Source organism: Haemaphysalis longicornis, unplaced genomic scaffold (assembly GCF_048455015.1).
Source record: "Haemaphysalis longicornis isolate Haplotype H1 unplaced genomic scaffold, Haemaphysalis longicornis Haplotype H1 scaffold_2, whole genome shotgun sequence".
NCBI lineage: Eukaryota > Metazoa > Arthropoda > Arachnida > Ixodida > Ixodidae > Haemaphysalis > Haemaphysalis longicornis.
This window is the reverse complement of record NW_027526295.1, coordinates 166,439,290-166,583,468: the sequence shown is the minus strand read 5'-3', so window position 1 is coordinate 166,583,468 and position 144,179 is coordinate 166,439,290. Positions and strand designations below refer to the sequence as shown.

The 144,179-nt window shown below is 47.2% G+C and overlaps 3 protein-coding genes across 5 annotated transcripts in view; all 3 read right to left on the bottom strand.

Moving 5' to 3' along the window:
• Nucleotides 1-34,005: 34,005 nt before the first annotated feature.
• Nucleotides 34,006-49,550, bottom strand: LOC144168404 (uncharacterized). Its single transcript, XM_077697399.1, has 6 exons — nucleotides 49,451-49,550; nucleotides 47,791-47,934; nucleotides 46,403-46,569; nucleotides 39,002-39,084; nucleotides 37,153-37,236; nucleotides 34,006-34,148 (listed from the first exon to the last, which is right to left on the bottom strand). The coding sequence occupies exons 2-6, from the start codon at nucleotides 47,893-47,895 to the stop codon at nucleotides 34,006-34,008; spliced, it is 582 nt and encodes a 193-aa protein (XP_077553525.1). The 5' UTR covers nucleotides 47,896-47,934; nucleotides 49,451-49,550.
• A 5,889-nt stretch (nucleotides 49,551-55,439) lies between these two features.
• On the bottom strand, nucleotides 55,440-73,555 carry LOC144167490 (female-specific histamine-binding protein 2-like). The gene is made up of 6 exons (XM_077696742.1): nucleotides 73,427-73,555; nucleotides 67,776-67,932; nucleotides 65,190-65,356; nucleotides 64,115-64,197; nucleotides 59,225-59,308; nucleotides 55,440-55,578 (listed from the first exon to the last, which is right to left on the bottom strand). The coding sequence occupies exons 2-6, from the start codon at nucleotides 67,905-67,907 to the stop codon at nucleotides 55,451-55,453; spliced, it is 594 nt and encodes a 197-aa protein (XP_077552868.1). The 5' UTR covers nucleotides 67,908-67,932; nucleotides 73,427-73,555; the 3' UTR covers nucleotides 55,440-55,450.
• A 30,739-nt stretch (nucleotides 73,556-104,294) lies between these two features.
• LOC144169442 (polycystin-1-like protein 1) overlaps nucleotides 104,295-144,179 on the bottom strand; it is a 433,694-nt gene continuing 393,809 nt past the window's right edge. For all 3 annotated transcript variants that reach the window (XM_077698599.1, XM_077698600.1, XM_077698601.1), the window contains 16 exons: nucleotides 142,744-143,213; nucleotides 141,875-142,035; nucleotides 140,698-140,911; nucleotides 138,513-138,597; nucleotides 136,901-137,292; nucleotides 130,806-130,916; nucleotides 127,656-127,907; nucleotides 122,750-122,833; nucleotides 119,784-119,895; nucleotides 117,240-117,344; nucleotides 110,904-111,044; nucleotides 110,046-110,186; nucleotides 108,486-108,704; nucleotides 105,990-106,142; nucleotides 105,783-105,926; nucleotides 104,295-104,841 (listed from right to left, as the gene is read on the bottom strand). In XM_077698599.1, the coding sequence (XP_077554725.1) occupies nucleotides 105,804-105,926; nucleotides 105,990-106,142; nucleotides 108,486-108,704; nucleotides 110,046-110,186; nucleotides 110,904-111,044; nucleotides 117,240-117,344; nucleotides 119,784-119,895; nucleotides 122,750-122,833; nucleotides 127,656-127,907; nucleotides 130,806-130,916; nucleotides 136,901-137,292; nucleotides 138,513-138,597; nucleotides 140,698-140,911; nucleotides 141,875-142,035; nucleotides 142,744-143,213 (2,763 nt within the window). In that variant the 3' untranslated portion in view covers nucleotides 104,295-104,841; nucleotides 105,783-105,803. The remainder of the gene's footprint in view (nucleotides 104,842-105,782; nucleotides 105,927-105,989; nucleotides 106,143-108,485; nucleotides 108,705-110,045; nucleotides 110,187-110,903; nucleotides 111,045-117,239; nucleotides 117,345-119,783; nucleotides 119,896-122,749; nucleotides 122,834-127,655; nucleotides 127,908-130,805; nucleotides 130,917-136,900; nucleotides 137,293-138,512; nucleotides 138,598-140,697; nucleotides 140,912-141,874; nucleotides 142,036-142,743; nucleotides 143,214-144,179) is intronic.

Genomic DNA, 144,179 nt, shown 5'->3' with positions numbered 1-144,179 from the left:
CGAGATTCTCCCTTTAGCTAATTAGACGTAGTGCCCTCTGTACGGCCTCTACGAAACACCGAAACGGGGGAGGAAATATTCTCCCCTGTCGTCTGCGATCTGCTGTCGGCGCAGACGCCGAAAACGAAACCGTTCATCGTTGCACTGTGGCTTTCGCCGATCGGGCGCATACGACGACTATGACCAACACCTCCCCTGTGATGTGCTGCTTGCTTGTTTTCTCGCTGTCTTTCTTTTTATTATTACCATGTGCCCGCGACGCTAATGCACGGCTCGCCAGCCGTGTGTTTGAAGCACATTCTGTGGGCACCGCTGCATTCTTACTGTGTGCGACTCGCCTGCGCCCTGTTCAATGTTACCACTGCATTTGTGGACGTTTTATACTGACGCCCATAGGTAAAAGAGGTCAGCGATGATAGAAAACTGCCCCTTTTTTCGTCAACGAGCACGGGCCGCAGCATATTGAAGCATCAGTTACCACCATTCTTTCCTCCATGCCGGCAGCTTCCGCTTCCGCGCGGAATTCCAACATGGCTGCCCCCCGCGAGGCGAGCGCGCTACAGCGAACTCCGTTTCGTTAGTTGGAACATGAGCGACGAAATTTTTAAAGCGCTTACGAATAGGCAAAGGCGCCATACACCTTAACCAGGTTTAGAACGGAAGCGAAAAACGCCGATCGAAGCACTGAGCAGCTTCTATGCAGCGCCAAGAAAGACAGCCTTACCTTGGCTATTCCGAAGTTTATCGGCTTCTTTTAAATGATTTAGAACCATTATACCGTTTCAGCGACTACATTTTACAAAAAAAGGCTAAAGGAGGCAGAAAACACGGCATTTTGATTTATTTGACCCACCAAATATCAATTCTTATGTTTCCTTTTGGATTAAGTTTGGTTTTCACACGCGCAGGAAAGGACCAGTCACACGAATCATTTCCGGTCGCGGGAGATGCGGTTATCGGTTAGCTATTAGCCTTTCTGCTCCTGACGCTCCCCTTGCGATAAGCGGGCCTCGGGAGCATAGCGGAACGTCAAAAACGGTCAGCTAAAGCTCTCTATTACCAGAATCGCTTAAAATAAAACAGGCGTCAGTTTTGCTTCATTGTGCGAGTACTTTCTACACCTACTTCCACATTAGGCAGTACCGCCCGGGAACGCATCGCTAGAGATGCAAGGGCTTGGCGACTGACTATGGGCGCGTCATCCTAAGCCGAAGTCAAAAAACGTTTTCTGATTGACTTCCAGTCTTTGGGACGAAACGGAAATGCAGTGGTAACAGGCGCTTAAGGTGTTAAGCCAAGTCAAAATAACATTTTTTTTCGAAATGTCAGTTTTTTTAGATGCGACGCTCAGAGCATCTCTTGTCGGCGGCCCTGTCCTTCCTGCGTGCGTCCGTTGTTGTCCGCGTGCATCCGTTGTTGTCCGCAGCCACTCTCCCCCTCTCCTCTCCGATAGCGAACACTCTCTCGCGAGGGGCATTGGATTGGATTCGATTGGACTGGATTGGCTTGGCTTGGCTTGGCTTGGCTTGGCTTGACTTGGCTTTGGATTGGATTGGATTAAAGTGGGTTGTGTTAGATTGTGTTGCGTCATAGCCGCGGCACTCTCTCTCTCTCTCCGCGGTTTCCGCTCCTTTGGGCGCGCTGCGCATATAACCGGTGTGCCGCTCTCCGGCGGCCTTTCGGTCGACGGTTGCTCTCCGCTTGCGCTTGAACCCCCCTCAGCGTCGCATCACACCAGGGTTCCCGCGAGGGGAGGTGGGCGTAATTTTTTTTGTTTTCCCCTTTGTTATATGTAGAATTTATTGGTAATGATTTTGCCGAAAAGTTTCTTGCTGCACAGTTTCTTTCAAAAGATACATAAAAAATGTAAGCCCATTAGGTGTTTGCGAAACCGAAACTGAAACTGCCAGTGTTGTGTGCAACACAACAATGCACTGGTTTGGAGTTCTTAGATTGTTATTTAACAATCATATCACGCACAAAGATGTAATATTGCCTTAATGGTGTTTTCAACACATTATTTATCAATTAAAATCACACTTCTCGTCAGGCAGATGCACATTTTTCGCACGTGTTCCTTACATTCTGGAGCCTTCGTGCTCGTGTCAAAGGAGCTTCGGATTGTTTGGATGATTTGCTTACTCTCTGTCGGTTACTTCTCTTATTTTTAGGTTTTTCAAAATTTCATTCTACCATTTATTTTAATTTACGCTATTATAACGACTACAGGTGGAACTGTCACGAAATCTGCATTTTTTTGTGGAAATCAGGGCGTTAAACGGTCCTAGCTTCGGGGGTACTCGACAAACAATGCTACGCTTTGAAAGTACTTATTGTGCGTAAAACCTCGCGTATCAGTTCCCATCGTAAGACATTAAAGAGAAATGTTAGGCCTTAGCCGGCAAGTACCCGGTAGTTCCTGCGGTTACATGTGACGTATAACCACTCCAGACATGCCCTTTTGCCTACCCCTTACATACCCATTACCATACATCCCGTTCTCATGTTACATGTCCATACATGTACAAGTGTTACATACCTACGGAGAAAAAGATACCCTCAATGGTGTATTAGACAACGTACGCTTAATATTTAACCAGAGCTTGGAGTGGGGCTAGATGGGTTTCTGACTTGAAACACTGCTGGCGCTGAGCCAGCGATGTTTTTTCAAGTACGCTTTATATGCTTGGTGCGCGCTAGGGCCTCAATCAATCAATCAATCAATCAACTGGAGCACAAGAACTCGAAGGCTAGGCCACACGGAGTCCACGCCCGTACTCTGAATTTTGTGGGCGTTCTATGAAGCCTGCTAAATTGTTAAATACCAGCAGAGCAGCATACACCCACTGTTCGGTGTTGGACAACCCTTTGTAAGCAGGAATGCATGCTGCGTTGCCTACAATTTTCTGGGGTTTTTTTTGTTTTTGTTTTTTTTTTTTGCGCAGTAAACATTGGCAGTTGTTTCGCAGTTCGCGTTCAGATGCAGATTGAGAATAAATGTACGATAAAGTGAGCTGTTGACATTACTAATTACTTTATCCATTCGCAGCCCCGAATGCCAAAGCCACCGTCTTGTATTTTGGTCAATTCGTATTTTTTTCCAAGAAGCGCGTTAAAAAAGGTTCACCTCGCGACATGATACACTTCTCGCTGATTTCTGCGACATCGACTGTGACGACACACTGGCATATGTGCGATGGGCGCTTGCTGTTCCTTGTATTTGGGCTAAACTGAAATACGCAAATTTGGCGCTTTTGCCAGTTAGTCAAGTAAACGATTACGCAAGTAACGAAGTACGCAGGAGAGAACAAGAAAGAATGTGACAATTTCAGTTCATTGTCCTTTTAACCTTGGCGGTTAAGCTTGCTTGCTTGTTGTATTTTCGTTTAATATATTTTGCGCAATTTTTGGAGCTCTCTGCTGCTACTATGAATCTAGACCAAGCCACAAACATAACGTTTCTATTGAGTTCCTGTCCTTGTAAAAAGTTTTAATGAGAAAGCATTAAAGTTCCCATCGAGGGAAAAATCCGGCACCCGGCGTCTGGGCCACTGAAACGGCACCCAAACGCACATGGTTACGAAGTGTTTCGTAGCACGTGCTTCGCGTTAATATACAGCCCTCTGTGGCGTTTGTTCATTAATAATTTCACATTCACAACTCACAAGAAGTGCTTAAGCTTACGCGGTGTTGTTTTGTATTTTTTTCTTCCTTTTCTCCTCTTATTTTTGTGACTTGTAGCAAACACGATTACTTTCAGGCTGCGAACTTTGGGGACACGTTTCTACGTGTTCCATTTGCTCTGTGGTCCAGACAAGTACCTCGTCTACGACAACGGCTTGTGTGAAGGAAAACAAAGTTCTTTTGTGTGCGGGAGTTACACGATCACTAATATTGAGTGGGATGATTGAGTGATTACAAATCTGCGGGGCTGCGGGCTGAATTCTTGCGGAATACATCTTTTTACTTACCCACCAACCTTCTTGCAATGAAGGAGTGACGTGACCTGCACACCAGCAGCATGTGTGGCATCCTTCTCTATAATAGACGTTTTACAAGTACATAGACACACAAGGACCCCGTGTTGTGAACGCAAACACTGAAACCGAACCTGCATAGCCATGTACAGGATACAACGTATTTTCCTCCCTCAAACTACTACAAGTGATAGTACGTTAGTGGAGGTTAATCACGCTTAGTTTCTACATTGGAAGAGAATACACCGCAAGAAGTAAAGTATATATACACAGAATTACATATGCACATCAAAATACTACATCAGAAAATATGCCGAAAAGATAGGCACACCAACACTGAGAAAATCTCTGAATTCATTCACAGTCTCATGTCCATACCTAGCCAGGGACCGTCTTTCTCGGTGCGGTAGAATACGACGGCCAGGTTGGCACGACATAACTAGTTGTCCCGTAGTGTTCATGAGCGGACGTGGCACAGTTTCTGGTGCAGGTCACTGTTCTGCGGCTGACCTCGTTGGCGAAGCAGCATCGCATCCCGCACAGGTTGCGCTGCGGGAACACTTGCCTCGGCAGACGCTGGCTGCCATGTTGCAGCGAGAGGTGTCGCATCATTGGGGTCATGATGAAGTGACGAGTCACGGCAAACGGGATGTTGCTGAATGCCATTGTTTCCCGTGCGACGAGCAGGGACCTTGGTCAGCTTTGCCGCGTTCCATGTTCTCCCGTCATCGAGGAGGAAGGATGCCGGACCATGTTGCTCGAAAACTTCCCTTGGCTTTGAACCAGAAGAGTCACCCTAGAATGATGAAGCCGATGGTTTCTTCACCCGCACCATCTCTCCTACCGCTGCCACTGTAGGCTTTGCCGCTCGCCTCCTGCCGGTGTAGGTTTTGTTGGACTGTTGCTTGTGGTTATCACGCTGCCGAAGCCTGGCCAGTTCCTGGTAGGGTGCCTTCGCGAACGACTCGGGCTATTAACCGAGGATGTCAAGCTTGGTTCTTGTGAGCCTTCTATGAAGCAGTACAGTAGGGGCCACTCCTGTTGCGGCGTGTGATGTACACCTGTAAGCGGCGAGATAATCCCGTGCAGCAGTTGGCAGCGAACGCTGTTCCAGACGATCCAGTTGGAGGTAAGTCTTGAATGTGTGGTTCAACTGCTCGATCTGTCCACTTGCCTGCGGGTAATAAATAGATGAGTGCGAAATACGTGTAGCTCGCTCTTTTAGGAAGTCGACAAATTCTTTTGAGGTGAAGTGGGGCCCATTATCGCAGACTATCCTTTCAGGATATCCTTCCCTTGCAAAGATATTGATCAGGAGCTCGTTCATGGTACTTGTAGAAACTTCTTTGCAATACTGCATTTCAGGCCATTTTGAGAAGTAGTCCACGGGTGTCAGGGCAAATCTGCAATGTGGAGGCGCCCTCTCCGGGGGACCAACGTTACCAATCGCAAGTTTCTGCCACGGTCTCTCCGGCGGCTCGACAGGGCAGGGGACGTCTTGGCCGATTGACCCGCTTCTTGACAGATGCTACACTTGTGATCTGCTTCTTCCACGTGACTGTCCATGCGGGGCCGCCAAAACTGCTTCCTAAGTCTGGCTTTGGTGCGTTCGATACACTGGTGGGTTTTATGCGCTGTTGCAACCAGTTGAGCCACGAGAGATGGAGAACTACGAGCATCTCCGCACGCAACAATTCTCCCACGACAGACAATTCCTCTCGAAATCTAAAATAAGGTTACAGTTCTTCAGGCAAGGTCAAGGTCAAGGGCCTTGGTCTTGCGTCTTGGCCAGGGCCAAGACGCATGTACGTACGCCTTCACTTTTTTTAAAAGTGGCGTCAGCAAGAACTGCTTGTTCAAACTGCTCTTTGTTAATGCAAGTGGGTTGGACCATGCAAAAAAGTTTCTACCTCAAAAGTCAGCTCCGACTCTGCTATGCGGACTGGAAACCGAGAAAGAGCATCGGCTACTCTGTTTGACCAGCCTTTCTGGTACTCCACCATAAAATTATAATGGAGTAGCCTTGCGCACCAACGTTCAATTCTGAGTGAGCGGCGACCTGAGCCCTGCGAGGACAGAAGTAAAACGAGTGCCTGGTGACCTGTCCCAAGAGTGAAGCTCCGCCCTCACAGGTAAGCATGCCAATGTTCGCATGCCCAAATGCATGCAAGTGCCTCTCTGGCCAATTGCGTACTTCCCTTCCGCCGACGACAGCGTGCGTGATGCAAAAGCGACAGATACGAAGCGCATGACCGGCGCGCTGCTGGAGGACTACTCCGAGTCCACATTCAGACGCATCAGGGGAAATCATAATTATAAGTGCAGGATCAAACATGTGCAAGACGAGATCCGAGGACAATACCGACTTTACCGCACGGAAAATTTTATCGACCTCAGCAGATCAGGTGAACGCTTGGTCTTTATAAATTAGAGCTGTCATTGGCTCCACCATCTCTGCAAAGTGCAGCACGAAATTTGCGTAGTATTTCACTAACCCAAGAAAGAAACGGAGTTCAGCGGCATTGTTTTGAACTGGAGTTTCCACAATTGCGTCTACTTTCCCTGGCAGTGGCGAAATACCGGAAGGCGTCACCTTATGGCCCAAAAATTCAAGCTGCTGAACTCTCAAAACACATTTACTGTTCAGCTTCAGACCTGCGTCTTTGACACGCTGTGAAACTGTCCCAAGGTTTTTTTTTTTTTTTCTTCAAATGCTCCTCAGCCGATTTACCAAATCCAATGACGTCGTCAATGTTGAAGAGGACACCAGCACAATTGCGAAGAATGAGAGACATCATACTCTGGAAAGCCGCAGGTGCTGACGCGAGCCCGAAACAAACGTGTTTGAACCGTTATAGCCCTTCATGTGTAATAAAAGTCGCTAAGTCCCTACTCACAGGATCCAGGAGAAATTGGTGATAGGCAGAAGCTAACTCGAGCTTCGAAAAATGCGTTGCGCCCCCCCCCCCCCCCCTCCCACCTCAAAGCATAAAGCAACGGCAGCGGGAAGCTTAGACATCATTGAAGGTATCAACGCGTCAGAATGCGTGTAACCCGTGTAGTCGTTGAGAAAAAGATTTCAGTGCAGTATTAGGCTTTGTGCAGTATTGGGCTTTGTGTAACAAGGCGATCGGAACGATCGCTTTATCAGAAACGGTTCCGGAGGGGCGATGCCGGCCAAAGCCATCGGGTAGGCGTGGCTGGTGGTCTCCCGCGAATTACACCCGCATGTGGTTCTAAATCCTCGTTGCCATTGTAATGAAGGAGTGACGTGACCTGCCCACCAGCCGCACGTGTGGCATCCTGCTCTTCGATAGACGTTGCAGAAATATATACACACACAAGGACACAGTGTTGCGAACCGAAACACTGAAACCAAAACTCCATATCTATCTTCAGGATACAACAGTTCTGTCCCACGGCCTTCCTTCAAAGTTACGAGAAGTTCGCAAGTCATAGTTCTCTTTTCGTCGCCTCCGAATAGAATTAGTTGCGGCTATTCTCAAGTTTGTAGAACTGCCTTGCTTCTGTGGACACCGTGTGCTTTTTTACGTCTAATGCTTGAGTGGCGCAGCTAAATTATGAAGGTCTAATGCTTTTTTGAAAAGTAGCGTAGAGGCAGTACTAATCCGGCCAACATAATTCGGTATAGAACATTTTGCGGCGACGTTTTCGTTCTTCTTTTCGGCAGCATTACTTCCGGTCAGGAATGCAAACAAAAACAAACAAAAAATGCGTGTAGCTTCTAGGAGCAGTTTTTTGTGCATGGAAGACTTTTAACGCGGAAATTTCGAGTTTTCTGATAGCTGAGCATTTGTAAATGGCTGGGATTCTTTTAAAAGACTATTTTTGAAAAATATTTTTATCTTATACTATAGAGGTATACAGTACCTGGCGATGCCGGGGTGGGCCATCACGGCAATGGGCACAACACTTGTTCAGTTGTTTCTTACTTTTCACCGTGAATTTGTACACAATTAGGAAGTACCGCCTGTTGCCAATACATGGTCTCCTACAGGAGGCGTGTAGTAATGGGAAAGCGTGGAACTGGTGTTTTATTGTAACCCTCCCAAAACGAGTTGCACCGGGATGGTGCGCTCAAACGACTACTAACGATATTCATCAGTCATAGTTTTATGATAACTAACGCGGGCTCCTGCGGGATGAGAGTGGTTGCAGAAAGTCCCAACAGATGGCGAGCGCTATGCGAACGCGGGGAAATTGAACTTAATTTCACGTCCAGAGTGGTGTAACTGAAACAATCCCGCGTACCTCTTCATACGTGTGTTTGGACAAAATCCTTAAATTGGTATTTCGACGACTGTATAGGCAGCATTCGCAAGCGAAAACGAATTGGATATATCAGCGGGCTGTATAGTTATTAAGAAATGGTAAAAAACCGCGGCGTTTTCGAAATCTTGGTTGTCCTTATTAGGTGCATGTTATGGAGAAATGTTGTAGAACAGTCTTTAGATACCTGAGTAAGTTACCAATATTAACAAAACCTGAATATCTCAAATCGCCTGCGGTAAAAACAAATGTCTCAAAAATTGTTTCACCCCTTTTTTCATTCTCTCCGTGGTGCAATTTTTAATTTCAGCAATATAAACTCCTACCCCATAGCCACAATGTGCTCATAAATTTTCATGCTATTTGAACTCGTAGTTTGGTTAGGAGTTGACATCACCTGTGAGGCCTTTTCGGATCGTTAAGCGTGTCATTTCAAACAAACAAATTTCGCCCGTTTACCGGCGTCGCAGGCCGAAGTCCTTAAAATTTTTCTTGTGCATTTGTATCAGTAACATTTATTACCAAAATCCAATTGGATAAATAAATCAGTGAAAGAGTTATTGGAGGATCTTCAAGAACACCCATTTTGTTCCGAAATGCAGAATCACCCAAATAGTGTTGCTTAGGGCAATGCCCTAAAACTACCTTTCAGATATTCTGAAGGGCTACATATATCTCCCCAGGCATGACCGCCTTTTTGGGTGTTGAAGCCGCCATTCGGCGTCTAGCATATACACTATCTTTAGGTCCCTTCTGGTGCAAATTGGTATGAAATTCTATGGCCGAAGGTAAGACGATATACCCTTGACATTTGTATCGCCACGTTTCGCTGCCTGGGGTAAGGCTATATTTCCCCAGCCATAACACGCTTTCGAAGGCGAGGCTTTACATTTGGTGTTTCCACCGCCATAAATTTCCGCCCAAACTAAGGCCTTTCACCTTGCCATTTCCACAGCCATAACTCGCCACCGAAGATAAGGCTATACCCTTGCCATTTCCATTGCCATAACTCGCCGCCAAAGCCAAGGCTATATAGCGTAGACAGTATAACGACCACAACTGGCATTCAAGGTAAGGCTGTGCCCTTGCCACGTTCTCAGCCATAACTCCCAGCCGAAGGCTAAGTCCTGCCCTTGCTATTTTCGCAGCCATCAAGTTACCATATAGTGAAAATCAAGCACTGCAGATATTAGAGCAACGCGATTCACTGGCGGTGATTGAGTTTGTTGCCCATAAACGGCCTAAACAGCTCTATTAGGCTATCGACCCCATGAAACAAAAATAGAGGTGTGGCAGGCTCTTCGTGCGCCTGGCTGGTCATTTGAACTACAAAAAAGTTTTCCCACAAATTCTAGGGGATTCGCCGCTAGGGCGTACACACGAGTGCAACGGCCTCGTATGGTCTCCCGATTCTTCACTGGAAATCAGCGGATCGCCTCAATCGACCACTCCACCTGTACCCCCAAGGGATTCCTAACGTCCAGCGGCATCGTATAACACCTTGCCGACCGACCAGGGCCGTCTACACCACAAAAAAGCCAGACCCCGAGATTTTAACGCCCTCACCAGCGCGAGGCCTAAAAATCAGGTCTAGCGCACCAAGCTGCCGCCACATCGCCGCCACCGGCCATGCCGGCAGGCGCGCAACCCCAACTCCCAGCACTGGCTCCCACGGCGGATGACATGGACTTCGACCAGAACACCGGCCGCACCATCCTCCCAGAAAACCCATGGATCGAAGTCTTGCGCTCCCGGCGAAAGAACACGGCTTCGACATCCCAGCGGCAAGCCACGACAGCATCCAACCAACCACAGAGCAAGCCACTCACAGCGCTGAGAACTGACTCTCCGCGCAACCCACCACCACGACACCCAAGAGACAACTAACTACACGATCGTCTATCGGCCGCAATCTGGACTCAACGTTACCACCTGGGCTCCTCGCAATCTCATTCACGGCATCGCCACCACCAGCAACATCCCTCTGCAAAGCTTTTACGACCACGTAATAGTGCAAGTGCAAAATTCACATAATCTTGTCGTCGCAAGCACCGCCCATGAGGATTACGCACTCGGACTAAGCACGATCAAGGTCATACAACTCGGAGCAGCAGAGTACGAACTCATGCCATATATGAAACCTCCACCGGACACCAGCCGCGGTGTCATCCACAGCCTGGACTCTTACGTCACCTCCGATACACTCCTCGAACTGCTCCAAGCCAACAAACCTAAGCTCCTTCATGCCCGCTTAATGGGCCGCACCACCTCGGCCTTACTGATATTCCAAGGGCCCCACGTGCCATTCTATGTGAAGGTCAGAAGCCTCCTCTACCGCTGTCGCCCCTTTCGGCGCATAGTTCAGGTGTGTGTCGAGAGAGAGAGAGAAGTACACTTATGTCCGGCGGAGGCAGCGGGGAGGACCACGCAGGGTCGCCCGCCACCTGACGTAGTTAAGGCGTCTTGGGGTGTTGCCTCCCCGACTCCCGCTAGGCCGGCCCGCTGTCGACCTGTGGGGGGTTTACCCCCGGTCTCCAGCCGGCTCAGCCCCACGCGTTTGTCGGGCGAGAGCCACCTCGAGCCGCTGGACGGCCTGCAATTGTTCTGTCAAGTCCTGCGATAACACTGCACGAGCTATGTCTTCCGGCAGTCGCCCGGGAGAGGCGACCGCTTCTTCCGGATGTAGGTTACAGTCCCAGAGGATGTGGGTCAAAGTTGCTTTAGCACTTTTGCACACTTCACTTTCGAACACCTCCGGGCACACGTAACGCGCAAGCGCCGCCGTGAGCACGGATCTATAGTTGTCTGTATAACACCGCCTGCTCGCGTGTCAGTCACGGGTGGGGCGGGGGCATGGTTCGGCGACCGTACCGGTACCAGCCCAGCACCTCCGCATACCCGAGTAGTGGGTCCGTTTCGTCGTCGTCATGACTGCACATATCACAGTCTTCACAGTCCGCTCCTTCCGCCGAGGCGAGGGGGGTGGGTGCGGCCGCGCGGTTGGTAAGGACTCGCGCGGTGGCGTCCGCCGTCTCGTTGCGGTTGGGGTGGCGGCTGCTGCCGCTGCCTGTAGTTATTTATGCGCCCGGAACCACCTCAGATGGGTGGCCGGCACCGAGTCGTTCACTGCACTGCAATGTACCACGCGCACTGCACTGGCACACACTGAGTTGCGGGCGTAGTTCTTGATTGCCGAGCGGGAGTCGCTCAGTATCGTCCAGCACCGACGGTCCGTGAGGGCAAGCGCAATGGCCACTTCCTCTGCTTGGCATGCCGACGGTGCCCGGATGCTGCAGGCACTCTACACTTCACCGGTCGTGGCTTTGGCCACCACTGCCACGTAAGTGTCTTTTCCGTCTGCGTACTTGGCCGCGTCCACGAAGAGGGCGCCGGTGTCGTTCGCGTACGTGTCTGTAAGGGCCTTGGCTCTTGCGGCACGTCTCCCCGGGTTGTTGTCGGGATTGACATTCCGGGGGAGCGGTGTTACTTGAGCCTTTGTAGGGTTTCCGCCGGTAAGACTCCGGCTTCTTGCTGCTGGGGTGGTGTTGTTGCCCCTGCGAAGCCCAGCCGGGTGAGGATGCTCCTGCCCGTTCTGGTCGTCGAGAGGCGTTCTAGTTGCGCGGTTCGTTGAGCTTCTGCAATCTCTTCGAGGGTGTTGTTGACCCCCAGTTTGAGAAGCCTGGCCGTGCTGGTGCAGTTCAGAAGCCCCAGTGCGGCCTTGTGGGTTTTGCGAATTGCTGCGTTGATTTTGTCTCGTTCTTGCCCTTTCCAGTAGTGGAACGCACCGATGTACGCCACGTGACTGGTGGCAAAGGACTGGACCAGTCGGAGGAGGCTTGCTTCCTTCATTCCGTGGTGTCTCGTGGCTACCCTCTTTATGAGACGGGTGGCCGTCCCGAGTTTGGTGATGAGTCGGTCTACTGTGGTGCCGTTGCTTCTGTTGGCCTCCAGGAACGTGCCGAGGACCCGGAGCGTCTTGACTTTGAGGATGACGGTGCCGTCTTTCGTGTGAAGAGTGATCTTCGCGGAGTCTTCCGTTGCCTGTTTGCGGTACCTTCCCGGTGGAGGGATGATCAGCAGTTCGGATTTTTGCGGCGAACACTTGAGTCCCGTACCGTCCAGGTGGTCTTCGATGGCGTTCACTGCTGACTGCAGCGTCTCCTCGATGTGGCCGTCACTGCCCCCGGGGACCCACAGCGTGATGTCGTCCGCGTAGATGGTATAGCGGACTTGTGGGACCTCCGAGAGCAGTCGGTTGGCCACGCCGATCATGACGAGGTTGAAAAGGAGTGGTGATATGATGGAGCCCTGGGGAGTACCGACGCTCCCCAGGGCCCTTTCTGACACTTGTAAATTTCCCGCTTGGATCTTCACGGTTCGTTCAGACAGGAAGTCCCGGATGTAGTTGTACGAACGTCGTCCCATGCCCAGCCTGGAGACCTGCGCCAAGATGGCCGAGTGGCGCACCTTGTCGAAGGCACTCTGGAGGCCGAGGCCCAGCACCGCCCTGTTGTCGCGGGTGGGGACGGACGAGTCGAGGATCTCGTGTTGCAGCAACAGCATTGCATCTTGGGTGCTGAGCTTCTCCCTGAACCCTAGCATGGTGTCGGGGTAGAGGCCTTCGGTTTCTAGGTAGCGTTGCCATCTGTTCCTGAGAACGTGCTGTCGGACCTTTCCCACGCACGGTGTAAGAGAGATCGGGCGCAGGTTCTCAATGGTGGGTGGTTTGCCCGGCTTGGGTATCAGGACCGTCCGGGCCGTCTTCCATTGTGGGGGTAGTTTTCCCGCTTGCCAGCATCGGTTTAAGTACTTTGTGAGGGAGGTGACCGCCCTGTCGTTGAGGTTTTGCAGGGCCTTGTTGGGGACCTGGTCCGGGCCGGCAGCAGATTTGCAGTTGAGTTCCTGCAGCACTGCGCGTACCTCCCATTCTTCGATGTCTTGATCGAGGGTCGGGTTGGCCGCGCCTTGGTATTCTTCGTGTTGTTCGGCTGCTGTGCTGGGCAGGTACTTAGCTTTTATCCGCTTGCCCGTTTCTTCCTCTCCCAGCTCTCTGATTGCAGTGAACACGGTCTGGGACAGTCTGTGCTGTTGGTATCCCCGGGTCGACGTGTCGTCCAGGAGATGTCGAAGGAGTTTCCAGGTTTGACCCTTGTGGAGTTGGCCGTCTGCAGCACTGCATGCCGCGTACCACCTCTGGGTACACAGGTCTTCTGTACTTCTCGATGGCTCGTCCAAGTTCCGCAACCCGTTTTCGGAGCCTGCGGTTGTGCCGTTGGCGCTTCCACCGACGCTGCATCGACTATCGCGCTTCTATCATGTGGGCCAGCTTGCTGTCCACTTGCTGTATGTCATCTTCAGTGTCCAGCTCTGCGGTCGCTTCGGACGCCGCCTGTTTGATGGCCGAGGTCCATTCGTCGATGTCTGCGATGTCCTGTTGCGTGCCTTCCATGACCGAGCGGAAACGGGCCCAGTCCGTGAGCCTGTGCTTGCGCCTTTGTTCTGCTGTGTGGGGCCTGGCGGTCGGTAGCACCAACTAGAGAATATAGTGGTCGCTTCCCAGGTTATGTCCTGTGTTGCTCCACCTGACATCACCCTTGGTCTTGTCTGACACTCGGACGAAGGACAGGTCCGGGTTGGTATCCCTCGTGGTGGATGTGCCGATTCGGGTAGGGGTTGCCGAGTTCGTGTAGAGGATGAAGCCGGCGTTCGTGGCTTCGTCGAGCAGGTCCCGCCCTTTGACTGTTGTGCGACTGTATCCCAGCTCTTTGTGGGGGGCGTTGAAGTCTCCGCAGATAGCAATTGTTTCGCTCGGAGCCGTCCGTGTCGCTTTGTGCAGGAGAGCCTTGAACTTCTGTTGTCTGTGCGTGGGGTTGCTGTAGACGTTCACGAGCAGGAAGGATTCCTGCCGCTTCTTGCCGATTACCACCTCGGTCGCGCAGTGTTCGATGGTGCTGCGGCCGAGGAAGTTCTCGTGTTTGATGAAGGTGAGTCCCTTTCTCACGAAAGGGCACACGCCCTGCGCAGCTCCCTTACCGCAATCTCGAACGCTTGGGGGGCTGGCGTGTGCACGGTAGCCGGGCAGGGACGGTGCATTTTCTGTGTGGGTTTCTTGAATCATGATGATGTTCAGTGGTTGTTCGATGCTTAGAAGGTGTTGTTGCAGGACCGCCTTCCGGCACCGGAACCCGTTGGCGTTCCAGAGCCAGATCTTCAGGCCTCGGCTTGTTGTTGGTGTGCTGGCCATGTTGGTAGACGCGGTTTGGCGGTGGGGTTGCAGGTGTTTGCCACGTCATCGTCGCGGCCAAGCTTGCGGTAGAGAAATTCTTGGAGTGCGTCGAGACGGCGCTCGACGGCCGTAAAGCGGGCGTTTACACGTGTGTGTCAACTGTGTGGTGACATTGGACATCGACAAAACGTGTGTCCCAACCCCAACCACCCTAAGTGCCCTGACTCCGGACTGAGTGACCCCCAAAAGACCACAGGTGTTTACCCAACTGCAAACTGCAATCTTCCACACACCACAGCCAGCAAAGGCTGTCCCAGAAAACTGGTTCCAGCTCACCCAGTGTCCAAATCTCGTGCTTCTTCTTCCGCGGCGCCCCACCATCCACTAGATCCGACGACTCACAACAGGTGAGCTGGTCTGCCATAGTATCAGGCACTCCCACTGCTCATGCCTACCCTACCGTCACTACACGTTCCCTCCACCCTACGCCTATCACTCCTACCCCCCAAGCAACCTCTGCAATAAAGCAGCTACTAACGGAAATTAAGCAGCCAAACGCCAGTATGCTCGCACGCATTGGAGCTCTCGAAGCAGCCGACCGCGCCTCCCAACAATCCCCACATGAGTCAGAGCCGCCGCCGTTACCCACCCCCTCATCCCCCTCTCAGCATTTGCGACGCCGAATATGGCGCAGACTCCAGACGGAAGCATATTTTAGCACCCCTATTCTTCACCATATATCCCCCACTACATACCCTTACAACTGCCCTACCTGCCATACTCCAAATACGACGTACCATCTTGTATGGGCATGCGCCGACCACCAGAACCCCCTTCCTTCCCCCACCCCGGAGGAGTGGGAGTGCGGGCTGACCAGCTCTCGGCTCGAGACTCAGGAACACCTGATCTCCCGGGCTAGAGCAGCAGCAGTCGCTCGCGGCTTTCTGAACTGAGAAGAGGCCAACAAACGTTTTTCTTTCTTTTCCTTTTTGTCGACTAAAAAAAACGTTTTTCCACCACCACCAAAAATTCTAGCGCTGTTTCTGCTCTGGACATTTTGAGTAACGTGGACCACTACTGTAGTCATCTTCGAATAATTTCTAACAAGGGAGTCCCACAGGCGATCTGTGAATAAAGGTTGGGAATAAGTGAGCGAGAATATAAAAGAGATCAGAGATAAACCTGGAATTTATTCGTGGTCATTGTAGCTAGGGCGAGTTAAGAATCACAATACTGCCACTTCTGCTAGGAGACAGAATATAGCGTCAAGTTTTGTTGCCCTACAAATAATTTTATTACACAAAAGGAGGACGACAGGTAAACTGGTTGATTTGATTTTGCCGGTGAGCAAAACAAGTTGTAAGCCTTTATAGAAAAAATTCTCTTTATGGCTTTCTACAAATATGCCGTTTGAGAAATCATCTAATCCGAAAGCAACAGCCTTTGTTACTTAGTCTGCTCTGAATTTTTGGTGGCCAAGTAAGACGTCGGGGGGGAAGATGTCCAGTTCTGGCGATGTTGTGTTTCCGCAAACTTAGTCTGCTCCGAATCTTTGGTACCCAAGTATGGCATCGGGGTGGAGGATGTCCAGTTCCGGCGATGTTGTGTCTCCGCGAACGTCTTGCCCTCCCTTGTGGTAAAATCTCCGCCGACAACTCCGGCGTTCGGTGAAGGTGTTGAAAAATTTCGGATCTTGAAGAATAAAACAAGGAAGCAAATATCAGCGGAGGCAATTATTTCGCGTTTGTTGCGCCGTATCGCTGTATGCGCATTTGCAATAACCAAGGACAAAACGCCAGCACTTAAGTGCGCGTTTATTTTGTAGAATTTACTGAAATTGCTAGACACCACGTGTCTTAGGTTTCGAAGTTTTCTAAAAGTGAATTGTAAGGTTAAATATTTTTCTTCGTGAATTTAATGTAATTGTTCACGTAATTCTTCATGAAACGCATTCGCGGCAGCTGCATACACATTAGGCTGTTCACATTTCCTAGTTATAGGTACAGGGCTACAGGTACGAAAATGAAAAAGACGGGCAAAGCCGATGCTGTGCTCTTTCAATAGCAGGTACATAAAGACTGGAACTCCGTGAAAATTACCCGCGGTTGTTTCTTGATATTTTTTGATACTACGTGCCAAAGCTGATGGATTCAGCATATCGTGGCCGCGCATGTCGCTCTATATACCAGAAGACAGAAGCTCCCCGTCATCGAATAGGCCTACTGAAAGCCTACAAATTTTCGGCGTTTAGTGCATTTGTTTGCTCAGGAACGCACCAAAAGCCTGCACTGGAAACATACATCTCCAAAAACGACTCTCAGTATCTGCTTGAATCTAATGACTTTGCGATTCCACGTTGTCCGGTAGCCAGTAATCGTAACTATCTGGTAGTAAAGAAACGCTCCCATGTAGCCAAAAGAATACAAGAGCCGTTTCCCATTGGCCAAATAAACATGTTAGTATTCCAGTTTACTTTGTTTTCAGAGCTATCTGGTTATGATAATTCGAATCACTCCTACAATACTTTCTATCAAAACTTCATGCCGCCTGTACGTGTCCGGCGTACTCTACACATTACATACGTCAAAGGTCAAAAACCTGAGACATACCGTTTCGTGTTGAGGCAACTGCGCAATACGGCGCTGACTTCGTCGCAAGTTGCTCACAATCTCTTCAACGTCAGCCAGGGTGTGTTCAGCTTCAGTCGTCTCGTCCATCTCTCGCGTCACCCGATGATGCGAGGGCCCCTCCATTTCTGCAAACGGTTCGCGCTCCTCGGAATCGTAATCATCATTGCTGTCTTCGGATTTTCTGGGGTATCCACCACCCGCGACGCCGACGAAGGGTTGGTGAATTTCCTCGACCACAGCGTTGTCTTCAGCCATTGGATCCGGCATCAGAGTGGCGTCTGGCATGAGTTTCGCGTCGCTGTTGTCGCGGAGCGTGGTCTGGGAAAAGATCGTCGTCACGGCGACGATCATGACCAGCAGAAAGCCTACTAAGAGCGTCATCAGGGCAGAGCGCGGATACCGGGCCAGCCGCGCCGCCCTCACGTCGCCTGCCATGCCCCACTCGCTGCTGTCCCCCTCGAAAAAAGTGCCCTTTCCTAAGTAATCTTTGGACGCCTTGCGCATTAGCCCCATCAACCAGTTTGCGCCGCAGTTACGCAAAATAGGATTTTCACTTTTGGGATGTAACGCTCGCGCGCTCGAACTAGTGCGGCCGCTTTTGCGACTGGGAACTTCGGAGCTCATCGCAGTCGATGATGACATCCTCAGCTTGGTCACAGATGACGTCTCGCTTCTCAGTGATTGCCTGCTGGTGGACGCGGAATCGCCTTCCTGTACGGAAGACGTAAGTGTCGTTTCACTGTCACTCACCGATGCATCGCCGGCGCTGGTACGGGTTAGTGACACCGGAACCGACACGATTGGTTCCACGGTCACCGACTTCGCTTGATTTCTCGCTGCATCAGGAGTCGGCGTAGTGAATTTCGGATCGTCATCAAAGCGCAGCGTCTTGACACGACGTTGCTTCGGATGCTGCAAGGAACCCGCCGCGGACTTGAGAATGCCCCGAGTGGTTGACTTCTGGTACTGCACAGGGAAAACAAGTGGCGGTTTCTCGGTAATGTAGTCGTGCACATCCTGATGGAGACCATGCATTCGGAAAGCCTCCATGATGGGCACGCTTTCTTCCTCCTCTACTTCTCACACCTTATTTATCAGGCACATAAATTGCTGTGGGGATTATGATGATGATGGTTCGTCTTTCTTGTAAGCATTCAGCGTTTCCAATGTATGTACATTGCAAAATCTTGTGAAATTAACGTCGTGGTGCTGACAAATTTACTAGCTGAAAGTAAAGTACATCCACAGGGAGAGAACAGTGGCGCTAAAGTACTTCGCTGGTATATAAATGATATGCAGCAGATCCCTCGAATCACGGAAAGCCTACTAATATGATGGCTTCAGCAGTATGATTTTTTTTTTTCGCTTTTTCAGGGATGCATTAAGAAAAATTTTTAAAAGCAGCGAATTCCAAGTCCAATGCAATGGAGTTTGCTCGTGAAGGGGCTTCTGTGCATTGCTTTTCCGACTAAAGTATAAATTTATTCTGATGGCGATTAAACCATGTAACTTCCTCTAAGGATGAGGAATAGTTTTAACGTGGGCGCTGTAGGGACGCAGCAGGGGCATGGTGGCAGCGAAACATATGAAAACCTACGAAGTGCCCATTCTTTCTTGTTATAGGGCGAAAGCGCAGGCTGAGCCATCTCCTCAAATCCCGTCCTGAGTGAAAAGCCAAATTCAGAGGTAGTACGCCGCTGAGCCAGCAAGCAAGAGGAACGCGTGTGTTCGTTGTTAGGTAATTTCTGGTCATGCGCAAAGTAGCTTGTCTTATGGGCTAAAGGACGCCTAAAAAGCAAGAAAGAGGAGGGAGAAACGGCCCTGGCGCTATGCTGCTCTCCGAAGCCTCGTTCGAGTGTTTTGAGTGTATGTGTGTGTGCAGAAGTGTTGGTGTAAACATGGGGGAAGATGGGCCATCAGTTGATCATGCAGCAGAACGCCGTACTAAGCTCGGGGTTAAAGGGGTCCTGAAATGCCTTCCGCCGATGCATGGATGTACATGTAACCAAATAAAGCAATGTATTAGCAATCTCCTCCTGCAAGAATTTTGTTAAAGCGATGAGTATTAGCTGAGAAATCGTAAATCAAAAACCGCGCGTTATCGTCGCGCCGTATTTCCTCCTCCTTTCAACTGTTTCTTCGCTGTTGGCCTCCCCTCCCATGATGCTCCGCTCCTCAGCGGTGACGAACTTCCGCTATTGCGCTCCCACAGACTGCCGTCTGCTACGGGCCAGCTCTTTCGGCTTTTTCATCTTTGTTGACCCCATGGACACTCCTCTAAAGGCTGGAAAAGTGAACGAAGGACCTGGCCGCATGTGTGCGGCCTGGCCTTGCCCTTTCGCGGTGTACGTAGCTGCCGTTGGTATCGGCGGCGAATTCGCAGCCGCGCGGGGAGAATCGTGCGCTCGTTCCCTTTGGTGCACCGCGCACTGTTTATCCAAAAAGCGCGGTCTCAGATGTGACCCCGCTGGTGCCGGGTGTTATTTTGCGGCGGTTGTAATTCCTACTACCGGCGGCATGTGAAAAAGGACATTTTAAACCGACACAGAACCCGTGCACAAAACGCGCCGTATTGGATCGCTTTATCAGCGGCGATGAACGGGAACGCGCAGAGCAAATTTAACCAACGCCGCACTCGATCAGCGAGAACCCGTGTTCTGACAAGCTGCACACATGTGTTGCATTCAACATTGACGGGAAAGCGTATGTTTGCACTTGTTTGGATAGTCGTAAAATGTCCAAACACTCCGGCACTCCGATAGCAGATGAGCCGGCGAGACATTTCGGAAAACATTTGACAGATGGCGCCGTATGCATTAGTGTGTCGCTACGCAAAACTGATTAGACGCTCTACCGCTCTACTAAAACTCCCCTCACAGTGTTTACGTAGCGGGATGCAAAAATTTAGCGTCTAGCGTATGCAAAGGCCACAAACGCTGTACTAAAACTCTATTAGCAGCAAAATAGCGTGCGTATGTGAGGCCGCTTGCGTTTACAAAGCTGCACGCCGAGCGCGTACGTTTCAAACCTAGTGACATCGTTTAAATACACTGGCAAGCACAGTGTAACGTAGTCAGATATAAACCGTATGCTCAGGCGATAAGCAAGAGCTTGTTTTATGTGATTGCGCATAAAGGCCCGTTCGCACTTGCGACGAAAGCGAGTGAAAGCGGCAGGAATTCCGTCGCTTTGTCGCGCGACGATCGTTTTTGTCGAATGGTCGGGACAAATTTTCGTCGCGCGACAGAATTTCCGTCGCATTCGCTCGCTTTCGTCGCAAGCGGGAATGGAAAGTTCTGCCGCTGCCGTCTGCACCGCAGCTCGGAGGTAACCGCGCGATCTGCTCGGGCCGAACGAACGCGCACACTCCCGCACGGCAGCGCCCCAAGCTGCAGCCGGCCGCGTACATCGCTCCCGGCGCCCGCCTGGAGGCCGCCCTCGGCACACTAGCCAGTGTATTTCAGGCACTATAATGGAGGACATATTTTTTGCTTCCGATTAACCTAGTTCTTTGCCCCTGTGTTTTTAAATACGTGAAGTGGTTAGCACGTCGTCCTCACGCAGCTCTGTATCGTCGTAGCATCGCTGATTGTCCGAACGAAGCTTGCAGCTAAGCCAATGCAGTGACCGAAGCTGTGTGTGTGTGTGCATCGCCTCCTGTGTGTTGTGGACGCGTTCGTTTCGCGATGAAATGCGGCATTGTACTTCTGCGGGTGGATAGTGCTTCCCATGGTCTGGATTATCTTTCTCGAACGACGTACGACTCAACCTCGCATGGGGTATGTGTAGTGTGCCTGGCTAAAAGCATTCTCGCTTGCGCGCCAGAGTTGTGACTTGCTGTTCGTCCACGCAAACCGGGTGTGAGGTGAGTGCCGAATTTACGACGGGCAGGAGGAGGCAACCCATCGTCTGTCAATCGCGGTTCAGACTTGCAACGCATGTTGTGACGTTGCGTTCGTTCGAAACGCATATCTGGATTGTTTTGAAGTTGAATAAAATGTACGCGTCAAACCCGGGCATTCGGCTCAGGGCGTTCTCTGCGATTGCACCAAATAAGTGTCACGGGGCTTTCTTTATGGTACGTACTCATGTAACATAAAATCCATGTCGTGCTATGGCCGTGTTGCATTCAATACAAACGGTTAAGCGTTTGTTTACACTTGTTTCGTTTGTCGTAAAATGTCCAACACTCCGGCACTCCGCTGGCAGATCAGCGGGCGAGCCGATGCTGAGCAGACGACTCATCTCTTTGCCGGAAGTGCGTGAAAAAGCCGCCCAATAGCAGAATGTCTAGCTCATGACGAACATATGGGAATCGATGATGTAGACATGTGAAGATGGCGGCGTCCAAAAACACGAAGGAAAGGGTGAGAAAAAAGCAACAAACTTTGCAACAAAAGTGTGAGCTTTCCGCTGCGCGTAAAAGAGTAATACTTGGCACAGATGATGTTGACGACCCTATCTAACGATTGCGCTAGTTCATTTAGCGTGCTCAAAATGCCTTTCAGGGCCCCTTTAAGTATGAAATTTTAGCCTCACTATATGTTATATCTGGAAGTTTAGTATGATTGTGTAATGACATTGACAGCTGCCGTCAGATACCGTCGGCCAGTTCACAACCTTCGTTCTGGCGCCGACGTTAATATACCATACTAGCGGTAGTACCCGGCGGTGCCCGGGTGGGCCATTATATTAAGGACAGCTATGGGTATAACACAAGTTCGTTTATTTGTTAGTCGCCATATTAGGCTACTTCACTGGGAAGTGGTACCCACTCGGGAGCGCCTGCCTTCTGTCAGTACTCCAACTCCCGCTAAACAAATTGCACCAAGATGGCGCGCTCGAGCGAGGAAGTCAGTGAGTGAGAAAAGTTTTATTGAGCCGGCGAAGTGGGAGTGGTTTCCAATTTCAGAAAGCCATGTGATGAGTGGGGAGCCTTCGCTCTGGAGGAAGTATTGTCTGGACATCCAGATTGCTGTTAGTCACCAAGTTCTCTCACAGCTCAAGGTTGGGAAAAATGGATGGAAGAAGCAGGAGCTTGGTTTGCTTGCACTCTTAATATGATATGAGGAAGAGGGCCACGTTGCAAACACAACTTGAATTCGGCAGGAGATTGCGCTGGCAACACATGATGGAGGGCGGCTGGGTGAGGGGTATTCTTCGTCGTAGGAAGTGCTATCTCAGAAGATATGAACGATGCTCATTAGTTTTATCATAAGTAACATGGGCTCCCTACGGGAGACGCGGGGTTGTGAGAAATGCCAACAGATGCCGAGGGCTAACCATTGCGCTTTTTACTGGTACATCTTTACATTTATGATATATGACACCTGCTCCTACGGGAGACGCGTAGTTGTCGAAGGTGTCCACAGATGGCGACGCTAAGCGAGCGCGGGAAAACTCAACTGAATTTTACGTCCAAAAGGATGCAGATTAAAAAATCTCGCTGGCCTTCTTATCCGCATGTTAGGACAAAATCCTGAAAATGGTTCTGGGGCAATTAAATGGGCAGCATTTTCAAGAAAAACGAATGGGATGTATCAACTGGCTGTGTGGTTATTTACGAATGTGTAAAAACACAGTGTTTTCCCGAAATCCTGCTTGCCTCTATTGGGAGGGTGTCATTGAAAAATGTTGTAAAACAGTGTTTAGATACGTTAGTAAGTGGCCCATTTCAACAAAAACCAGTTCGATATCTTAAATGGCGGGCGGTAAAAAAATTAATATCTGAAAAACTATTTTACCGCTTTTTACTCTCTTCATGTTGGAATTTTTAAAATTTTCAGATATATTGACCTCCAACACCGTAATCAGAATGTGCCCTTAAAATCTGTAGCCGTTTGAAAGAGCAGTTTGGCTAGACGTGTACATAATCTGTTAGGTCTTTTTGGCTCATCATCCGTGTCATTTGTAAAAAAACAATTTGGCCCTTTTGGTGGCGTCGCAGGGTGAAATCGTTAAAAACGGTTCTGTGCATTTGTATGAGTAAGATATGCTAGCAAAAATCAGTTCGATAACTGAATCGGTGAAATATTTATTTAAGAATCTTTAGAAACACCGTTTTATTTCCGGAATGCGGAATCACCTCGCTAGTGTAGGGTAGGGCGAAATCCAAAAACCACTTTTTAGATATTCTTAAGGGCTACATATATCAGCAAAAAGCGCTTCGATATGTGAAAGGGCGACCGAGAAAATCACAAATTCGCGAAACCACAATTTCACCATTTTCCTCGGTTAGGAGTGCAATTTCTGAAAAACCCGCCTTAGTGAGGACCTACTCAATGACGCAAATAAGCTCGCGAAATTTCAAGTCTCTAGATCTAACAGTTTTGGCTGGGCGTTGATGAGTCAGTCAGTCAGTCAGTCAGCCAGTCAGTCAGTCGGGCATTTCTTTTTATAGGTATAGATTGCGAACTTGCGTCCAATATTTCTAACATCCGTCGTCTGGAAGATCATGGAAGTAATCGTACTCAAGGACCTGCAAAAGACCAGAAAAAACCAAACAAATTCCCAACACAATATTTGGCTCCCTCAAACCCCTCGGCACTCAAGACGTTCTTCTGCAACTTAAAGAGGCGGTTCTCAGCCCAGCCACGCAATGCTCCCTTAGAGCGGTACTGGATATGGACCTAAAAGGGCAAGGGGCATTCGACAATGTTGCCCACGAGACCATCCCCAAGAGCCTCAACGACACAGAAGTCCTACGACTACATACCCGACTTTCTCTGAGACCTCACTGCTACACTCAAAATAGCTGGCGTCACTTCCAGTCCTCTCACCCTATAAAGCTGTGGCACGCCTCATGGGTCTGTCTTACTCCTCTCTTATTCAATATCGCCATAAATTGGTCTTCCTCAGCAACTGACCAGTGCACCTGACCTAAACCATGCCATTTATGCCGATGATATAACTCTCAGAATGGGCATGAACTGGACCGGAGGGGTACAGGACGCACTACAACAAGCAACAGGTCATTTCAGCAAATATGCTAAAAAGTGCAGCTCCACCTGTTAAACAAAAAAGTCTTCACTATTGGTTGTGCGGCCTCGAAGGAACAAGAAGGAGCTAGAAGACATCTACACCGTCTTGGAGGGACATACAGTCAAGCCCTGCCAATCCCTTCGAGCATAGAGTTTCATACTAATATTTACTAGAGGGAATCTGGCACCACTGTATACGGGAGCCGCGCTTCAGCAAGCGTTCAGTCACGTATTGGGCATGCATGTTCCACTTGTCTTTGACATGCAGGGCCCATGAACAGGCTGAAAAGTTGCCTCAGGCTGCAAAAAAGCATCAATGAAGTGTTATTCAAATTTTTTTATTATAAATTGAGGCTCCAAAACGAGTTATTGCCGATGATTATTTAAAAGCTTCACACAAAATTAACAAGAAAATAATGTTGACCTTTCTTGGCGATTTTGGCGTCGAAACAAAAAAGAAGTTATGTGGCTAGCTTAGCCAAATAGGCAAGGAATGTCACTAGCTGCAACGGCGACGCCCACGACGGCCCGATATCGGAGCACCAGATTTCCCTCTAGAATATATTAGTATGAAACTCTATGCCTTCGTGTACCTGGTCTCCACTTTCAAGCCGATAGTAAAGGTAACGTCACGATCCAACATTTGACGAAAACCACTGAACAGGTCATTAGGTGATACGCAGAGTGGCAAACGGGCACGGGGGACTCAAGGAAACAGACACCCTTCGCCTCGTTTAGGCATTTGTGCTATACAGAATTACCTACAGCATACCGAATTTGATTCTAAGCAATGAAGATATCAGTAAACTTAACACCCTCCTACGGGAAGCAACAGATCGAGGACGCACTAAGTATTCCCATGACCGCGTCCACCAACAGGCTGCTGAGATTGGGCCTGCAAAATGCGGTAGACGAGTTATTGGAAGCCCATTGCTCAAGCCAAAAGTCAAGACTAGCCAATGCTCAGGCGGGACGAAAATTCCTCGAGAAGATCAAGTGGACTTCCGACACTGAAAACCAAGACTTATAAATTCCTGACCAAGGGAGAGTGCAAGTTACTTCTTCGTCATCTGGCGAGGAATGCGCCCCCCGTCCACCACACAGGCCAGCGGGAAGCGGGAAATAAAGCCTTGAACAAGGCGTATGGAGAAGACCAAAACACCGACTGTACACTGACGCGGCAGCTCTCCCTGAACGAAACGCTAAGGCTGCAGTGACGAAGAAGAAGCAAGATCTCCTCACAAGCGCTACTCTAGCAATTTCAACTAAAGAAGCGGAAGAATTAGCCATCGCGCTGGCGGTCACGCAGTCCACAACCGGTACTATTATCACGGACTCTCGAGAAGTGTACCGACGTCACTAATCAGGATGGGGGGCCCCTCTACAACATAGAAAAATATCAAGTCGATCCCCCAACCGAAAGCTACAAATCGTGCGAACTCTTTCCCACGCCTCCATGGAGAGCAACGAATTAGCTCACCAACAGGCCCGCTTAATAACTAACTAACCGGGCTCGGAAGAGTACGGTAGAGCTTGCCCCGCTCACTAGATTTCAAGAGATTACTCAGAACTACAGGCTTAGTAGGAGAATATTCCCCTCCCACATCCAAGCCTCACAAAGGATCAGGAAGCAACTCTACGAATTATTCGATCAAATACATATCCTCATCCTACCCGACTTAACCCAATGTCTCCAAGCCAATATTCAGCCGGAAACAAATTCTGCGCCAGGGACACTCAGGCGCATTATTGGAGAATGTAAAGTTACGTAGGATTGCCACTACTACTATTTACTCCCCCCCCCCCCCCCCTAAGAGCTGTGGGAGACACTTCTGTCTAGCCCCTCCCTCCCGGACCAGCTCATTCTCGTCAAGAAGGCAGCTAGCGGTGGTCAAGACGGCACATGGATTCCCGTGAATATGGAACCAACTCCACATGATCTTCTGGCCAATGGTCATAATAAAAGTTATTCACTCTCTCTCTCTCTCTCTCTCTCTCTCTCTCTCTCTCTCTCTCTCTCTCTCTCTCTCTCTCTCTCTCTCTCTCTCTCTCTCTCTCTCTCTCTCTCTCTCTCTCTCACCCACCCACTGAAGGGGACTGGCCAGTGTCTATAATAGCAACCATCAGAAGCCCGTGGCCGATTCCCCAATTCTCACTGGCGGTGCCGCAGTATAACCCAGCAATGCGCATGCTATAAGAACACAGCGAAAAGGGATGTTTTTTCTTCGGAATGTGGGATGCAAATTGCTTAAAAAGCTTCGTGTGGAATTCCCCTTATAGCAGGTCTTATGATGCACGTTGCACATCACGCCTGACGAATTTCAGAAATTCTTGTACCAAAGGAATTCGTACGCCCTCCCAAACATGGTTGAGGCCTTCGATCGCTGCGGGAATATGCATGGTCCATTATATAGGCCAACGTCCATATAGGCCAATGTCCAGGTTCGGTTAAAGGAGGAGCCATGGACTGGACCGGTAGAGCTTGCGTCGAAGGAGTCTGCATGCCGACTTGAAGCCCCGTTGCCTGCACCGCTGCGACAGCTCTTTCCCCATCCAGAGTCGTGAAATCGGTGCTGTACGGGCTACTGTCCGACCTTCTCAGAAGCGTCTGTACCGGGCCAGCGGGTTATATCGGTTGCTTCGTAGTTTTTACGGCTCCTTGTTTGGCCGGTTTCATACCGTCAGTAAACTTGCAGTTGTTGTTGTTCCTTATAATCAATGGCGCATAGGCCAAACATCAGTCGTTAAACCGAAAGAGATTACTGCCTAGGTACATTACTCGAAGAAAATTAGAAAAATATGGAAGCCTTTTCTTCTTGTGTTTGAGGAAGCGAGTTTGAAAAGAAGAAGAAGAAGAAGAAGGGAGAAGAAAATAAAAAAAATTTACACCATCCTCCCGCGAGGGGAACCATGGGGTAGATGCGACGCATCGGGGGCTGCCACTGCGTTTCCGTTATGTTAGCGATGTCAGCGTGTGGATTGCTGTTGTTGTGTGTCCTATTTACGCAGCATGTTCACCCCCGATGCGTCGCATCTACCCCATGGTTCCCCTCGCGGGAAGATGGTGTAGATTTCTTAACCGAGCGCAAGCTGCGCGCTAACGCACAGCTGGCACGGCGACGGGAGCGAGCGCAGCCGAGCGCAAGCTGCGCGCTGACCGCGCTGACGCACAGATGGCGCTGCGGTGAGAGCGCCGGAGCGCGCAGCTGCCGCGGCGATGAGAATGGGGGAGGGATGCGGAATACGCCACGACAACGCGGGACAAGGCGAGTTAAAGAGATGCGTCGCATCTAATAATTATAATTGAAGACTTTTGGAGGGCTTTGGTGAGGTTACAGAATAAGAATCAAATTACGTTGGAAATATTTTGGAATTTTCTATGCAGTGCAGAAGAGCAGAACAAACATCCCGGTGGCAATATCCCGTTTCTGAAGCCCCAAATGATAATAGAGCCGGCACTGATAATGTCAATCCCAGGCTATGAAGCGGCACCTAAAAGGAGCTCACGTCTGAGGCGTGAAAATCATCGACAGGACAAAAGGAAATGGTCGACAGACTCTTCTTCATTACAGTAACTGCACATAGCAGACTGCGCCAGACGACACCTGTGGAGGTATCTATTCAACTGGGGCACACGACATCGAAGGCTCGTTGCAATCACCTCCAGGTCGCGTGCAGGGCACCAAATTCGGTTTCCAGGAGAATTTTAGTTGACAAAAATCTCTCAACGACAATAAGACTGATTCGTGCTGCCCTTGCAGCTTCAACAATCTACAGAACCTTGCGGCGATTAATAAAGGCGTTGTCTCAATGACATCGACAACAGGCCCGGAGAATGCTACCCTTGCCAGTGATTCTGCGGTTTCATTAAAGGTGATTCCCGCATGCCCAGGGACCCAAAGAAGGTAAACCTCACGACGACTTCGCTTCTTCCTCTACATCTTTTGCTCGTCTACTTCTTCTCTTCGTTTTCTTGTCCTTATCCCCCTAATTTAATTATCTCGAGAGTGTCGTCCAAGATTGTACAGTGATAATCATTACGGCGAACCTGGATAGATCGTATTTGAGAAACGGGGCACTTTTCAAAAAGCAGTTACACCTTTTCTAACCGCATAACTCTTTAAGCTTGAGCTTGGTACTTTGGCGTTAGCAAAATCTTCCCGTGGGGAACCCTGATGAGGATGCGAAGCATCATGGGGGTTCCGTGTGGTTCCATTGTGTTGCCGTTATGTTGAGTGATTTGGTGTTTAGTAGTGCCAGAGTGAATTCCACGTCCGGTTCCACACCGGTGGCAAAGGCACGCAAGTACTGTTGTGTGACGGTGAGTAGGCGGTGGTTCTCGAGGCGCCGAAACTCGTTCATCATGTTCTTATCATGTTGTCTCTGTAGTAGAATCAGTAGTCTCCGTCACCATTGGTGAGGTAAAGGTTGTTGACGTTGGTGCACCTCCTCTTCGCAGCTTTGTCTTCTTCTTCAGCGGTTCCCCTACGGGAAGATGACGACGGTGGTTGAACGCGAAGCTATCTCGTGAAAGATTCTTTGGTTGGCCAATCCCTAAGGGCATCCTGCCACAATCATGATCAGCGGTGCCTGGCCAGGCATGCGCAGTGGGGGTGCGGACTGCGAACAACAACGACAATGACAAGGGAGGGAGGGACACAGCCCCAAGCATGAGACGTTCCGCATCTAAAAACTGCCCCGGCCCGATGTAACAAAAAAGATACCGAGCGCACGTGAGAGTGTGCCTAGCACCCGACATCCTTTAGGCCACCGCGCCTGCTATCGTCACGTGAGAAGCTCCCGCCTTCATCATCGTCGTCTTCGGCGCGGCGGACCCAGGGCGCGCCAATCCCTACAGGGCTCCCCCCGTAGAGCCGGAGGCCTTTTTGCTGTCGACGTGACGTTTTTGGTCGGCTGAGCTTGGGAATTCCAGGACGGGGTTGTTGAGAGGGAAGCCCAGGTAGTTCAGGGGAGGCGACGTAAGCGGGCTTGACTCAGTCGGCGGCGACGATGTCGTGACGGCCGCTAATGTCGAGTTTGAGTCTTGGGTTTCCGCTCGCCGTACGAGGAACGTGCACAGACTTGCACCACTGTGCAAGCTGCGCCAGAGAGAGAAATAAACGTTTATTGTCTCAAAAGACTAGCTGGGACTTGGTCCTTGCCGGTACGAGGTGGTAGGTCTCCTCTGTGCAGGAAACTTCTGGCGGTGGCTGCCGTCTTCGCCCCGTTCACCAGATTCTTCTGGTTCTCCGGATCCTCGTAGACGAGCAGTGCCTCCCACTGTTCAGCAATGTCGTGTTGACCGGTTGTATGCGTGCTTGCAATATCTTGTGGTGCGGAAGTCAGGGTTGTTGATGTTTGGCTATCCACAGGTGGGTCTGGGCGGCGGTCTTCGCAAGGGCATTCCAGGATCATGTGCAGCAAGGTGTCGGGTATATCGCAATAAGGGCAAAGATACGTAAATTGCAATTTTTTGCATAAAAAAGTTAAGCTAGTTTAATTTATGGAGGCGCTTAGGGGCCCAAAGTGACCCGATTGCGATGTAAAAGTGCAAAGCTAAGCACGGAAAAAAAGTCGAAAACACGAAGCTACAGTGAACACTCATGTTACCACTTGCCCACAAGGCCCTGGTAAAGATGAGAAGAAATCTTTGCTAGGGCATTCCCAAGTTCATCTTGTCGAGTTCGTCTTCACTCCTTCCCAGTTAGTTACGCCCAGGCTTTAAAGGTAAATGGAAAGGCGGAATATCTCGCGTTATATTCGGAGACAGCACTTACGGATTAAAAATGAAATTAAACTCATGAGAACCGTCTTTGGGTGTTCCCATCGTGTCATGATTCCAGAAGCCTTGCTAGGGACACCAGTCAATTATTATACAGGCTACTACTGTACGGGTGGCCTCACTGCTGAGTGTACGCGCTCAGCGTATTGTGACACGATGCAGCATGTTTACCCGACTTTCTTGACATACAAAAAGAGCGCTTCGCAGCATCCTGAAGACAGGTTTCTTTCGACTTTAACGATCACAGCGTTCACATACTACTGCAGTCATGTTCCGTACTGGGGAAAAAATCCCTTTTCTGTGTTCAGAAATTGCCGATTGTTAACACGTTTTCCCGCCGGTTTCTAGAGAATTCCCTGCGAATTTCCCTGCATTCTCTTTTTGCAGCTGATAGATCGTTACGTGGATTCCTGTTCGGTTGATGATGATGATGATGATTTCTATTGGTTTCCCCTTTGTGTCGGGGTGATGACATGTCATTTTACCAAAAAGGACTAATATACCTATGTTTTACACTTTTGGTTCAATACTAGCGCTGCTTAGGGCAGGCACAAAAAGCTTATTAGGCACGAAGTACTTTTTTTCTGTTACAGGTGGTAACTATCCTAGGCAATATTCCCCTCTCTGCTTTTCGTCCACCAGCATTCTAATCTTCTTTTCGTCCCCTCGACAACCTTGAAGTTAACTTCCTCTGTGATACCCTTAAATCCTAGGGCTTCTGAAAGCCCAATATTCCTTTCATGTAGATTTGGATGGATACCCTCACATTCTAACACGATGTGCCGCATAGTTTCTGTTTCTTTTCCGCATACCACGCATACCCCATCATTTTGTGAATACTTCCCCACGAAACTCTTAGTTCGCAGGCAACCTGCTCTAGCCTCAAAAAGCAAAGCACTGCCCCGGGAATTATCGTAGAAATTTTCCTTTCTGATGTTCATTTTCTCAGCCCTGTACATCTCTAACGACGTTTTAGCTTCCATTTTTTCCCTCCATTTATTCGTTTCAATCTGCCTTGCCTCTTTTTTGGTTACCTTGGCTGTTTTGGATTCCCCACTGTTCTTTCCGTATTTCATCGTTAGCCTTCTAGTCTTTCTTAACCACTGCGTGTCCACGCTTTTCAAGTATAGGTACCTAAAAACCTTAGCTGCCCACCTTCGTTGATCCATTGCCCTCAACCTCATCTCAAAGCATATTTTACTCTGAGCTTCTCTAACTTCAAACGATGCCCAGCCCATATCTCCCTGAACTGCTTCGTTAGTTGTTTTTCCATGCGCGCCTAAGGCCAAACGTCCTACCGTTCTCTGGTTTACTTCAAGGCCTGATAGAACGTCTGATTTTAAGCAGAGTACAGCATTCGCAAACGTGAGACCCGGAACCATTACTCCTTTCCACATTCATCTTACTACTTCATATTTGTTATACCCCCACAGAGCTCTATGCTTCATTATAGCTGCGTTTCGCTTTCCCTTAACCTTAAGTTGTTCCTCGTGAGTACTTAAGTAGTTATCTCCTTCGTTTATCCACACTCCCAAATATTTATAGTATTCCTTCACTCTAGGTAATTCGCCTTGCTGGATAGACACTACGTCGGTGGTAGCGTCATTGAAAATCATTATTCCTGATTTTTCTGTACTGAAATTTAATCCGAGGTCAGTGGCTTCTTGGCCGCAAATATTTATTAGCCGCTGCATATCGGTTTGGTTATCAGCTAAAAGAACAATGTCGTCTGCGTATAACATTCCCGAAATATGCTGTTGTACCACTTCGCCTTGCAGCATATGGGTTAGGCTAAACCCTACTTGACTTTCTTCCAGTTACTTTTCTAACCCTGCCATGTAAAGCATGAACAGTATTGGGCTCAAAGGGCATCCCTGTTTCAGTCCCCGATGAATGTTGACCTGCTGGGCGCATTTCTGTCCTTCCCAAGTAAGGTGCACTCTATTGTCTTTATAGATTGCTATAAGGAACTGTCCTAACTCGTCATCTAATCCCTGGAGTTTCAGCATTCTCCACAGCCGTTCTCTGTTTACGTTGTCATATGCCCCTTTAATGTCCAAGAACGTAATCCATAGTGGTCTATTCTGTGCTTTCGCAATTTCAATGCATTGCGTTATCACGAACAGATTGTCATCCAGTCGCCTGTCTTGTCTAAATCCATTCTGCAGTTCCCCAAGTATTTCATTTTCTTCCATCCATGCTTGAATTTCTGATTTTATCGCCTGCATTACGAATCTATACACCACTGACGTTACTGTGAGTGGTCTGTATGAATCAATACTGGCTTTGTCTCCTCTGCCTTTATATATTAAATTCATCCTACTTTCTAACCAGTCCTCTGGTATTTGTTGGGTTTCTATCACCTTATATATTGCCCTCATAAACGATTCCTTACTTTTAGGTCCAAGTAGGTTTATCAGTTGCATTGGTATTCCGTCCGGGCCCACTGCTGTCTGGGGGGAAACCTTTTGCTCTGCTTTTTTCCAATCAAGGTTGCTCAAACTTATTTCCCTTTCCGCAGTCTTTTGTGGCGCTGATGTTATCGGTGCATGTTTCCCTACCACTATTGTCTTAAACTTCTCACTAATCACTCGATGAATATGCGCCAACGCGTGCGGGTTGGCGCACGCGTGCGGGTTGGCAAACGGTTTCGGGAGTTATCCAATGGTTTCGGGAGCTATGTCTACTTTACATAACCTTCCTGGCACAAACGCCGTTCGAATATTTAAGAGTTTCAGCGTGAGCAAAATTGTTAGCCGTATCTGTCTCCAGGATTTGCTGAATTTATTTATAGTATGTGCCTGTGTTTACGACTTTACCAAATTAGTTTCCATTTTTCCTATTTTAGCTCAGCGCAGGGACTGCGGGCGCCATCTCTTCTTGGCAACACGCGGACAAAGGCACACCTGAAATACTTTTTTTATATTTTGCGCAGGAATACATGCGAACAGGCTACTGCCCTTCAGCCATTGCCACTTCACGCTTTACGGGCTCTTTCTCGAGATTATTTTTTTTCTCTATGCTCCCTCTTGTTTATGACCTGGGTTGGAAGCGGTATTGGATGCTTGTGGCTTACGGGAACACAATTGCAGATATTTGAACATAAAGCCAGTGACGTTTCAGGAAAACAAAGTAATAAATGATGCAAGGTCCGGTTCACTGACATTGTTTTTCTTTTTACTCCACAAATATTAAATTCCCTGCATCTATTAGATATTCCTTTCGTTCGTTTTTGGCGAAAGTAACAGCCTGAAATGTACCGAAAAAGGGAAAATTACCGATCCGAAACATCACTGTACTACTGCTCGCATCATGAGTAAGGCAAAAAAGGACTGTTCAACTTTTTCATGAGACTGTTTCTTCGAGTTTCTAATTTAAAACCACCCCAGAGGCTCGCTCGACACTGCACCATCACCTATACAAAAAGGCATTGAGCCTTCGCTTCTTATAAAATAGTTCCTCCTCCTCCATATGTCCTGCTCTCTTATTACCCATTGTACCACAGTGGCTACGGACACCTAGTGTAAATCTGTCTGCGTCGATTCTTAGGCGTAATTTTTTGAAGCAGTTTCCACCTTCCGTACAAGCGTATACCGTTACAAAAAATAGATGGTCGTTCGCGAAGTGAACCCGTAAGTTCGAGTGAGCAAACCCGTGAGTTCATATGAGCGAACAGCGCTCGCGTTGTTCCCTTTCCCCGTGTTCGGTCTCTGCTTGTGTTGTAGGCATTACCGACAAACAAAGCTGTATCCGGCGCTAATGACAGATACCCATGCTGGCTAGTGAACGAGTGTGCGCGGGCCAATAGGTTAGTGCACAAATGTTTGGGTTCATGTGGGTTTAAAAAAAACGAAACTCTCTCAGATTCGTACTCACATACAAACAAGTCAGGTGCGTATACTAGTCAAGGATTAGTCAAGAACGCCTAGAAGCATGCGCACCATACTGCAGATTTTCATTTTTTTTTTTTTTTGCAATCCAATGGCTCAATAAAATGAGTCATACAGTGCAGGGCCAACAGCGACCCCGTAGGTGCTTTCCAAGTAAGCCACTGATCACTCGCCCGGAAGCGAATACATACTTCGGGGCGAAAAAGTAGACAGCAGTAAATTTTGTTCACTCAGTGCTTTATCTGTATTTTGTTCGTACAAAATTCTGTATCGTACTTTACGAACTTTTCTGTGCCACACAGCAGATCGTAGATGAAAAGGCATAGGCTGCTCACTTCCTGCACCCGATCCACGGTGACCCACAGCTCACAACCTGCGTTTGAGAAGGAATATGCGAAGAACAGGAAGAGCTTTCAGAGCCGTTGTGTCTCATTTCTCAGACACGTCAACCGTAAATTGGAGGCAGAAAGTTGCACAAAACAGAAATCCACGAACGGATGAATATCTCCAAGCTACAGAAAAGCGAGGTTTTTAAAGCTAAAGCTTTCTTAACGGGAGCGATGGCGTACTGTCAAAAAACCTATGCATTTCACCATTGACCGGTTGGTCGACCGAAAATCTCTAATGTCTGTGAACCCACGGCACGTGCTTGATACAGGGCTTCCGTGGTGTCAAAACGGTTACTGGAAAATCGCAATAAACGAATGCTTCTGGAGGAGACTATAAACACATCGATGATGAAGAAAGAGTAGAAAAGTATACCTTTATCTCATGAACCAAGCATTGGTATAAATTCAGATCGTTCGCACATGCATTTACGTAGTGCGCTAAAAATTGTCCCATGGGATCGTTCCGCGTGTGCGATTTCGGTCTTTGAATGTTTTACCATCGATTGGACGCACTTTCAGCGAAGGTTTCGGCGCACTTTTGACGCAGTTCTGATGTTAAACAGCTGTGGCGCTTCTCTCAACTTCCTTCAGTAAGGGATGATTGTAGAGTTTGTATTTGTTACCTGCAATCAGATGAACTTAATTTTACCGGCTGGATTATTGCTGAGTGTAATTTTTTTTATAAGTAGTCAGCTACCTTGCGTCTACGGTAAAAGTCGTGGATGCAAAGAAAAATGGTTTCAATTTTATACGTGTGGTTAGGTTGAGAGACGCCCAGGTAACATTTATCAGTATAACATTCTGACTTCGGATAAGATTTGACTTTTATATCTTAACGGCATTTCTAATAAAAATAGACACATTCGTTCTTTCTTTTAATAAATATAATAGAAAATGATAGAATAGCTGCGTTGCCCACTAACTCATTTCTGTTAGGCTTACAACCAGTGACGTACCATGTTGCCTGTACGCGCTAAGTCAGCTGCCTTAACGCGGGCATAGACGTATGACTTTGTCACCTTTCAGTGCCAGAGCAGGTAACCTTGGGGCTCAAAGAAGCTCTAACAGTAATAAAGCGCTCACTTTAGCTGTTAGCAATGCTGAAATTGGGCGATCTTGAGCGATGCTTGACAATTTACTAGATACGGGACTCTCTTCAGCAACACTGACCTGGGCCGCGAAGTGGCTAGCGCGGGGACGCAGGTTCGGGTTAAAGGAACCCTAACTTGCCAAAGCAAGTCGCCCTCTACCGTTAGATTATAGTGTCACGAATGTAGATATAGCACTCACAGCAGATATAGATATAGCACTCACAGCAGAATGTAGATATAGCACTCACAGCTTATTAACACACCAAATGCCAAAAACGCGAAAACAGGTGTCGCCTTCCATACACTTTCCCACACTGCGATTTGGGACATCACGAATGTCGAATGGTGAATCTTTAGGACTTTTTAGAGCTTGCCTTAGCACTTTTCTCAAACAAACACCAAGGCAGGGACACGTCAATGTAAAAGAAATGCACGCGGGGTTTTCAACTCATCAAAGGATTTTTCGGACACAAAACCGAGCTAGCAAACATCATAAAATATAATGCCGCAGCTCAGGCGCCGGTATGCTTCGTTTCAGGTCCAATTTAGTTTAGTTGTTCTACCTTGGTTACAAGCGCAGTCAATTGATGCATGCATGCAGGTGAACGCCACAGCCTATCGTACTTACTTTTGCTGTTTTCGCATATGCATGCCACAGGCAGTGCCAAAATCAAACATTATTAGCGGAAGTGGCTTAAAACAAAACAGCTGTAAACTTCGCTTCATTGCCGATTTCCTACACATACTCCCACGGGTGGCAGCACCTTCCGGGAACGCATCGCAAGAGGTGGCATAGAGGGGAGGGGCTTGGTTACTGACTATAGGCGTGTCATACTAAGACGAAGTCAGAAAAACTTCTGATTGACTTCCAATCTTTCGGACGAAAGGGAAATCCAATGGTAAAAGGCGCCCATTGCTTTAGGCGATTTGTCACGTGTGGTATGTAACGTCAGGAAAAACGAAAGCGAGAATGGGGAGAGAAAGGCCAGCTTTGTAATTAAATATTTTTTAGGACCGAGGCTTCGTTTTTGTTCAAACTAAAGCCGAGACAGGTACGAAACGGGCAATATTTCAGTTAAAACGAAACGTTAATCAGCTTTTAGCGTCTCCTTAACAAGTGGAGAAAGCCGATTCCGCGGGTGCAGAAAGCCTTTTGTTTTCTTTTTTTTGATCAAATATCTCTGTCTGCACATTCAGACAGAGTGTCTGATTAGCCCGAGATCTTAGTGCCCTGAAATATTAGCTTGAATTACATTTTACGGGTAACATGAGAATATTAATATTTTATGTTTATTTCCTTCGGGCGCAATCAACATAATTCGTATTTAGCCCTGTTTCTGAAAAAAAAAACGTTTTTTTTTTTTTTTTCGCGTTGCAGGTATCCCTGACGGCGCAGGTAATGACGGCGAGCTGAACCTTTCGGCCCGACATGGAGACCGCGATTATACGCGAACGTAATCATTAAACATCTCTGTTGCATGTGGACAATATTTAACTTGCAGCGCGCGAAGTGTCCGGCCCATTCATAAATGACGTCCACGAAGCCCTTCGTTTATCTTAAGTTCCGCACAATGGTAACAGTCACAAACCGCAGTAAGAATTTTTGGTTGGCCATGGACCCTTTATTTATTTACGTTATTTAAAGCGCGTAAAACACAGAGCTTTCAAATATTTTTACTCCAGATGGGGTAAATTCTTTTCCTTTATATTTCTAGCAAAACTGGTGGTCCTACCATGCCCAGAATAGATGATTATATCTTCCTCCTTCCAGCTTGGCTCAACATTTTCATATATAGCCCATTGCAAAAGTAGAGAATGCTATTCCTCGCAACACTATTTTTTTTTTTTTCGAAACACGCGCGTGTATTCTTTATGCCAGGGTACTTTTACTTCATACCGTTTGCACGATGGGGTACACGCAGGATGTCGCAGTTGTCGTACTCGGAGACCACGATGGGATAGCGGACCGTGTAAGGGCTGTCTGCGAGAACAGAACGTTAAGTGAGGGCCATGCTCGAAAAAAGAGTCTATAGATTGCTCACACGAACTTTTTCACGCTAGCGCAATGCGACGCTGATGATGATTGGATTTTTCAGCGCAGGGCCGACTAAGGGCGAAGAGCGCCGCAATGCGAAGCTGCTTCCACACTCTGTACCCAACTCTTTTCTCATAGCAAAAGTGTGTGGCTATATTTGTGTACGCCCTGGTGTCGATGGGGTAGAAGCAAGGTACCAAGCGAGCGGTAACAAGGCAATATTAACAGATGCGGCGACACAACGGACCCCTGTGGTACCCCGCAAACTGGTGTAAATTTGCAGATACTGCACTGTTGGTGCGGGGGACGGGGGGCACGCGGTGCGTGATTGATGATTGAATACAATCCCATACTTCGTCTTGGAGATGAGGGCAATTTATAACTTGTAACATGGTACCTTGACTAACACGTTGTCAAATGTTTTTTATTTGTCTATAGCAAGCGCGATACTCACATTGAGGAGGTAACCTCCATCTAAAACTAGACACGTTAGGTGCCCCAGAAGTATCACGTCAACCGTTAAATAGCGCGGCAGGCACTATTTGCGGTTTGGTTTCTCAGGATTTGGAGTCTGAACAATATCCGAATTGAAGCTTAGAGTCTACCGGAGCGCAACAGTTGATTAACGGAATCCAAATTCTTCTCTAGCACTGAGTGCTCGATATTCTCACCTCTTAAGTAATAGCGTCGGGGCACAGGGCGGGCACCGGCTTAACCTGGTCGATCGCTGCCAAAAATTTATCCACAGAGAATGCCGACTGAATTCACAAAATGGCTTCATCAGTGGGAGATGAGCCGACTTCGCCTGGCAGGGGAAGCGGGAACGGCTTGGCCATTGGCGCAGCATCAAAGGCAGAAAACAAGGCCAGGCAACGTCGGAACTAAGTTACGCCTGATCCTTGTTTTATAAAATGCAAGCGCTGGATCCTGCATCCGGAGGGTGGCAACTAAATTTCATGGCGCTAAAAGGTAACTGAAGGTATTGCACTAGCAGGGGCGCACCAGGCAAGCCAGCCCTGTTTCGGCAGTCTTTTTTTTTTTTGCAGCTGTCAAAACTGAGTTACTTTACAGTGATTGTTCTTTTTATCCAGCGAGTACCGATAAGCGATGGGCAGCATCTGCCTTAGATTTCTAGAGTCGCATGACAAACCACGTTAAGAAAAGTATAGATGATTCACTCAAACCGTGCAACCGATGGTAATCAAAGTGACGCTATTTTAAGCGAAGCTTACTACCAAAGGTACAAATGCCTCGTAGCGTCCTTCTAACCTTAAGCTCAGCCAAGGTCAAACAAGCGGCTCGTCCGGTTTCGCGGCGCCGAAGTGAAATCGCTTCGGCCACTGAACGAACCAAGTCGCGCCGCTGACAGAAGCGCCACCCAGAGCGCTTCGGTCGCCGGCTGAAATATTCGCAGTGCCCACGGATAAGAACTGCGTCTCGTGGTGTTGCGAGAGCAGTGCGTCCCGTTTGTCGGCGCGGAGAAATACTTAGAAACCACTCTGTGAATGACGAATTCGGAACGGCATTTGAAGCTTCGCTTCAAGTCGATTCCCACCTTTGCGTGGGAGTCGTCATTGTTTTTGCGACGCAAGCTTCGTCTAAAAGACATAAATATGTATACTGGACGTGGATGAGTTGCATTTAATTTCTAGAAAACACAACACCCCAATAGAAGGTAATGTCTCCGCCTGTCTCCTGCAGTTCTGCATACCTTTCACCAGTGATACTGCGATGGTGTTTTGTGCGATGTACCCTTCTGTGGCCATTGGAGCTAAGTAGGCGGTCCAGTTTGTCCTGCGGATACAAATAGCGCAATTTAGATTTTCGGCATATAGCAGGAACAGAGCTAACCAAAAATCAGTTTTTCTGAATTCAAGACGTATTTTAAGGTAGAGCGAAACACATGGTGCATAATAAATGTTACCGGTATTGCATTTCGTGTTACCGTTACGCACGACCACACACACGTGTCCGCGTATGCGAAAGAGAGAAAGAGAGAGCACATTTCCGCGCTCGTGTTAAAACAAAACACTCATAAAGATTATTCTCTCTAATAAAAAAGGTGTGGTAGTTTCTCCCCAATGAGTGAAACAGGAATGTGTCATATATTGTTCCCTAAGAGGTCGAAACACTCTCCCTTCAAAAGGTAGGGGCGCGTTTCTCCCCTTGGTAGTAAAGGACGATTTCACCTTTTCGTGAGCTAATAGAGAAAAGTCCCTCGCTGCGCTACCCGAGCAAGGCTTGTTATGCGAGAAAAGCCTAGCGAGCTGATCAGTTTAAGGATCGAGAAAGTACCAACAGGTAGGCTACTGCGGTCGTGGCGCTTAAAATGGGCTAAAATAACAAACATTATCTACCGAGCACCAAAACTGCGGTTAGCAAGACATGAGGGCGTTCGTATGCGCGACTTCTTCCATTCGTACAGGGAGGCGAAGACACGTAGCGCAGCACGGCACCATACATTCCAATGAAGGCATTGCCAACGCACAATTCATGAAATAGAGTACAGGGCAAGCGTAATACACATATACGTACACATTGCACAACACACAGGACACTTTTAACATGTCTATTACATTAGCGTGATCCCAAAGCAAAACTAAGCTTAATACGGCTACAAAGTATCTATAACACTGGTCGCAGAGCATGCAAGTGCGAACATTGAGCTTGTTTGTTTTGATAACCCACCGCAATGCATGAGCCTCCCCTGTGTTTTTTTTATTATTATTTTGTCAATGTAACATGTGCCAGTCCTACTTTTCATTAGTTTCAAGTTTTGTAAGAAGCTGTAGAATATAGCTAAAAGAACAAAAAACGTGTAACGAAGCAGTACGGCGCGTATGTTTGAGTAATGACATTCATTGCCTTGTCTTCGCCCTTTTAGCGAAGAGCACACCGCTGGTCTAGAAACCATTCAAAGACGCCAGCCAAAATTCTACCAAATGGGGCTTTTGTTGTAGATAACTGATGCCTCAATATGCTGCAATCCGTGCTAGTTGATGGACAAAGGAGCAGTTTAGTATCATCGCTGGCCTTTTTTGCCCGTGGGCGTCTGTTGAAAGCGTGCGGTGGTAACATTGAACAGGGTGCGAGCTAGTCGCACACAGCAAGCATGCAGTGGCGCCAATAGAGTGTGCTCCAAACTCACGGATAGCGAGCCATGCATTTCCGTGGCGAACACATGGGGATAAAAAAAAAAGGACGGCCAGAGGACAAGTACCACGAACGGTGTCGTTATCGGAGTCGGCGCCGACGGCATATCGTGGACGACAGAGGAGAATATTTCCTCCCCCGTTTCGGTGTTTGGCAGAGGCCGTACGGAAGGCGCTGCATGCAATGAGCTAAAGGGAGAAACTCGCTAGGCTGGGGAAGAAAACGGGCGATTTTCTCCCTTTTTCTACCCCCTTTTCTTATAGCGTCGGAACCAGTAAAGGTCAGTTACAGATTTGGGGCGGTTTCTATCGTTCGTTTTAGATGCGACTGCATCTCATTCACTCGCCTTGTCCCTACATCCGGCGTCGTCGTCGGCGTCCGCCCCTACCCCATTCTCCTCGCCGCGCGAGCTGCGCTATCCGCCGCTCACCCCTTCTCCTCTCCAATAGCGAACACTCTCTCGCGAGGGGCATTGGATTGGATTCGAATGGATTGGCTTGGCTTGGATTGGATTGGATTGGATTAAAGTGGATTGTGTTGGATTGTGTTGCATCATAGCCGCGGCAGACGCACTGGCGCCGGCGCGTCCCGTCACCGTTATGCGCGCTATAAAACGCGGTGCCTGCGCCGCTCCCCTCCATCGTTCCAGCGCCGTTCCTCCGCTGTCCAACGCTGCAACGTGAACCCCCTATGCGTCGCATCTACACAGGGGTTCCCGCGAGGGGAGGTGGAGTTTTTTATCACCCAAGCGCTGCAACTGCCCGCCACTCGATGACATCGTTTTCGTCCTAACGTATGCCAGTATACACAGGAAGATAGGCAACGTGCTTGGAATCAGGCATTCCTTGCCTCAGTGGGCCGCTGAAGCAACAACATGTCGCGAAATCCCTTTCCACAAACACGCGCATTTAGACGGGGCTACCCAAGGACATACTTTATGAGTGTTTTGATTGTGGGAGCATTTATTTCCTGGTGCTTATCCTGTTTCGCGGAGCGATGGATTGGTGGCCTAAAATTAGAAGCATCCCAACACGGATCCCAGTTTGAGGAAGCTGGGAATGAAGCGTGAGGGATAGCACGGTAAATGCTCCTCATCAAGTCTAATTAGAAGCGGTATAATGGTGATATCGTTCTTTTGCTTGTGTGTGCGTGTGCACGTGCGTGCGTGCGTCCGTGCGTGCGCGTACGCGCGCGTACCCGAAGTGGCGACAGTCTGTGTTTGCGGGAACTGAGCTATGATCTCTTAAATCCTAATTGTCCAGTGGTTGTCGGTTCGTCTCCCTACGTGGCCAGCCCAAGCACGTCTAAAGACAATAGTCTTTCTTGGGCTACTTCAACCCAGAAATTCTGGTCTGTCTGTATGTCTGTCCGTCTGTCTGTCTGTGACCCGATTCAGCCACCCGGTCAAACTAAAACAAGGCCTGTGCAATAGTCTTATATAGTCACAGCTAAATGTGCCCGTCAAAGTCCGGTGTAATGTTCAGACTTGTCAATATTGGTGAAGAGCAACAAGACATTACGCAAATATAAGACGACAAAGTAATACAGAAGTGATATTTGCAGCATTCCTTTGTAAAAAATCATACATGTTCGATTTGTGCGAGATTAAATACTCCATCAACTGCAGAAAAAAAAATCCCTCCGCCGTCGCCTGCTGTCGCCCGCGCCACTATAGCTTCTGGCGGCATTTTAGGAAATCAACCGGCAACAGTTACGAAAGCTTCCACTAGATAGATTCCAAGCTCTGCTTGCAACGCACGTGGAGTAGAGAAACGCGGTTCTATAAACGTTGAAATAGGGCGCCTCGATTCACGCGCGTCTTCGCCGTACGGCAGCGTTGGCATCGGGACACCCGGTTTGGAGCTAGGAACGCGGGAAATTTAAAATGATTTCAGCAAACCTTTGGCGTCGTATACCTTGGGAGGAGCGCGAAGCAAGAGGAACAACATGAGAGGTGAGCGGAAAAGCGAAGGGAGGCATTTACTTGACAAAAGTCGATAAAGAATATCGTCTTTTGACGACATTTGCAACGAAAGGAGCAGATACGCGGCCAATTTTTTCCTTTATTTGAACTATGATATCGTAAACTCTAGTTTTTTCTATGATCATGGTAGCTCGTTTCCTGTTCCTGGGTGTTATCCCTAACATTATTTGTTCTATGGCCCGTTTAGCCATCCTTAGTTTGCTTTCTAGTTGGTTAGTAAGGTGCGATGTTTCAGCTCCGTCCATCATCACCGGCAGTATGCACTAATTGTAAATTGTTCTTTTGAGTGAGAGATGTGACTTACTTTTGATTATTTGGGAGTGTTTGCCGAGTGCTCTCTAACCCATACCTATTCCGCGCTGGATTTCTCTCCCGAAGTTGCGGTCAGCACTAACCATATGTCCAAGGTAGTTCGATTATTTTACTTCTCCCAGTAAAAGTGTACAATGCTAGTATGCACGTACGTGCATACTAGCGTCGCAATTTCGAGGTCGGTAAGACAAAATCAAAGCGTGACGTACTAAATACGCCAGAAAAAAATAAACTACAAGGTAGTAATTACGCTGACATATTTTAAGTATATCATAAAAATAGTATAAATCTCATGCTATCCTAATGTACGTGCCTTCAAATGGAAGTTTTCTTTTTCCTGATAGTGCACATCTGTTAAGGCTAACCAGCATCTTGCTTATTTCTTCACTGTGGGATGAACTTGTGCGACACTTCTTCCGGGTTAATCGCCAAAACAGCTGAAATTTTCTATTTGCACTTTATCAGGGCAAGAATGTAGAAGCTGACTTATCTGTACTTCCGCGTCTTCATGACGGTTGTGTCGTTCGACGGCCGACAGCACCATCTTCCATCAGATTTCAGCGTGCGTTAAAGATCCCCAGGTTGTCAAAATTAATCCGGAGCCTTCCACTACGGCGCGCCTCATCGCCTGCGTTGCGTCGCCGCGCTTTACCCCCACAATCAATCGTCAACCACCTTTCATCGCCAAATGATCCCACTTGTTTTATGCCAGCTGTGCCGGAAACCGAGCGCCATGGCTTCCGGCACAGCAATGAAGGCACAGTGCACCCTTTACACAGGCACTTTTTACACAGTGAAGGCACCATGATATTGTTACGGTGACGTGAAGGAAGACGTGTAGCCAAGCGGTAGAAGAGGTATCCACACAGTGTATTTGCAATCCCGAGAGCACCACGCAGGCAAGGCGCAAGATCCACTTCTAGGCGCAAGGCGCAAGGCCCTTCCCCGGCTGGTTCTCTTGTTTCTGCCTGGAGGCAGGAACTTTCGATCTCGCTTGATAGAAATCCCGCTCTCCTTACGCGCTGTATGCAACGCAGAATGCACGTGTATGTTCACGCGTATGTATGGAGGACAGGCGCATATGTATGCCTGTTGTCGGGTCGCACGCCTCTAGAGTGTTGTGTGTAATCGTCACGCCATACACCTGGGAGAGTGCTATAGGGGAAAAGCCTGTACCTCCAGTCTGCATAATATCCGTTAAGTCAAACGAAGCGGTGTTTTGTAAATGTCACAGTTTATGTGCATCAGTTTAAGCGTGTCACAAATTTTAAACATACCGATGCTCAGCAACCGCCGTTCATTGCATTACCAGGTCCTAAATGCTGCCTGGCCCGGTCATAACGTCGCCAGATACCACGGGAGGTTGTACTAGACAGGTACAACCATACTAGGGAGGGCTCCCTGGGACACAAACATCATTGCCTCACCAAACAAGTATTTGGCAACCCTGGTTGAGTACATTTTCCAAAAGCCTCTTAATGATTACACAAGAACACTATCGGCTTTCAGTCCCCAGCAGCTGCATTGCCCCTACCCAAGACTGCGGGAAGGCAAGCAACACAGCAGTAGGTGCTACGAATTGCTGGGTGAGGGTGGCCGCCGATGGGAATTGCTTATTTCTACACGTAATGCTCAAACTATTTCGAGCAAAGCTAGTTTATCTGCTATTTTACATGAGTTATCTGATATTCAATGGGATATAGGGTTGAGCCAGGTAGTAAGTGTTGAGGAAGGATTTGTGGTGCTCCTTACCGGTGATATTTTGTTATCGCGGGCATTCCGAAACCCATCACTTCTATGTAGTGTTTTGGGTTCATTGGGCAATAGCGTTGAATGGGGTAGAATTTTACAGCATTAATGAGTGTGTAGCATCTCTCGTTGTCATGCTCAATAAAAACCACAAGTAACATGCGGTGCAGGTCTATGCGCCTACATTCACTACTATGATTAAGCTGTGGACCATTTTAGGAAAATATTTCGTTGGCAATGAGAAAAGTAAAAACTCCGTACACTATCATTTTGGGCGACATCAATGCAAAAATAGGGGCCCGTCAGATACGGGAGCATGCGGTATGGAAATTCGGCCGAGCCTCTAGAAACAGACGCGGAGAAATTGTGGTTGCCTTTGCCGAGAGGAATAATCGGCGGATTACGAATTCTTTCTTCCGAAAAAGAAATAACAGGAAATTGACTTGGGAAGGCCAGAAAGGTAAAACTAAAAACGAAATTCATTTTAACTGGCGCTCCACGTATGATACACGATGTGCAGGTGACTGGCAGAATCGAAACAAATGATCACAGAATAGTCGTAAGTCGTATCCGCCTGGATTTACGAATAATTCAGGTATCCTGACTCGTAAGCTCCTTCCGTCAGCTTAATCAATGCGTTTTTCCAGTAATGACTTACGGAGAAGAAACTTGGGGTCACACCAAACGACTTGAGAAAGGATACTTAGATCGGCCCAACGGGCCATGGAACGGAGAATGCCAAGGGATACGCTAAGGGATAGGAAAACAGCCGCATGAATTAGGGAACAAACTAAGGTCGAGGACATCCTATTTCAAGTTAAGCGGAGCCAATCGGCATGGGCGGTTCACGTAATGCGTCTGAGGGACAACAGGTGGACCATCCGTTTAACGGAGTGGCTGCCAATACACCGCAAACGCAAAAGGGGTCGGCCGAGGACTCGATGGACAGATGAGCGACGAAAATTTGGGGGTAAAGTATGGACTCAGTTACCACTCGATAGGCGTGGCTGGAGATCTTTGGGAAATGCTTTCGTCCTGAAGTAGACGCAACCAGGCTGCTGCAGATGATGATGATGATGATGGTGGTGGTGGTGGTAATAATGATGATATAAATTCCCGCACAGCCCATGCCTTGCGCCTCAGCTTCATTGGCTTATTTTGTGAATTTTCAAGCCAGTTTATACTTTTTTATGCTTTATTTTTTGTCTTTCCGCCCTTCTGTCTCTGTCCGCCCGTCGCTGCACTAGTTTCCGCCTCCGCCCTCGCCTTACCTTAAAGATCTCAAGGCAGAATCTTCTCTAGGAACATTTAGTGACCCCAAGTTTGGGAGACTGCAGTGGTCCATGCTTCCCATTTTTTCGCTATTCTACTTCTCTTTCTACAATCCCTGTTAGTTTTCGTTACACAACAAAAATATGCACGAATAATGCGGTACTAATGGAAAGGTCCTCCAAGTACCACTGTATGTTTGCATTGTGACGCCAAGTACAGCGTCCGGGGGGAGGGGGGCAGTTTTTCAGCTGTAACGGATACAACGCACGGGTACGTTTAGATCAATAAACACATGGGTGAGCCAGAGGTTACGTCGCCCGTCTCGGAAGAATTGTAAATCCAAAGTTTCCAAAGTTTATTAATTATTGGAATGAGAACTGAGCGTATACAGGGCGGTTGGATGCGCATTTACTTCACAAAAGATCTGAAACTTAAACGGCTCAGTACTGTCCATGATTGCTGACAGATGCCCCAAGGATACAAGTGAAGTTAATCATCGTTCTATCACCTACATCCAAAAAGTGAGAGTTTGGCACCTTAAAAGTGAGTAGTTTAACATTTCTTGTGCGGTTTTTGCTTGCAGCGACAATGCTTTGCACGTATTGGCTCTATTAGACGCTCCGCTTGAATTCTTCTACTCACATAAGGCCCCTGACGTCGTCCCAGTAGTACGCTTCGCTCACGGCATATTTTTCATACAGGTTCCACTGATACGCCCTTCCGTGGAAGCACCGGCCGTCAAACGCGACAAGAGGGTCCTCTGCAAACGACCTCTGATAGAGCACGAACACTGAAGTCTGGAAGAAGCTCTGCAATAAAGTTGGAAGCAACAACAAGCAAGTTATTGGGGAACTGTTCACAGGGATGGCCTTATTCACATACGATCTGTCAAAACTAAGCAAAACGTCATGGTTGAAGAATTGTCAACCATGCGATCGTGGCGCCGGCAATCTTTTTGTTACTAACGTGGAGAAAGTGTGTGTACATTTTAATGTGCGCTTTAATATATGTGGGTACAATCGATGGCCATCTTTCCTAAATGGAGAAGTGAATAAGTAGTAACAAACAGCTCAGCATCGGTTTTCGATTCAGTACAGACATACATATGCAAGGTACGATGAACGCATGGCTGCAGGACGAGTTCAAAACTCTATTTCGCTAGTATGCACGCTACTGTAAGATATATCCCGCATCATATGCTCCCTGCATACGCGTGCAGTTGGTTCTTTTGGCCCATTCGCACATTTTGGTGAGGCCGAGCATTCCTGCACCCATTTATTATATATCCCTGAATTGTGGTATCAAACCGGACAATTATATCTGTGCACAAAACCGATGTCACGTTAGATCTACGCTCTTGCCTCTATACTGCAAGTGAAGAGCTTTTCGCAATTGCCCACTAATAAATGTCCCGAGAACACTTTTCAGCCTCGACTCGCGCGTGATTTAGGCTTTCTGTACCATTTAATGAATGGGGGGGAGGCCATTTCATAAGTGCCAATTTCGTGACGATGCCAAAGTGGCGCCTATTTCTAATCCCTGGGAGTTTTCTTCGTGCGATGTTCTCGTCAGCCAGGACTGGATAAAATTGCTCACACGTAGCCAGTGATGTTGCTGTCAGAATTTCAATGTCTGAGAAGCCGCAAAGCAACACTGTTCCGAGACACTAGGCCTAAGTTCTCCTCTTCGTAGACCTCTGTAAACGCCTGGTATTCGTTGCCCTAACAATGCTTGTCATCTATTGCGGCCCCCCAAGCAACTTGTTATTGCTCTCGTATTCCGATTTTCTCATGCTATCACAACACGTAGAATTCCTACGGAAGGCGGTGCCACCTTCTAGTGAAACCACTCTAAGGAACCACAAGAATGTTTAACGCTACGTCGCTGCCGGTGCATAGTCATGCAGTGCGTCAAACTTGCCTATTTTTCATTACACGACATCACTTTTCGCCATAAAATCCCGGGCCGTTATATAGCGTGCACGTGGTACTTTATTAAAACCCGATTGAATTTGTGCAGGGAAAAATTACCTTCCAGGCATCCTGATATGTGGCAAGATATGCCTTCCTCTCGGGAAATTCTGCAGCTCTGACGCAAAACGCTGCAGCGGCGACGAATATCTGCACAACATGCATGGCCACCACAGTTTGTTTGCTTCCCGTAGATTATGGAACCTGTGAGATGCAAAAATTGCTCATTTACAAATCAACACTCGTGTCACAGGGCAACTCGTGTACCAGCGTCCCTTATTTACGGGACCCTGCGTCTGAATGCTGAAAGTTTAAGGTCTTCTCGTCAAAGATTCGTGGTCAGCGGAGAACCGAAACAAAACGCTCTCTCTCTCTCTCTCTCTCTCTATATATATATATATATATATATATATATATATATATATATATATATATATATATACATATCAATGTTGCAGTCGTCATTGCCAGTGCTATTCGGCTTTTTTCGAAACATTTAATAGGGCCGAATGACGTGTGCTTGTCACGTTTCTTTGATTCATTGATAAATAAGCGAAAATATAAGTCGAGAAAAAATCCGCCGTTTTCCGGGAGCGGGACTCGAACCCACATCTCCGCTTATATTTTCGCTTATTTATCAATGAATCAAAGAAACGTGACAAGCACACGTCATTCGGCCCTATTAAATGTTTCGAAAAAAGCCGAATAGCACTGGCAATGACGACTGCAACATTGATATGTATCTTTACCGAGTCCCTCGTCCCGTATCTATATATATATATATATATATATATATATATATATATATATATATATATATATATATATATATATATATATATATATATATATATATATATATATATATATATATATATATATATATTTATTTATCTCGCTAACTCTATCTCTCTCTCTCTTTCACACATAGACGCGCGCGAACATTAGTCATTTAAGCACTTAATCATGTAAAGATGGTGTCCGGATATATTCTAGCTGGAACAGGAATTACGCAGTCCTGGGTTCGACGAAAGTCCGTCTGGTCAGGTGGTAAGTTCATAACAAAGTTGTGGTCACTGACCAAGTCAAAAGAATAAAATTCTCGTCGGAGGAATTACGCCCGGAATCACTTTCATTCTTACCTCACATACCTAACTCATTTTTTTCTGCGGCACCGCTATGGCTAAATGCTCTATGTACAGCATCCATTAATAAATGCGTACACTCCGTATAAGCCTGCCTAACACCCCGTCAATGCGCATTCGAAATTATCTGTGTCGAATATTCGTTCGAATATGTTGCATTCGCATCAATAGTATCTTTTCCTATAATCCTAAAGTATTTTAAAATTGAGGACTTTTTTGCTATCATCAAGATGTACGCGCAATAAATCAGTCCACCACTTTTAACCGGCTTATGTTTGTATTAGAACCTTAAGGCACTGCATACGCATTTGGCGCGTAAAAGCACCAATGCATCTTTGATTTGAAGACAGAAAAGTTCTTTCTGACCGTACATTGCTCGCTAGCAGCAACTCCCTACGTGTAGTTCGTTCTGACCCAGTTTGTACGCAAAAACTGTCTGTTGAAGCTATAGGCAGGCATCATTGAGAAGGAAAAGACACCACTGCTGCGATATAGGCTAGAAGACAGAGGTTATGACATTGCCTTGCAGTCCTTTAACAAAAATAATAGCTAGTACTTGGACCACATGTACTTACCGTGGCAAGCTGTCCACGTCCAGTGTACCTGTGGCCAGAAAACTTGCGCCTCATCCAGTCCCAAAGGTTCGAGCACTAACCACCAGCCTACAACACAAAGCCACGAGGAAAAGACCTCGACCAAACGTGCATGCATAAGCTAAGTTTTGTTGTTCTCGTCGGAAAACATTTATGCTAGATAGAGGCCTTAATTGCGCACTTGTCTCGTCACGGATCAAAAGAAATGCTGTGTGTACAGTGGAAGCGTGAATCTTTCTCATCTCTCCTCGGATACAAAAAGCAAAACTCCGTGTTCATTATCGAAGGAAATACGAAGCTGATTTTATTCATGTGATTCGCGAACACTTACTGGGGTTCCCTTCCAGGAGGGACCATCATGAAAACAAGCAACACGAGGGCACTCCTTGAACAACGTCATGCGGAACAACAACATTCTGTGGTTCCTGGAAGTGGCGGCTGGTTTGAGGATAGAACCTACTTCACGCCGGATGATCCAATTCTTGATCGGTTACGGTTACATGCGTATGCGACACATAGGGGAGACCAAATGTTTCATGCCCAGCACAGCTTCCAAAAAAGCCGAACGCAATAGAAAAAAAAAATGAAGGAAGCTCACATTCACGCGTAAGGCTTGAAGATAGCGAAACGTTACGCAATCTTTACCACCATCACGACGGTTTAAGTCCACGATTGCCGCCGATTTGCCTCTTCTTCCCTGCTGCAACGACTTTTACTCCATTTTTGTTGCTGTAAGTGTGAGCTTCCTTCATTTTTTTTTTTTTTTTGTTTTGAAGGGATAATCGTTGGACATCCCTTTGCAGGGGAGTACGTGTCTCTCTCGTTCCCAGAAAGTGTTGACACGATTACGGTGAACGTTGGAGGTTCTTTTTTGTATGCGTGTGTGTGTGTGGGGGGGGGGGGGACTATCAATAAGTTGATAGGCTTGGCTTGGCAAACATGCGCCGGAGACGCTGGGAAGTCGCCGCGAGGCACGCACACAGGAGCGCTCGGCATATTCTTGTTTTTTTTTTAACTGCGGATAGAAAAAATTACGCTTTTTAAAAAATTCCACTTGGGTACTGAAGTCTGCTTACATGCTTTGAAGGCGACAGCCGAGATATTATCAGACTTCTTATCTGCTGCATCGTGTTTGCGCCTCTTTCTTCGCTTTCATTTTTTCGTCTTTCGACGCGAATTACTTCGAGAGGCAGACTGGCCGCAATTTTTGCGGCACTTCCCCGCAGTCGCAGCTCTCCTCTGCGTGGACCTGTTCTACGCACGTGCCGTCACGTTACCCTCTCACGGGGCACACGTCAGGCTAATTTTTGTTGCAATCTGGCAGGGTGCCTGGCTAGCACGTAGATATTCTTTTTCTTCATATACGGCCCTCAATCGCGTTGAACACAAGAAAAAAATATCAGGGGTGGCTACCACCCCGACTCAGGCTGGGATTGTCGTTTAAAATCTCATACGTCTCACCAGGGGTTCCACCGTTGAAAGCCACTCAGGAAGGCAGTACTTCGACATTTCAACATCTGCATTTCAATATTATCTCTATAAAATACTGTCTTTTCGGCCTCGAATCCACATCAACGTGGAGCCATGCAAGGCCAAATGCCGTGGAGGCCCAAAAACATGACCGAATCGTAGGCAACACCCTCCTCATTGTCCACGCTCATTGCCACACAGTTTCTATCTAGAACGGGACTCAGGCATTCAAGCGAAAAGCGGGTAATCAGAAATTTAAAAGACATGTAACAACCTTTTTTAACTAACCATGGATACCACCCGGTATGCTACGTGCCTCAGTGCCCGAAGGTTTTATGCATAAAACTTTGCTCATCCAAAATCAGAGGAAACTCCGGACTGGGAATTGTCGAATAAATGCGTTATCACCTCTATTATACACCCAAACCCTCTTAATATCAACTCACTACTATGCAGAAATGCGTTCCTTCGAAGAACAAAACTGCCCGTTGTGACATAGGGGCAGTAAAGACGCAGTGAAACATCCCCCTCGCGAGGGGCACGATCAAATGCAGAGCATTTCCGGGGGCGCACGACGTTAAGTAGTTTGCGTTATGTTAATGTTGTTGCACTTGTGGCAACTACTGACGAGAGAGCGCTCGTCAGCAGTAATTTGAATGAGTCAACGATATAAAGCGCGTGTGTAGCGTCCCATTCTGTGTCGGCTTTGTGGCGCAGTGGGTAGAGCACCATGCACATTGCGTTCCGCCCGCAGGGTCGAGGGATCGAAACCGGGCGCCGGATAGTATTTTTTATTTATATAGTATGGAGAACGACGGTGCGGACTACGGACGTCAACGCGGGTGCCATCGTGAGTTACTGAAATGCTCTGCATTTAAATTTTTTTTTAGATGCCATATAAGAATTCTGGCACGCAAATAAGAAGATCCCAGGGCCTTTGATTAAATACCTCCAAAGGCCCTATGTACCCAATAACGCGCTGAACAAGGAGCCCGTCTAAAGTCGGCTTCACTACTTGACAAAAATATGTTACTGGAAAGACATTTATAGGAGCATGCTTTCCGCACTGGACGAACAGAGTAGAACCGTGGTCCTGAAAATTAATATGCAGAAAACTAAAGTAATGATCAATAACCTCGGGACGGCACAGCGGTTTGAGATAAGTGGCGAGGCAGTGGAAGTGGTAAGCGAATATATCTAGTTAGGCCAACTTGTGACCCCAGATCCCAACCATGAGGCAGAGATAATTAGAAGGATAAGAATGGGGTGGGGTGCATATGGCAGACATTCTCAGATAATGAATAGCAGCCTACCATTGTCGCTGAAGAAGAAAGTGTATGACAGCTGCATCTTACCGGTACTCACCTATGGGGCAGAAACCTGGAGGCTCACTAAGAGGGTTCAACTTAAATTGAGAAGGACTCAGCCAGCAATGGAGCGGAAAATGATAGGTGTAACATTAAGGGACAAGAAGAGAGCGGAGTGGGTCAGGGAACAAACACGTGTTAAGGACATATTAGTAGAGATTAAGAAAAAGAAATGGACGTGGGCAGGGCATGTAATGCGAAGGCAAGATAACCGCTGGTCATTAAGGGTAACACAGTGGATCCCTAGAGAAGGCAAGCGTTGCAGGGGGCGGCAGAAAGTTGGATGGGCAGATGAGATCAAGAAGTTTGTGGGGATAAATTGGTCACCGTTGGCACAGGACCGAGGTAATTGGAGAATAATGGGAGAGGCCTTTGCCCTGCAATGGGCGTAGATAGGATGATGATGATGATGCTGCTGATGATGATGATGATGATGATGATGATGATGATATATGAAGTCCCGTATACAAATATAAGAACTCTGGGACCCTACAGTGAAATGACACGGAAGTTAATTTGTCAAACTTCTGCATGTTTTCGCATTGCATATACGGGCTCAAATAAGCGTACTTCTCTCGTTTATTTGGTAAAGCCTGAAAGAAGAAAAAATATCATGCGACATCTGCGGCGGCCGGAACATTTAAGCAGTAACGCAAAATAACGTGAAATTTTCTTGCGACATGATTGGACAATATCCGAGTTTTTTTTTTAATTCATGCAGACGCACTTTCATTTCTGTCAGTTTAAGTTTTTTTTTTTCTTTGGGAAAAACCTTAGTGCTTTGGCAGAAAGCACATGTGTCGAAATGCAGTTCTTGTTCCGTTTTTTTGTTTTTGTTTTAAGATGAACATAGCAGTTTCGGTTTCGACTATGTTCGGCGTGTGAAGTACAGATTTCTCCACCCCACTAAAGCCCACACTCCTTCACCCCCCCCCCCCGCCCCCTGCACTTCTCACAATGCCGCTTCTGCAAGGCTCCGGGCTCCCGCTACAATATTATGTGGTGCTGTGGCAAGAGCCCCCACCTACCACCTCTGCCCTTCCCTCCCTTGAGCACTGGGAGAGAGCAGTGTCCAGCTAGGACCCTGACGACCATTGGCCGGTGCAGAGAGCTCAAGAAATCGTACGGACTCGAGGGGCCCTGAAATGAGGACTCCTCCCCAGTGCTGACTGCTTTACGTAGACGTTTATTCCTCCTGCTCCTCCATATCTTTGTCCGAGCATTATCGGTACCTCAGGAATCAGCATGCCGCACTTCTGCCATGTTTTCGGCTGCAGGATGGCCCGTATAAGCCTGCTAGCACCGTTCAGCGTCAAAGGACGAGCCGAGACGTACGCTGAAAACCCTCAGCGTCATTCGAGGAGCTGAACTGATTTTGTCGGCGCTGTGGTCAGCGAGCCGCAAAGTCGGCGCAGTCAAGCCCATCGGAAAAAGTGCGCGTTATAGCAAACGTGCGTCATAGGAAAATGTCAAGGAGGATGCAGAAGGGAAAGCAGTCGAGTTGATTTTTATACTAAATAAATTCCCGTAGGCCCACCTAGAGAGGTCTAAACATAGCCTAGGGACTCCAGACTTTATTCTGCCCAAGTAACCTCACAATGTTTACAAATTATCACTTCAGTGTACCCTTAAAAACGTCCATAAAATCCCATGCATCCCAATGTAACCATGTACAGCGAGATCCTTTAAAGTCGGCTTCGCTGCTTTACAGAAACGCATTACTGGGAAGGCTTTTTTCCAGGGACAGCATAAGAATTCTCCTATGAAAATATAATAAAGCTGGAGCTTTTATTATCGGGAATTTTTTATGCGGCTATTGTGTGAAACACCAAGCGTTACAGGCGGGTTTCTTTGAGTCCACACAAAATTCTTGATTGATTGATTGATTGATTGATTGATTGATTGATTGATTGATTGATTGATTGATTGATTGATTGATTGATTGATTGATTGATTGATTGATTGATTGATTGATTGATTGATTGATTGTGGTGTTTAACGCGCCGTGCTATATGCACCTAGGCTATGAAGCCCGACGTACTGGAGGGCCGTGAATATATTTTGACCTCCTGTGGATCTTTAATGTGCGCCCAAATATCGACAGGTGGGCGTTTCCTCTTTTCGCCTCCACCAGAACACATAAATTTCTTAAGCTCTTAAAAATTAATACAATAACAAATTAGCCGCAATACAAACCTGAGAACAGCCGTCACTCCTTCCGTTTTGGAGAGGCAAAGAGGAAACAGACAGTGAAAACTTGTCGTGACCTTGAAGGAAGGCGTAAGGTTTGGCTCGAGCTTGGTGTGTAAGTCAATAATCTTTGGCTCTAAAATACAGGCCACAGTTGTTCTAATTCGTCACACTAGTCATTGTATTCGCTGCAATCAAGCTTCGTAGTCGTGTACTTTGCGCACAATCCGAAGTCTATTATGCTGAATAGGAAACTTCCACAAAAAAAATGTTTGTGGAAGTGTGGAAGCTTGTGGAAGTTGTGCAAATGTTTGTGGAAAAAAAAACTTCCACAATGTTTCACGGTGAAACCGTGAAACATTATTATAGGTCTTCTTGACGGCGCGCACCATCTTAATGAGTAAAGGACATAAGGCGCGTTCGTAGCCATGCTCTCGTCTCGGTTTGTAGCGCAGCGGGAATCGCGCCACGTACCTGCCGTCGCGGTCACAGAGTCGTGGGATCGAAACCGGGCGCCGCCGCGTCAAGACCACCACTCCTCGCTCGCAAAGCTTGAGACTTCCCACCGCCCCGTTGGCAAGCCCGTCGACGACGTCGATGTTTGTGGTGATTATGTAGGGCTTGGTTGGTACGATGAGAATCTCCATGGGTAAGTTGGCGAAATCGGTGTGTGACATTTTATCCACCTTGGCCGTCGCCTTCTGCAGAGCGTCTTGTGTCGCGTACCCCCGGTACGTGTCTTAGCCCGCAGGCGACGAACGACAACATCTTCTTCTTCCTTTCCTCCTTGTTGGGTAGCAACGAACGCGTTGAACGTTTTGACCTCTTCGGCCAATCTTTGGTTGGCCAATCCGGAGGGGGATCCTGCCACAATCATCATCGTGGTGCCGTGTACAGCAGCAACGAGGGACGGGACAGGGTCCGAGCAAGAGGAGCTTCGCCCCTAAAAAAAGCTTTATTTTCTTTCACACAGATTTTTGTCGTAGACGAGGTACTTGTCCGGTCCACATAGTAGGTGAAAGACGTAGAAGCAAAGACTTTTTATCTTGTCTAGTTCGCCGGCTTTTCCCCAAAGTTCGCAACCTAAAAATAAACATGTTCAGATCAATCGTTCAAAAATAGGGCGAAGATCAACATTGAGGGTATATCTGCTACTTGGTCCACATATTTAGCAGCAGCAGAGAGCAACCCAAATTGCGCAAAATAAGAAAAATGAAGATGAAAGAATCAAATCAGCAATCATCTCAAACAATGTTAAAGGAACACTGAAGTGATTTATGAAATTTCGGTTAGTTGCTGCATTGTGTAATCGAACTCAACCAATTCTTCACTTGACTGACTAGCGGATACGCCTAGCCGTCATTTATTATTTAAAGGTGTCGTGAACACAAAATACAAGTTTGCTTCAACAGCTTTAGCCAATAATCAGGGACTGGAGCTAGCTTCTGCTTCTATACCTACCAAGGACATCGACACCGCCGAAGAAGCAGCCCATGCCCTTGCAGCTACCACTGGCAAAGAACATGTCACCATCATATCAGACTCCCAGGCAGTCTGTCTAAACTTCCAAATTGCACTCATTTCATCAACAGCGGCAAAAATTTTACCGGTCCACCCTGAGTTACCCGAAATTTTCATCATATGGACACCGGCGCATACATCACTGCAAGGGTATGAGGCCGCTCATGCCGCAGCCCGAGCTCATACGCACCGGGCGCCTCCTTCGGGGGGGATATCTGCCAGTGCTTAAATGAGCCCAACACGAAGAACAATCCCCAGAAGGTACAGTGACATCCTGGTCCACTACCACTTGGGACGAAGAACCTTTCCGCCTCCACATCTCAACATGCCTCGCGAAGACACGGTCATCTACAGACAGGATCCAGACTAACTCATTTCCACAAGGTACATTACTACACTCAATAAATCCAACATTATACGGATACGCTTGTACATTCTCCATAAGGCCATGAACTTTCTACCACATGCTATCGTAGCGCCGCCACACACCATCTTTGAATGTAAATTTTGCTCATAAGCAGGAACGCTCCGCCACATAATCGGGGTGTGCGACTTTACCCCTGAGCAACCTTCTCTCTTCCCGTCTACTAACCAACAAAGTAATGCGAGATGTTGCTGTCCAGCCCCTCTCTGCCTAACCAGCTTCAGCTGCTGGACAGAGAACAGGTGGTGCGGACTGCATATGGGCTCCAGTGACGAAGGAACCACTCCCCTAAGCCGCCCTCCGGGCAGTTCAGAAATTTCAATAAAAGTATTTCCTCCTCCTCCTCTTCCTCCTCCTCCTCCTTGCCCCAAATCCAGATCCCTCATTTGAGCGGTGGAAGGGTCGGTTGACCAGCTCCAACCCGGATCACCAACATCTGGTAGACCTGGAGAGACAGGCCGCCAAGACCCAGGGCTTCCTGGACTAAGGAGAGCCCCTACCTGGCGGTCAGCCCAACAACATTGACTGCTCCATTAAACGGTTATTCCTCCTCCTCCTCATTAAAAAATACGGCTTTGCCCCGATATATATTGTAGCCATTTTATCGCAACCTAAAACAAATAATCAAGGTATCAAAAAAAAACATATGAAGCAGTGCCCACTCTCCAGTCACTTTTCGGCGAGGTCTCTATCACATCCCAGAAACTTTTTTGTGCTATTGGTGGCCGCTGACCTAAACCACCGCCAAGAAACATGAGTGGTCGATTGGAGAAGCGCCTCTAGTTTTGTTTGATCGTGTCTTTGCTATCCTAACGTGTATAACACAGCGATAACCATTCTATTAGTGCTGGCCCGTATTACGCCACTACTGTCCATATTACGTCATTCCAGGGCGAAATTTGATCGTTTTGCTATTTTTCTTGCATTTTTTTTCTTTCGGTTAAAAGACGTCTTTCATGGCTGGAAATGAGCCGAGTGAGCTAGTTATCACAGGCTAGTTCTTTCAAATCGAACAGGGTTGTTGTGTTTTTTTCTGCATGGCCCCATTGGAGCAGGAAAAAAAATGATACCACTGGGCGCCCATTATGACCCCACTCGCCAACATCGGCACCGACGTGACGCTGGTTTGCAATGAAAATTGATTCTACACCGGTCTGTACGCTTTTTTTTTTATTTTATGCGAAAGCGTTAATAAACTCTATATGGGTTCAAAATCCGGCATTCATGGCAGATAAAATGGCGACTGCTCAGAGGAGAAAAAGCAGGCAAATGAATGCTCAGAATTACGTCACATTTCTTAAGGAGGTTGCTATAGATGAAGCAACTAAATTAGTTTGGCTCCCGGTGGGATTTGAACCACGCTTCTTCGAAATGCGAGACGATGCAGGGAACTCCTGGGCCACTTCCGCTCTATAATTCTAGCTTACATAGTGAATGATTTGTAGCCTTCGACTTAGAAACGTGCGTTCGAGACATGTACTGTGGCCTACCGGATTAATTTTAGCGTGCTAATTACAGAAGTAACAGTTAAGCGGCCAGCAAAGCACGTTTTCGCTATGAGCGGTAACAGGCCAAGCCTCTCAGCCGTAGCAACCGGGAGAAAAAGCAAATAGGTTCAAAGGGAAGTAATGATGGCGATATTCGGCAGCGAGACTTAAGACTACCCAAACACTTAAGAACGCGGAAACGGAGCAGAGGCGCCAGAGCTCCACAGCGCCCCTCCACCGCACAGTTCCCTCTGCTGAAATCACGTGACTTTTGGTACCATACGTGTTGAATCCGACGACTACGACGGTTACTTTTAGCGTTCACTTTCGTGTTTGATGAGACATATAAGGCATTCGCCATAGTAATAAGGGAGCTCAGCCGCATCACTGGACGTGCGCTGTACAAGCCAAGAGCAAAGCATTGAAGGACTAAAAAGATGGCGTCCCTGTAGGCACCACCTCATGACTCTACATAAAATGAGCACACCACCTTCCACGCGGTGCTTGTCCTTCGAATTTCACTGGTGTAATGTATATAGCGATTGACCCTCAACCGCCTACATTAACAGCAGCCGTGAAATGTGATCGCTCACGGCAGTGCAGCGCTGGACAGCACCGGGAGTGGTGCAACTCAGCGGACAGAGTCAAACCAGCGGCCAAACCAGCGCCAATGGACGTAAAATCGCCCACAGCAAACAAAACCGAGAGCTGAGCAGCGGAGACGACGGAAAAAAAGGTACGACAGCGAAGAAGCTGAAGCTGAGCTTCAATGCACTACGAGGCGTCCACCTCACCAGCACCTGTGAAACAACTCTGATCATACGGGGCTGCCCCAAAAGATGGCGCGCAAGCAGTAAGGCGAATGTTACAGGCCACGACGCCGTTTTCAATACAACATGGCGACGCGCACAATACCGGTATATCCGTTAAACAATTCAACACAAATGCTTTTGCATTAACTACATCATAGGACGTGCTTAGCTGTTCTAGAATTTTGTATCTAGTATACGGCTCATATTGACGTTTTGTTTGTTTACGCAGAGATTACATGGGGTTAAACAGTCATGTAATCAGCCAAACTCCCACCTGCGGATATGCTAGTGTGCTGTGACCGTCGGTGCACCCGAATAAACGAGGAGCATGATTACGAGGGAAACGACATTCTGCAGCGCCAATTTCTCGCGAAAACAAATGTACATTGGTGGAGAAAAATTCTGGAGACTCTTTAAAATTGAATTGGATGTGAACACCAATTAGCAAAATAAAAGTTGAGCACTTCATGCAGCTCAGTACTCACCATCGTTTCGATGGGGAACCCTAAATATTTCACAATTGCTGTATTCAGAGAAGGCCACCACGTGTACCATCACAACGTTTCCATCTAAAATAAAAACGCACAAAAATGTTGACATTATTTGTTAATGATCGAAAATTATACAAATTCAACCGAAAGAAACCATTTGAAATTGATGGGTTTCTTCCATGCTTTTGTTCTGTGGTTTGATCTTGTCTTCAACAAGTTTAAACCTCCGAACAAAACCGCTTGGGAAATCTTGGACCAGCAGCACTCTCAAGTAAAAAACGGGGATAATTTCAGAATTGTATTCTCGAGCGGTATCAGTATACAGCGCATACAATCCAACACTCATTACTCGAGTCGAATATCTTGTCCTGAAAAACGTAGATTACACGCCATCCAATTCCGGTCATCACCATCATCATCATCATCACCACCAGCCTGCTCAAGCCGACCAAAGTCTGCTTTCTGGTTGTTTAGTAAGGTGCCAAGTTTCAGCTCCGTATGTCATCACCGGCAGTATGCGCTGGTTGTAGATATTTTTTAGTGATAGAAGTAGCTTACTTTTGATTATTTGGGAGTGCTCGCCGAGTGCTCTCCAATCCATACGTATTCTGCGCCGAATTTCTCTCTCGTGGTTGGAGTCAGCACAAACCATCTGTCCAAAGTAGTTATATTCTTTTACTTCTTCTAGCGTTTCGTTTCCTAAGCTGAAGAGAACGTTTTTGGCATACTTATTCTTCATTACTTCAGATTTATTCATATTTATTTTTAGCCCCATGGATCGAAGTTCCTCATGCAGCATTTGCAAGTGTTCTGCCGTCTCACTCAGAAATACCATGTCGTCCGCAAACTTCCAACGGCTCAAGTACTCCCCCGTTTATCCTCAATCCTATCTTCTCCCAGTCTAGCTTTATAAACAAACCCTCCAGATATGCTGCTAATAGTTTTGGCAAGATGGTATCTCCCTGTCTTACTCCCTTTCGTATCGGGAATTTATCGCTTTGCTTGTAAAGAGTTATCCAGCCTGTGCATTGCTTATATATGTCTTTTAGAAGTCTTATGTAGATTTCTCTATTCCCTGGTTTTGTAGTGCTTCTAGCACAGCTGCGTTGTGTACGGAGTAAAACGCTTTCTCATAACCTATAAATATCATGTAATGGGGTTTAGTGCATTCTGCGGATTTTTCTGTCACTTGATTGGCAACATGAATGTGATTCATGGCTGAGTACACTTTCCTACACTCAACCTGCTCTCTGGGTTGTTGGAAATCCAGGATGTCACCTATGCGGCTAACTATAACTTTCATAAAAAGCTTGCACCCAAGTGAGAGCAGGCTGATGGGTCTGTAATTCCTGAGGTCCTTGAAATCCCCCTTCTTATGAATCTAAATAATGTTGGCGTTTTACCAGACTATGGGACCTTTTTGAGTCTTTAAGCATTCCGAAAACAGTACAGCAAGATTTTTCAGTACAATATCTTCTCCCTTTTTTCAAAAGATCCACGTTTATGCCGTCGTCACCTGCAGCTTTTCCTTTTTTATGCTTTTGCGAGCCTTTTCTAGCTACTCTTTAGTTACTACTGGGACATCGCAAGTTAAATTTATACTCTCAATAGTTTCCCCTGGAGCCGAATTCTCTAAAAAACGGGCGTCGCTTTGAAACGCCGGGGTAGCGCCATTGAAATGTATGTGTTCTGGGGTTGGGGCCGTCGCTTTGAGGTGCTCAGCAGGAAGTATGAGCTGCAAGAAAAGCACTGTGGCAAGGACGTGAAGCGACACCCACTGCCCTCCGTCATTTCACTTGTCGCTTCGCGTCCTTGCCACAGTGCTTTTCTTGCAGCTCATACTTCCTGCTGAGCACCTCAAAGCAACGGCCCCAACCCCAGAACACATACATTTCAATGGCGCTACCCCGTCGTTTCAAAGCGACGGCCCATCGTTTTGGAGAATTGGGCCCCTGGTCTAACGTCGCTGCCGTACAGAATGGTGTAGAATCGTTCTGCTACCTATATTATCTCGTCTAATTTGTGCGTGGTTACCCTGCTCATCTCTGAGTTAGTACATACATCCTGTCTTTGCAGATGGCTAGCTTTCTCTGAGTTGCTTTCAAGCTTCCCCCTATTTCGCAGCGTTTCCTCGATCACTGTCATGTTATATGCACGAATGTCGTTTGTTTTACTTCCGTTAATCAGTTTCGACAGCTCGGCTAATTCAATCTGATCTGCCTTACTTGACGCTTTCATGTTCTGACGTTCGGCAATTAGTTCCTTCGTTTTCTTAGTTTTTCAGTTTGTTCCCTACATGCTTCTTCTCCCACAGCTGCTGATTCACTGATTGTCATGTTAGGTTGTCATTTAGCCTGTGTACACTGACCTGGTTCTGCTCTTTTTGAAGCGTGAATTTGTTTTGAAGAGTTATTTTAAACTCCTGCGATCTGGCTCTAAATGACTCAATGCGGAGTTTCCTAGGTTTCACAAGTTTCCTTCATTCTCTTTTGAGGTTCAGCCTTAGCTTTCATCTAACCAGCGTATGATCGCTGCTACGAATCTTACTTGGCACCTCTACGTCTTGCACGACCCCTTAGCTGTCACTTAAAATGAAGTCAATTTCGTGTTTTTGGTTGCACCATGGGGACACTTTCATGTCCGTTTCCGAAGGGGAATGGACGTCGGGAAAAACTCAAAATAATAAAAAAACGAATGGGAAAAATCTAAATAAGTTCAGGCGCTACGTCGCAACTGCCGGGTTCATACCGAGCTAGGAGTACGGAGGCGACCCGGGGTGACACAGGTAACTCCGATACAATTTGTATAACTCGATAACCCCGGGCCCAGAAAAAAGTACAACCACTTGCTGAGACCGCCCGAGCAAGGGCCCCCTAGATATGTAATCAGCTTTTATGAAGAAAATATGGAAATAGAGCTTTGGAACTCCCGTCGCGGTCCAACGTTTTCCAGACTTTATAGAGCCCAGGGTTGCTAAGCTTCGCGCAGCCCCGCCAGAAGACCACCGTGGTTCTGATAAACAGTTTTTCGGCCTGGAATTGTGTTCGGTTCCGGTCGCCAGTATGATTATAGAACTTTCAAGGGTGCCTTTCAATGAGTGTACCATGAACGCAGACCTAAGCCCGAAAAACTTTCCTCTCTCTCTCTCTCTCTCTCTCTCTCTCTCTCTCTCTCTCTCTCTCTCTCTCTCTCTCTCTCTCTCTCTCTCTCTCTCTCTCTCTCTCTCTCTCAAAAAGGAGGAATCTTGCTCACAGTGCAGGAAAACAAAAGTGCTCGCTTTACGCATGCTTTTAAACGAGTATGCAAGGAAACTAACACTTCTCTTCGCAAGGAGACTGCAATTGATTGGATTATTTTCGAGCTACAAACCACGAAAGATGCAACATGCATGTACACTAAGTTTGGTTGTTACTTTTATAGATATTGCCGCTTAACAAACTTCAAACGTAAATTGCTTAGTTAAGATTATCGTTCAAATGAGACACAAGACTCAAAGCTATTTGTGTCTGTAAGTAGATGTCACTGTCAGGCACAAGACTCATTAGGCGCAAATAATTACATTAGAAGCAAAAATCCAGAAACATCGGAGGTTCTTTGACAAAAAAAAAGCGTTTTTAATTCAGCGTTTTGTACTTAATGCGGATTTATGCATAAACGCGTTTAATCTACACCCTAAGGCAATCCTGTGGTTCAGGTTCACTGCAGTAAACTCGAGTGACCAATACACACCGCCAACGATGAAATTTCGGCGCGTTACAGCGGCGCTCATACAATTTGACTGAAAAAATGTATTGTGCGCCGTGTCATTCCGCAACATGGAGGAAAGAATGCTCAGGAGAGGCCCTTAGCATCCCACATGCATTGCAAAAAGTATGGAGGAAGTGGCGTCATTATTATTGAGCGCATAGACAGTGTTGCGTAGTTTTTTATGGCTTCGGTGGCTAAATCTGGCGAAATTTCACGTACAATTTTTTACGACGCTTTGACTGCGGCTACCTCGTTACGCTGGCAAAACAGCGCAGTCGACAGCGTCATCGTGGTCTGCAATCTGTGCACTACAGCTGATTTCGCAGCGTTTCTTCTATTGCCGTTTCCGTTGTGTTCTAATAAATAAATAAAGGCAACATCCGATGGCTGATAACTGGCGTCGTCGGTGAGCATAGTTGTCGTTCTCTTGCGGCGATATCACGTCGCTTCCGCGCAGTGGTTTTCCATCCTTATTGGTATGCAGGTGTGAAGGTGCGCGTTGGCGGCTTCAGCAAGCTTTGGAAACCCGGTAACCCGGCACGAAACTGTAAGGCATCTTGCAAACCTCTGCAGCTTGCAAACCACATGAAGTGAAATCCGCAGCTGAGGCGTACCGGGCTTTACGGACCCAAACATTGCTCCCGTCGTCTGCTTTCACTTTCGCGAGCCGCCCGTACCGCGAAGCTGCCATCAAACCGGAAACAGCAAAGGAGAATGGGGAAGAGTGCTGGGCTCAGTGGGCTCATCGACATGGCGGGTGCGGCTTCACAAACGTGACGACAGGACCTCTCCTAATATTTTCTTTCCTCCATGTTCCACAATGCAGGTCGTCTGCCTTGCGTTGCGTGATGCCACTGCGCAGACCAACCTTTTATGTCAGATCGTATACGCTCTAGATATTCATCCACCGAGATTTCATCATTGGCTGCGTGGGTTGTTCAATCAACTGCATTTTTGCGAAACTTAAACCACAGGATTGCCTTAGATTGTAATTCCAAGAACGTGCTTGACGCGTGGTTACGATACAACGGTTTAGCTTAAATAGGCCAGGCATTACCTCAGTCATTTTTCAACCTGGCAGCATCGACCAGGCGGTGTGTGAAATCAATGCAACAAAATTTGGTGCCGCTGGCTTACCTGGTGCCAAGGCCGCTTCCATCACGTTTGGCGCTGGGTATCCTTCAGTGGCGCGAACCCAGGAGTACACGGTGATGTTCTGCCTGGTTAGTAAAACATGTTGCTGATTCTGCTAAACACAGGCAAAAAATAATTGTCGTGGCTGAACGCGGTTAGACCGTGTTTTGTCTAGCCATAGCTCGGTTCTCCCGCCGAGACCGCGCAGTGAACGCGCACAAAACTGCACCGCAACACAAAGCACAGACACTGCTGGGCGTACGCAACCAGTGCATTTTTGTACCATTTTCTGATGGCATGCGTCCCTACTCTTCCCCCTATCCCCCTTTCCGCCCCTCCGTCCCCTTTGGAATGAACGAGCAATTAGACGTTTTCACTCCGCAACCGTAAGAGGTACTGGCTTGACCTTCGCTGAGCTTACAAGAATTCCTGTCGTACGACAAAAACCTTTGTTGTGACAACAGAAGTCTTGTTTTTACGACAAAGCCATCCGTTGTTACGACACACATTTCTGTCGTAACGACAAAGTCGATTTTCTCAGCGACAAACATTACTGTATAGTCACAACAGAACTGCCATTTACGCTACTCTTCACAACGGGCAATAACATTCAAACCATGTTCATCTACAGATGGAACATAAGGATCACGACAAGACAGGAATCCGGCGCGATGGAAGATCAAAAACAGGACAGGAATACGACACACGACAGAACATCAGAATCACGACACGACAAGAATGCGACAAGACGACGGTACGACACGCGAAAATACGACAAGAAACAGAAACTTTTCTTGTTGTCATTTTCGACTGGGGATGTATCTAACTTGATATCCTTAACCTGCGTGCATCTCACTCAAAATAATTGCTGGTTATAAAACGTCATCCCCTGCGAGTGCGTGCTACTCTGTTAGTATGTTCCACTGTGCTGTGCTTCAGAGTACGCGCACTGGCTTCGGAGTGCACAGATATATTGCGGTTTCTGTTACTTGTCCCCTTGGTTGACACATGCCTACTCAGTTTAAGATTCAATTACATAACACCAATACAATGGTAACTTTGAGTGGGCCATTCTCACTTGGTGCCATCATTTGGATCGGCTGAACCGAAAGCGCCGACAGTGTACTTCTCTTCTTCGTTCACGAAAATCACCTCGGAGAAAACGCACTTCCTATTGTGTCCATATAGCGGCTCGTCTTCGTACGATCTCATGTAAAGGTAAAATTTCCCAGGCAGTGTTAACGTCTGCAAAAAAAAAAACAAAGAAAGAAGTAAGCCTAACGTTACGAGGCTAGTTAAAAGCAAGCCAAGAACATACACAAGATTCTATAACAGCTGGCAATAATACTTGGAATGAATTTAATCACATTGCTTCAACAGTGGTTTGAAGATGGCGGTCCACAAGATTCGACCGGAATTCTTAATGATATCCATGGTGCTTTGAGGGTAACTGGCATCGACATTTGCTTGCGCTGACGGAGCCAGAACTTTACCGTGACTCTGTACACTAATCTTAAGCTTATTCCTTCTAAATTATTTTAGTAGTAGTGTTAACGTCAGAGACAAGGCTCACAGAATAACCGTAATGATACTGTGCTGGTCTGCCTTACGTCCCTATACATACAGAATGAGTTTAAAATCTCAAATACATTGCGACACGCACTGTTTAAGTGATTCTAACAAGTTCGTCAAACTTAATCTCAACAAGCGTGCAGGCAAATCATACACAACGACACGAATAAATATACAGCAGGTTTGAAAGATATTCACTGTCATCATCGCTATGATATCATTTCGAGACCTGGCCACGCGATTTGTTTGGCAGCGTTCGGGCATACGCCCTCGCCCGTGAGTTAAGAATTCCGGGCACCCGACTACCGAGAGCTCCAGTGATGGTCGCAGCACGAGCAGTATAGAACAAGATCTTGAACTACAAAGAAGGGAATCATCTCCACCTTACCCTAACCTAGACAGGCAGCTGCAGACAAGCGCAGACTAACGCTACAGCACTACACTACAGCTTTTGCAGCAGTGCTAGCATTTTAGGCGTTGCCGTCGACTCTAATTTGAAGTTTAACGAGCATTTGATTTCCATGTTTAAAAAGGCGTCCTTCAGTCTTACGGCGTTGATTCGCGCACGCCCGTACTGCAATGTCAGAACCCTTTGTAGCGTATATTTCGCGTTCGTTCACCGTCATGTGAACTACTGTATAAAATCGTGGGGTAGCAGGCATCACCTGTCACCACTCAGTACATTACACAAGGAAGCCGTTCGCGTTATAAACTCTACTCCCCGTCAATCACCATCGTTTCCGTTATTTCAGAAACTTCGGGTTTTGCCTCTAACTCATATTTAACGCTACAGCTTTAGTATTCTGTTTCCGAAATTCTTGATCATAAACTCGTGCTACACATCTGTCCGGTTCGCCATTAATTACGGGTACGAATAACACGCATTTTTCGAGCCAAAGCAATCTTTTGCTCCTTAACATTCGAACCAATTACGGCAAACACAAATACAATTTTCCGCTATATCAGTTTGGAATTGCTTGCCTACCAATATAAAAATAAAATCAATCTACAAGTTTAAAACTTTACTTACGAACAACCTGCTTGAGATTTATACTTTCCTTTAAGTGTAACATGTTGCCTAGTTTCTATGCTTGTATCAATTGTTCGCCTTTCGGTTGACCTTGAAATCTGTCGCATATTTTTGTTGTATCTATGGTTCTGTGTAGTTAGTGATTATCTGCATATAGTTACGTTTAGTACTACAGTTAATGTGCTTTTTTTTCTTTTGAAATGTCGCTGCCATTCTTTATTTGGTGTGTTTTCAATAGAGGTCCCACGGCCTTGGGACCTTCCTCTGTCCTACAACCTTACTCTGTACTACAATGGCAGAAGAACCGCCAGCGTGCAAGCACAGCGCTGGATATCCTACATGTCCTATGGAAATGACCCTACCTGACTTAGGGACACCAACGCAGCTGTCATTTGCCATCTACCCGACCTGGCTGACTCTTACCTCCTCTTTCGAGGCAGTGCGCCAAAAATGTACTAGAACAGAGATAAATATTCAAAAGAGATGGCCTCTAATTACTTGGGTAGCATGAGCCACTCTCCGTTTTAAATAAAGCTCTCTCTCTCTCTCTCTCTCTCTCTCTCTCTCTCTCTCTCTCTCTCTCTCTCTCTCTCTCTCTCTCTCTCTCTCTCTCTCTCTCTCTCTTGCGTCTCGTTAATATGTTTCCTTACCCTTTAAGAACGAAAGCTGTCATAAAATCCCTTCAGTGCGCACCTGTGCCCAGAATACGATCCATGCCAGGCTTGAAGGTAAAATCTGATCGTACGTGCACCCGCTGCACTGGCTCAGTGGCTGCGGCGTTGGGCTGCAGAGACGGAGGAATTGGGATCGTTTCCTGGCCGCGGCGGCCGCTTTTGATACAGGCGAAATGCGAAAACGCCCGTGTAGTCTAGATTTTGGCGCACGTTAAAGATCCCCAGGTGGTCAGAATCAGAACCCTCCACTACGGCGCGCCTCATGAGCTGTTGAGCGTCGGATCCCTAAACCTCCCAATCAATCAAATCAATCAAAATATTGAGCGTATGTGCGCAACTAAAACAATCCAAAATTTTAATATTTCGTTTACAGATGGACGAAGCCTACCTTCCAGGCGTCTTGGTATTTTGAGAGCTCAGGCCTGCGCTCTAGCAGCTCCGTTTGGCTGAAAGTCAAGGCCGTTGCGAGAAGAAGCGCTCGCAGTGCAAATACGCCCGTTTGTCCTGGTGCTGCGTTCATCTTTGCACGGAACTTGCAAGCAGCCCTGTGAAATGAATGAAAAGGAAATGCGAAGAGAGTCGATGAGGCAAGCTGCTGCGTGAAAAGAATAAGTCAATGCGTATGTGATAGCCCTCGGTAACAGTGTGGTGCAGGAGGGATCATCATTTACGCACGAGATTGAAAGGCGCATCTTCTGTCCTTGTATCTGCTTTCCTGTTCTGGGAATGACTTTCAGATAATGAGCAGTACGTTACACTTGTCACTTATGATCACTTCAGAAAGTGACTATTCCAGTGCTGTCAACTCGTTGATCGGAGGTATTTATTTATTTATTTATTTATTTATTCATTAATTCATTCATTCATTCATTCATTCATTCATTCATTCATTCGTTCGTTCGTTCGTTCGTTCGTTCGTTCGTTCGTTCGTTCGTTCGTTCGTTCGTTCGTTCGTTCGTTCGTTCGTTCGTTCGTTCGTTCGTTCGTTCGTTCGTTCGTTCGTTCGTTCGTTCGTTCGTTCGTTCGTTCGTTCGTTCGTTCGTTCGTTCGTTCGTTCGTTCGTTCGTTCGTTCGTTCGTTCGTTCGTTCGTTCGTTCGTTCGTTCGTTCGTTCGTTCGTTCGTTCGTTCGTTCGTTCGTTCGTTCGTTCGTTCGTTCGTTCGTTCGTTCGTTCGTTCGTTCGTTCGTTCGTTCGTTCGTTCGTTCGTTCGTTCGTTCGTTCGTTCGTTCGTTCGTTCGTTCGTTCGTTCGTTCGTTCGTTCGTTCGTTCGTTCGTTCGTTCGTTCGTTCGTTCGTTCGTTCGTTCGTTCGTTCGTTCGTTCGTTCGTTCGTTCGTTCGTTCGTTCGTTCGTTCGTTCGTTCGTTCGTTCGTTCGTTCGTTCGTTCGTTCGTTCGTTCGTTCGTTCGTTCGTTCGTTCGTTCGTTCGTTCGTTCGTTCGTTCGTTCGTTCGTTCGTTCGTTCGTTCGTTCGTTCGTTCGTTCGTTCGTTCGTTCGTTCGTTCGTTCGTTCGTTCGTTCGTTCGTTCGTTCGTTTCGTTCGTTCGTTCGTTCGTTCGTTCGTTCGTTCGTTCGTTCGTTCGTTCGTTCGTTCGTTCGTTCGTTCGTTCGTTCGTTCGTTCGTTCGTTCGTTCGTTCGTTCGTTCGTTCGTTCGTTCGTTCGTTCGTTCGTTCGTTCGTTCGTTCGTTCGTTCGTTCGTTCGTTCGTTCGTTCGTTCGTTCGTTCGTTCGTTCGTTCGTTCGTTCGTTCGTTCGTTCGTTCGTTCGTTCGTTCGTTCGTTCGTTCGTTCGTTCGTTCGTTCGTTCGTTCGTTCGTTCGTTCGTTCGTTCGTTCGTTCGTTCGTTCGTTCGTTCGTTCGTTCGTTCGTTCGTTCGTTCGTTCGTTCGTTCGTTCGTTCGTTCGTTCGTTCGTTCGTTCGTTCGTTCGTTCGTTCGTTCGTTCGTTCGTTCGTTCGTTCGTTCGTTCGTTCGTTCGTTCGTTCGTTCGTTCGTTCGTTCGTTCGTTCGTTCGTTCGTTCGTTCGTTCGTTCGTTCGTTCGTTCGTTCGTTCGTTCGTTCGTTCGTTCGTTCGTTCGTTCGTTCGTTCGTTCGTTCGTTCGTTCGTTCGTTCGTTCGTTCGTTCGTTCGTTCGTTCGTTCGTTCGTTCGTTCGTTCGTTCGTTCGTTCGTTCGTTCGTTCGTTCGTTCGTTCGTTCGTTCGTTCGTTCGTTCGTTCGTTCGTTCGTTCGTTCGTTCGTTCGTTCGTTCGTTCGTTCGTTCGTTCGTTCGTTCGTTCGTTCGTTCGTTCGTTCGTTCGTTCGTTCGTTCGTTCGTTCGTTCGTTCGTTCGTTCGTTCGTTCGTTCGTTCGTTCGTTCGTTCGTTCGTTCGTTCGTTCGTTCGTTCGTTCGTTCGTTCGTTCGTTCGTTCGTTCGTTCGTTCGTTCGTTCGTTCGTTCGTTCGTTCGTTCGTTTGTTTGTTTGTTTGTTTGTTTGTTTGTTTGTTTGTTTGTTTGTTTGTTTGTTTGTTTGTTTGTTTGTTTGTTTGTTTGTTTGTTTGTTTTACCCTCAGGTACCGAGGGGGCGACAGACGGGATTAAGAATGCGATATTACAGACAAACGCAGCAAAATAACAAGAATAAACAGTACTCATAACAGCTACTTCCGAAAACAGGATGATAAGGCTGAACAAAAGGCAATCTCACCCCTAATTCCAGCTACCGGCCAACGAAGACGATTCCAACCAGCGCACGTACCGAGGATAAGCGAATCACGAAAGTTGTTTATATGACAAGGTGGAATGTCAACGTTGTTTGGGTCAACGATGCTGTGTGGCATATAAGATGGCCTGGGCAAGAGTAGGTGGTTTTTAAGAATATGATTATAACGGTAAATTTTGTTAAATACACATAAACGGAATAGGTACTTACCTGCGACGTTCCGACGTTCCAGGACAGGCAAAGATAGGTTCGATTTTGTAAATGTAACACTAGATGCGTGGTGGTAATTTGATAATATGAAACCCGATACATGGCTCTGCACGTTCTCTAACTCGAAAAGAGTGACTGCGTTCGGTTCTTAAACGCTGGCGGCATGCTCCAGTTTTGGGCGAACTTGTAAAGTAGTAATTTTAAGGAACTGGAAGCTTGATTAAAGTTTAACTCGTAGTATCCATGAGATCAGTGTTGCTAAAAACGCAGTGTGAGCTTTCCAGCATGTAGAGTAGGTGATGTTGCACCCTTAGGTAGAATGAGGCAGCTTTAAGTGGAACATAATGAAATAATAGGATGTTTTCAAGTTAATTCGATAAATGCGCATAATTTAGCATTTATCGATATTAAAGACAGGTAGACAGAATAAAACTGGTGCGAATTTTATCCTTTTTCGGTAGCGCTAATAACGATGTAACCCCTTTTGCAGACACAACTTAAGTGCCTCTCAACATGACGACAAATCCACCCATGAACTGACCATTAACATTTGAAACAGCCCGAGTTATACTAACTTGAACAAGTTTGTAAAGCTATTTTTTGAGGTATACGGACGACTGGTATCTTAAAAGACCCAATATGACAATACCAAAGCTCGCACTAGCACTTTCGTACAGCAATTCAAAGAAATAACATTAATGGAGGTTCATCCGTCAGAACATTCAATAAGCACTTAAGAGGCAAACAAGCATCAACAACATCTACAACAACAACAAAAAAAAACTACGTCCGCGTGCCTATAAATAACACCTTTTGAGATATGGTTTTGCTTTTCGTAATAAACATGTTTACTCTCTCACGCTCTCTTCATTGTTACCACGTGACATATCGCAAAAAAACGGCCTCGTGAACATGTACAGGTGCCGTCAGAAGTAACTGGAGCACGGGAGCTGTGGCCGAACCGCATAGGAGCGCCGTGTAGGAAGGAAGGAAGGAAGGAAGGAAGTATGTAAAAGAAAGTCAGGAAAGTTATTCGGCTGGAGCCTAGTTTGCTATCCTGAACTTGTAAAAGGGTACATAGGCAAAAAAAAAAAAAAGGCTATAATCCAAGCTGTGAAGGTGGTTGGAAAGCAAAGCTTTAAACGACGCCCGCAACAATTGCCCGTGCGACGTCACTTGAATTCACACACGTGGCTCAAGAGTGAAACCAGAAATTCTGCCAGCCGTTACCTGGAATTCGCAGGGGCGGCGTCCCGAACGCAGCAGCAGCGTCGGCCACGGCCGGGCTAGAGCGGCGGACACCGCCGCTGTAGCCTGGCCGTGAGTCGGAAGTGAGAGAAAACGGAGAGGAGCGTGTTTCGAAGGGTGACAGCGGAACCTAGCCATCCTGATGTGCTAGCTTGGGGCCACACCACAGCGCGACACAAGCGCAGACACCGAAACAATGCGGCATTTGAGCTTAGTGATTCCCATTTATACCGATTTAAACTAGTTAGCTTACTAAGTTTGAGAATGCCACAAAACTTAGGGAACTTTTATAATTCCTATTTATCAGAACCTGTTGCTACGCTCGCCTTTTGTAATACCTCTTAAAACGCAACAGAATTGGTAATCACCAATTTAGAAAACGAAATCCTATTCGTGGCTAGCAGTGCGTAAAAGGTAGCTTTTCTCTAGCGGCCAGATGTCTGTATGGGGTTTGTACGTACATTCTGTTTTCCCTCCCTGAAAACCAATTCTTAACGTATATATGTTTGCCGAACGACCACTTAATTTCGTCGGGTGCGGGTTACTATGGAGGTGCTGTCGAACAAGTTAATCAAGCCATGTGTGAAGGCACCGCGCAATGGACGCGAAGCTACGCCGAAACAGGGCCAAAACAACCGCCGCTGAAGCAGGCGACAAGCCGTACCGCCGACGCCACCGCCGGCGAGCAGGCACTCCCGCGCGGGGAACGCTGGGTAAATTCGCGGGTTAAAACTCCATCCATCACTAGTGTGCTCCGTGAGTGAATCCCTCCGCCCCCCTCCCTCCCCCCGCCGCTACCTCCGACGCTTTAAGAGTTTGTGGTACCGCACGCCACGAAAGAACCGTTGGCTGGTAGAGCTAGAACGCTTTGCTTTAAAAAGAGAAAGGAAAGAATGAAGAAAAATTGGAGCCGACAGGTATGCCTAGTGCTAAAGCACTAAACGTTCAAGTTCAGTTCACACACTGGAGGCTTTCAGTCTATAGTCTAGAGTTCAAGTTCGTCGCCCATAGAAAGCGTAAGAATTCCTTAATCGCCTTCTGCAGATGACAGAGAAGGCCAGTGACACAGAATCTTCTCCGAAAATGGCCGCCGAGAGTCTAGGTACCGGAGTGTGCTGCACCCATAGAGTTTCTTAGTAATGTATACTGTAAGAAACTCTATGGCTGCACCGGCATTAAACTAAAGGAGCAGAACACGCACGCGCCTGCCGATGGTGATAGCCCATGTATACTTCTCGAACCTGTTGTTTTAATGCGGCTTCGAGCATTATTCGCAGTATACTGGTCTCAGCGATGGCGCTGATAGCAGAGGCGGTATCTGGCAGCGTCACTCACACACTTTCAGCGCACGCGAGCTGCTGTAAAAGCGTCGCAATCGCAGAGATCTGAAGTAACAATTTTTCTTTTCTAATATTTTTAGGTGGCTCTGCTATCTGCGCCATCGCCGAGACCAATATGCTGTGAACAAAGCTCGAAGCCGCATTAAAAGAAGTGGGTTGAGAAGTATAGAGGGGCTATCGGCGTCGGCAGGCACGCATGCGTGCTCTTCTCCTTTAGCTTACCGCCGGTGCAGCTACACGGCGATCCTATGCGGTCAGGCCTCAGCTCCCGGGCTCCAACTACTTCTGACGGCACCTGTACGCTTAGTTTTTACGAGCAGAAACGTAAAGGTGAAATTTTAGTGCGGATTCAGCTGTCGACAAATAAAACGTGGTGATTTCACAGGTGCTTGCCGTCAAATGCTACAAAAAAATAAAAGAGTAGTCATTCGGCAAAGAATACAAATTCGGTGATTATCAATAGTTAGAGATACGAACGTTTATTCCTGATTAACGAAGTTTATTTGGGCCGAGTGACTTATGTAGGGAAAACAAAATTTTCGTACTCACTAATCCGCACAAATTTCTTCTTCGCACGCGTTTTTCACAACTTCCAATCAACTGATGTCAACAGGTTCCCTTGAGACGTCGCAGTTGTAGACGAGGAGCGACACGTGTGGAGATGTTCTGCGAGATCCCTTTTGCGGAAACTCTTCTGTCAGCACACACAGCGGTCATCAGCAAACCACGCAAGCGGCAAGCTTCATGGCGGAAATGAGTGGGTCGTGCGTCTCGCCCTATAGGAAAACGTTTTAGCGGCATCTATAACGAATCATCGGCCTGCGTACGGAACGTTTCGTCACGACGATTGTTTTCGTTCTCAGATCTTATCGAGAACCGTATAGAAACTCGCTTGCACCGGATTTCATTAGGTGAGTGAAGTTTAATTTGTTTTAGTAATTTATTCCCACCCTGGTGATGCCTGAAGTTAGCCAAATGCTTAGAGGAAACTTGTAGCACTGGGCCTAATGCCTTTTGGCGCATTCTCAAGTTTGACCCCCGCCACCTCACTCCCCATTTGCTCCTGTTTCGCAAAGGGACACTAAGGGCTAAGTAATTTTTTGTTTCAGCTAAAAGATTACGCGTTCCGTAGCCCTCTCAGCTTTTGTTTGACAGCCAACGATGCCTTGTTTTCTGAGAAATAAGTAATTACAGCTTTCATTTCTCGCTTCCGTTTCCCTTCCATTTTTTCGTGACGTGTCCGAGCACTACGCAAGGCGACCGTATACGAATAGCGATCCGAGCCAGGTATTGATCGATCGCCGCCATCTTCGGTAAAGCCTGTCCTCATTGGCACGGAAGAAGGAAACTTGAGGAGGGAGTGTCACGTGACAATAGCGAAGCCTAGTCATAAAAAATAAAAATAAAAAATTGGCTCCAATCCACGCTGTGAAGGTGGTTGGAAAGCAAGGCTTTAAACGACACCTACAACAACTGCCCATGCGACGTCACTTGAATTCACACACGTGGCTCTGCAAAGAGTGAAACTAGAGATTCTGCCAGCCGTTACCTGGATTTCACGGGGGCGGCGTCCCGAACGAAGCAGCAGCGTCGGCCACGGCCGGGCTAGAGCGGCGGACGCCACCGCTGTAGCCTGGCCGTGAGTCGGAAGTGAGAGAAAACGGAGAGGAGCGTGTTTCGAAGGGTGACAGCGGAACCTAGCCATCCTGACGTGCTAGCTTGGGGCTACACCACAGCGCGACACAAGCGCAGACACCCAAACAATGCGGCATTTGAGCTTAGTGATTCCCATTTATACCGATTTAAACTAGTTAGCTTAGTAAGTTTGAGAATTGCGACAAAACTGAGTAATTCCTATTTATCTGAACCTGTTGCTACTTTCGCCTTGTGTAATACCTCTTAAAACACAACCGAATTGGTATTCACCAATTTAGAAAACGGAGCCCCATTCGTGGCAAGCAGTGCGCTAAAGGTAGCGTTTCTCTAGCGCCCAGATACCTTTATGTGATCTCGACATTTTGTTTTCCCGCCCTGCAAACCAATCCTTCCACCACCGAGTGAGCGCAATAGATGTTTTCACCACCACCACCCGCGGCAACAGGCATCGCGAACTCAGCGAAGCCCAGAGAACAACGCAACTCGACCGCCTCTCATCCACGAGGGCCGGTAGGAATATCCTCGAACGGCTTGGCTACGGCCGCGGCCGAGCGGTGACGGAACCGCAAAACACACAGAGCCTCCCAAGAGAGATGCTCCAACGCATCAAGGTACTCCCGCTGCCCCGCAACGTCCACCCCGATCACAATCCGGGACGCAGGGCGGCCAGGGCCAAGGCCCTCACCGAGGCGCACACAAACGACACGGGCGCCCTCTACGTGGACGCAGCGAGATACCCAGACCGCCCGAACACCTACGTGGCCGTGGCGGTGAAGGCTACAACTGGTGATGTGTACAGTGCGTGCAGTGTCCGTGCTCCGACCGCCTTACAGGCAGAGGAGGTGGCGATCGCGCTCGCGCTAACACACCCGCGGTGTACCACAGTGCTTAGTGACTCGCGTTCGGCCATCGCGAACTACGCTAAGAACACAGTGTGCGATAGGGCAGTGAGTACAGTGCAGTGTCGTGCAACGTCCGGCGAGCTGGCGACGCCGGTCACCCACATCCGCTGGTTTCCGGCGCACACGAGCGTCGAAGCCAGCAGGCACCCCAACCGCAACGAGACAGCGGACGCCGCCGCGCGAGAACTTTCCAACCGCGAGGCGCCCCCCCGCTCCTCCCCGGCGGACGGGCACCCAGAAACCGAACAAGAACCCCTCGCGTCGTACGGGGAAATACTACAGTGGTACAGGCTCGGCAGGCGACTCAAGCCGCCCCCCCACCCCAAGCTCATCATCTGGAGCGGAAGCCGTGCTATACAGACAACTACAAACGAACTCGGTGATCACCCCGGTGCTGGCGCGCCACGTGTGTCCAGAGGTCTACGAAAGTGTGCTGTGCAGTGTGTGCGCGAGAACGAACGCAACGCTAGCCCACTTGCTGTGGGGATGTGAACGACACTCGCTGGAGGCAGACGGTGCAACGCGCCTACCCGAGGACATTACGTATGCCATGAACTCGGGTGAGCACGAGGTGCAACTACGAACTATCCAGCGGCTCGAGGCTGCTCTCGCAGGGCAGAAGCGCAGGGAAGCGTCGTCGGGGGGTCGGCGGGTCAACACCCGAACACCCACCACGCACCGACCGCGCCGACGCCCGCAAGGCACTGCTTCGGGGACGACCTAATCCTCGTCTAGGAAGGGCAGGCCCTGCGTGGCCGAGGTCCCTACCCTCCGCAGGAACCTTCAATAAAGTCATTTTCTCTCTCTCTCTCGGCGTTTGCCGCGTGAACTCGGCGTCTGTGCTTCCCACTTGAGGCGCAACGCACGTGAAGTGGCGAGAGGAACAGCACGTGAGAGATCACGCCACGAACGACGGGCAGAGTGTTCTCGAAGGTCGAACTGCAGGCGACGCGGGGTGCTCCTCACGAGGCGCACGCTGACGTGCCCTCACTATTTTTATGCAGAAATGCATTATAGTCGGGGGTTGTCGTGCGTCCCTTGGCCGGCGTCCGCAGCGCGTCTGATGATGATTGTGGCATGATGCCCCTAGGGATTGGCCAACCAAACAATCCATCACGAGATAGCTTCGCGTTCAACCACCATCGTCATCTTCCCGTAGGGGAACCGCTGAAGAAGAAGGAGAAGAAGACAAAGCTGCGAAGAGGAGGGCTGCGTGAGTTTTGGCTACCGTTATCCTCCTCGGCCGGCGCATCTTCCCGATCTGAACCCGGTCGAAGAGCGGCTCATCGCGCCTCGACTCCCCTTCATGAGCATCAGGCGGCTGACTCGAGGCAACGGGCAGTTTGGAATCAAGGGACAGGCGGTGAACGTGCCCATCGACGTATCGAAGGTTGTGCGGTGCCTTCCTCGCATGGTACCCGAGGACGTTGCGTTCGACGTTCACATCAAGCGGAGGCTGATGAGTTCGGCAACGTACAAGCGCGGTTTGGTGAAGCGCGGCAACATCCTGGCTTGGCTCAAGCACCTGGAACACACCCCGCTGTATCGCGCCATCAACGTTCGGGTCGATTGGAGTCGGCTCGATCACTTCGATGACGGCGGCGAACGAGAGGAACCGCAGGAAGACGACGTCGATGATGCTGACGGTGAGTTCGAAACGATTCCCGACGACTTTGCGCTCAACGCGGTTGCGCTCAACGCGGTCTCGAAGACGCTTCTCTATAACGAAGCAGAAATGACGAGTGTGGGAAAAGAAAAAAATAAATGATTACGCTCACACTCTCGCCTCTCTCTTCGCCATTAATCGCATCACACTCATCGGTGCACCCAATGCATTTCTGCATCCTCACAATCCCCCTCGGGGAGGTGCGGGGGATTTTTTTTCTTAGTAGTATTTTTTTTTTCTGGTAACGCTCCGCGGCCGAACGCTCTGCTACACGGCAAACGACAAAATTGGCCCCAATCCATGCTGTGAAGGTGGTTGGACTGCAAATCTGTAAACGACACCCATAACGATTACCCGTGCGGCGTCACTTGAATTCACAAACGTAGCATCCGATCACTGCTACGACCTATCACGCTCTTCGCCTCCGTCTCACTCCTCTATATGAATTTAACGGAGGTTTGCCCAATGTAATTCAAATTTCCCGCTTTCGCAGTGCTCGCGCGCCCCCGGCCTGAACAGCGCGAGTGGGAGGTTCTTTTCTGCAGTTGCTTTCATGTCGCACGTGCCGCCACCTTACTGCGCAGTTTGGAACGCGCCGTTTCCGGCGGCCACTTTTAATGTCCCTGTGGGCTTTCGTTAGTACCATGGGGATACATAAGAGGATGTAGACGCTCTCACCTTCTATACCGCGTTCACCATCCCTGACTAGACCTTAAGTCCCACCTTCCGAATGAATATTAATAATAATAATAATAATAATAATAATAATAATAATAATAATAACGTCTTACGAAGGGTGATGGGGAGTGCAACACCGCGCCTTTGGCGTCATCTCTCTCACTGCTTCCCCCTCACGCTTCTTTTATGCGTCGCCACCAAAGAGCGCTCTCCCCCTCCCCAGACGCTGAATCCAAACGACCGTTTGTCTCCCCCTTCTACGCGTAGCTTTGTCGACAAGACGACGGGCTCTCGCTCCTCTTCTCTTGGCGGGCCCAGGTTCGATCCCTGGCGGTGCCAGCAGTTTATTTGTGCAGCCAGGGTGTAGCCAGTAGTAGCCTGGGATGTATGTTTGTGTAGCCAGTATACCAGCCCGGGAGTTTTCTGCTGACGCGGAAACGAAAATTATCTTGACTGGTTAGAGGTATACTGCTTCGCAGTAAAACACTTCAGTCTCGTCATGTCCAGCACTTTTGAGGAAATTTGCGAAGCTATCCACCTTTCGAGAAAGGAAAGGCTGCAAAAAACGACAACTGGCAGGGCCATTCTGCAAAAAGAAGGCTCCAAGGTAGATGCACAATCAATTGTCGACAACGAAAGCCTCAGCAACGCCGCCAGAGATAAATTGATAGCTCACCCCGTCCCAAGAAACATAGCCCCCACTTGCATGGAGACAGAAGGAAAGCCAGGGTCATTTTCCTAAGGAAAGTCACGGTCAATTTCCTACGCAGAAAGTTGGAAAAAACCCAAACGTTGTATATACGGACGCTGCCTTTTACGACAAGATCAATGCCTCCCTCGTCATCGTCGACAAGGACTGCTTCGCATTAACGAACACCAGCACAGAGGAGGCCGAAACTGGCGCCCTTCTATTGGCCGTAAGGTATGGAGAATTCTAAGGGAAAAGCCTACAAGTAATTACGGACGCTGAGAAAGCCGTACAAAACATTATAATTGGCCGAATCCATAAAAGGCTTATAAAAACTTTCAACCTCTCAATATGAAACCCATCAATATCATTAAGTTCCAAAACACCATTTGGACAGCGGGACATAAGGAGCTTGATGGTAATAAGAGAGCAGGCCTAGATGCGCGAGAACTTACTAACCGCTCAGCCAGTAGTCCTACCTTACTCACCCCTCGCCCCTGTACCTTCGGTGGGCGCCTCAACATTCAAAGAAAAGCCAGAGCTCTCTTTCCTCCACTCGATAACAGCTTATCAGTCGCAGAGAATCAGTTTCTCAGACATTTAAATACAGACGAACACCTATCCCAACATCCTCAGACTATCAAAGGTGTTCCCCGAGAAATTCTCACACGCGTGTAAAAAGTGCGGTGAAATATTCCCTATGTTCCAAGCATCCTGGGGTTGCCGTATTACGGCATGGCCCTCAGTACAACAACACCGAGTTATATGAGCTATGGCAGCCAGCTCTGGCCAGCTCCGACCCTGGGGTTCAGAAGTATCTGATCTTTAGGGCCAAGACGGGGTCAGAGGAAACAGGGGCCCTGGAAGGGGGGAACCTACCCTAGCCCAATCAAGACCTCTCATTTCAAATAAACGTTTCATCTCTCTCTCTCTCTCTCTCTCTCTCTCTCTCTCTCTCTCTCTCTCTCTCTCTCTCTCTCTCTCTCTCTCTCTCTCTCTCTCTCTCTCTCGGCCAAATCGGCCAAAAAAAACTGCAGTGTTCGCCGTAATCGTGACAACACTTACTCGGAAAGAGTAAGACACGTCATAGCGTACGCCCCTTGAAAATGATGTCCAATGATTATCACTTCCAAAAAAAATGAGGGGTGCTCACGCTTGGAAGCTCACACTTTCATGGATATAGGGCATGGTCAAGTTGCTGAGTGCAGCTTTTAACCCTAGTTTCTGCCATAACCTTTGCACGTTTATGCAAACAAAATAAACAAACAAACTTATACCAACAACGATGGAGTAAAGGTCGTTGCGGCAGCGAAGAAGCAAATCTGCTGCAATCGTGGACTTAAACCGTCGTCATGGTCGTGCAGCTTCACTAACTTCAAGTCTTACACGTTAGTGTGAGCTTCCTTCATTTTCTTTATTTTAGGTGCGGAGCACCTTACGACCGCACGATGTCCGTCCGCATAGCATTTACAATCGCACGATGTCCGTCCGCATAGCATTTACAATCGCAAAAAATCACACAGGCACCGGCAGGATTCGAGCCTGTATCTGGTAGACCATTCAGAGTGAGTGTCAGTCGTCTTACCCATTGGGCTACGACCGTGAGTTAATGCCCGAGAGTCAAACGGCTTATTCCCTCGCCTGTAACGGTGCCGAGTACCTTAGTATCTCTCAATGCCCGTCCGCGTCCATCCGTACGCACACCAACATCTAGCGAAAATCAAACGAAATTCCATTTGAGCCGTGAGTTGCAGTTTCATTTAGGGAATAATCAAGGTGCAACTCACGGCTCAAATCGAATGAGGGTCGGGGCGCAAATCGGATGTCACTCGGGGCACAACTTGGATGTCATTTCGAGTTCCCGTAGTCCGCACCCTCACCATCACCCGCGGAGTGGCGATCCATATTTTTATGCTGTTTGCGCTCTCGGCCGTTTCTCGGGGCATATATTTAGGTCACACCTACACCGGGCTCCGCTATGCCGGTTAATGGGGGCATTTAATGTCTTTGCACTAAATATGCACAAGCAAAGATTATATTTGCATTTGCAACGAGCATGTACGCACCGGAATGTAGTTCTTGGGGTGGCACAGCTGACCAGCTTGCGACATGAGGAAACTCGGCCCCCGCCAGGCGGGTGACCCGACATCAGCTATTTAACGCTGAAGCTACTGTAAAATAAAGCTGAAGGTACTGTTAATATCGCGAAAATTTATTAAAGTAAAAAGATACACAGAAGGCTCGTGTTCTTTTACCCTATCCTGTGTAAACTCCAACTCTGACAAAATGTTCTATATGACGGATGTCTCGAGTTTTTTGTTCATGATTTTGTATTCATCTAGTGCTTTGTGAGCAATGCAGCCACCAGACGGTTTTGTACTGTCGTCCCAGAGAGACTACTTTCAAGTGGTTGACACGCCATCAATGGGGAACATCGGTCGATTAAGCTAGCGTAACGGCAAACTAGAAAATAAATGTGGGAGAGGCAATGAAATCAAAACAACCTGAATTTTGGTATAACAAACGTTCATGGTTCGCTTAACCGGCTTTACTCGAACAAGACTACGTTTTTATGCCTTGGCTTCGGCATCAATTTTTCCGGGATCATTTTTCCTACCTTGGCTTCGGGACCATTTCTTCCGGGACCATTTCTACCGGTACCATTTTTTCCAGGACCATTTTTTCTGGTACTATTATCTTTTTCCAGGACGACTTATGCCACCGCTCGAGAAGTTGTAAAGGTTGGCATGTAACGGGACACAGGTGGGCCCCTCACGGAAACGAGATGGAGTGAACGCAGTGCGTGCGCCCGACAGAAGTGTCCCCCGCCCCCCTTCTGAGCTCGACAGCGACGTAGTTGATGCATGTGTACCGACGGGGGTTGCGCCCCCTATAAACTATGCGGAAGGGAGCCCCCCCCCCTTGGTAATCTCCGCCAATGTAGTCATGGTTCTGGCCCTGTACGGCATTTGGAAGTCCCGTATTACCATACGCCATCGTGATGTTGGTGCCAAACACTCTGAGTAGTATTTTTCCGAGTCCATTCGGTTGATTATTGAAGCATGGAAGGCTCAGCTTGAGCATCCAGAAGGGTTACCTGTGATGGAAACATTAACAAGCATGGAACAATGTTAGCCGGTTTTCTGCTACCCAAGTGTCGGCTAGCAGTTTTATCAATGTAATGTTTTGTTGTGGGTGTTTGTATTGTCGAAGTAAGGCAATAAAGAAAAAAAAACGCTGATGGCCGAGTAGTTTGGAGCACTAGGTATATTGTTTTGCAAGTCGTCAGTTCGAATCCCCGATAGCGCATGTTTCTTTTTAAGTTTTTTTTTTAGGGCAAAGTTTTCTATACTGAATTCACCATTTTTTGCGCTGTAACGTTCATTGCTCCACGAGCGAGTTCGCAGAACGCGTGCAGACTGACATTGGCGCGCTGGCAAGTTCTCGTTGGCGTGGTGTAGCCATAAGCATCGACTGCTTCCAGGCACAGTCCCGAATCAGCCGACATTGGCCTGGTACGAACACGCCTCTTACGATACAGGTAATACAGGCGCGAACCAGGTAAGCTCCAAAGATGGGGGGAAACCGCATCGTATTTGAGCGTCTGCGGTGACGCGGAGGGCGTTCATCCAGGGCGTACGCCTCGGATAGTGATTGTTACGATTCCAAGCCGTGCTGGCAGGCTTATCTGATGCATTTTACAGCCGACAACATGGCAGAAGCGCCGTATGCCGGTTACTAAGATGTCGAGAACGCCCATCAAACGATAACGTCGGATGCCAAGCATGTTGTTTCACAGAACTGAAACTGAAACTGATTTGAATTCTAATCTTGGACATCGTCCAATCACGTAGCACTTTGTATTGACGTCACTGCTGTTAGTTGGCGCGGCCGCCGCAAATTGCGCATGGTAGTTTTTTTTTTTTTTTCGGGCTTTATTAAATAAACACCGCCTGTTCGACCAAATAAACGATGATAAGTGTGCATATTTGAGCCATTCTACGCAGTGCAAGCAAAAACAGGAGCTTGACAAGTTAACAACAGTGTCCCTTTAAAGGAGTACTGACACGAAATTTCTCGCTTTCAGTTTTTATGCTGTAAAGAATACCTATTGGCCCAGTAATTACGAAAATCGAACCGAAAGCCGTCAGCCGCCAACCCAGAATTAATTATAGCCCGTTTATTGCAACCAGTTTCAAATTTGGTCGCCGCGCGGGAAAATGGCCGTTCGAAGGCCAGCCTGCAAGCTAGCCAGCCTTACGTCACGGTCTCACCCGTGACGTCAGGGACGTTCGCCGCATCGTCTGCTACGATTGCACATGGTCCGCACTCGCCCGCGCAGTCGACATGTCGTCTGAATCGTCACACTCGGATGAGTCGCTGCCACCCGACAGACAGAACAACTTTATTTGGCCAGGCGATTAGGCCGGCGATGTCTTCGCCGTCGTACGTTTTTTAATATTGTTACGGTGCAAAGGGTTTAATTAAAACCGTGAATAGGAATAAGAGCGTTGAAGGAGGCGGCCACCGATCCTGCGGTCAGTACGAGTGCGGTTCGTGCTCCACTTCCTCTTCTGCTCCACCCCTTCACGCATACCCCGCTTGGGGATTGGTCGCGACTAGTCTAGCGCTGTACAGTTTCGATGAGAAATTCTACAAGTTGGGAGTGTGCAACACCTTTCGGGAGGTCACAGAGACTCTCCTAGAAGCCCAGAAAGAACGACTACTGAATACCAAGACTGGAAGAGAAATACTGAGAAGAGCCGGGTACTCAGTCCACTCAGAGTACATACAGAGAACGACAGAACTTTCTCCTCAACAAAGAGCAAGCCTCAAAATTGCACCGATTCCCCGAAAAATGAATCCGACATACAACAAAGGAAGAAGACTAGCACGAACGAGATACATAAGGAAGACATACGGGAAACACCCGGACGCAGTCTACACCGACGCGGCGACTAACAGCCGTGGCAACGCCTCAGCGGTGGTAGTCAACTGCGACGGGAAAGCTCTAGACTTCCTAATGAGCAACAAACAGAACATACAAGAAGCCGAAACCACCGCCATCCTAATGGCCATAAGGTGGGGCGAGCACAAAAAGAAAAACCTCACCATAATTACTGACTCCACGAGAGCAATTAGAAACCTAATTTGCGGAATAATTCCTAAAACAGCAAAGAATATAATGCCTCTGACACCGAAAGGCAAACACAAAATAATATGGACCCCGGCCCATCAGGGACTGGAAGGAAATGAAAAAGCGGACTCCCTCGCGAGGCAAATCATGGACCGCGGGGAGTCTGAGCATTCATACGCCCTTCCTCCATACAGTGCGGCTACCGACCGACTCCGGTTATGCCGACTAAGCAGAAAAACAATGCCGACACCTCATCTTCTACTAGACGCAGAGGAGGCCAGAAATCTTAGGAAGATTCAGACAAATACCTACCCACATAAGTCTAGATTAGCGCTCATGTTTCCGGATAAGTATAACGAAGAATGCCAGAAATGCCATCAGAAGGCAGACCTCTTCCACACTATATGGAACTGCCCGACCATATGGCAACAGAACAACTACAAGACATCAATAGAGTCCTGGGAAGCGGCACTGTCCAGCTCGGACCTCTCCAGTCAGCGAGAACTGCTGGAAAGAGCCAAGCTAGGGGCTTTCGCCACTGGAGTCCTGGAAATAGGATTCCACCCTTGACTCCACCCCCTCCTCTCCTACCTTTGTGAATAAAGTTTACCACCACCACCACCACAGTTTCGAGCGTGACATTTCCCCCTTCGCAGACGAAGCCTGTCGGGCGAGGCACGAGGAAGTCACAGACGAGGGCGGAATGTCTTCAACCGGGCGACGTGGGCGAGTTCAGTCTTGCAGCTTCTCCGTCCAGGGGTCGTTACGCGCGAGGTAACGTAGGTGACATCACTCAACCGATTGACGACAACGTATGGTCCCGTGTAATGCGACAAGAACTTGCTGTACAGGCCCCGTTTGCGTACAGGCGTCCACAACAATACCATGTCGCCTTTAGCGTACGAAACCGCACGGTGCCGACTGTCGTAAAGTCGTTTTGAGCGGCCCTGGGAGGCCAGGGTACGTAAACGAGCGAGGCGACGAGCTCCTTCAGCAAGACAGAGGGTGCGCGAAACGGATGGGTCGGGACCTAAAGAGAAGGGCAATTAGGAGGTGTTAGGAGGTGTACGGGCGTAGAGCAAATAGAACGGGCTGTAGCCAGTGGTCTCATGTTGGGCCGTGTTATAAGCGTATGTGATGAACGGCAAAATCTCATCCCAGTTTTTGTGGCGAGAGTCAACATACATCGCAATCATGTTGGTGAGAGTCCTGTTGGTACGCTCGGTCAAGCCGTTTGACTGGGGATGATAGGGTGTCGAGTGACGAAAGTGAGTTGAACAAAGACGCAGCAAGTCTTCCACAACATCAGCGACGAACTGACGTCCACGGTCGCTGATAATCACGCGGGGAGCACCATGCCTTAAGGATGACGAACCGGAGCAGGAATGTCGAAACGATGTCTGCCTTCGCAGCTGCGACAGCCGCAGTTTCTGCGTACCGCGTCAGGTGGTCGACGCAGACAATGATGTAGTGATTACCAGTCGAAGAGCGTGGAAACGGTCCGATTAAATCAATGCCGACTTGGTCAAAGGGGAAACAAGAAGGTGTTATAGGTTGGAGTAGCCCAGATGGAATGCTCGTAGGGCGCTTGTAGTGCTGGCATCGGAGGCAACTCGAGACATATTGGTGAACTTCACGGCGCATTTTCGGCCAGAAGAATCTTTCTTGGGTACGGTGTAAAGTTCTTACGTAACCCATGTGACCGGCTGTAACATCGTCATGCATGGTGCGTAGAACTGTAGCACGCAAAGGTTTTGGCACGACAAGAAGAAAACGCGCTCCCCTAGGCATGTAGTTAATCTTGTAGAGTAGCCCATCATGCAACGAGTAGCGCCGGGGAGCCGTAGGATCAGCAGCAGCAGCGAAGCGGTGCTGGATGCTTGAGTCTTTCTGCTGTTCTGAACGGAAGGTAGCAACATCGGGGAATTCTGTGTCTACAGCTGCCAAACAGTCGTCGAAATGGTCTTCTTCCCGATCAGTGCACGCATTTGGCATCCGGGAAAGACAATCAGCGTCTGCGTGCCGACGACCACTCTTGTAGGCAATAACAAAGTCGTACTCTTGGAGCTTTAAGGCCCACCTTGCTAGTCGGCCGTTAGGGTCACGGAGGCCGGTCAACCAGCACAGCGCGTGGTGGTCGGTGATGACTGTAAAGGGACGGCCGTACACGTAGGAACGAAATTTGCTGATCGCGAAGATCACAGCCAGGCATTCTTGCTCGGTGACTGTGTAATTGCGCTCAGCTTTGCTGAGGCAACGACTGGCGTAAGCGATCACATGCTCAGCACTGCTATGCCGCTGGATGAGCACTGCACCAAGTCCAACATAGCGTCCGCATGTATTTCGGTGGGAGCGCCAGGGTCGAAGTGGCGAAGGATAGGGCCCGACGTGAGGAGATATTTAAGGTGGGAGAACGAAGCTTCACACTCGGCGGTCCAGGTAAAGGCTGTATCTTTGTGCAAGAGGCTAGTGAGGGGAGACGCCAAATCTGCAAAGCGGGGCACAAAACGACGGAAGTATGAACAAAGCCCCAAGAAGCTACGGAGCTCTCGCACTGATTGGGGTGGCTTAAATCTCTCCACAGCGGCGATCTTTTGAGGGTCCGGTCTCACGCCATCCTTATCAACAAGGTGTCCCAAAACCAGCGTTTGACGCTCACCAAAATGACATTTCTTGGAGTTCAACACCAATCCGGCGCCTTTTAAGCAGCTGAGGACTGTCTCGAGTCGTGCGTTGTGCTCGTGAAAAGTTCGTCCGAAGACTACTATGTCGTCGAGGTAGCACAAACATATGTCCCATTTCAGGCCCCGCAGAATTGTGTCCATGAACCGTTCGAATGTCGCTGGCGCATTGCAGAGACCGAATGGCATCACGTTAAATTCAAAAAGACCGTCCGGGGTGACGAAGGATGTTTTTTCTCTGTGGTTTGGGTCCATGGGGATCTGCCAATAGCCGGATTTTAAATCTATTGACGAAAAATAAGATGCAGAGTGCAGGCAATCTATGACATCATCAATTCTGGGCAGCGGATAGACGTCTTTTTTGGTGATGGCGTTCAAACGTCGGTAGTCCACACAAAACCTCCAGGTACCATCTTTCTTTTGTACGAGGATCACAGGCGCTGCCCATGGGCTGGCCGACTCACGTATGACACCTTTTTGTAACATCTCTGTGACTTGCTCATAGATTATCTTTCGTTCAGATGGTGCCACCCTGTAAGGTTTCTGTCGAACGGGGTGCGCCGACCCGGTATCTATAGTGTGGCGAGTGCGGGAGGCTGGAAGTGCCGCCTGAGAGACATCCGCAGCGAAGTCGAAAACAGAGGCATGTCGAGAAAGGATGTCGACCAACGCATTTCGTTCATCCGAGGAGAGCGACTTATTAACCATGCTGAGAAGCTTCGAGTTCGGGAAAATATTGTCAGCAGGGGCAGCACTCACCAGCATACAAAGCGGCGACCGAAATGTGGTCGTTTGTCTCGTACTCGGCCAGTTTCATATCCTGCGGTAACACCACGCTATGCGAAGAACAGTTGAGAGCGCACACATAGCTACGTCCTCGTTCAACAGATACAACACAACGGGGCACTAAAAGGTATTTCTTTGCACAGTTCGGGGAGAGTGGCTCTACTACAGCGTCAAATATGCCGGCGTCAATAACAGCACTCACTGGTACGATCGCCAGGGACCACGCAGGTATAACTGTGTCCTCAGAAACACGCAGAGTATCAGTACTTTCATTGATATGCGGCTCATCATCGAGTGCAGAGAACCATAAGCTGCTCACAGAAAGTTCGCCCGTTGCGCAATCGACATTGGCACCGCAATCCCTCAAAAAGTCGATGCCCAAAATTACATCATGGGTTGACTTGGCAAGAATTGCGAATTCCGCTTTGAACGTCCGTCCTCCGATACAAACATTGACTGTACACACACCAAGAGGGTGCAGAGGCTCCCCACCGACTCCACGAAACGAGGTTCCCTTGTCCCATTTGAACATCACTTTACGTCCCAGGCGATCTTTAAACGCATTGCTCATAATTGAAACCGTTGCACCAGTGTCAACTAAAGCCACTGTAGAAACATTGTCCACGAGCACTTGAACTTTGTTTGTCATCATAAATACTGGCAGAGGTTGTTTATCTATCGAAGGCTGTCTGGCGACCTCACCTCCATCGGTCGCGCCGGCTAGTTTCCCGGCGAAGGGGATGCAGCGCGGCGACCAGGCGATGGGGATCGGCGCTGTCGTCCAGCGGGTGGTGTTATGCTGCGATCGGAGGTGGCCGGAGAAGCATTGCGCTGCGGACTGGTCCGAAAATTGTTAGCGGAAAGCGGGAGCTGAGACCAGTGACTTTCGACAGTGTGGTTAGGTCCTGAAGCAGTATACCGGGAATTCTGTGCTTGCTCTTCGCAACGACGACGGCAAAACCTTGCAATGTGGCCCGGAATCCCACACCAGTAGCAGGCAGGCTGCGGGCGGCGAATCCTGTCGGGCTGCATGAACGTAGTGGACTATGTGTGAGGTCTGTAGGCCCGTCGCTCTTCACCGTAATATTCGTCATCACGGCGTGAGTACACACCGCGTGGTGAGGACCAGGTATTCGTTTCAGCTGGTTCAAATGAGTAACGATGGCTGTCGCAGTTATCAGAGTTCCGGGAAGGGTGGACACGGTGATCGTCAAAGCTAGCAGTGTTCACGGACGGATGAAGCTCTGTAGGGGCCCATGAACGTCGGGGAGCGTCATCTCGCGGAGCGTAGTAGCCGACCGGTGCACGTCGCATCAGGGCATCGTATGGCGGATGGCAGTCGCAAGTGGTGTTGATGCGATGCACCGATTCGTCATGTCGGCGCAGTCGTCATGTCGGCGCAGTCGGCGCAGTCGGCGTCACTGCGGCTCGAAGGCGCAGACCGTGATAGCAACAGATTGTCGCCACTCTTCTAATCAATCGGATCGCGAAAAATAAGTTCCACATGCGCGAAAGTAGATGTTAGTCTGTTGAAAAATTGTGCTGGGGGTTGTTATCAGCGCTGAATTTAAAAGCGGCGTTCAGATATTTGCCGCGATGGTAAGCCTACGCTGACCGGAAGTGGGGTGCTGGGTCGGAGCGACCCAGCACTGCCGGCACCGCGGTGCGGCGAGCGGCCGAAAGATGGCGCCACCTGCGCGCTAGAATCAAAACAGGCCACGGCAGATGTCTTGGTCACCGATCGCTGAAACGGAAATTATCGCCAAAATAAAGCTCCATATGCGAAAAAGGGGATGATAGTGTGGTGAAAAGTTGTGTAAGGGATGGTCATTCGCAGTTGTAGAGATATACCAGCAATACCAGCGATCAAATAGTCGCCACGACACTAAGCCTAAAGTTCCCAACACCCAAGCTGACCAGAGCAACGCCGAGCCCGCTGGCTTGGGCGACAGTTCTTGCGGCCGCCGCCGCGCACGAACTCAGTCCACGTTTAGCGCTGCATGTCGTCGCGTGGAAAATAATGCATCTTGGCGTCGTCGTCGATTTGCTCGGACAGGCTTCCACGAGCAGTGCTTCGCATTCCGCGACCTTGCCATAGCACAACTCAGGCGAGCTCGGCGACGCGCACCGCCGTGTCGCCGCAGTGCGCGTCGACATCGCGCACCACGCGGTGCCGGCACCGCGCAGTTTTCGGCACCAGTGCAAGGGAACACCATGCGCCGGCCACGAACTGAAGAGCAAAGACGTCGAACACGCAAAGTTTACAAGCATTGCTCACACAGCTACGCCCACGTCTCCTGCCCAAACGAATACCACCGACAACACCAGCGCAGGATATCGTTTCCGGTTCCGAAAACGACTATATGACGTCACCCTGAACCGGCCAGACACGCAGGGTATTCTTTCCTCCATGCGCAGGCTGATGTTTCATCACGCCGAAAGCGATTTCGCTAGTGCTGCCGATTTGTGGAAGCTCGCGGCCGGGACAATCAAAATCGATTTTAGATGTGATTCCGGCCTCGGATCGCTGCAAAAATTTTTGTGAGGCATCTGTACAAACTACTGAAGCCAATTATATCATTTTTTAGGCGTCAAAATTTGGTGTCAGTACTCCTTTAAATAGACGATGTGCGGGCACCCACCTGGTGGGTGCCGGGTTTCCTCTTGACCTGGCTACACTGGGAGGAAAGGTCGGAGCTGGTCAGCTGTGCCACCCCAAGAACTACATTCCAGTGCATTTATGCTCGTTGCAAATATAGTTATTAAAAAATCATTCACACAACTGCTAGCATGCACGTACTTCAAAAGCTTGGACACCGTACAGTAACATTGGTAATAGCTTCGTGTGTAGTTTTACGTAACTGCATGCTGCAGTTGTTGTGGTTGCCGAATAGAGCGCATGGTATTTTTCTTCTTCTTCCCGCCTTCATAAATTGCGCCCCTTTAACACACTGTGACACTATGAAAAGCATAATTATTTGAGCTGGTTTATGGAATGTAGATACGAACAGAAGTTTGACTAATTCGCTTCAGTGATATGCGCCACATTTCACTTCATCATCCTCGAAAAAAAAAACGAAAGCAGCTTTTCGCTTGTACAACCCACTTATGTAGCGCACACTTGTGAGACGTTGGCTACGAATTTTTTCAACTCCACTCCCCCTGCCCATGTCCTTTTGTCTGAACTCTTCTAACTTGAACCAGATGAACAACTTCTTGCCTGGTTTGGAGTTATCCACATTAATTAAGGTCACCGGCTACTATCACCAAAGTACGCGCGTTGGTCGCGTTTCAACAAGGCAAATGCGTCCGCACGAACTTGATGTCATCTTTTTTTGGATTAGGGGATACGTAACGGTGGCTATCGAAAAATCTGTATTTTGTCTATACACCACACATACATGTCCACAGTTAGTGTAACTGTCGTCTTCACTCCCAAGTAATTTGGAGTCGGGAGCTTTTTCTTTTCTTTTTTTTTTTGGGGGGGGGGGGTAGGAGGGGGGGAAGAGTTAGCGTGTTCGTGATGTCACTGTTGCTGTGAAGTAATATTTCAAAAATTAGAGAAGATAGAAGCCTATACTACGATTCTTCAACCGCTGATGGCCGATCCCTTAGTTGGGTATACGCCAGTCCCAGAGGAGCAACAACGACAACAACAAAAGATTCCCAACGAACGCCATCGTCATAGAGGACACGCCCATTCACCGAGAAACAGCAATGGACTCGCACCCATTCCACGGCTCGGCTCATTCACGGCTCGGTGACGTTACATGGCACTCTGCGCGCTCTCCCTGCCCGTTTCAGTGTTGCAGGCCAGCTCTTCCGGGCATCCTGAAATCAGAGGCTCGTATCTCAGAAACTCTGCACCGGCGATCCACCAAAACATTGCGCTTTAACATCGAGCCGCACAACGTCGAGCCTGCTCCTACCGCAACGAAGACTGCGGGGGAACTGGGGAGTGTGGATGGAACCAAGGAATCCGCTCCCTCGACCACCGAGAGTACGGATGGCAAAGGATCGAGTCGCGACAGTGATACAGACCGGTCATCTTCAGTTGAAGTGGAAAACAAGGATGAAGACCGCACTTACTACAGCGCTCTTTCGTCGCAACCGAGCTCTAGCCAGGCCTCCTCCGGGAGCACGTCCGGATCACTCAGCAGCGAAAGTTCCGTCCCTAGTGTGGAGGCCCTGAAGAGCAACAGGAGTGGTTCGCGGCTCGGCATAGACACAAAGGCGACAGGCTGGGTCCTGAACTCGATCAGACATGTCTACGCAAAGGTCGCTTCATCTGCAAGCAGCTACGTTTCTGCAGGCTCGTCTGATCGACGGCTATCCGACGATAAATCGTGCTCGGCCCAGCCGCAAAGGGCGAATAGGTTTGGCACGTATTCACGCGGCGCCGTGATGGCGCTCCTGGGAGGGCTGCTGCTGCTGATCATCATTTTAGCGGCCATGGCGAACGCGCTCCTGAGCCTTCTTCGCCAGGAAGACCGCTTGCTGCTCAATAGGGCCACCACTATCGCGCTAATACCAATGGCCGAAGAAAACGTGGTCGACCTGAACATTCAGAAGCCCCTAAAAGGTGACAGTGGTAAGCTGCACAAAACGGACGTGAGGTCTGCAGGTGGCTATGGCGGTACGGAAGGTGCAGAAATGCTCTCGGAGGCGGAGAGATTCCCGGAGGTGACGAAAAGAGGAGATGAAACTACCGGTTTAAATGCATCTGGCAGTCTTTCCGAAATTCCGTCCGAAAGTCCCGAAGATGGTGAAGGCAAGACCATGCTCGTCGATGTTGAAAGGGTTGACGGTGGCTCGCGGAGCAATGCTTCGACGTTTCCGTCCCGGCAGAAGGTTAATCCTGGCTTGAACGGAATTACGAATTTGAACGAATCTATTACGAATTTGAACCGAATGCAAAGCGATTCACCCAAGGTATAGCCAGATAAGTAGCTGGAAGTCTCCACGGGGGTTCAAAGCGTCCCAGACAAATGCCTGCTCTTTGAAACTGAATATTAAAGGCACTAAACTATGATATCAATATCGTCTTGACCGAATGAGTTTCATCGTGAAAGCGTGGCAGCCCTGTGCGACTTCTTTTTCGCAACCACACAATGCTATATAGCAATAGACCGGTTTCGGAGTATACATTTAATTCTACATCAAAAGCAACCCAGAGATGCGTGTCGAGCAAGCACGGCGTTAGGGCATGCGTTGCGATAACGAAGCGCAAGATTACCAGGCCATCGACTGACTGCCTTCCCCGTGCCCCCTCTCTCCCCCTCCACCCCCCCCCCCCCCCACCAGGGCTATGACTGTTCTAGAATTATGGATTATCTATTAGCGAATCTTTGAAGCGTCTTATCGTTTTTTCTCGTTAACTTGTGGCTCAGCCCTGTGCGTTTCTTGCACGCCCTTCGTGTTCCAACCGTTTCAACGGTCAGTTCGCTCGCTTTAGTAGCGGCGTTTGCTGTTTGTCACTGCTTTCGTTGTTGAGTATAGGCATTTCGTCACCATCATCCCCATTCTATCACCTTTTGCCCCCGTTCGGTGCTGTACTCGCTTCACGCTTCATTTTATGTTATTACACGCTGCGACGGGTGCGTCAAATGCGGAAGTCATCGTGGAGCCATCCCTTACCGTCGCTCCCCGAGCAACAAAGCCGGCAGTTGAACGAAGGCTCTGCCACCGCTACCGGCTCGGTTTGACGTCACCTCTCCGCACGCTCTCTCTGTCCACGGGTAGACCATGCAAATTTTAATCCGAAGTCATTAAACGCCCCCATTTACCGACATTGCGGCGTCCGGTGTAGGTGTGACCTAAATGTTCCGTGAAAAATGGCCGAGAATGCAAACAGCATAAAAACAAAGAAAATGAAGGAAGCTCAGACTAACGCGTAAGACTTGATGGTAGCGAAGCTGCGCGCAACCTTCACGACCATTACGACGGTTTAAGTCCACGGTTGGATCCGATTTGCTTCTTCGTTGCTGCAACGACCTTTACTCTATCATTGTTGCTATGGGTGTGGGCTTCCTTCATTTTTTTTTTTTTTTTGGAAGTGATACTCATTGGACATCCCCTTGAAGAGGCGTGCGCTACGACGTGTCTTTCTCGTTCCGAGCAAGTGTTGCCGCAATGACGGCGAACGCTGGATTTTGTTTTTTTTTTTTTGTCTTTTTCTTTTTGCCGATCTTCGTCACTCTTACGTGGGTATGCTTGGTTTGAAAAACGTGCGCCGGGAACGCTGCTGCCGGGCGGTCGCCGCAATCTTGATTGATCGATTGTAGGAATTAACGCGCTGACGCAACGCAGGCGATGAGGCGCGCCGTAATGAAGGGCTCCGGATTAATTTTGACCGCCTGGGGATCTTTAACGTGCGTCTAAATCTCGCACACACGGGCGTTTAAGCTTTTCGCCTCCATCAGAAAAGCGGCCGCCGCAGCCGGGAATCGAACCCGCGCCCTCGTGCTCAGCAGCGCGATGCCTTAGCCACTGAGCCACCGCGGCGGCACGCCGCAATCTTGGCCAATCTCCCGACGTAGGTATACGCCATCTGGAGCACCCTGCGGAATTCAACATTAATCCGACATTAATACTTGCATTCACAGCTGGTAAGGAGTGCTTACCGTAAAGTTCCGAGAGAACTCCCTCCCCCGAATCATCCCCCGCCCCCCAAATACGCAGTTTACTAAAATACCCCAAAGATAGCCCACCCCCTGAAATCACAGGCTTTAGCGCCGATGAGTGAACAAACAAAATAAACGCTAATCTTCTCTTCATGTGTTGATACAGTCACTTATTCGTCCTTTTCGCACTTGATCCGAAAGTTCACCATCTCGTTTTTTTAATATATATATTTCCGCAGTTTTCGATGATGGTGTGGCCACCTTTATTGCAGTTTTTCGCACCGACCCGAAAGTTTGCCCGTACCGCAATTTTCTCTCGATATATCTGTACCTAGGGTGGGCGTTCTTTCGGAAATTTACGGTAGTTGTCTGCTGAGTGTTCGAGGGGAGGTGATCCGTAAAAGTTTCCAATTGCGAGTGGATATTTCTTGTTCCATTGCTTTTTAACTCTGCACTGTGTAAAAAACTGTTTCAGTAAATTTGTGAAGGGAATATTGATTTGATTGATTGTGGGGTTTAACGCGCCGACGCTTCACAGGCGATCAGGCGCGCGGTAGTGGAGGGCTCCGGTATAATTTTGACCACCTGGGGATCTTTAACCTGCGCCGAAATCTCGAACACACGGGCGCTTTTGCTTTTGGCCCCTCAAGGTACACATGTGAAAGCCCGCTACGACACAAGTGTGTACTTCAATGGAACTGCAGAGGTCTTGCGACCAAGGTAGGAGAGCTCCAGTCTCGCCTCCGCATGGGCACACTAACGCGTGGGCTCTTCTCCTGTAGGAGACCAACTCAATGACCCGCATTACGGGATTCACTTCATACTCTTCACCAAGCATTCCGGATGGCCGTTGCAGCAATGCATCTGGTCCACCTGGTAAAGTGGCGGTGTACGTAGCCACCTGTTACCCCCAGACGCAAGTGCCGTTGGTGTCTTGGTGCAGTGCGTGGCAGGAAGTGGTTGCCGTATTGGTTCGCGCCTACTCCGCACAGACGTGATCCTGGTGTCGTGCTTCGTGCGTCCGTATAGTGGCAGTACACCCCGACTGCGAATGGGCTGGCTTGCTCGCCTTCGCCGTACGTACCCCGAATGCCTAGTGCTAGTCGGTGGGGACTTTAATGCATCTCATGAAGCATGGGGTTACCCTTCGTTCAGTGCGCGTGCTGTTACAGTGTTAGACACATTCACAAGTCAGCAGTTTATGCTCTGCACATATCGACACGTCGATTAGATCATCCTCGCGCGCCCCCTTATGTTCCGGACCTTTCCTGGTGGACGGGCGTAACTCCGGTCTCACGGGACCGTGAGCCAGACTGTTGGGGCAGTGATCACTATCCCCTGCGTCTTAGTTTGGCTCCAATGTCCCTACGATGCCTACGGTGCCGCTGTCGTGTAACTGACTGGGACTTGTTTAGGAGGGTGTTAGACAGCTCTCTCCCTGGAACCCTATGCTACGCAATGTCTGTTTTATGCGCCGCCCTTAAGGATGCAACGCGGACAACTTGGGTGGACGAGTCTAGGCCAGTTCCTGACCTGCATATCCTTCGATTATGGGCAGCTCGTCGTCAAGCTGAACGGGCTGTGAACAGGGATCCAGGATCGCCAGAATTGCGAGCTTCTTTAAATCGTGCCACAACCGCTGCCCGCTGCCACGAGAAGCGCCTTTCTAGACAAAGGTGGTTAGATTGGTGCGCGTCCATTGGACCATCCACGACATCTTCCATATTCCGCAGCATGTGAGCTGGTGCGCGACCACCGGACCCTGCCACTACTGCGTGCCTTGCCTCCGAAAAAACGCCAAAACAATTTGCACTAGAGTTACCCATAGCACTCTTCCCGGCGTTCGACCAGGCTCCACCACCATTCATCGGCCAACTTTACCTCCCTCCTGAAGCAGGTGCGTCCTCAGCTCAGGTGGACATTGATGAAGTGTTCAAGAACGCTGATGGCCCAGCTCTTCAGTGGATGCTTGACTCACCCAACGCCATGTGGGCCTCAGGGGAGCTCCCAGCTCCAAACAACTCCCCCCTACGTGCGAATTCGAGGATGTGGTTCGGACCTGCTAACCGGCGATAGGCCTCCACGCCTGATTGGCCGCTGGTGTGAAGCACGAGACGGGGCATGGGATAACCGTTTCAAAACAAAGCACATTTACTTTCTCCACATACACAGGAAATCAAGAACAGGCTGACAAATAGGGTATGACGACTAAACAACGTACTGCAGTTGACACCCCGTAGGGGTCAGAGCTGCCAAGAAACCGACACAGAGTACATTGATCACAATGAAGGAAACGGTACCCGCCGTTACGAGCCCAAGAAGGAGACGACAGTAGATGAAGGGGATATTAAAGTGTACAATAGGTGGGGTTGGAGGCTTCCCCCAACTGCTAACAAAGACCCGCGAGGAATACATACAGCATGGTGCACTGAAGGAGGCGGATAGAGAGGCCCGTGCACTCCAATTAGAGAAATACAACAGAGAAGACGATTAGAAAGAGTCCGAAGAAGGGTGGAGAGGGGGAGAACAACTTAGCTGCGGTCCGGCTGATGATCTCGCCGGGGTGACGAAGGCTGTCGGCCGTCTGTGATGGGGCGCCGCTCATCAGCGACGCAATTTGGGCGAACATTGGCCGCGCACTTTCACCTCCTTGAGGCACTCTTCGGGGACCCGGAGTTCACCGCCGTCGTCGCTCGTCCTCCCCAGCACAGCCCGCAAAGCCGACGCCGCGTCCCGGCCATCTGTCCGGCCACCGCCAGTTCTCAGCCCATTCTCCCCGCAAACCCCGCGCTGCACCGTGCACACAGTCCCTCGGGCCGCGCGTCTGCCGAGAATCCGCGGGGCGTAGGCTTCCGCTGGCCGCGGCACTCTCGCCTACCTCTACCCCCGAAACACATGGCCAGCCGACCCGGGTGCGACAATGGAGGCGAAAACACTCGTTTGCTACGCCCAAAAATGGCGAGTGGCAAGGAAACCAGTCAAGGAGGGACATGAATTTCGCGACATAGTGGACCGCATGAGTAACCTTATAGGCCGATTGCATTGACGTGTGCTATTAGCAAGCTGCTGGAACGTATGCTCGCCACTCGCCTGTCCTCTTGAGCGCTACCTGTGGTATCATCCAGCTCAGATAGGTTTCCGCCAACACCTCGATACAGAAGATGGCCTGGAACATCTTTCGAACATGGTACTTTTGGGTGGCAGAGCTCGCAGCATATGAACGCTCCTAACCATGGATGTTTTAAAGGCTTATGACCATGTCAGTCACTCAGCGATCCTTACCATCTTACGTCAGCTGACAGTTCCAGTCATGGTGTGCAACTTGGTGCGGTCTTTCCTTGACAGTCGTACCTTTTCTGTACGAATCGGCAAGGAAAGGGTAGGGTATTTCACCTCTGAGCGGGGAGTACCTCAGGGCTCTGTGTTGGCACCAGTGTTGTTTAATGTGGCACTCCTTCCCCTCGCGTGGCAGTTAACTACCATTCCAGACATTTTCTTTCTAATCTACTCCGATGACATCGCAGTCTGATCAGTATATGCAGATTTGAACAGACAGGCAGGCCTTCAGGAGGCCTTAGACAAAACGGAGCAGTGGTGAGCCAAGATCGGCTTGACACTTTCAGCTGAAAAGACGACCTTCATGTCGATCACAAATAGGTGGGGCCAGCGTCGTCTTTCGCAGACGCCCCTCACCTGGACCTTAAACGGCCATATGCCCTCAATCCAGCGTCGTCAGTGCGAGTGCTTGGAGTTGAATTAGACGCCCTTGGGTCCGCGACTCCGTGTATCTGCGCCGTGCGCGATAAAGCCTCTAAGACGCTGCATCTCTTCCGACGGATCTCCCAGAAGAACGGCGGTGCCTGTAGTCGCATGGCACGCATCCTAGTTCGATCTGTCTTGCAACCCCGGCTGATATACCAAGCTTAGTTTCGGCATCTCACACGAAGGGACTGGGACTACTGGAAAGTGTAAACCGAGAGGCTATGCGAGCTATCACAGGCCTGCCTCGACTGACCCCAACTCCGACGCACAAGCGGAGGCCCAGCTGAACACCCTGGACGAGCTTGTTGGACAGAGGAGGATTGCACGTCGCCTAAAAATTCAAACAGATCCCGATGCTGTGGCATTGGCTCACTACTTCGATTATATATAGGTCACCTGTTATATAACAAAAATCGCCTGACCTTCCCCCTTGGAGCCGAATCCAATCCACAGACAACCGGCCGCTGACCCGGATACGCCGTTTTCATAACCAGGCACTGCAGCCCAACCCTTTTCCCTCGGAGTCGGATGGCACAGCCGATGCAATGCAAGTGTCCGTCGACGCAGGAATGGCCCAAAATCTCCCACACACCATCATTGTGTGCCCAACTCATCCGGAAGTGCAGCAGACCTGCTCATTCCTCACCGAGGCACCTCTTCCTTCAATCATGGCAAAACTTCTGGCCATCCGAGATGGGTTATCCTCGTTAGAGCCTCGCCTACACATAAACCCGCCGTCGTGCCTTCACCTGTACACAGACTCCACACAGGCAGTCCGGGAACTCCGACGCGTCGTTAAGTCGCTCGACTTGACCTGCGATGTGCATAGCATTGTGAACTCATTATGGTGCCCCGTGCGAGTCCTGTTGAATAGACGTTCGACACCTGCCCACACTGACGCTGACGCGGCCTGCCATCCCCCCGCTAGCCCTACTCCAGTTGTCGCAGAGTGACACCCTCATCATTCACAAGGAGTCTCGTCGGCGCTCCACGCGTGCCCTTCTTCCTCCGCGTGAGTGGGACCTTCCTGGCGGTTTAACCCACCGCGAGGAGGTGGCGCTTCGGAGAACCCGCGTGGGCGCAGCTTTGTCCCCGGAAATAAAGGCATCAGCATAAAGTTCCCCCAGAAACATGCCCCTTCTGTAAAGCCCCTGCCACTGAAGCAACCCTGGACCACCTCCTGGGGACATGTCCCGGTCTCCAGGCAGCACGAGTTCGCCGCATGAGGGCCCTCGGGTACCACCACTTACACCGTGGGTACCACCCAGGACGCCCACCTGACTTTCGCCGCTGGACGCACGGTACCCAATACCGGCCCCTCCTGGACGTTATTGGGGAGACGGGACTACTTGAACACATTTAGTTTATGCCAAAGGGCGTACTTGCGTAATTAAAAGGAAAAAGAAGCTGTCTAAACACGGGTGCCACCATGCCACGCTGTTGTCGCGAGATCAGTAGTTGAAGATACGGTAAACAATTTTTCGAAAATCAGGCACAAATTTAGGACCCTAAACAAAAATTAGGCAGCATTTGTGGCAATAACTGAGTATATTTACTACGTATTGTATACTTTTTATAAGTGTTCCCAACACATGCAATTTTTATGGACCAAAATAAATAAAATATAAAGCAAAAACAGGTGGGGGATTAGGCGCCAAATTCAGTTTTGTGAAGAGCGTCAGTCATGTATGAGCAATTTCCAAAGCTTCACTCTACCACACCTTGGTATCTATCTATACTGTGTCACTTTGTTGCTTGCGGAAACTGCGGAAACGAGCTTATCTACCCCCGTGCTGCAGCACACATACTGTCGATGATACGAATGAAGCTGCTGCCGCGGCCGCCTATCTTCAAGGATAACATTCACTACATGCGCGGAGTGCTTGCTAGCGATTTTAACTCGCCGTCAACAGCTAATGTCATGTTATGTAAGACATTGCTGGACAGATCGACTCCCTTTGAGTGTATGTGAACAGTAAATAAACCAAACAAATGTCCGAAACATCTTAAGGTTTCCAGCGTATAACTAGATTCTTGTTTACGTGTGCTATTATACTTTTACTGAACGCTGTTTTGTTTGAGTGAGAGATGAAATAAGCGCCAAGTTATAATAATAATGATAGTTTTATTGGCACAATAAGATGGTTTTCTAGAAGAGGACAAGACGAAGCAAAAGTAACCCCGCACGTAGGTGCATAAGTCTCCCGTACGTATACGGGCGTGTGCGAGATTCCGATTGATGCATGCTCGTTCTATCACTGAAGTACGCAATCCGAAATTTTCGAAGATATAGTTGATGCTTTGCATTACACATTTCTAAAACTCGATGGATCAGCGAAGTCATTTCTTTACGTCTACCAGTACTTCCCCTCCTATATGGCCCACGTGCATACCTGCACCGTGGAGGGGGAGGAGTAAACTTTATTCATGCGAGCCTTAAAGGAGCACTGACACGAAAATTTTATGTTACACTTTTATTGCTTTTATCGATGCTTAATGGTCTGGCGAACCTGAAACAGCACTTCAACTACTTCAGCGCGCGATAGTTAATTACATTGAATGGTCTGAAAATCGTTTGTTTCAAATTCCCGCGCTTTCATCCCGAACGGCGCATATGACAGCCTCCCGGTTTGACCTCACCGCTTTGTGCGGACGTCACCGGCGCCCGCTTGAGAGGGAGTTGCACCCGCTCGCCGCTCGTGGGGCCGCGCGCGTGAAGTGACGTCACGAGTTTTTGGCGAGCGCTGTCGCATCACTTCTGTTTCCTCTCCTGGAGTGATGTCACGCTGATGTCCATTTGCTGAGTGCCGCTCCGGGCGCTGCTCCACTGGCACCAATTTTCGGCGTTAATATTATTGCACAGTTCGCTTCCTTCACTCAACAGAATACCCTGGCTGAAATATGAGCGGCCTGCGACGCGAAGAACATAGTTCAATGGGATCGCATTTATCGCGCCGACGGAGCAGCGCGCGGAGCGGCACTCAGCAAATGGACATCAGCATGACATCACTCCAGGAGAGGAAACAGAAGTGACGCGACAGCGCTCGCCAAAAACTCGTGACGTCACTTCACGCGCGCGGCCCCACGAGCGGCGAGCGGGAGCAACTCCCTCTCAAGCGGGCGCCGGTGACGTCCGCACAAAGCGGTGAGGTCAAACCGGGAGGCTGTCATATGCGCCGTTCGGGATGAAAGCGCGGGAATTTGAAACAAACGATTTTCAGGCCGTTCAATGTAATTAACTATCGCGCGCTGAAGTAGTTGAAGTGCTGTTTCAGGTTCGCCAGACCATTAAGCATCGATAAAAGCAATAAAAGTGTAACATAAAATTTTCGTGTCAGTGCTCCTTTAAGTGCTGATGTCTGGGCACCCGCCAGTGGGGGCGGAGGGCGGGCGGTAAAAAAAATATTCTGTCCTTCCCTGCGCACCTTCGCTAATGAACGAAAACGGCTGCTTCGGTTTGCAAACGGGTATCAGGACCACACCGCCTGAAGGTGTTTTTTTTTTTTTTTTCCTGAAATGCCTGCGGTTTTGGCCGTCGATCACCTTGGAAGCATCTAGAGTTAACGTAGTACATACGCGCGTTCTCGGGGCGCAATGGCCCCGTCTTGTATTTTTGCAAGGGAAGCAGCCCAGATATATGTCTCCCTTCACAAGTAAATGAATTTTATTGTACGTATAAATTAGGTATTGCACCTTATTAGTTAAATCACAGTGGTTAATTTTGAAACAGCTGACAAACATATAACTTTAGCAGGTGAATCAAATTGCTATTCAGAGACTTAATGTGTATTGCTATAGTTATTAAGGCAGCCGACAATAAATTAAACTTTGAATATTTTTCATCATCTCTTCTTGGAAAAGAAACTATGAAATTGTTGTTTAACCCAGTGAAAGGCTAAGAAAAATACAAATAAGACTCGCAACAATAAAATTTTGAAATATGTGAATGCAGGACGAAATTATCGCGTTCGAGGTGGGGAAAGAGAAACTTCATTTATCCCATCCGCTGTCATTGCGGTCACTCCGGAACAGTGAGGGGTGTCTTCAAAGAACAAAAAATTTTTAACCGTAACTGTTGCTACAAAATTGTTGACGGTAACAAAGCGCCACTATTTCTCTAACAGTCTCACGCCGGACCCGTTAGTGCAGAGGAAAAAATCACCGAAAATGAATATTCTCTCATTTATTCCGATGTGCCTATTATAGATGTTCTGCTTACCTCCCCCCCCCTCCCACCTCCTCCTCACCCAATAAAAGTTCTTTGATACCCTCCTTCTGAAGAGTTTTTGTTTTTGGGGTGTGTACAGCTGGCATGCTGCGCTACATCTGGAAGCACATAAAGTTTCCTGACGGAGGGTGCAACATAGACCGATAGCTAGCCATTTTCCCTGTCCGTGAGTCTGGAAAGGGGGATATCTGTCTTGCTTTGCTCCTGCAGAACCGAACGGCGATACATGAAAAGCAGATCGAGCCTGATACACACTTGTAATATTTTGCTGGTGTTATATATAAGTCGCGGAGTCAAAATCGGCATTGGATTTTCAGTCCTTGAGGCTTTGTGTCTGATCGTACGTTCCCAAGCTTACTAACGTCAGCGCTTCCACTATACAAAAAAAATTCTGAGTTGCATACTGTTACATGTATAAAGCATCACATTCAGACCACAGACCGATATGTTATTACAGCTATGTGGTCCAATTAGTACAGTTCTGCAGTCGCAATTGTGCACTCACATATATATATATATACATGTACGGAACACCCCGCCCGGAAACGTGGTGCAACGTCCGCTATATGTGCAAACAAAACCTCCTTTTTTTTATGGATTTGAAAAAATATACATCACGGTTTCTTTTGAAGTAAAACATGCAGATCACGAAGAAGCTGTGCCCGCAGGCAGGCTAGCGTTTGTCTTCTGGGCGTCACACCCGCCTTAAATTTATTTGCCTTTCCATACGCGAGTTCAACCGAATAAATCCTTCCCATTACCTGTACTGCGTGGCAAAATTGCTGTGCAATCTCGTACTTCGTTTTAAACCGAAAATGGCCGGGTGACTAAATAAATTCATCCGCGCTGCAAAAAGAGGAGCGCGCGCTGCCAGCTGCGGCAGCTAGGTAATCGCTAGGTTCTTTAGCAGCCGTAGGTTCCCTAGGAAACGCTGCCAGTAGGTGCATGGTACGGCACCGATCACAGCGAAACGGTGGCAATACGGCCGTTGAAGGAACACAGCATATGGCTCATTTTTGCAGGGAGCTAGAGCTCATTGAAGTCACGTAAGGTGCATGTAGCTTGCAGTGAAAAGCAAGTATTGGCAGTTGTTACTTGATGGTAGACAGATTTATTGGCCTCTTCCATACCCACTACCCTCCCCCGAGAGCTTCAATTTTTTTTTTTAGTGGTCTGTACGGGAGAAGTATATTGCCCAGTTGGCCCCCGACAAAGGCTCCGAGGAGTTAGATATATTTACAGACGCAGCTATTAGCGGCATGAGCGCGGCAATAGCCTGGACTTTCCTTGAAGACCCAACCCTGAATGGATCTCGGCAGATCAGCAACACGTACGGCCTTACTGACGATGTCGAGCTATAAGCCAGTCTTGGAGGGTACATAAGACTTTCATTGAGGCTTTCGACTCCTTTTCCCTCATCACCCAGTAACCCCACAGGGCCTCAGGCCTATTTTTAAATAAAGTCATTCATTCATTCATTTTAAAGGGGGGAAAGGGTTCCTGTCTTCTTCCCCACCTTCCCATCAGTACTCTGGGGTAAGAAAAGCTGTCCAAGTGTCAAAGAAAGTGAGCCAAAGATACGGCGAAGGTTCATGCGAAAGAAATGCCATCAATGAAAAAATTTTTACATTTCTTGCTGAAAAATTGTGCTGCATACGTAAAAGATTCGTTTCAATGCTATGTTTCACTTGTAGGCTTACATTTGCGTAGCATTATGGCCAAATGCTCTCCTGCAACACAACTGCTCAGCAAGACAAAGGAAACACAACTGCTCACAACCGTGACAATGGTAATTGTTTCTAAATGCCGCAGATGGTCACAAAAAACAGGCTCCGCCCTGTTAATAGCTTTAATGTAAAATTAAATAGAAAAATAAGAATCGCAATCCTAGGTTGCCTTGAGTGCACGTAGCTTTGCAAAAATACCGTGTTGAGCCAGGCACACGCTTCTTCTGACACTCTCACATGCATAAAGTGCCCATGTTATGGCGCAGCCTGTCTGTTTGTTTGACATGACAACTTCCAGACAACTATACTTCCTTCCAAAGTTCAAATTTCAAACTGGCAATACTGAAACATGCATATGTCGATTTTTCCAAGTGCTGGGTGTTCCTTGGTGATCAAAATTGTTCGGGCAAACACCGACTGCAACAAGACATCTCTCCAATTCCTGTCACTAAATGGCGACAACTCCGGTTGCACAGAATACACAAACTAGCAGGGGGGCGTGGAGCTTGGCTTTTGAGAGTCCACTTACATGGTTCAATGCCTGAACAGCTTGTGTATATCTTTTTGTGCACACTGCATAGCAGCAACACAGGGTCCTGCCTTCATTTGAACTCTTCAAATGCACTTTGCCCACAAACCCTGGTGACAATTAAATCAGATCATCCAAGAAAAAATGTTACCTCTTGGTACCAATACAACATAAATTTTGTGCATTAGACCGTCCTGTACTTAAACCACAGAATTTAGTGCCCTAAGAAGTATGCCATAGTAACGCATTACACACTAATTATTCCATTGTAAATATAAAATTGAAAATCTGGAGTGAAGACAGATCAGTTTCAAAAAGGAATGTACATCCATTGGCGAGAAAAGGAAGGAAAGCTTTGAAAAAGAACATAATTTTATTTCTTCATAACTGATAGTAAACATTCCTTAAACAAGTTGTAGACACATCACATCTTTTGATGCTTATGTAGTTGAACTTAAGTGAATTAAAAGTGATTTTAAGACCGCAAGACGAGCGATACTGCCTTTAATGTTTGTAGTCACGATGTAAGGAATAAACTCCTAAAGAACATCGTCCGAGTATCTGTATGGTGAAAAGAACTACATTACACAACCAAATACTGATCCACACGTCTTGACCAACTGAAGTCAAAGAAAAATATGTTTTTCATGACCTCCACAGGCACCACAAGCAGAGGCCACAGGCTTTCTTCTACGATCTCTGGCTTCTAGTCATTGGTCCTTTTTGGTACAGTTGTTGTGCTTTTGTGCAGCAACCAGGTCCTGCTAAAGGCATAAGCAGAAGGGGCTCCATGAATTGATGGAGGAACAGCAATGCTTCCTGGTGTGACAATCCCTCAAAGAGAGCAGCGTAGGCATGTGGCAAGGGAGCTTCGGTGGCATCGTTTGTCGTCTCCATGGCTCTGGACAGAAGACAGGGAACACAAACACTGGCAGGGAACGCTTTTTTAGGCACTTGGAATGAGATGTTTGAACAGGAGAGAAACAAGATAAGCCCGGAGTGAAAACGAAATACTGAAAACTTTTTTGACATGAATGCTATAACACTAGTATATCTTATAATGTTTCAGACGAGATTACAGGGTGGCTACTGGACACACTGTAGTGAAGTTCATTGCCTCAGCGCTTTTGTTTCACTTTTTGCTGCACACTAATGCCACAGTGGCATCCAACCACACATCATATCAATGCAATGGACCAAGCTAAGTTCATCCACACATTCCATGCACTCTCAGAAAAACACCACCAAACAAGTTTAAGCACCGCTCATGTCATCACACAAGCCTTATAGGGCTTTTAGTAGAGCCACCAGCAGTTTCATTTTTCTTGTGTGCGTGTTTGTCCGTCCCAACAAGATTCTGCATTACAAAACTTTAAAAAATTGCAAATCGTATACATGTGCTTATAACTTATTCAACCACGAATAGAATCCCTGTGCTAATAGAGACTGACAGATCTCAGATAATGGAGAAACTTTGCCAAGCCTTTCAGGTAGGCAAAGCCGAAATGCTGCGAAAGCTTGAGATGACACACTGTATTGCCACTGCTTCCCTGTTTGCTGACTCGTTAGCTTAATCAATATTCACTGGGTGAAACTAGTATATAAGCAGGCCGGGTTCTAAATTGTCACTATGGCTAGGAGTTCCACCCAAGTGACAAGTCGACATGCAGATACTGTTTTGAACCACTTTTTCATGATTTGTTCTTGAGTGCCAACTTCATTAGAAGAGCGCATTAATAAATGCTCATGCTGACATACAAACTTGTTAAGCTCCAAGTTGTGAAACCAGATCTAATGTTCATTAGCTCAATAGCAGGTGCTTATTACTAATGGGTAACTCACAGCAATGGCCGGTAGAGGAAATCACTCCAGGTCGCACAGATCCCGTTGTCCGCCATGTTCCTCCTCACTGGGGATAGTGAAGAGACGGCTAGCTCTTTCCTCCATCTTGGAAGCAAGTTCCTCAACCAGAAGAAGCAGCTTCTCCTAAAAAAGATATTTTAATAAGTTCACTGGGACTCTTTCACCAAAACCGTGCCTCCTACTCACACTTTCTGGCAGCTTTGTATTCACTTGTTCAACGTTAACACCGGTGCGAGAAAACTGCGAGATGGCCTTATCGTGGCTTGCGAGGTCCTCGTGGGTCTGGGCTGGTGAAGTCAGCTTCTTGCCAAGTCGTTGCCACATAAGCAGTCGCACGGCCTGTCAAGACAAGAAAAAGCAGTGACAAAAGAAACCGATGAATTTCATGGGTGAAATTTTGCCAGGCTCTATCAAAGACAAGCAGACATGTGCTCTGGATAGTAGCACACTCCAGCCATTGTGCTGCACTGTTATGAGTCAAGGGCGATCCCCTTAACGGGGATGCACCAAAATACCCTGAAAAGAAAACAAAGGCCAGAAATTTGAGTGGCGCGTCAAGAGCGCACCAATCCACGAATGCTGCAACGGAGCACCATGGCAGCATGACCAAATATGGTAGCCAACTGGGGAGCCAATCCGAGGATGCTGCGAGGGAGCCAAGCGGCATTGTTACCAAATATGTGAATGAAAACACAGAGAGCCAGTCAGGGTGTGCCGCAATGGAGCGAAGAGGGTTTATAAGCGAGGAGATCAAGAAGAAGGAGGGGAGAGGCAAGGAACCAGGAGGCGGAAGGAGCACGTGAGCTTCGAGGAACGAGCCAGCGGGACGCAGCCAGGCCACTGACTATGCCTGCCAAGCTGGGCAGGAGCACGTCAACCTCGCATCGGCTGTGGCATCCCAGTCGCACCACCAACCTGCATATTGGTGGCACCACCAGCGAAGGTCGGGTACCAGTTGGCCAGCGTCCACACTCCGTCGAACTCGAGCACTTACTGTGCTCTTGCCACCAGCACGACACCGCGAGAGAGGAACTCCGGTCCGCATTCCAGCAACTTGGGGTGCCAAGCCACAAGCTGGAAGAGTACCTGTTCCCCACGGGATCGGACGCATGATGACGGGAGGTCTTCCAGCACCTCCTCAACTTCCTAGTTGTGACAGGACTAGTTCAGCGCTTGTAGCCGTCGCGCCTGGGACGAAACGAACGCTACATAGACTGTGCCCCACTCTCTTCCTTCCTTCCTCTTTCTCTCTTCCTATCCTTTGAAACCCCCCTTCCCTTCTCTGGACTGGGTTGTATGAGGGTGAACTCCCCGACTGAGTTCAACAATATCCCCAGCTCTTTTCTCTTTTCTTCTTTCTTAATAAATCACCCCCCCCCCTTCGCTTCGACGGTCCCGCAAGGCCACGTTTGGGTAGCCACCGAGGAACTACTTTGAGATTCACGGTGCCAACGCCGTCCACAGAACGACCGTGCACAGAGACACCAGCACCACTCCGAGGCTACTACAGCTACCACAGAAGGCTAACGATGAAATATGGAAAGAACAGCGGAGAATCAAAGACGACCAGGGTAACCAATAAAGAAGAAATGAATAAATGGAGAGAAAAAATGGAAGCTAAAACGTCGCGAGAGATGTACAGGGCAGAGAAATTCGACATTAAAAAGAAAAATTTCAACGATAATTCTAAGGGCAGTGCTTTGCTTTTTGAGGCTAGAGAAGGTTGCTTGAGAACTAAGAGCTTTGTGGGGAAGTGCACACAAAACGATGGGTTATGTGTGGTCTGCGGAAAAGAAACAGAAACTATGTGATACATAGTTTTAGAATGCGAGTTATCCATCCAAATTTTCAAACGGGAAATTGTCAGCTCCCAGAAGTCCTAGGATTTAAGGGTAGCCCAGAGGGAGTTAATGTCAAGGCAGTCGAGGCGGCTAAAAGAAGACTAAAATGCTGGTGGACGAAAGGCAGAGAGGGGAATAACTCCCAGGCCAGCTACCACCATCAACAGGAAAAAAAAAAGTATTTTGTGCCTGCCGTCAGAGCAGCGCTAGTATTAATTAAACGAAGAGTATAAAACATAGATATATTGCTTTATTCTTGGTAAGGCGACATGTCATCACCCCGTTTCAAAGGGGATACCGCTAGTAATCAATCAATCAAAAAGTTATTTTCATGGCGTATTGTTTATTTGCTATCGCGAAAATCAAGCAGCCATATACTTTTACTTAAAAGAACAATGCAAACATCACTGATGCATTGATGACTCCGCTCAAATATGCTAAATGTTTTCTTTTTGTAAAACAATGTTGACAAGTATAAACGTTGCCACCAGATTTTAGCAGTTTAGAAACGCTTCGCTTATTACTAACGTCTCATTAAAGAATTCTTCTAACATGCTGCATGCGTGCCTGGCGCTTGCTCTTCTCCTTGCCAGGCTATGCCCTCTCCCCACCTCTGGAACCACATTCCATTTTGCCCCATGAAAGCCTCGACCAAGAACAACTTCACTGTTACTAACCCTTGTGTTTGCATTTTCATGTACACAAGCTGCACGTCATACTGACAAGACCATACAACAAGACCTTATAACCCCCCCTCCCCACTTAGCAGCTGCTTTTTAAAACATGATATAAACATCGTGACAAACTACAGAAAAATTTAAAAGCAAGGCACATCACATACGAATGACAGCATGACCAAGGTGCCCAGTAGTGCCACGGACGTCTCGAACAGCTCAATGGCGGTGTGATTCCCGGCCAGTTGGTCACAAACATCTGAAGATGCCTGATGTATTCCAAAAAGCCGTCCAAACGTGGCCCCAGTGAAGCGCACAAGGACTCTGGTTCCCTTCTTAGGTGGACTGAGGCAGCAAGTGGACGCCAGGAGGAATAGCCAGGACGTCTGAAAGAGTACAAGCATGACCACTTGAAAAGCAACGTCAGTGAAATAATGAATCGGTATCAGCACATGAGTCACTAAAACTGCACGGTTGTACTGGCACAGGTAATTAAGAGTGGAGTTCACTTTCAGTTTAGATTTTGTTCTTGGGGGAGGGGGAGAGGTGGCCGATGTACTCATGACCAAAATAATGTGAGTGAATAACCATGCCATTAAAAGAACCCCGGCAACACTGTTCTTTAGCTACTATGTCAAAAATCTGGATAGTCTTTAAAACATACCACCAACTGCATCTGGTACTTAGATTAGGAAGTCACAAAATAGCCCAGCGAAATATTACTGCTAATGCACACAATTAAGCTACCCTAGGGAAAATCAGCTGGTTTTAACTGGAATCAACTGGTCCCAGTGGGGAACTAACTGGTCCCAGTTGGGATGCAACTGGTCCCAGTTGGGAAGCTGAAAGGGGACAACTGGTCCCAGTTGGGCTTCACCTGGTCCCAGTTGGGACTTCAAGAACTAGCTCAAAATATTTTTCTCTTTCTAGATCCGGGCATTTTTTGCGGCTTTGAGCAACACCACTCAAACCATATCGCAGCTGTCGGCTGGCGGTTGACCTCCTTACAGTTGAAGCCATAAGAGCATTTGACAGCCATTTTAAACAAAACCATAACAAAAGTAGACTAGAAAAGGTATCGGCTGCACCTAGCAAATCACGCAGTGATGCTTTGTGCTGGCAATAACTGTAGCTTTCCAAGTGCTTCCAGGCATGACGGAAATGGGGAATATTAATTGGCAGGGTTATAGGGAACCCTTAATAAGTAGGAGTAGGTTTGCCATAGTGAGTCTTGTACCAACCTCAAAATCATAGCATAGGCAGACAATGTAGATAGGCGTGTAGGGCTCTCAATAACAATTCAAGGGAAGCCTTTGAAAGGTTGCATTTACGGCGGTACACATAAACCAAAAAACCATGAAAATCCATACAAAAAGGTATCAGTCTTTTCTGCATAGTGTCTTTTTCCGGTACGTATCAGCCTTTTTTCTGCACTTTTTCAAACAGGCGTATCTTTCATCTTCAGTTGTCACTTAAACTACATGGGAACTCAACTAATAAACTGCTGTACTTTCATTATTAATTCCACGAACAAAAATCCTTCAAAAGACAGCCTTGTTTGTGCTGGGTAGCCGCTTGGGAAAAGCCAAGGCTGAACATTTTTCCCAGACTAGGTTTTCCTTTGCTCTCTGGTACTGACTTTTCAGGCACATTCAACGCCGACTAATCACTACATTCATGTGCACGATTAAACCAGAAGAGATGTGGTGCATGGACTGTCGTCATACCGCAAGAACTGCCAGCTGTTTGCCCAGTGATTTTGGCAGCACCCCAAAGCAGAACGCAGGTCGGTGCCGGCTTGCATACAGCACTCGCACGACACCCAGCCCAGCCAAGAACAGCGAAGCGCCAAGAAGGCAACGGGAAGCCTGCAGAAAACAATGTTTGATAAATGAAAACGTCAAACCCGGTAAAAAGTAATTTCGCGTTTTGTCTCTGCCTTCAGTAAAGGCTGTTGCTCGAACGAGATAGCTTCACAGGGTGCTCTAAAAAAACTTTGGAAGCAAAAACTTGGTGCACTGAAGGGATATACAGATTTAGTCAAACCACTTAGGCATACGTAGTTAGTTTGTACCACGATGTCGTACATGCGGCTGTTCCTGTATTTCGGCGCCATCAGAAACAAGCCTCAACGAGTGGTGATGAACCCAAGGATGTCGTATTTAAGTGCGACATAGTTGTCATTCTGACAGGCCAGGCTGCGAGAAATTTCAGGTTGACATTTTCGCTATGAATTCAAAAAATTAAGTGCTATTACTGCTAACTACCCAGTTAGTGCAAATATACTGGAGTTTACACAAAACAACTGCATTTTTGATAGAGTTTTTGTTTAGACATAGACCTCATTACTTTATTATTTTTAAGTTTTGTGGATGGAATAGACACTCTATTAACATGTTACTAGAAGAAGACAATGCACATCCACAATGTTCAATTGTTGCATTTTCCATTTGGTGGATTGAAACTAAGGTGCCGTGATGATAAAGCAAAACATTCCCCCCGTCTTTATTGTTGCATGCCCAACTCGGCAGCCAGCGAAAATAGTTTTTCATCTCTGCAAAGATTGCCCCGGTTGGACAACTCACGCTTTCGCTAGCCGCCAGGGTTTCGATGGCAGTTGGCAGATCTTTTCCTTCATTGTACAAGGAAAAGATTACTTCGCGCTGGTGCGATCTCTGGAAAAGCCCGCATGTCCAGTAGCATAGGCTGCACACAGCGACAGAAAGCTGAAAAAAAAAAAGAACGTTGTTTATCAGAAAATATTCGCACAATAAAGCAATACATAATTTCAAGGAAATACAACAGCATTCCACTTTGAATGTAGTAGGCAAACGTAGTACGCATACTGTAGCATATACGTATATGTACTGGCCCCTTGAACTCTCAAAACCCGGCAAATTTTTGTTTCTAAAATTGTCAGAAAATTTAGCTTCTGTTTACGATGAGTAGCATGAAATTCATTCCCAGATCAGGTATCAACCGCAGATGATACTGCCTGCAGTGACAGCTCTTGATGTGCAGCTACTGATTATAATGTTTCTCCAAGGACAATACTATTTCATACAGTGCGACCCAAACTAATTGAGTGCAATTTGCAGTCATTTTGTATTATTTCATTTTGCTATACGTAAATGTCAATGGGCTTCACATTACAGTCTCAGACTTATTATACTATATCAATTGTGTTTATTCTTCTGATACTTCATAGTTCTCGAAAATGAATCCTAAAGGTGGCTTGTGAGTATGCACAGTGGAACCCCAATAATACGAATTTAAAGGAGCCATGAAGACAAAATACAAGTTTGTTTTATCCGAAAGGTTTTGTGTTCTATAGTGTCCCCAGCACTTGCGCGGCAGCAAATGATGCCGTATTCACTGAGAAATTAATCAATTCAGGTTAAAATTTTGATTCTCCCACCAAATCGTCTGCTTTGATGACGTCTACAATGAAGTCATAACGGCGCATATACAAACAAACTTCTAGTGCGTCATTCGGCTCTGAAGCCTTGCTTGCCATCAAACCTCCCAGATGGCGCTAGCATAGTCAGCACTCCGCCGTTGCTTTGTTTTTGACAGTATTTACACCTGACTTGTTTTTGTTACGGTAGAAAGTGATCGCTTCGTGAAACATGGAGTATGCTTGACAAACAGGGTCACCTAAGGCAACGTTGCTTACGCCAATCAGCCAGCGTAGTATAAGACAACTCCAAACCGTCGGACTGCTGTGCAGCTAAAACAAGCCACGGCCGGGCTAGAACGGCGGTCCGCGCTGTGTTGATACATCCTTCGCAGTGGAGGTGAGAACAATGCAGACCAGTCTCGACAGACCAGTTCTGCCGCTGTCGCCGTGGGGGCTGCGGAAGCCTACCTTTGCCTAGTCCTTGCGCGCTTGCATCTAAAGGCTGTTTTACGCGCGTGAGGGCTGTTTTCACAGCATTTGTGCTTTTGTGATTTATCAGAGATCATATTGGAGCAGAACTTCGTAGCTCTGTTATATTATTGAAGATAAACCTGCATGCTGGACGCCAGACTTCGACGAAATTTTTGCCAGGGCCAGACAATGCCGGACAATGAACTATATTGACCACTTATTCGCCATCAGGGGCGGATTCGTGGGTGCGCCCTAGAAAGGTGGGAAGTTTTTTTGGGGATTACGATGATATTCCACTAGATGATGATACTATTATTAAGATTAATAACAATATTTTATTATTCAATCGTGTTTTCATACGCTCCCTGGGATTGCCGATGGACCTTTCTGGCCGCCGCCGAAAGATGGTTAACACTTACTATTATTAAAACTATTATGCACATTATTGTATTATTATAATGTAATAAATAGGGCTGGGCGTCGATTAGAAATTTTAATTCGATTGGTTGAATAATCACTTAATTGACCAATTAGTCGGACATGTTCATTTAAAAAATGGCTTAGAAAGGGGCCATTTTTAATGGTTGTTTTTATTGGATTGTCGATGCTACTGAATACAGGTCATTTTATGCGATCAATGGTAACTCGTTCATGCAGTTGCGGAGGCTGAGAAATTCGTTGACAATTCGATCCGACAGCAGGGAGTTTCTTTTCTTGTTGACAGTCATCCCGGCTGTACTGGTCAGCACAGCACGCGAGCGTGTGTTCAACACACACGCTCGCATCGAGGACACGAAGATGGTGGTTAGGTCAGCGGGACGCACAGCAGCCTTTTTTACAATGGGTGCTAGTTCCATAAAGGAAGGGTTTCTGCGCAATGTTCTGCAGCTACAGTGCTGCTCCTACTTGGCTTACGTTCGGGGTTAAATCACGCAGCTGATAGCTGGCTTGGTTTGTGAATCTTACGCCCCAAATAAACTGTCGGAATAAACTTGTTTCCAGTCTGCCTCGTGCCCTTCAGTTCGCAGGTAGTAATCCACCGATGCTTTTTCTCCGGCATGGTAACTTAACAGCCGCTGTGTTACTTTTAATAAGTAACCTACGACAATTACAGTATTCTTTAAGCAATGTACTCCAAACCTTCATACGAACCCGAAACATTGAAGCTAGCAAAGACGAATCAGTTACGAGTTGAGAGCAAGATAAGTAAAATTTTGTGGCGATTAATCTGTAGCACTCAGTGGCGGCTGCCCACAACAGCTGAGTAGTCAGGATTTCAGTTCAGGGGGAGGGGGGACCTGAAGGACCACAAAAGTAAATGAAATGGCAGGTGCGTACCGTGCGACACAAAAATAATTATCGGATAACTCATCAGTCGTTGATGAGCATGAAGTTGTCTTTGCCGGTTGCCTCCTACCCGCCCCCACTTCCCCCTCTTTTGCGTAGACCCGTAGCCAGGATTGTAGCGAAAAAGAAAAAAAAAACAAGAGCAGCAGTGGCGCACAGCTTGCACGCGGAGTGGCAGACTCGCGCGTCAGCAGAGTGGGCTCGCAGCGCCGGCTCCTCGCAGCGGCCGCAGGCAGGAACTAGGCGTCTTGCGAAGGCCGTACCAACATGCACACGCCGCCACTCTCACCAACATGCACACGCCCGGCCGTGAACAAGCATAGTGCACTCACTACCAACAGCAGTGCGCATCGGTACTTCTATGTTTACTTGTATTTTCGTTACTTTTGTTGTTTACCGCACCATTCTTACTGCTGTAAAATGGATATGCATTGCATTTTGGAGCAAATAGCTCGTTCGGCAAGCTTATATGCCTAAATTGCCTGCTTTTGCTGGCTTCAGCCAATCGCACAGCTGGGCTCATATGACTTCATAGGTTCTGTTGCGGGAAAAGAGCTAGTGGGTCGCATGGCCATTCCCTTTTTTCCTATTCATATAGCTTATTTGAGCGAAGAGTACGTTAAAGGTGGTGTCAGTATGATTCTAACGAGGCAACCTTTTGAATAAACCAAACTTGTGTTTTGTCTTCATGGCTCCTTTAAAGGGACCGCGAGAAATTGTCGTATGACTGGGGTGTCGTACCACCGGGGTGCGGGTAAATGCCGGCCTAGTAGACGGTCTTACGCGACAAGTGGGCTACGAACTTTTTTTAAACTACTATATATAATTAGCGCATTCTTGCGTGATTTATGAACCTTTACCTGAAATCCCAAGCTTAAAAAAAAGAAACGCCTATGTTGTGCCCCCCTCTCCTCCATGGTATCCAACCTAGCCCGCCAGTGAAGCGCCACGCACTACACGACACCCGTGCTGCGTGCGCGAGATAAGGCGGACGTGGTCAAGCAACTTGAAGTGAGTGTTAAACTGCCAAGGCTAAGCGAAACGAATGATAGAACAAGGCAGACATGAAAAAAAAAAAAAGAAGGGTGGAGACACCTCTTGAACGGTCCCGTGCCGTCGCTATTGGGACAGAGTGTTAAACACATACGTGTTTTCGTTTCCCACAAGACCCAGCTACGCAAAATAGATAAGATGATTCAAACTTCGCGAGTAAACCGTGTTTGCGGCAAAAATTATAGCGCGGTCTTGCTACAGACTTGCTGCGGCGGCCAGCGAGTGACCCAATATGCGGTGCTAGCGTATACGTGTCTCCACCCTTGCGGCGGACGAGCGTTAACGTAGGCACCCTAGCAAAGAAAGAAGCGGAGTGACAACGCTGCTTTGAAAGACTAATAAGCAGAGAGCAGAGAGAGGGGGGAGAGCGTCGTGAAAGGAATGAACTTAGATCGACCAGGCGAGGAAGGCGGGTCTTCAGTCATCGGCGTGGGGTTGCGTCGTAGTGTTTTCGCATTCGTCGGCAGCCCCACTGGAGCTTCAAATTCACGGTCTGCCAGCCACCTGAACCCTCAACTGTGACTTCTAGCTCTTGGTGCATTGGCGTACTGCTGCCGGGTGGGGCTGTCGAAGGTTAACTCCCGCTTACCTTCCTTGCGTCTGTTCAGCAAGTGGTCTCGCCTGCATGCGGGCCTTTGCACTTCAAGGAGCATCAAAGGGGAGTTAAAGATAAAAGTCGGGACGAGGCGGCGAAGTGGTGTAAAATATGGGAAAAACGCCGGTTTATCCATGCCAGCGTCCGTCGTGTGAAGCGGACCGAGTGCACCCAAGCGTCATATCATCGGGGTTTTTAATGCATTGTTTTTATGGGGAGTTTGCCGGGACCGCGGTGAACCGTCGCAAGAAGCGGGTCGTCGTAAGTCTGGGGGACGTACCAGCAGGGTTCCACTGTATATGAATGTAGAAGAGGCAGGCTTCACTAATAGAAGACATCAGTCAGATAAAACTGTCATACATAATACACTAAATAAACTAAGTGCCTCCAGGACAAAGAAATTCAAAATGCAAACGGTATTTTCTTCCTCAAATTTCAGAATGTTAATTTTCCTAAGGGCGACCAATGACAAAGTCACGTACGTTATTTGAAATACATGAAAACTGGGTTTAAAATTGGGATCGCTTTAAAATTAGAAAAAAAAAAATCCCGAGCATGAACATGTGTGCACATCTAGTATTGGCCTGGTGCGGATGGCATTACAGATGTTCTAATGAAGTATTAGCCTCGCAGTTTTTGCATCAATCTGCCATGTTGATTGGTGTTTGGTGGCGCACTTGCATGGACATGAGTCTGAAGTAGCAATGGCACATATTTTAGGTGCTTCTAGCTGTTTGCAGTAACACCGAAATCTTCAAGCCATCACGAATTCTTGCTCCTTTTGGCTTCTGAACCAACCACGAAACTTAAATACAAAACCTGCAATTATAGATTGATATCAGCACAGACTTGTGGCCAGTTGTTCCAGCTTCAATGCCCAGGACTTCCAAACTTGAATTGAGTTTTCCAAATGTATGCTTATAGCCACACATGTGCTGTGATATCGGCAAGGAAAAAGTGTAAATGCTCACTCACCAACACACAGATGCCAACAAAAAGTGCCTCCCATAATAAACTACCCAGAGCTGTCACTGTAAGACTGCTTTTAAGGACGAGTCTTTCTTAGGCTACTTAAACTCAGAAATTTTTGTCTGCCTGTATGTCTGTGTGTCTGCCTGTCCGTAACTCGATTCAGCCACCCGGCCAAAGTGAAACATACCCACAGCCAACTCTAAACGTTTAAGTTCGGTGTCAGTGTTCATACTTGTCAACATTGTTGAAGAACAAGAACAAGACATTACGCAAATATAAGGCAGAAAATAAATACAGAAGTGGTATTCACAGTGTTCCTTCATAAAAAAATTATGGATGCTTGATTTTTGCGAAATGAAATATACTACATACACTGCAGTAAAAAATTCCCTCCGTCGCCTCCTGTCACCCGTGTCATTATAGCTTCCGGTGGTATTTTAAGAAATCAAGCGGTAACAGGTTCCGCTAAACAGGTTCCATGTTCTGCTTGGAACGCACGTGAAGCAGGGCTATAGTGCCTAGAATATTCTCGGCACTATAGTAGGGCAACGGGGTTCTATAAATGTTGAAGTAGGGCGACTCGATTCACGGGTGTCTCCGCCGTACAGCAGCGCTGGCATCGAGGAACCTGGCCTGGAGATGGTGGATCGCAGTAAAGTTAAATTGGCTTGAGCAAACCTCTAGCATGTTTACCTTGGGAGGAGCGCACCAGGGGCGGTATTCTCGTAACTGTCCCTTTTGAAAACGTCCCTTTTGAGTCCCTTTCATCGTGACGTACTTCCGGTTAAGCAGTGGGCGTTGACAGTAGGTTTGCCGCTTTTGCGTTACGTCACTTCCGGTTGGTTGCTTTTAGCCAATCAGGGCTCGCCAAAAGGGACACTTTTGAAAGGGACGCAAAAGGGACAAAACTCGAGAATACCGCCCAAGATGAGGAACAGCATAAGAGGTGAGCGGGAAAAACGAAGGAAGAAATTTACTTGGCAAATGTCGACGAAAGATTATCGTCTTTCATTGACATTTGCAACGAAAGGAGCCGATACGTGGCCGATTTTCTTACAATGAGAATTTTTTAGATTTGCTTACCTCATGCACATCCCAGAATTGAAAAGGAAGTGGCAGCTGCTTTATCTTCAGTCTCCTCCAAACCAACGATCTCAGCTTCCAGCAGATGATGACGAAAAGGCAAAGCTGGGCAACAATTTGTTATGTACTTTGATACCTTCGTACAAACAGAAGGAAAAGAAATACTAAACAACGACTACACTAAGGTGTCAAGTTACGATATCGAGGAAGAATTTATGCTTTGAATCATCCACCATCAACAGCAGTAACCACATTCTCATCATAACATTGCCATTAAATCAGCACGGAGAATTCTTTTGCCCTGAACCCAGAATTGGGCCATCACAGGGTAGGAAGCGTACATACATGATAAATGTAAGCAGTGGCTGCATAAACAGCTTATTAATTGGTGCAACTTGTTATCTGACTAGCGTATACATGCAGTAAAATTAGTGATGTCTGTCGGTATGGCAATTATTGCAGGTGCTCTTCAATTTATATTGCTCATTCATGAAATTGTTAGTCAGGAAACATAATTTGTGCACTATAGAGATGGTATATAAGTGGCTATCGCCAACATTGCCCCCATGCTCTAAACATTACTACTACCCTTAGTAGGCTGTAGGATTGGGCGAGTTCGTAATCCATGCTGTACTTCAATTGCGCAAAAAACTATCTCGTGTCGTCTCTCTCCTGTCTTCGTTAGTTTTTTGCGCAATTGAAGTACAGCATTATTACTACCCCTTTACAGTAGAACCCCACTCTTACGTCCCTCACAGCTTCTTTTTCCCGGCTGCTACCGTATTTACACGATTGTAGGTCGACCCTTTTTTTCAAATTTGACAATCCAATGTTGGGGGGTCGACTTAGAATCGAAGTCGAACCGTCTACCGCTAGTAGCGGCAAGAGAAACGAGAAATCGGGGGTGCTACGAGGTGGGGACAGCTTTGCACCCTCGTTCCCGTGGTTATGGTCTACAGTGTGAACCGCATGGGGCGTTTTCTGCTCGCGGAAATGTGCCGCGCTGACGCTGCCGCGAATTTCACCCGCATGCTGCGCGCTACGCGATCGGCGGCGGCAACATGGCGGCGCCACCAGCCGCGAAGAGGTGCGCGTAGCTCCAGCGACCGCTTTTAACCGCTCTTTAAGATATCACTGAAGGCACAAACGAAGACGTTTGTGCATGAAAGGAGCTGATAATGTGGTCCAAAACGGCGTTAGGGACAGCGCCAATCAAATATCCGCCACCGTGGTAAGCCTAAACATCGGCGGCGCCAGCCGGCTAAGGCAAGTCGTCAGGCTGCTCCCACTGCCGCGCTTGTCACGCGTCATACCGAGGTAGAACGGTAGAACTTCAAAGCAGCAGAAGCTGCCGCGCGCGCGGAAGCGTCGACGCTGGCGTGAGAAAGTTGCCCGCGCAATGCCGACGCGATGGTGGGAGGTTAGTAAATCGCGCGCGGCCGCTTCCATCAGTCGCCATGTTGTTTGTTTTGTTATCGCGTGGCTGTGGCCGCTGCCGCTTGCTTCGATGGTTGACATCTCACCGCGGGTGTGCTCTTCCCGGGTGTGCTCTTCCGGGTGCTTTTACAAAAGCTTTTCTTTTTTAACATCTACCACGCATACCGCGAGCGCACGGCTCTTGTGGGAGCATCGATCATTGATGGTAGGGTAGAAACGCCGTGTGGGTTGACGGTAGAGCTTCTCTTTGTGATACGATTTTCTAGGCGGCGCTTGCATTTTTTTTTTTTTTTTTTGAGAGATGCAATTTTGTGGGGGTCGACCTACATTCGAGTCGACTTACAATCGTGTAAATACGGTACGTTGTTTTTATCCAGTCCCGGTGCGGCTCACATAGAGTGCCATGTATTAAAATTCTCACTCTTACACCAAGGCTCAGAGTACGTTTCTGGATCATTTGTCACAATCTGACTGCATGAAGCCGCACGCAGTTGCAATTCGTCACCACTAGATGGCCCTATGTTACTCTATGCTGTCACCATCATCACTGCACTTACAATGGAAGTTTCACTTCGGAGTGCTGGAAGTGCATGTTTGCCATAAAAGCATTACCGCAAGAATAGCACGCACTCTCTTGTCATCTGGCGTTTCAAGCTTTGAGAACACTGTTGAACTTGCAAAAGCGAACTTTATCGTGCCTTGATGGCGTCGCAAAAACGGGAGGCGCTTGCCCTTCAGGAAAAGCTTGACGTACTAAGAGCAATAGACATGCAACCAGCGCGGAAGAGAGTCGACACCGCCAGAAACCTTGCATTATCGCACGTGGTGTTTTCCAGCGATTGCAAAAAGTGGCAACCCTACATTCTCGAGTTTTTTTAAGGTTCAAAAGCCAAAGTTGGAGAAATACATGGTTGCAAGTCAAAGCTGCCCTATTTTCGTTCATTTTCGAAGGTTTCCTCACTGGTGCGTTTTCCTAATTGTTACGTTTTGTTTTCCCCGTCCGGTGAAAAACGTATGAACGGGGTTTCAGTGTATTCGGTATTTAAAAGTAAGAGTAAGGTAGTAAGGTAGTAAAAGTAAGTAAGGTAGTGAAAAGTAAGATCACACCTCCAAGAAGCCTGTTGCAGACGTTGGGCTTGAGCCACGGAGATGGTAGACAGTCACAGATGCGCAGAAGCTGGCCCGGTTGCACTGACATTGTAGTTGCACTCTCACAGAGCTGCAAAACAGAAACTTTCTGATCGAGTTTCCCAGATTACACTGCAAGCATTCAGAGTCCACAATTATAGCATGGTAACTACAGCTCTTTAATCCACTAACCACTAGTATTGCGTTTTCCACCAACCATTTGATTAAACACCTCATACAGAACTGCAAGAGAAACCATGCAGCCATAGCTTTCAGAACACAGTTTTATGCGTTTCGAATAACATGACTTTGTCGTCAGTCACCGTTAGGAAAATTAAAACTCTGAAATTTGAGGAAGAAAATAACTGTCTGCATTTTGAGTTTCTTTGTCCTGTAGGCACTTAGTTTATCCAGTGTATTATGACAATTTTATCTGACTGATGTCTTCCATTAGTGGAGCCTGCCTCCACTATATTCAGATACTCGCAAGCTACTCCCTTTAGAATTCATTTTAGAGCACAACGAAGAGTCAGAAGAATAAAAACAATTGATGGAGCATAATAAGTCTGAGACTGTAATGTGAGGCCCACAGAATAATAAAATAATACAAAATGAGCGTAAAATGCGCTCAAACGCCATGGAAAGTTCACGCTACTTTCTGTTTTTGTACCCATTTATTGTACTTATGACAGGGAAATAAGTAAACTCCCACCAAGAATGGATCGGTTACCATGAATTTTCAAATACTATACTGAACAGGCACTGTTACTTTCATGCCACGGTCAGAGTGTAGAAAGAATCCTATTAAGATGAACTGCTCATATGGAGAGCAGATTTTTCCCTGTCTCTTAAAATTCATATTAGTAGGAGTGCAATGAAGAAAGCTACCGACGGACCTCATGCATCCTGGGAAAGTCCGATGTGTGAATTGTTTGGCCCACTTTCACCCTTCCGATCATGTCAACCTGCAGGCGACAACTTCAATGAAGGCCCCAACGAATGGGAACTTTTCATGGAACCCCTAGCGAAAATTCTGATACAAATTCTAATACACGTATATGCTTATTGCCACTAATAGACCTATCAGTCTGTATTAGTCTATTAGGTCTATCAGTTTGTATTAGCGTATTAGTTCTATCAGCCTGTATTTAGTCTATTAGGTCTATTAGTATGTATTAGTCTATTAGTTCTATCAGTGTGTATTAGTCTGGTAGGTCTATCAGATTGTATTAGTCTGATAGATCTACCAGAGTACTAGTTCTATCAGAACCAGTGGCAAGTTCGAACAAAGCAATGAAACATGGCAACACATTTTATTATCAGAGTACACAGGCAAATTCCTCTGGGTGACAGAAATCTCGCTCAATAATTTAGTGATACATAAGTTCGTAACCTAAATAAGAACGAACGACTAAATTGCAATGCGAATCCACAAAATAGCTGCAGCATGCAATCAGAAAAGCTCGTCAAACCTGCACGGTCCAGCCATAGGTACATATCGAGCGCATTAATGGCCGATCGAACACCATTCCCATTTCGATGCAACTTTAAAACGGCCTTCACCCTTCCGCAACACGCGATTAGAATGGAGTCTCTTCTTCGTGAGGCATTCCCTTGAGAATGAACAAAGGAGACCGAAGCGGCGAGGTGACGAGTCAAAGATGGGTCGGGGGGCGGCCCGGATCATATTTGTCTATGTTAGGCCGGCGCTAGACACATCGCCAACACTTCTGGATGACGGATGACGTTATGCACACGCTTTCTTCGATGTCAGGTGTTCGTTACACAGCATACCAGACAGAGCAAAGATGTCCGGAGCCGCGAGGGGACGGGTCCATGATGGGTAGCGCTGCGGCCTGGTTCATACTTGCCAGTTATACAGGCGCTAGACACATCTCCAACACTTCTCGATGACGCGATGCACACGCGTCTGATGTGAAATAACGCAAAAAGCCGCTTCCTTCTCACCGTCTTCTTCCCAAACGTACACACACGCCAGCCGCACTTTGATGTTGTCGCCACATTGGCTACCCCAATTTAGACCATTGGCATGGCTTGGCTTGACTTCGTTGTAGTTTTTTTGGCTTAGTTAGATTTCTCTCTGCTCTTCTTGCAGCCTCGCAGGCATCTCGCAGGTAAGGTCAGGTAAGGTGGCTTATCGCTGGCGCAGCACTCCCAGCTCCCATCAGCTCTCTTCATGTAGCGCATTTTTTAGGAGCGAAAATGAAAAAAAAATGTTCACCTATTTTGCATAATAATTTGGTTGTAGATTTACGGAGATTTATTAGTGAACAAAACGCTTCATAACATTTTACCAAATAAAAATTATTGCTCAAGGGCGATCATTTCAACCTTTTGTCTTGTGATTTTCCGGAAATATAAAAATTCAGGAAATCGCACTTTGCAGATCCATTTGTATTAGTTTTTATTGAAACCAATACGTCTCTATTAGTTCGTATTAGACTCAGGACTATCAGATCTATTTGTATGTGTAAACTAATACAAACTAATAGGTGTATTTGTATTAGACTAATACAACTTGTATATGAAACTTGTAAAACTGATACAAGTTTGTATAAGACTAATACATGTCTTATACACCTAATACAAAAATGTATAAGACTAATACAAGTTTCTATCAGAATTTTTGCTAGGGACAGCTCCTTCCTTGTTCGGCAGCGGCCGTCGCTTCACTCACTGCTCCGCTTGCAAGGCCGCTAGTATGCAAGGCTGCCATGCGGCAGCAGATATGAACTATCCGTCTAGCCTACTTTGAGAGTCCTGCGTACGAGCTTAGCGCTCAATGTCTAATCATTCAAAAAATTTAACCAATCGACCTTTGTGCTCTGCTAAACTCTTAGCAATCGTTGCCGTACCAAAGAAAAAGAACACTGTTTCAGGTGTTTTAATGCCGTGAAGTACCAAAACATCATGTATAACCTCACCTGACAATTTGCACAGCTGGGTTGTAGAGCTCAAACTTCAGAGCTGGCTGTGGCGTTGTGTCGTCATGAGTCGCTTCATAATATCTGAAAGAACAAAAAAGGTGCTGACGATTACTAGTATGCTCCCTAATGGGTAATTTTTGCACAGAAACTGCAGTCTTCTTGGTCAAGGCACATAGCTGCTACGTCTAAGGAAGTGATCGCGTGATCAGCAAATGCGCGGCGGTATTCGCACTTTCCAGCGAATATAGGTGGCGCGACGGGGTATCCAAAATGGAGGACGGGACGATGATCGGGACGTCGCGTAAGCGCGCGCGTCTGGAGGAAAAAGCCGATCCGGGGCCATTAGTGTCCCTTCGGCCTTCGGACCATCTTTTTCCTTGCCGATGAGACACGAAGGTGCTTTGTCGAAGGCGAAGCAGTTTATAACACCAGTCACACAGTGTTTTGCGGCATCAGGGAGGCCAACGATGACATGCTGAACATCGATGGATTGTGCCTGCAACCGAATGGCGTCACCAGCCAACCGCACTGTGTGAAAATTTGTTGGCGCTGCAGGTTCTATAAAGGATGCTACGCTTCCATTCATGCTCATAAAATTGTTCAAGCACACTTTACGAATATTTATTAGGCGCCAAGCAGAGCTCGGTAGACGCAACCGAGCATAGCGTTTTGTTATTGCATGCCACCTGCGCAATTGTGTCGGGTTAAGTCTGAATAATGCGAGTAAATTATAATTTTGTAGGCTGTTTTTACATGGAAAGATCCAACGGTGTTTATGCAGGTTACAGGCAGTAGCGGTCCCAGAGATCGGTTTTGGGGGGGGCGATTTTTTTTTGGAAGGGGGGGGGGAGGGGGGGAGGCGAATAAAGAATCGCTCCCCTACTTGCGCCAATTCTGCGGAAGTGGTGATAACCATGGAGGCGTGTGCGCGTATGTGGTGCAACCCGCTGGGATTTAACTTCGCGTAAGTGGAATGCTTAAAAAAACTAAAAATAACAAACTGAGGGCCTCTTTGGGGGGGGCGACCGCCCCCTTCGCCCCCCCCTTGGGACCGCCACTGGTTACAGGTAATAATAAAATTACCGAAACTAAATATCAAACACTGACACCTCTACGGCAGGGCCTGTTACACATGGATGCTGTTACATCAGCTGTGCTGTGCTTTCAGCGCGCTGTCAGAAACGACGATACCACAGTAGCAAGTTTATTTATTACAAATACCTACATTGCCCATTCCTGTGGGGGGTTTGAGAAAGAAAAAAAAAAGCACCAAGTTCAAAGCAGTAATCACACATAATGCTAAAAAGAAAACGAAGCACAAACAACCCAACAAAGCACAAAATGCAGCTGGAATGCAACATTTATTAAAAGAAACCATCACGTTAATACAAGAACAATGACGTTCTCCTGCTAGTTCTTGGCTTCACTTTCTTCTCGTGCGCGCGTATAGGGATGTTATGTGGTGGCACGGCGCCTTTCTTACCCGCGGTTTCAGTGGCTGCAGACCGACCATCTATTAATAAACGACACACTCAACTTGCACGAAAAACACACCATCAATAATGAGAGAGCCAACTAAACTTACGGCTGCAGTAGTGACTTCACGAAAGCTGACTCAAGAAGAAGTCAGCTTTCGTGAAGTGACTACTGCAAACCCCATTGTGTTGCTGACACCTTTTCCAATGCGGAGCATAGTTATCCAAACCTTCCCGGCTTTTTTATCTCCAGGAAAGGTATGAACGTAGGCTTTTCCCGGCACTGAGCAATTTCTATACTGTGGTGCACGGTACACAGCACATTCGATTGCTTTTTGGTTTTGCGTTCTCAATCCCAACATTTCCGAACGCTCCGGCTGCCTTCGCCCGGGACGCCGATCATCTACAAACAGCTTCGGAAAAAAGGCGCACGGCGGCGCCACCGTTGCTGGAAAGTGAGAATATATGTGCTACTCTGCCGTTACCTCACAGTGTGTCACTGCGCCAAGCATGTTGCTGTAAATCGTATTTGAACCTTCCGCGCAAGTTCCACATGGTTCGGATGAGCCATGCAATGAGGAGGAGAGAGGGAGTTGCTTTTTGAAATAGAAGGAGCAACGAAAAGGACACCAAGGAACCTATGCCGCCTCAGCATACCGCCCTCCCCCTCCCACTTTTGCCACACTTTCCTCCTCCGTTGTCCTTCTGCAGAGTTTCCTTCGTCCCCTCGGTTACGAGGCCGACAAAGCTGCCAAACCACAGTAGAGGACACTTATGCGCTGTGCTTAAAAAAAAAAGAGACATCCGCAGAACTCAAAAGAAAAATGAACGTTTTTATTCCCTACAAGACGGCACAAGGGATAGTTTCATGAATGATGAAAAATAAGATACTGAAGAAAAAATAATAAAAGAAACAAAGGCCTGACTGAAACAACTGAAGAAAATCTTGGGACGTAATGGAGGCAAAAAAAGAAAGATGTTCTAAATACAGTCACGAAATTTTCTGGGCCGTTTCAAATGCGAGTCATGAAGCACCAAGCCTTCAAACTTGCAGCCATACATGACGAAACTGCTCAGTTCAAAACATTTTATGTTGCAGTGATCTCATAAATATTGACTGAGAAACTTTCTTTCGCAGCACATTCTGTTCTATTCTAGTTTGACCTCCCCTTTATCTACAGGTCGCCATTTGTTGAAGGGAATTAAACTACAGCAAGTCGAAATTAAGATCGTCAATCCAAGGAAGAACTACACACGTTCCAAGTGGTTATTGGCATGAAACTTAGGCCTTAAATTATGCTTACAGCACTGCTGCCCTGGAAAGACCATGGGTTTATGTGCTTGGCTATAATAGCTCCCAACTGAGTGCCCATTTGTGCCAAAGGCCCGCTAACAGTCTTTGCCACAAACAGCCCGCCTCTTCATCTATGAAACATGGGCTCAAGCACAAACGTTGCAGCAATGTGGTACCTAATTATCTGGGCCTTCGTCTGTGATCAAAAGCTGGCATGGAAATTAGGCAAAGGGCAGTGCTGCACTGAAAAACTGGCATCGAGTTCATTGTTTTTGCATTTGTGCCCCAAGGGTGTCCGGTGCAAGCACTTTGAAAGATCTCTCCCCTAAGTAAGCGCTTTCATTAGCCAGCAATACAATCTGCTACCACAACAAGAAAGGCCTGTTACCTTTTTTCTTTACGTGAAATATTCTTTATACTTGTTCACTCCAAAGCCCGCAAGTTAGATGCAGTACATTAAACTGCTCATAAAACCGTATGGCTGTCCCCCTCCATATCTCTTCCCCACTTACTTAGACTTCCTCTGATTTCATAAAACGAAATATTAGAGGTGTGTAAATATGAAATTTGGGACTGCAAATCAAATACAAATACAGTAAAAAGTGACTGTGAAGTGGATCAAATGTTTCCAAATACGAATATCTGTCTGCGATTCAAATTACAGCTTTTAAAACATAGCAACAAACAAAAATAACTCAGGCAGTCAGGAGCCATCTGAGTGTTCATGTAAAAGGATTTGAAGAAAAGGTGCGACAAATTAAAAGTATAAACATTAGGACAAGAGGGCAAAGGAGTAGATCTAAAATTTGATATATGTTGCTATGTAGAAATGCAGGTTTTTCAACATGCTGTAAATAGAGGAATAAAGCTGACTGGCTGCAGTCCCTGCAGTCATTGGAAAGAGCATGCCAGTGGCTGGTATAACCTAATTACTGCAAGCCAAGTAATAATCCTGAATTCCTTACCCATGCCACCGTATTGACAGAGAACACTTTTTGGCTTATAAATGTTACACAAATAGGGTCCCACTTCAGCTAACATAAACCAGCGGTAGCAAACACTAACGGCCATTTCTGAGTCTGTTCTCCACTCAAAGTGTTGCAGTGTCTTTACATGCGAAAATCGCTTTCGAGGATCTCCTCAACTGGAGAGTTGAGTAAAGGAGGAATTCAGAATACCAGGGCTAATCTGCACAAGGCTATAACTGGTTAAGCTTTTTGGACAGCTTTAATTAACGTCATGCAAAAAGCCAGCCCAAATTTAGGGGTTAGCTTTCTTTTGACTTTTCTTTTTTTGAAGGTGAAAAAAGGTTCACCTAGCTGTTGTGTGACTGAGCCAACTTTTATTGCTCCATTATAGTCATAAATTTCAAATATTCAAGCACTCAAATACTTCGAACGATAAAACTGCACTGCCAGTTGAATTGAACAGTAAACAACATTTGCAAAGTATGCGATCTTTTGAATGTCTGTATACCTCTACAAAATATCTAACAACGAATCAAAACATCCCTAGCTAGATAGACTATGCTTATTTCTTCCTGCGCAAAGAAAACTCTGGTGAAAAAAAAAAAGTCAACTACCCCTCTGTCGAAACGACAATTTGGGGAATGGGAAGCTTTCTAAAATCATGTCCAACACCAAATGAACCAACTCAGTAGCGAACGGACCCACATCTCACCACCTTACCATACACATAAGGTATTTCTTATCGGGATGGATTACTGCACTGCGATTGTGCTCTCTAGCGATTTATTTGCCAATATGAGCATTTCATATGTTTTCCCTAGTGTTCAATCAACATTGCCATTAGCCGGAGGTGGGGGGCACATTTTTTGCCTAATTTTGCACATCCATGCACCCCTCTCCAAATCCAAATTGCCACAACCGTTCTGGATTGTGCAATAAGATGGACGCCGGCTTTATAATGCGAGGAACCCAGGTTCAATTCCGACCAAAGAAAGCGTTTTATTCTTTCTTTACTTCTCCCACCCCCACCATCATTGTCAGAGAAAGTTACCTTTCCTGCAGTGCGTTTTGGGTGGACTAGACGACATCAGTAAGAGGCTGAAAGCCTCGCTTTAAAAAGAAATCAATTTTATTCGCTACAGAAAGCCAGAAGGCCAGTGTCTCACCTTTGCAATGATGTCATGCAAGTGCCCCATGTAGGGCAACGCAAGAACTTGGTCTGGCCTTGAGCACATTTTGTCATCGCTTCGTTTTCAGAACTTTGCTTAGTAGTGCACATAAGGCCGTGCCTCAAAAGCACAGAGCCCGTTTGCAGAAAAAGCTCTTCCGATTCCGCCTTGGCACACAAGACTGGCCGGAGATAGTGTGCAACGGGTTTGTTCACATCACATTCGCCTTCCATCATCTGCTGATTTAGACTGGGGGGAAAACAAGGCCACAAACAGCACGAGTGAGATCATCGATGTGCACACCCAATAACAAGCACTTCAATAATGTTTCTTTTTTGAAGGGGCCATCAAGACAAAATATGACATGACTTCGTGTAGCGCAAAAAACGGACAAGGACAGAGGGAGGTGACGGGCACAGGCGCTAACTTCCAACTGAGCTTTATCGAAAAAATGAGTGAATTTAAACGCTGAGACGGGACACTTCACCATTTTACCATAAATTTGCGGATTGTTTTAATAAAGCTTAGTTGGAAGTTAGTGCTTGTGCCCTTTGCCTCCCTCTGTCCTTGTTCGTTTTTTGCGCTACACGAAATCACGAATTACTGCTACCAACTAGCCCAAACCCAAACCCTGCTAAGAAAAATATGACCTTATTCAATTTTAAAAAAAAATAGCCTCTAGTAACTCCCTCAGCTCTAGTCCAGCCATGGAAAACATTTTTTTAACCAAAAGAAGTGCAAGAAATATTGAAAAACCTTCATATCTCGCTGTAGACAATGCCAGCAGTGACGCAAAAGCTCCAGTATTGATGCAGAGGTGCAACAGAGGCCAGCACTACAAACATAGTCATCAGTGCATGTGCTCATTGCAGGTTAGCATTCAAGCGATGCAGTAAAAGCTCATTAATTCTACCTCGGTGAATTCTAACTTACAGTTAATTCGAACTGACGCCCTGGTCCTGGCACAGCCCTTTATAATTAAATGGGAAAAAAACTCCCAACAATTTGAATGCGCCGGTATCCAGAACGGTTAATTCAAACGGGTGATTTGATTTTGATTTGATTGTGGGGTTTAACGCGCCGACGCAACGCAGGCGATAAGGCGCGCCGTAGTGGAGGGCTCCGGATTAATTTTGACCACCTGGAGATCTTTATCGTGCGCCGAAATCTCGTACACACGGCCGTTTTTGTTTTTCGCCTCCATCAGAAAAGCGGCCGCCGCGGCCGGGAATCGAACCCGCAACCTCGTGCTCAGCAGCGAAACGGGTGATTACGTGGAAGTATATATTTACAGTGTCTGTATAGCTACATCTGTATTATGTGTAATTCATATTTCCCGCTTATGTCCATTACTTTTCTTATGGAACCCTGCACTAGACCTCTGGCTATGGGTCCAATCAGTGTTTGTAAACTTCATGTGACAAATGCTAATAAACATTCATTCATTCATTCATTCATTCATTCATTCATTCATTCAATCAATCAATCAATCAATCAATCAATCAATCAATCAATCAATCAATCAATCAATCAATCAATCAATCAACCAATCAATCCATCAATCAATCAAACTGGGATCCCCTGGTTTCCATCACACTTCGCAGAATTAGTCGGCCCAGAGTGATTACAACGTGTTGCTAATCCATGTAAATAAACCCTGACATGTAAATAAATATGCTCTCGCGGAGAAGCAGAATCATTATTTTGACATTACAGCTCGTTGCTCGCGTGAATGCACGAATGCATGTCGGTGCAGCTGCTTCGGGTGTGAACCTGACTGATCAATTAATTTCGTTCGTTGTTCGAGCTCCATGAACTTTATTTACGAAATTACCTGCCCCAAACGTATAGTAGTGCCTAATTCAAGATAACTAGTCTAGAGGTGGCTTATTTTTTGTGTTCTGGCCACGCAGTTAGGCGCGATGTCCATTCATTCTATATAGCGCCCGCCCGCTAATATGAACTCCACCTAATTCGAACAATTTTATGGTCCCCTTCGAGTTAGAATTAACGAGCTTTCACTGTGCAGTCAAACAGAACCAGAGAAGACCCCAATATAATCGCCCAGTCATGCTTCTCGGCGGTGGCTTTGGTCAGCAGCTGCCGATCACACAAACAAGATTCTGTGATGTCATAAAGACATCACCAGCAAGTGGCTGTGGAGTTGCCGGTGCTTCATGTGTTTTCATATCTAGATTATTTGTTTGAAATTTGCAATAAAACTCTTATCACTGTTATTGGGACAAAATTTCATGGCCCCATTCAGAATTGAGGGCGGCACGGGTTGGGCATTCAGCAATGTAAAATTGCATTTTATGCGTAGTGCAAAGGATTTCAGTTGTGATACACAGAGCACAGCATACATTTTTATTGGCACCTCTAATTCAATTGGTGAAGTAATAGAGCAAGTAGTGTTTGGCACGGTGATTTGTGAATGTAGACACTACGAAAATTATGTTTCCAACTCGTTCAGTCATATCGTAGTTCAAGAGGACTGTGATTTGGGTGAGTTGGTAACGTTCATAATTGAAAGTCAGCGTGGAAAAAACAGTGCACAAAAAAAAAAAGGACGAGAAGTAGACAAGACAGCGCTGATTTTGAATCGCGATTGTTGTAAAAAGTGTTAAAAGGTACGTAATAGTACAAGTCATGGAATGAACCTTATCCCGCTATGGCTAGGTAGTAAAAATACGAGTGCATTTGACGCAAAAATGTGACCCGAGTAGCAGCAAAATGCAATGCTAAATGCAATGTCCAAGCCACATAACTTCTGAAAATCCTGTGCTAGACTTCGTCCTTGTCCCCACAGACAGATCCATCACTCAGCGAAAAAACCTGATTGAATACCAATAGTACTTCCAATTCTTGAATAGAACCTTGCCCCAGCCAAAAAAAAAAAGGAAATTTTGAACCAGTCACATTTCCAACAAGTTCAATGGTGTTTTGGATAGGTCCAATTAGACTTCCAATGATTTTCTCAACAGTTTTTTTTTTGGCTGGTTTTTATCACCTAGCACCACCACTAAGATCCACGCACAAACACCAATATCCGTAAATAAATATAAAACTGGGAGTAAAAAGAGATAACATATTTCAAAAAAGGGAGTTTTAGTTTAAAGGTTGACGAATGAAAGCATCTCTTCTCACCTGCTCACAAACCCGGTGATACTCTGGCGCTGGCGATACCCGTGCTCCATGCTCTCATTGGCCAAGTGTGTAAGCAGAACTGCTGTGAGGACCAAAGAAGAGATGCAGTAGCTGCAAAAAGAAAAAAAGAAAAGCAAGTAAGCCATATTCTATTCAAGAGTTTGTTAATGCTGCAGTTGTGTACACCATCATTGTTTAGGATTGGCCTCACTTATATCAAAACACTCAACTTTGTTAAACTATAACACCTGTCTTTCACTAGGGATCATCACATTGTCGTTGGCCTGTGGGACCTCATATATGCCGTTCAAACAGAGCTACCATGCACAAGCGAGGCACACGTGTATAGAAAAATGCAAGGTTATATAACGCACTCAAACATAATAAACCACCTTAAAAGTTTCCTTATGTATTATGTAAATGTATTATACTATTACAGTATGTAGCTTTATGCATGCAATTTTGCATGCGTTTCACCGTGGTTTACAGTGCAGTTGTATACTTCTGGAGCACTGCTCCAAATTTCCACTACAGTGAAGCGCAATCATCGGACAATTTCATTTACAAGGTATTTTATAACATTCTTTGCTCTCCTTTTACACAAGCTGTGCTCCCATTGGTTTACTGAGCAACAAAACTGGTTCGCCGAAAGATCACAAAACTTGACACCCTGAAAAATTTATAGTGAATGATGATGGTTTGATGTTTAATGGAGCAAGGCCAACTAGGGCAAGGAGTGCCAAAACAGCAGTTATTTAATGAGATATGTCACCTTAAAATCTAAAACCTGTGAATAAAAGTAAAAGTGTATCAAAACAAAGGGCAAAAAAATCTATAGTGAATGGTGCAGAACTGACCAGCATTAGCGTTTCGTCTTGTGTACCCAACTAGCTCTGTGCTGGGATCATTATACTGTTCCTGATCAATACACACATTATAATCATCATTACCCCAGAAATTCGACTTTGCGCTGTGAGCCTTCTGTCTTATCAGCATAAAGTGATAATGATTGATAGTAATTATGAAGTTAAATAAACAAAACCCATTTTTGATGTAATAATTGGTTCATGACTTTGAGCATGTCAAATGTAAATTACATGTACACTATTTCCCTCTAAGAAACCACAGGGGGTAAGACAACACAGATGGAAAGCGTGTCCAGATTTGCTTTGTTCCTTTGGTAAGCTGCTTAACACTGGGAAGCTAGGTGAACGAGACGAAGAAAACTCTGGTGGCTTCGGACCAGACCACTCCAGGCCAGTCTGCTTGCCCGATCTTTCCCACTCAGTGTCGTGGTAATAATGGCACTCACAGCTCTGGGCCCATTGGTGTCGGGATGTTTGCCGAATATAGCTTGATCACTAAAGTCTCGTATATACCCTGCCACGTAAATTCACTATGTAACATGTTGAGCATATAATCTAGTAGGTTGTCATACATGCAGTCAGCAGGAGTGGTAGTATACCGTTTATGATGAGCATTACAGATCTCCAGGTAGTCTAGCTTATTGCCAAGTGATCTAAATTACTTTATGCCCCTACAACGGGAGGTTCCCGTTTGAACCCATTTCCATTTCACCCTTCCCGCTTGTTCCGTACCGTTTCAACGCGGCGCAAAACGACCTTCCCGTTTCGCCCTTTCCCACTTGGCCTGTTCCCGTTTGAACCCATTCCCATCTCAACCTTCCCGTTTGTTCCTTCCCATTTCAACCCGCCGCGAAAGAACCTTCCCGTTTCGTATTTTCCTATTTAGCCCGTTCTCGGAATAACGTACCCAGTTTATGAAACGTTATAAACGTTATTTATTTCCGTTTGTTCACAGCCGCTGCGATAGCATGCTCAGTACATCCAGAGTCCTTGACTTCTTTTCAAACCTGGGCTTCACTTTTTGAATCTAGAGACGACGACATTTGGTTACAATTCGTCATACCAATAAAAAAATCTTTTTAAACTAACAAACAAATCTTTTAAATTAACAAACCGAAAAACGATAAAATCGAAAATTCCAGAAAAGCGCCGCAGAAGCACAAATAAAAAATCGCAAAAACACCCTCACTTTGAAAGAAATCGTATTTGGTGGACTAACACATTTAATCGTTACAATAGCGCAAGTTTACATCAATGTTGGAAAGAAACCGATGAAAACTTCTATATAAAAGATAAAAAGATGTATAAAAATAAAGTAACCCTATGTATCTGGATACATATGCCCCATCTGGCTACAAAAAATCGCAGTCATGAGAAGCGGCTAAAATTATAAACTTAGCTTTGCGTTTTATTGTTTTTGTTCATTCCCGTCACTCTAGCGTACTCAATTTGCATAATAGGGCAAACCTTCAAAAACTGAAGCAGCGCAGGGTCGTCTCTAGCCTAAATTTTGTTTACTACAGAAACTTAAAATCGTCGCGGGAATACTACCTCCAAGGGCCTTTCAGATGTTCAACGAGAAGACATCATAGTAAGACTATTAGGCAGCCAATCAGCTGAATTACTATTCGAAAGTTCTCTTTGTTTTCTTGTGCAATTTCTTAATGGAATATGTTAACTGAACGAACAGTGAACTCTGTATCGTTAGAAGAATTTTCCCCACGTATTCTAAATATGTGTTCTGGTTGAATCGTCGTATTTTAAAATTGGAATACATTACAATGCATATCCTTGTTCGGACCCCTTTGCATCTATTTCATATTTATGTCTTTTACTTATTTGTGTGGGGCGTTTTTAAAATACGCCAACCAATTCTGATGTTTTTTTATGGTCACTCCTGCATGAGCCCAACCAGGCCGTAAAGTATCGGTAAAAATATAAAAATATCTGCCCATTACTCACGTAGGAAAGGCATTAGTAGCCAATTCTCAGATTTCTACACGTGTTTTTGCCTTTTTTAAAGTCTCTTTTACGGAAATCTTTGATCTATAGATCTCTCGAACCCGAAGATGAAGCTACGCTCCAAACAATGAGCATAAGAGCGGCTGTTAAATAAATTTCAGCCGCACGTACGAACACCGACTGCAGAAAAATCCAATGCGTGCATTACTCAAGATATTGGGTATCTTTATAATACACTTTCGCTGCTACAAATTTTGGGACAAGAGGGCAGTATCGGCCTAAGGCATTCGGAAACTTTTATCGGCCGGAAATATCGGTCGATTCCGGAAAATTTAGTGCACACAAGTTTTTATTGCATGACCCGTTGCTTGTGAGCACATTTTGGGGAACAGTTTCGAAGATGGTAACGCATATTTTCAGAAATTCAAATCGGTTGCAACGATGCAGGTTCAAATGAGAAGGGCACTTTGGGAGAGGGTTGTAACGGGAAGGGCGTTTTGGGAACGGGCTGAAACAGGAAGCGCCCAAACGGGAAGGTCGTTTCGGGAACGGGTGCACGCGGGACGGATCAAGTGGGAAGGGCGTTTCGGGAATGGGTTTAAACGGGAAGGGGTCAAACGGGAATGGGTTCTTTCGGGATACACCCCCTACAACACTGTAGCCTCAGTTAAACTTAGACAAACTTTATGTTAAATCTAAGTTGAACTTGGCAGTGACCTCATTATGCTTGTAGTAGCTAGTAGTACAACAGTAAAACTTCTTGTCTGGCTAGTCAGTTCATGTTTGGATTAAATAATAATTAGCATACTACAGTACAGGTCAAAGTGACGTATGGGACAGCTGCTCATTGTAGTACCAGTGGTTGTGGTTGCAGAAGTACTTAACAGGTACTATGGCCTTGTTTCATGAATGCAGTAGCAGGAATCTCATTATAGAAGCTTTTATAGAAGGTACTAGTGGTATTTATTACCATTGTAGTTGCAGTAGTTGTTATACTAGCCGTAGCAGCAGAGGTAATGGCATTATTCTTGTGGTCGTCGTTGCAACTGTCATCATCGTAGTAGTAGTAGTAGTAGTAGTAGTAGTAGTAGTAGTAGTAGTAGTAGTGGCAGTACTTGTTAGTAGTGTTAGTAGTAATCACACTTATCACAGGAGTAGGAGGAATATATAGAGAAAAAATATGGCATAATTATCAGTACTATTAACATGCAGGAGCACTGCTTGCATTGCTGTTCTGCCCTCGTTATAGTAGCACAGTCCTCTTCTAGTGTTTTGGATAAACCCCAGTAGCATTTTGTAGCTTGTAGTAAAAGTGGGCTCAGTATATTCCTGTAGTGGTAGTATTGATTATTACTGTTTACAAAAAAAAATTATGTGCCTTGACTGCAGGCCTCTTTAGACATCTGAAGATGATCCACACTATCGTCACTTACAGTGTAGATGACTTTTCGGTCGCACACACAGGCAGTTTTTTTTAACATATCCTTAATAATTTACCAGGTGCTTTCGACTAGTGTAGAGCTCGGAAAACACTGCACACAGGAATATCTAACAATAATAACACTCGAAGGAGTTGTACCACTTTCAGTTACTATATACCGCCAATGCATACCCAGATTGTTTTGTTTTATTGCATACGTATTTTGAATGGCAACACATTTCTGAGCTGGACTGACATTTCACGCATACTTTTTACCATATTTTTATGACCCTTGCCGTGTTCGAAATTATTTTGAGAGAACATGTTCGATGTAACACTAGCAAAGCTACAAATGCATTGCAATTACCTTCTCAAGGTACGTATAATAGAGAGTCTGTAACCGCCACAAAATGTTCTCATTAGGTGACCGCTCCTAAGCCAAGAGGGAGGATGTCTTCAATAAAATACAAATTATTTTGGAACTTTCAGTTAACGTTCAGCCTTTATCTTATTTTAGACTACCAACTGGCAAACATACATATGTCATAATCAGGATTAGAAGAGAAAGCTGGTAATTGCACGCAGCCAACTAGGACCCCTCTCATTTATATAACTGTTTATAACATCATTTATATAATGTTCATAGCTGCCTGTCACCCCCAAAAATTGTCCTTGATTGGCATTAATTGGCATATATTGTACTGAATGTCTTTCTTGAGTTGTTCCTGTCACAGACAAATTCCTCAATAAGAAACACAGCCTAAGCATGAACGAGCCAAAACCTGCATCTAAGCCTATGGTAAACTGTATTCTTTCACTTGCCGTTGTTCCATTGTTGGCATCCTAACGCTCTCCTTTTGTTATACCAGAATCTTAAGTATGCTGGACTTCAGCCAAAAAAAAAAAAAAAAAAAAAAAACTTGTCACGAAGGCAACTCTTCATGCTGCTTGTTGTGCCTGTGTGTTCCCAAATTTTTCAAGCACCAAGAACAAGGCACACCGTATTACTTTAAGGTCACTAATCAACTATTTCACATGACTCTCCCGTACTTACCTTGTTTTTGAGGGGTCATATGTGCTTGAACAAAGACACAGCCAATGCTATGTCTTTGTTCACACAGGCATATATTTGTTGGCTGCTGTTCTTGCCAGGTTTCCAAAATGACAAAGAAACCTTTCACCTCTATCAGGCCTACCCTCCCATAAGTTGTGTTGCAGCCTGTTAAATCTCTTTCTTATTTTGTACAAGTAATTCATTTGTTGTTTTAATTGGCTACGAACAATTCCAGACTCGCTGCCTTCAGTTTGCTCTCTGGGTATGCTCTCAACTTTTACTTTGGGCACAGACAGTTGGAAAGTCACAGCTTTAAAATTGATATCACTGCAGTTTTGAGGTGAAACAGTGCCCATAGAGTTAATTGCCTGAATACAAGTGGCATGGCACATAGTAATAAACTTTTAGGGGGCCTGCACGTGCTGGGACGGCATGAAACATTCAGGCTCCCAATTACTGCAGTGACGGGGAACCTGTACATATTAGTGGTGCTATAGCTTGTATTCAAAGCCAAATGTCATCCACAATTCAAACATAGGTCCTGCTGGTGAGCTGCTGCCCCACTCAGCTTACCAGAACACCTTTGCAAGTCAAGTGACAGTATGACAACAAAACACAGCTCATCAGAACAACCTGTAGAATCTTTAATAGCGACGCCCCCCGCCCACAAGGTGACGGCGGCGGACATCCCGAAGACAGAAACCCGAGGGTCCAAACTCGGTGGAAGCAGCGGCAGAAGGCACTGTAGCGATACCAACACGAGTGCAAGTGAAAGTCGCAGCAATGGAAGTACCTCGTCGGCTTGAGGGCTGCAACCACCACCAGGCATTGTCTTCTGAAAGCAACCAGCTTCGGCGCTGACAGGCACCGCGCACGATGGCACAGGCGATTGCCTCCGACAGCTGTTCTGTCCCTTGCAGAGACCCGCCTACGTTGCCCTCGTAAGACACGCTTGCCGCTGCTTCCGTTGGGCCTCGAACCAGCAGTGCAGTCACAAATGAGGCGCCGCGCCGGGCTTCGCCATTGGCCTCTTTGGGTTGGCAGCGTGGCTAGGCGGCGACTGACGCGCTTGATGAGTTGCTGTAGCACGACGTTGCACGCACAAGGCAGTGCCGGAAAGGCACTCTGCGGCGACTCCTGGGACCGGCGGGAGCGCACAGTCACAAACACGGACACCACGAGGGCCTGCACGAAAGGGGAGGTGGGAAGGAAAGTTCAAAATTTGTTAGGTACACATGCCCCAAGCACAGCAAAAAGTAGGAAGAAGAAGAAAACAAAGTTTACAATGAAAATCATTGCTGCTAACCCCAATCATCACTGGTTTAATGAATAAATTAAAACTTAATAAAGATATGCAGATTCAGGACTCGATTTGGGAGACCGTGTACACATATTAAAGGCATGATTTTGTCATTGGCAGAAGTACCTTTACTGTTGCCCATTCTGTACTTTCACTTAAACATGACTGGTTGCCATTCAGAGGAATTTACATACTTGATCAAAACAGGCATAGTTTCATATGACTGTCTGGAATGACAGATATGGGAGCATGTTGGCGCACTAACTTAACTTTTTTACTGAACATTACTAGTTTTTTGCATACAAACATACTTGATCGGCTTGCTGGCATACTAAAGCTGCCAGGTCAGCACCAGAAAAGCCATCACGGAAAGCTAGTTTCAGATAATCTCAAAAAGACAATAGATGGGGATAGTTGGTGCTCCTTCCTCTAGAATTGCACATCGTCTCATCCTCTTGTCGTCCACTTTCATCATAGTTAGACAACCTGTTAATTTCATACCCATCCTGCCTGGCCTCATTCGTCTCATGTTTTTGGTATCTTCCACAGCCGTTCTAAATGCTTAGCATGTATATAAGGCTGCTGGGCCTTCCACCAACAGAAACCCCCATCTCCCCAAATTCCTACAGGGCTTTCAGGAGGTCTACAACCCAACTGTCTACTCAAATGTCCAGACGTTGTGCTCCCTTTTCTGTAATCTCTGAGGTGTCACTTTTATGAGCACTGTCTTTTCAACTAGGCCTCTCTTCTTCTGCAGGACCCATTAGTTGTGCACCCAGTACTGCTTCACTAAGCCCATGATGTTGACGTCAATTGCGATGACTTAACGGATATGAAATTTCTATTGGTTGTATAACTAAATACATCACTGTCAGCCATTGCTTACTAGTAACACCGCCCCCACATGACATCGCTTCATCTTCACAGAGGTTACAGCAAATGTTGGAAGCATATCAGCCAAGTACTAAATATAAGACCTTAAAAATGCTCAGCGTTCATAATAATGAGCCAAATGCAATGGGCCATCCAACAAACAACAGTGAGCTCAATCGCTTGGAAATGCATAAAAGTGCAAAGACTGAGAAAACCAATTTGAGGTACCTACTTGTAATGGGTAAGCCACAAAAACTGATAACAGGACAGCCAGAGTTGTCATCTGGAAACACAACGCATTTGCCGCAGCCAGAAACCTGCGTGAGAAATTGTAGGGATATTTAGTGTTCTCTGAGGCAAGCCACTTCACAAAAAAAAAAACTTGCAGAAACCCCCAAGAGGGAATTGTCGAGTAAATGCCTAGTTGCTCTGCTTCTACACACCGAGCCCCTCTTAAGTCTGCTTCACTTTACGCACAAATGGCTAGGACGACATTTCCCGGTCATTTTATAAGAATTCTGATGCCAAAGTGCAAAGGCCCAAGGACCCCTTATTAAATGCTTCAATAAGACCCCAAGTATCTCTACGAAGTGCGATATACTTAAGTTTGGCTTCACTACTGTACACAGTCGCTTTGACAAAAAGACATTTTTTTCAGGGGCAATATCTGAGGTCTGGTATGAATTTGCATGCTGGCCTAAGGTCCTTTTTAATTAATGCCTACCGCTTACGTCACTTTGAAGTGCCAAACAATGAGCCCTCTTGAAGTCGGTTTTCCCACTATGCACAAACGCATTGCTGAAGAGACACTTTCTCAGGGGAAATGTTAAGGTTCTGCTATCAAAGCATGAAGGCCCTAGCACCTATTGTTAAGCATTTTTGTGTGTGGTGAAAACGTGCCACCCCAAGCATAACAGACAGACAGATGGGTTTCACTGTAGATATGCTAAAGCATTTAATAAAAGTGCACAGTGCACAATGTCCATTGTTTTGTAGAAGGGCAGCTTGCTGGCCAAGTTAATTTATGCTGAAGCTTGTAAAAACCAGCAAAAAAAAAACATGAGGCAAAGAAAAGACAACACATGCAGGACCAGCAACTGACTTATAATGGAAGAACGTTTGTAGGATGTTTTGTGCTTCAATTTTACGTCAGTTGCTAGTTTGGCGTGTGCGTTGTCTTTTCTTTGCCTCGTGTTTTTCGCCAGTTTTTTCAAGCTACAAAGTTTTACGAAGAAAAGAAACTTTGCAAGAAATATGAGGCTTTTACGAGTGCACCCACCGCAAGCTAAATAAACATCGCTAGTTTTAATGAGTGCGTTACAGTGACATATATTTCTGACAAGCCACGTACCTTACTTGCAATTAATTCAGCATATATAAATACACATACATATAAAAATACAAAATAAATACGAAACAAAATAAATATAAAATAAATACAATAAATACAAAATAAAAAATATAAAAATACACATACTAAGTGTGCACAATAAATAAGCGAATCGATGATTGTGGGGTTTAACGCACCGACACAACGCAGGCGGTGAGGCACGCCGTAGTGGAGGGCTCCGGATTAATTTTGACCACCTGGGGATCTTTAACGTGCGCCGAAATCTCATACACACGGGCGTTTTTGCTTTTCACCTCCATCAGAAAAGCGGCCACCGCGGCCGGGAATCGAACCCGCGACCTCGTGCTCAGCAGCGCAACGCCTTAGCCAAAATAAGCGAATCACCTAAGCTCACAAAGTACAATGTTTGGAATTATATTACATGTTCATCCCACGAAGTACACCTGGTGTGGTCCAAAGTAGGGCTGTTTCAGCCATTTCAATATCAAAATAATAGGTAGAAGTTAATACGAAACACCCTGCCTGCACCTCTCCCCCTTTTTTTATGGAACAAGAAAGTCCAATTAGGTCTTGTCACATGTAACAAAACCTACCAGCTGAAAGGGCAGCTAAAGTGAGTGTACACCACAACACTGTTATTTGTATTTTACCTAGATTTGAATAATCATCACCATCATCATCGTCGTCGTCATGTTCACTGCAGGGTGAAGGCCTCTGCCATGTTTCTACAACCTTTCTTAATTGTGACACCCTGTTCCATTCTTTGCCTCAGAATTTTCTGGTTTCACCCCTCCATCGGGCTAACGGTCTTCCTCTACTAATCTATTGGCACCCACTTCAATGCCCTGGTTGTCCAGAAGTTGTCGTTTCTCCGCATTACAATACATGCTGTGGACAAAGGCCTGTTGTAATGCCTTGTAAGGCCTTCAAGTCAACACAACAGGAAAAGTATAATCCTCCTGTTAATAAAGCATTAATTGGCTCCAAGTTTGGCATCATCACTTAGTTAACTAAGTGCTTACTAATTTGTCTGTGCACGAAGTTATACACACTGTGCCCTACTCACATCTGAGTGCGGCCCACGAGAATAAAGCCAGAGCCAATGATGAGGCCAGCCAAGACAAGCCAGCCAACCGAGCCCATCACCCAGGTGGCCCAGTTGGGTGCCCCCATCGGCAACGAAGGCACTTTGTATGCCGTTCCAGAAGGGTGTCCACCACTCCTGTTCCCAACCAAGCCAAACGACGAGTCGTCTTCTCCGACGTCGTCCTCATCAGTATCTGCAATAAGCAACAGGAAGTTGGGAACGGGCAATGTCGCAGTTATTCTTGGATTTCACAAAAACACATTAGGGCGTGCAATCCTCTCATGGCAGGCATCCACAAAGCTCAGTGCCTACGCCTTTAGGCTGGAAATTGGTATTAGGCATGGGGACACAAGCACGGGGACACAGGTGCAGCCAAAATTCATTTCAAGCGGTCTATTTCTCTTCGCTTTTGAGATAGGAAGCATCTTTGCTGTAAAGCAGTGAGCCTTTCAGGTCAAGAGGCTTCAACTTCTGATTCTCCCAATGATACAATCACACTTTATACATTACATTCAATGCAATCATAGAGAAAAAAATTATACAAATAAATGAGCTTGCATTCACAGATTTTGACTGGCACATCCTTTACAAAATAGGTAGGTAAATATTTAAAATCATTTCTTGAATTTGGATACAGTGCCTTAAGCTCTTTTGTAGAAATCGAGAATAAATTAGCGGCATGACATACTGGAAGCACTAAACAGCGATAGCAAGCAAAATATATGGGGAGCACTGATCTTCAACAGATACTTAGTTAACATACCTAGGGCCACGCATGCACTGAAAGGTAACATAGACGTGTTATGTTATGCACCAGATTTTCTAGAATGTGATGTTTAGCGCCAACACGTGTTATGTTGGCATATATTAGCCCCGGAATCGATGCTCTTACGATGTCCTCAAGAGTTCGAGAGCTGTACCTATTGCCCAGAAAGATGATGCAAGGCGCATGCACTGTACCAACATCATGAGCTAACTGTGTGAAGCTTAGCCTGAGAACTCATTAAATATCTTTGTATGTACTGTGTATTCTAGAAGGCCGAACAGAGGGACTAGTAGATCTTTCTCGAAAAAGTGTTCCTCACACCAGGTGCATCGCCATAGCAGCAAGAAACTAAGCATTTCATTCATGCGTGTAACAGGCTGGCTGTCGTACCAAAATCAAGGCACGTCAAGTCAGAGTCTCCGAGAGAGGGTGAGGGACTCCTCTCCACGGTTTCACTAGGGTTTCCCGTTGCAGTGCTTTCCTTCCCACGGACCCGTCGCTGAAAATCCGCCAGGTTGGCCAAGGCCCCTTCCAGCAGCGATGAAGGGCCCCTACGGAAAAATCGACAACTCACTACATGCAGACAGCCTGTTTTGAAAGTATATCAGATGTCAAGGAGAGTTTGGATTAATTAAAATATCCTAGCGCTTTATCGTTTCCTTAATTGCTTTCCCATGGTACATTGTAAAACAATTTTTGGTGATTGTTCTGAATTTCTTGACTGCATACCCATTTAGAGCTCTGTCATTAATTTATACTAGCATGTACATTAGCATATTTGTGCTTTTCATTTTAAGCATAAGGATCTTATCTTGAAATCCTTGCACGTGTGCATGCCTGTACCTCAGCAACAGAAAAGTTAAATGAGAAAAATGTGTGACAGTAACAGACTCAGAACTTCTGCCACTACAAGTGAAAAACGAAAATTTCGGCGTGTTGCCATTAGCCTGCCCTCTCTCTCAGGTTGGTGCTTAGATGCGATATAAAAGCGAGCGGTCCACATGGTGGCTGGTCATGTGCCTCAGAGGCACGTTGTGGAGTTGATGTGGTGTACAACTGGTAACTCCTTGTGTTTTTTGCTTCCCCACTACGGCTCAAAATTGGTCTATACACTTGTAGACTGTTTAACAATGGTTCTATGATCGTTACCATGCTTGACAACAAGTTTCTCATGAAAAGACATGCCACATTTACTGGGTTCAAGTCTGTGTGGATGTATTCACAGCCATCGCACTGCAAAAAAAAATGAAAACACTAACCTGGCGGCCACCACCTCCATCTCGTCACTCCTTGGTTCTTGCACATCATCATCCTGATATCCAGTAACACGACGGACTTCACTACTTGCGGGAACCTCTTCATCCTTGTCACCGGGTGATGACGGGAGCGATTCACTGTCGCTGCTTTCAGGTGGCTCATCTTTTGCGTCATAGGTACTGGCGTCACTTTCAGAATCAACTGACATTCGACTCGATTGCAGGCTGTACCGGGCGGAGGAGTAGGACGACGCATCCGACGCTTGCTTGTTCCAAACAGACACAGCACTAAGCAAGGGCATGAGAAGAGGCTTCGATGCGGCCCACACTTTTTGCGGTAGTGTCGCACACTCAAAGTACCTCCAGACTGTTGCAGGAATATGATGAACGAAGTGAACAATTGCACACACAATAGCCGCTTCTGTGACGCGTTGCACCGAGAGGCCATCCGGGAAGGCACCATTTGTCGCGGGCTGAAATTAAGAAGGGCATACGGCATAAGCAAAAGGGATCAAGCTGTGACTGTGAAGCTGTTTAAAAACATGCGTATGTTAGCTGAAATCACATTAAGTGATGCACAAGCAGAACTGCTTGGTTACTTGTACACTCTCTTTGAACTTGTAAGAGCTATTCAGCTCTAATAAAGCTTGCCTAGTCGTAAATCTCGCCTACACCTCCTTCGTGGAGTTTCGTCACCCATATTGCCGTGTAGAGCCACCTCCCAAAGCATTTATACCGTTCAAAAAAGAATGAAAAAATACTTCAGCACAGCTTCAAAGGTGGCTTTAATGAATAAAAGTGCTTAAACTAATAACTTTTTCAAAAGACAAGGCTAAGAGGAGGCAATTAACCTACCTGAACAGGTACAACAGAAAAAAAGCGAAGGTTTTTTTCAGGTCATTGGTGTTTCATACATGCAGAAATCCTCTTCCAGTGTTTGCGCATGACTTAACAATGGTTAACAAATGCCGACCTTTACATAGCGCCAGGGGCTTTTGCTGCAACCTCCCTATTTCCCAGTAGTTTTGCCAGAGTGGCTAAGGCATTCTGCAGAAAGGTGACGCCACAGACTGAATTCCTCGTTGTGATGGAGGTATTTGTGATGGGAGGTAATGAAAATATGAAAACAGCCATTTACCAAACTGGGGCATATGCAAAAGGACTTAACTTGGTCGCCTAGTCCGTAGCCTTTGCTATGGTGAGCCTCAAAGCCCAGCTTTAAAATCCAAACTTCGGTTTGAAAACGCCTCACACACTCCCAAAACACATTTCAAATGAAAGGAACATGAATCGCAGATTCATGAGGGAATAGGCAAGCCAATGGTTGCCAAAACTTCTGCCCAAAAGATTTCGATCACATTGAAGTGTATAGGTGGTATTCATTGAAAAGTTTAGCTGTCAGTTTCTTCACTCGGTAACACTGGAAACGGCCACGGACA

Excerpts from the sequence above, each read along its gene's own strand:
- LOC144168404 (XM_077697399.1), bottom strand. The coding sequence starts at position 47,895 with ATGCATGTTGTGCAGATATTCGTCGCCGCTGCAGCGTTTTGCGTCAGA. Across the intron at positions 46,570-47,790 it reads CATATCAGGATGCCTGGAAG|AGCTTCTTCCAGACTTCAGT; the intron begins GTAATTTTTCCC and ends ACTTTATTGCAG. Across the intron at positions 34,149-37,152 it reads TGTACCCCATCGTGCAAACG|GTTGTGAGCTGTGGGTCACC; the intron begins GTATGAAGTAAA and ends TCTCAAACGCAG.
- LOC144167490 (XM_077696742.1), bottom strand. The coding sequence starts at position 67,907 with ATGAACGCAGCACCAGGACAAACGGGCGTATTTGCACTGCGAGCGCTT. Across the intron at positions 65,357-67,775 it reads AATACCAAGACGCCTGGAAG|ACGTTAACACTGCCTGGGAA; the intron begins GTAGGCTTCGTC and ends TTTTTTTTGCAG. Across the intron at positions 55,579-59,224 it reads GGTTCCCCATCGAAACGATG|GTTGCGAACTTTGGGGAAAA; the intron begins GTGAGTACTGAG and ends GTTTATTTTTAG.